This window comes from Electrona antarctica, assembly GCF_951216825.1.
Source record: "Electrona antarctica genome assembly, chromosome: 14".
Classification (NCBI taxonomy): domain Eukaryota; kingdom Metazoa; phylum Chordata; class Actinopteri; order Myctophiformes; family Myctophidae; genus Electrona; species Electrona antarctica.
In genome coordinates, this window is record NC_136795.1 from 23,738,655 (window position 1) to 23,882,116 (window position 143,462).

Consider the following 143,462-nt stretch of genomic DNA (forward strand, 5'->3'; position numbering starts at 1 on the left):
CTACTTGGCCTCACTCCCCGAACCCCTGCCCACTTTGATAGGCTGGAATGGCTTAGGGTTGATGACAGAGTACAGCATCTTGCAATGGGTCTGGTCCACAAGATTCGATACACCATGCACCAAGATACCCATGTACCTGTCTAAATACTTCCTTAATGTCAACAAAGTCCACACCCACAACACCAGAGGGAGTTCAACAAACCATGTGCAACCCCGATTCGGCGCAAACAAGGGACTAAATTCATTTTGCTGCTATGCCACCAAAATGTGGAACGCCCTACGCCCTCCTATCATTAAGACATGACTCCTTCACTTGACTCCTTGACCTTGACTTGACCTTGACTCCTTCAAAACCGCCCTCAAAGGGCACCTACGGACGGCTGCAATTCGAAACTGGCCCCCGTAAAATCTGAATCCCCCACCCACCCCCTTTTCCCCTCACTGTATATGTTTCTTTTCCCTTTTTACCTCTATGATGAGTTCCTGTTTTGACTATATAGTTGTGTATATTCGTACGTCTCTAATTGTTTTGATGAATTGAAAATGGTGGACCCTATTGTAAACAAGTGTAATGCTTTATGGTGTCGTCCACTCACAGTTAACAGTTGTTGTATTGAGTTGTACTTGAAATGTACTGTAATTCTACAAACTGTTAATAAATCAATCAATCAAAGCAAGTGACTGTAATGAAAACTGTTGAAAATGGGGAAAGTATAAAGCATCAAACTCACGTGTAGTGTAGAGATTAATTGATTGATTGATTTTATTGACAAACATGCATGTGAAAGTCTAAAACTGTATTTCCATTATGGTCCTTGAGATAGAGAGAGAGAGAGTGTGAGTGTGAGTGTGTGTGTGTGTGTGTGTGTGTGTGTGTGCGTGCGTGTGTGTGTGTGTTTGTGTTTGCGCTCGCGTGCAGTATCCATCCATCACGTCCTTAGAGTAATGTCCTCGTCATTGACCGACATTCAGACCAATGAGTAGACGCGCACACATGACTGACGGCGACTTCGTCCACTCACGAGCCAAAGCACAGGCCGTGGGCGGGTTCCTTCTGAGGAGCACTCGTTCATATGACCCGTTCCGGGCGCAGATACATAAATTAAAAAAGGTCACCTGACCAAACTCACCTCTTAAAGCCGCGTTTACGGTGACATACAAGCATAAATAATGCACACTTAATAATATATTGAATAACAAATAAAATCAAACCAAACATGTATATATTAATATATTAGCATTATAAACGTTTTGTTGTGGGTTGTACCCCCGCCCACCGGCGGCAGGAGAATGCCGGGTGTTGGGGAATCGAGCGCGCCTCGGCGCAGTGTTTTTGTTGTTGTTCTCATCGACGGTGACAGAGACGGTGTGTGTGTGTGTGTGTGTTATTGATGTTGTTATTGTTGTTGTTGTGCTTCTAACCACAGCGTCGACATTAGGAGCGGATGAACAGGGATGCACATGACTAAAAAGTACCCGTGATCTTCTATTCTACACATTGATCGTTAAGAAACAACCACACACTAACTAGACATGTTAGCTACAGTATAAGCTGGGTTAGCCATCGGCTAGCGCAGGCTAACGTAATAACAATATTTACTAAAACAAGCGATATAATAACTGCTATGAAGACAATCGGCATGCGGTTATTCCGTCGATTGCTTTTTCGATTGTTGTATCAATTGATAATGTGTGTTTTCTTTTTTGTAATACTTTTATTTATGCATAACCAACGTAACATTTGCATTGATGAAACACAAAAAATAAATTAAAATACTAAACTTGAGTTGTCTGATTAACATACTTAAGCCCTATTTTATACGGTGGCATGCATAATAGCCTGCAAGATCACACCATGATGGCATAGAGGCGTTGTGTGCTATTTCATACTATTAAACTAAACTAATGCTATGGCATTTTGAACAATGGATTTTTATTGCATCCCTATTTGATGATAACATTTAGAATAGCAATGATGTTGACATTCATATAATGTCGATAAGGTCGATTCAGTGCATTGTAATTCTGATGTGTTTTTAATCTAGGCTGGCCCATTGTGTGTGCTGTCAGCTGACCAGCCTAGCTGGCTGGCTTGTTGTCACCTCAGATAAACTTTATTGTTCCTTCCAGTGAGCAGTGTTGCCATGTCTGTGTTATTTAAGCGACTTTGGTTCTTTTCTTTTTCTGTAAAGTCACTTGTATAAATCCTAGTGATAGTTGCTTATTGTTTTTTTAACCAGTGGTTCTTAATAAACATTTTCATGTAGGACCCCCCCCCCCCCCCAAATTAATATATAATTGTCCGTCCGTGTATCCCCATCTGAAAATATTTTGTGCCAGCACACCCACCCCCCATAGATTTGTGCAAAATAGCAGATCTACAAGCTCACAATGGATTGCTTCACGGCAAGCTGTGAGCTTGTATATCGGCTACTTTCAAATAACTGTAACCTAAATATTATCACTTCTTATAGCTTATAACTCACTTCTTATAATGTTAAAGTAATGTTAACTAATCAACACTTTTTTCAGGACAAGAAACACAATGAAGCCACCGTCACAGAATCAGTCATCTCCCGTAAGTATTTTAATGTCATATTCTCATCATGGAACCAGTGGTGGGAAGAAGTACTCGCATCAATACTGCAATGTAGGCCTACTCTAGTAGTAAAATAAGTACTCGCATCAATACTGCAATGTAGGCCTACTCTAGTAGTAAAATAAGTACTCGCATCAATACTGCAATGTAGGCCTACTCTAGTAGTAAAAGAAGTACTCGCATCAATACTGCAGTGTAGGCCTACTCTAGTAGTAAAAGAAGTACTCGCATCAATACTGCAATCTGGCCTACTCTAGTAGTAAAAGAAGTACTCGCATCAATACTGCAATCTGGCCTACTCTAGTAGTAAAAGTGCGAAATTCAAATTGTACTTCAGTAAAAGTAAAAAAGTATTGGTATCAAAATGTACTTGAAGTACCATAAGTAGAATGTCCCATTTCACAGGTTTTCAAATGTATGACACTAGAATTTCGCGGGCCTTCGGCCCGCTCATCCTAACGCGATGCGTCGCAAATGGGAAGAAGGCAATGGCAACCCATGATGTTTTCATTTATGCATTTGCTTGGAAAGCGCAAAGTTGCCAAGCTGGCTGAGTGGCCCTGTTTGGTTTTGTGTATGTGCGTATGAAAGCGAGCATGGCAAGGCGCAGGAACAGTATACTGTACTGTACTGTACTGTAAGTCTTTGTACTGTACTGTAGTCATGTGTACTGTACTGTACTGTTCTCTGTACTGTTGTATTAGTGTTTTTTTATTATTATTATTATTACATGGATTAATATTCAGATGTACTGTACTGTACTGTTCTCTGTGCTGTTGATATTATAGTTAGTAGTGTTGCGTTATTATTTATTATTATTGTTATTATTATTATTACATTGGTTAATATTCTGATGTGAGCTTTCTTTCTGTACTGTACTGTAGTCATGTGTACTGTAGTGTTCGCTGTATTGTTGATATTATTGTTGTTATTAGTGTAGTGTTGTTATTTATTATTATTATTATGATTGAAAGAGCATGGCAAGGCGCAGGAACAGTATACTGTACTGTACTGTACTCATGTGTACTGTACTGTTCTCTGTACTGTTGTTAGTGTTGTGTGCTTATTTATTGTTATTATTATTATTACATGGATTAATATGCTGATGTACTGTACTGTTCTCTGTACTGTTGATATTATAGTTATTAGTGTTGTGTTATTATGTTTTATTATTATTATTATTATTACATGGATTAATATTCTGATGTGAGCTTTCTTTCTGTACTGTACTCATGTGTACTGTACTGTTCTGTGCTGTTGTTATGATTAGTGTAGTGTTGTAATTGTGTATTATTATTATTATTATTAGCGTTTTGTGGCGTGTGTGTGTGTGTGTGTGTGTGCCATTTCAGCTGCATCGCGAGGCGATCCAAAATCCCCCCCCCCCCGCGCACGCACGCACGCACGCACACACACACTGTACGTAGCTGTTTGTTGTTGCAGCGCGCGCGTGTGCGTGTAGTGTTGTTGTTGGTATCCATATATGCGCCTGGGTTTGTCCCGCTTGTACCACGCCAGGTGTCGACGCGGTCGTGTTAGCATTATGGTAAGTGTCCAAGTTAGAATCAGAGTGTGCGCTGTGTAGTTGTTCTTCTTCTAGTAAACAGAAGCCGTGTGTGTGTCACACCAAAAGTGGTGACCTATAGAATCCTGTACATAGAAGCATCACGCAATCGTCTCCCTCCCTGTGTGGGTCACGTGGTGGGCTGTGAGCCAATGGGAGAGGGAATGTAGTGTTGCCAGGTCCGCGTATTGTAAGCGAGTGGTAGTGTGTGTAAGTAGCGTGTTGAATGGCATTTTTTTTGTGCTTGTTTTCATAGACGTGGCAAGAAATTAGGCGGGGGTGTCGGTGCTTGTGGCGTGTTTGTGTTTATTATTGATATTGATGTTGTTTGCGAGTGTGGACGGGAGCCGGCTGTAGTGGCAGTGCGATGACAGTTTTTACGCGGCTGGTGTCGAGTGTGGCCGTGCGGCGCGACATGAGGAGATAGGGAACCAACGACGCGGAGGGTAAGTGTGTGACGTGTTAGTGTGTTGTTGCAGTGTGTGTTGCAGCGTGTTGCAGCGTGTCAGTGACGTAGTAGCTGGTGCCTTTTGTTCCTGTGCGTGCTTTTGGGCACATGTTTTCAATTGTAATATAGGATGTATACAATTTTGAAAATAGCCGTCGGATCTACAAGCTCACGATGTGTTGTAGGTGACACATTGTAGGTGTGATTTTCTTTGGACAATTACCAGCATTTCCCCCAAAAAACGAACTCTAAAATTCGAGTGGACAAATGTAACTCAATGGACCCGTAGACAAGGAAAGATGAGTGCTTGGGGTGGGGTGGGGGGTGTTTGAAATTGTCCATGGCCAAATATCAATTTGGTTTAACAATTAAATAATTGTTCTTTGTGGTTTCTTTCATCTCCCCAACACATCCAATGACATTAGTCCATTACTGACATGATTTACACCAAAACATGTACAGTAATGTCAGTATGCAATGTTTCTCAAGTCAATCATACATTTTGAAATTGTGCAAAAAGACGCCATTGGAGTGCATTGTTGTCAGGGTTGTGAAAACAGCAACCCATGGACGTCAGCATTATTACACCATAGGAGGATTGTAAGTGATATGTTTTTGTTAAAAAACAAAGGTCAAAGTTCAAAGCTATTGTGCCATTTGAGAGCCTGACCTTGTCCTCGTCGTGTTGTCATTGCCTGCAGGTGTTCGAGGGTGTCTACAGCAATGCCCGCATGCTTCATTTTCTCACTGCGGTCGTGGTGAGTCCTGTCACACATACACTCACATCATGCAGTGTGCATATAGAGCATATACTGTATAGCAGTGGGCGTGGTTTTCTGGTACCACTGAAAAATCGAAGAAAAAAGAGCAAAGACATGCACATCCTGTAAACATAGTGACCTCAGGGCCAAGTGAAGTTTTGTGCGCCTGTAGGAATTTAGGGGGAAGGGGGGGGTGTAAGACAGGAGAGGAACTGCAATGGCCAGTCTCTGCCAAAAGGTCAGAGGCCTGTTACCTCCCAGCCTCCCACCCGGCTTGGTGAGAGACCCCTTCACCAGTTCAGAGTGTCTTGTCCGGCGTATGATTTGAGATCAAAGTACAGTACAGAGCACAGTATACTACAATATACAGAGCACAGTACAGAACAGTAACTATAACAATAAAATAAATGTATAGTTGCACCACTCAGTTCACACAGGTGTGATTTTTAATAATCTTTTCACAGTATCAAAGGTTTTATGGTCATGATTCACCAGGATCCTGGATGGCTTGATTCTAGGCTTAAAATGATTGATATAAATATTTTTGTAAATCTCTATGGGAAAAATGAATGGCAGATCTTTCAGTGGTACCAGGAAACCACGGCCACAGCACATCAGCGTGCATGTGCATGTGTGCTCGGCTGTCTGTCAGTAACCGAGCCGCTCTGTCACAAATACCTGCTTTGCAGAACCATACCTAACCTAACATGAAAAGTCGATTCAAGTAAAAAAGCAATGCATTCATTCCATGAAACGCGTGCCATCGTTGTTGTTTGCAGGGGTCCACCTGCGACGTGCAGGTGAAGAACGGTGCGGTGTACGAGGGGATCTTCAAGACACTAAGCTCGCAGGTAAACTCATGACTTAAAGTTCTCAGTCGCCACGACTGATTTCAGTCATTTGGATTCCACAGAAATCTTCAATGGAATCATGCCGTGCACCCAAAATAGTAAATAGGGGGTCATGACTATGGTTATAAAGCATTATGAGTATTTTTGAGTTTTTTAACTATACAGTGTTATGAGCGGATTACAATGCCATATATAAGTTAAAGTATGTTTATAATGCATTATATACATGGCATCAGCATGCATAGCAAGGGTGCAGATGCAGAACTATTTATGTTTTGTTTAGTCCCTTCCTAACATTCCAGTCTAGTTTTGTATCTGTTGACGAAATAGTCAATATATTTAGTCATAGCTTTTAGTCATTGTCGCATAGTTATTAGTCTAGTTTCCGGCATCAAATCTTCAGGTACCTAGAGATGAATGCCCCTAATGAACACAGCTATGAACATCTTGTGTTGTGTTTTTTTTTGTTATTCTTCTTATTTTTTTCTATATTTTTTGCAGTGTGACCTGGCCGTGGACGCCGTCCACAAGTGCAGCGATGGCGTCACGGCCGGCGAGGGAGAAGGAGGGGGGGGAGGAGGAGAGGAAGGGGGCGGGGGAGGGGGCGGGGGCGGGGGCGTCGCCCCCGAGGAGCCGCCACCGCCCAAGATCGAGGAGATCACGGACACCATGGTGTTCAGCCCCGCCGACCTGGTCACCATGACCTGCCGCGACGTGGACCTCAACTTCGCCATCAGAGGTATGGCAGGCTGCCACCGGCGCCACACTTAATTGGTTCAGTCACTCTCAATCTTTTTTTTTAATTGAACCCGTTAAGAAGACCTGGTCTCTATACTGCCTCCCACTGGTCAGCTGGGCCGCCTGATGGAGTGGAAAATAACTGTTTGAAATAACGTGTTCCTTCTATGCTCACTCCTCGTGGATTGAGCTCAGTTCGGGGCTCTCCCCAGGTTGGCAGAGGGAGAGTAGCGACCAGGATTACAGCTTAGGCAATTGGCACCGGGTGAAAAAATGGCTTCCAAAATCTTGGGATCAAATTTAGAAAAATAAATAGACCTGAGGCTGATTCTACACATGCCTTCTGAATCAGTTAGTTCTCAAACCTTTTCGTGCCAAGGACACCCAAAAATGATGTGAATTTGACCACGCACACCCCATCTGAAAATGTTTTGTGCTGAGGGACCCCCAGAAGAGAAGATTTGTATACAAGCTCATAGTGCGGCATGAAGTGACCCGCTATGAGCTTGCTATTTTTTAATAGCCAAAGTATAAAATAATTGTTAAAGTGTATTCTGAGAACCAATGTGCTATATAGCTCAAATCTAGAATTACACGCATGCTTTCCGGGTTAGGAAAATTCAGAATTAGCCGTTTTCTTACCTTAAATGAATGTTTCAATAAATGTGGTAATTTTATCGTCTACTCAGGCTTTTGTGAACACCCACACAGTTTTTACGTTTCTTGGTTTAGTATTTAGATATTTGGTAGGCCTATTGCTTTTAGCTGCCCTTTATATTGCTTTTTAGCTCCCCTTCCTGTACAAACCCATTGTAACATCAAACTCCATTTTAACTGTGGTAGATTAATTGAAAACACCCGTCCTTGGTTCTGGTGACTGATATTGCGTGAGGGGGCTGTGGGTTTGGATGTCTTTGGATGAAATCACATGTGAAAAAAATAAATGCATCGATTTGATACAGTTAATTAAGGTCTCCACACATCGGGCGCGAATCGGATGCGAATTCGGATTTTTAGCGGCGTTTCTCCATCGGTTTTCCGAAAAACGCAGCCGGTGTGCAACCACCTTTACTGTATCGTTTACACCCCTGTTATGTGTGTGTGCGCGTGCGTGGGTTCGTGTGCAGACTCGTTCACAGACACGGCCATCAGCTCGTTGCGCGTCAACGGCGAGCACAGAGAGAAAGTTCTACAGCGCTGGGACGCTGGAGACAGCAACGGAGAGAGCTACGACCTGGAGTCTGACGCAGTGAGTACACACACACACATGCACGCAAGCACGTGTTGTTGAACGTATTGTTTGGTGTGTGGCATCACTGCACAACAACAAGTATAAAATCCGGGAAATTCTAAATCCCCCCAACCCCTAAATTAACACATATACTCATTAATAAATGCCTAATTCTAACCCTAAACCCTTTGTCGAGCGTCTATCTATGCGAACACAATTGGCCCGTGTTCGGGGGATGGAAGGCGGGGAGGCCGATATTTGTCACTGCGTGTAATCCTACGGGCTGGGGGCGGAGCCTATCAGCAGGGAGTGTTGAGCGGGAGGAGTAGGATGAAGGCTCTAACGTCTTCCCGGTGGGGGCAGCAGTGACAACGACTACACTGGGGGAAGAACATGGGTAAAAAGCTAAACCAAATTAATAAAAGGCCCCTCTTCCTCTTCCTAAATCCCTTTTTACTGAAACGTTAACCTAAGCCTTATTCAACCTAACCATAAACTTATGATTCAGGCTTTACTCATTAACATTCAAAGATGTCTAATGACATTCCTATGGTGGGGTTTTTTTGTGCTGTTTTCTGCTGTGCACAGTGCACACTTTCAATTCTTACGCTTTTGCACTGACTGAATGGACACGTTTTTTAGATTTTTGACGCGATACGATGAGGTACTCGCAAAGCAGTTACAAGACTGTAATAGACACTCTTGTGACAATGACAATTTGTTTTTACTTCCGTATACCGTTGCTCTGTATTGTATTGTTGATTTGATCAATTTTCTATTCTTTTTGCCCTGTATTGCTGTGCACAACAGTACCATTTATTTTTCCTTACTCTTTACCTCTGTATCCTTAACTGCTGTCCTGCCTCTAGGCGACTGGGGGATCCCGGGGGATCCTGGGGGATAATCAAAGTATCTATCTATTAAAGGGGTTTATATGGTTTTATTTTGACCTGCTCTCTTGCGCCCCGCCCCCTGCAGTCGAACGGCTGGGATGCCAACGAGATGTTCAAGTCCCACGAGGAGACGTACGGCGTCAAGTCCACCTACGACTCCAGCCTGTCCATGTACACGTGAGTTCTCACCCTCACATCCTCTCATGGTGACATTCACTCCAGCCTGTCCATGTACACGTGAGTTCTCACCCTCACATCCTCTCATGGTGACATTCACTTCCATGTGTACATCAGAGTATCACCAGAGTAAGTGATTTTCTTTGGTTAAAATAAGTACTGTAGATCTTGGGGCACCTGCTGTCCAGCCGCATGCTACATGTGGCCTCTGGCCTGCCAGCGTGTCACGTGTTCGAGTTCCGTTCGTGACAACATTTGCTGCGTGTCTCTCCCCTCTCTCTCCCTCTTTCCTGTCTATCTTCACTTGTACATGTAACTATCACTAAAGGCAAAAAGCCAAAAAAAATCTTTAAAAAAATAAATAGATCTAAGTTAAATAGCTCTATGTTCTGATAGTACTCATTGCTATATAGTGTTTGATCAGTAACAGGTGTCTCCATGTCTCTCCAGCTCTTTATTAAACAGAAAAAGCATTTTCAGGTTGGGATACCAATGTTATCCATTCAGGATAGAGAACTCGGGCAGGATACAGAATAACCATGACACAACAGTGATCACTCTCCCGGTTGTTGGCACCCGTACCTAAGGTCGCCTACCCCTGATTTATTGTATCATGTCTCCCCATCTCCCAACGCCTCCCTCTTTGCTGTAGCGTTCCGCTGGAGCGTGGGACCAGCGACATGTTCCGCCAGCGGGAGGCGCGGGCCGCCCGGCTCGCCACAGAGATCGAGAGCAGCCCACAGTACCGCCGCCGCGTCTCCCTGGAGAACACCGACGGCAAAACCGAAGAGGAGAAGTACAGCGCCGTGCTGAGAGGTGACAGGGAGGACCAGAGGGGGGCCAGCCCCGGGTTCAGCTCCAGTGGCAGGTAGGTGACGGTCAGGCCCCATTCCCATCAAAAGAACTTTGGTTCTAGAACTGGTTCCGTTCTAGATAGGAACCTTGGTGCTTTCACAGAACCACTGGACATGGTTTTGGTTCCAGTTCCGAACCAACGTTTAGGGTTCTGAACCAATTCATTTTGAACTGGTTCAATATTCAGCAGGAAAAAACAACTGAACCGTTTCAACCCCGGTGGAAAAGGGGCCTCAGTGGTGGGAAAAAGGTATTCCAGCAGAACTTTTAGTATTGACTCGTATCATTGAATAATTCTCCACTTCTTATTTGTTATCAAACTCACAACATCCAAGGAATGGCGGAGTTCGTCCTCGTGTACTTTATGGGAGTTTATTGAAAAGTCCAATCCCTTATTTCCATCCACAAACAGAATTCCTCCTGAGCTTCTCTCAAAAAGGATCCACTTGAAAATAATTAACTGGCTTGACAACACGCTATAAAAGGCAGATGCGGAAAATGCAGGTCAAAGGTTTGTCCTTGGCCTCTAGGGAGTGTGCATGCAACGTTTCACGCAGATCGGTGCAGTTTTAAGTAAAAAATGTGAAAAGCTGCCTCATGATGGCGCTATAACAGGCCGTTCTGGAAAATGTGGGGCAGAGGTTCATCGTTGGCATCCAGGGAGTGTGTGTGCAAAGTTTGGCATCGACCGGGTTAACGGTGCCGGAGATTAGCTGTTCACAGACGGACGGAAGGACGGACACACACACACACACGGAGTGCAAAACATACTCTCTCCCCATGCCACTCTCTCCCCATGCCTTCGGCCTGGTGGAGACAATAAACATAAATGCAATAATATTGTAAATCACTCAGAATGTGCTTTAGGTCAGTTTTGGCTCCTACAGTATTCACATGTTTTCTTTCTTTTCAAAATCTTTTTATTTCCGTTTTATAACAGTATGGGTGTCAAGTCACAGGTTCATAGAATAAATACAAATAAAATATCAGATTTTAGTATCAGTGACTGAGGTAAACAAACGTAGCCTACTGTATGAATCACAGAGATCGTGGGCAGACATAATGAAAAGACTGTTATTGTGCAAAACATGCCCCTTCAAGACAAAAGAAAAACATTTTCTCCCCTTCAAGTCCCAATTTAGTATAGCCAATTCCCAATTCCCCAGCCTCTCTACAAGTACTCCATCTCTGCTAACCCCCACAATCAGTCATTGGGAGGGTGAAGAAAGCCTCAGGTCTCCTCCGATACCCGGGCCATCAAGCCAACGGTATTCACATGTTTTACTTAAGTAAAAGTATCGCTACTGCAATAGAAATGCAACCGTGTCACTGCACTATAACTTCTATAAGGTCAGCGTTATGCAGCCTACAAACTTCAAAATCTTATCATCACCCCTTTAAGGACTTTTTGGGCATAGTTCAGTGCATTATTTCATACACTAAATATGAAACAGAAAATAGTCAATAATTGTGCTGAAACCTTGACCCGTCCGCCCACCCTGCGGGCAACGGGCCGGCCCGCGCATCACTAGTGCTTGGGCTCTTTGGAGTCTCCTATTGACTGATGATGACCCGCTCATCAAATTATTGACTCCACAAAATCTCCATGAATTCAAGGCTTCATCATGGGTGTGTAAGTGGTAGAAAACAAGTCATTTTATTTATTCCTTTAATCCATGTATAATCCAATGTCCTTTTTCTCCGCTTACCCCCCCCCCCCCCCCCACCCAGGGAAGGGAAGTACATCCCTCTGCCTCAGAGGGCCCGCGAGATGGGCGCGTCAAGCGCCGGAGGAGGTGGGCGGGGCACGTTGGGAGGATCCGGTCGCTTAGGAGGAGGACCCGCTTCCTCGTCCAGATACGCCCCTCCTCCTGGCTCCTCCCCCTCCCCCTCCTCATCCAGATATGCCCCTCCTCCTGGCTCCTCCCCCTCCTCCTCCTCCTCCTCGGATAGGAGCAGCCCGCTGTCCGTCAGGCCGGCCTACTCCCCCCACCAGCAGGGCAGCCCCGCGGCCGGCGGCAGCCCCACCCCCAGCTCCTCCTCCTCCTCCCACCTCCCTCACTCCCTGTCGCATCCGCAGGCGCTGAGCGACGCTGCCGCCGCACGCTCGGCCGTCAACGGAGGTACGCCGGGATGGCAGGGTTGATGTTGACAGCAGATTTTCTATTTTGTTTTAGTCGTCGTCTTTTGAATAAGACTGTCGAGTGGTAATGGGTAAAACGGTCTAAGCGTTCGTCCCAGCGCTGTGATATGTCCTGTTGTGAGTAGACCCATGTAGACACAAGTTGACCTGTGATATGTCCTGTTGTGAGTAGACCCATGTAGACACAAGTTGACCTGTGATATGTCCTGTTGCGAGTAGACCCATGTAGACACAAGTTGACCTGTGATATGTCCTGTTGCGAGTAGACCCATCTGATTCAATTAGTTCAATTCAATGGTTGCTTGCAACTACATGCATCTGCATGCGTCTGTACATGGGTCTACGAGCAACCGTTTGGTTGCAAGTAGTTGCATGGCGACTACTTGTCACCTGAAATGTTCTACTTGTAGTCTAGTTTTAGTTTATTAAATATGGTGAGATTTTAGTCGACTACAGTCGATTAAAATTTATTTTTGCTTGGCCGTGATGACATTGAAATGGCTGATTTTCACTTAGCTGCGCATGCATGCCAAAAATAGCTGATCTACAAGCTCACGACTTGTCGTGTTGCAACACGTTGTCAGCTATTTTCGGTCCATGACACCCACACGCTCCCATGATGTCTTGTTTTAGTTCTACTGGCTCTCTTCTCCACTAGTCCCATTTTAGTCTAGTTTACATTTGTTGACGAAATTGTCAGTATATGTAGTCATAGTTTTAGTCATCATAGCTTAGTTTTTATTTAGTTTTCGTCAGTGAAAAAAGGTAGTCGACGGACAAAAGTTAACTGAAATCAAAAATAAAAACTAGCCTTTTCATGAAAATGTCCAGGGAACTGAAACCGCACTGTGTTGTTTTCCGAAGCTTACTAAAACTAATCGAAATCATAAAGATAACGTCTTTGTCGAAGCTCTGCAAATCTGCTTCGTATCGCGTTTTTTTGCTCGCCATTGGTGTGTGTGTGTGTTAAGCAGCTTGTCTTTCTCCTCTATAGTTGTGTCAAGAACCTCCCCTAAATCCCAGCGGCCGCAGAGCAACAGAACACTGCGCACCCCCAACTCCCAGTCATCACCCGCAGGTACACGCACACACACACACACACACACACACACACACTGAACTATCCTCCCACTCTGTCCTCTCAGCACGCCCTAAGGACCACTATATTTCCACACTCACTCCAGAGGGCCACATTTATGTCAGGCAGAAACCTCCTATCTCCGTAAATTAATGACCTACTTTCTCAGTCTGTCACAAAAAAGAAGCAAAAATAGCCGATCTACAAGCTCAAAACGTGTCAGTGTTTTGAGCTTGTTTTGAGCTTGTAGATCGGCTATTTTTGTATATTTCAATTGGAATCCTGAATAATGTTTTTGCTATTTTAGAATTTGAAAGCTGACAACTTGACAAGTAAAAATGTAATTTATTATTATTATTATTATTATTTTAGCATTACCTTTGACTGTATCTGTACCGTTAATAATCGTGTTAATACAGTATTCAATCAATATTCAATGAATTTGATTTAAAATGTCCATCTCTCTCTCTCTCTCCCATTAGTCTCTCGCTCACCCAAACCCGACAATGCTCCAGCACAGGACCTTCCGTTGGCCGGCCCCGCCTACCTGGACTCCTCCCCCTCCTCAGTTACCACGGCGACCTCCAAACCCTGCGGCCCCACCCCGTTGTTCCCTGTCGACGGTGAGAGACGATACGATTGTCTAAACCAATGGTTCTCAAAGGTTTTTTTAAGGGGAAAAGCCAGGAGGGCCTATGGTCCCTTATTGTATTTGTATGTTTTCTTCTTCTTCTACCTCCAAATATTGCATTTCTGTCTTAACCGTGCTGTCGGTTTTCGCAAAACTTTGCAATATGGTAGAGGTCTATGCCAAACGGTGAAGACACGAAGCTCACACCCATTGGCCAAAGGGTGGTAGGACATTGAAAATGCAAAAAGTGAACAGGCATAGCTCATGAACCGTTTGACTGTCAGCAATACAACTTCGATACACATATGCGTCTCCTCATGCCGAACAACTTTCATGTTGTCTTTTGACCTCTGACCTTTAGATTCCCCACTATTTTTTTTTAATAATTTCTTCTGTCGGCACTCCAGGCCAAAACAAATCTAAATTTGACAGGCATAGCTCATGAACCGTTTGACCACTGTTTTCTTTATCCGTCTTGGAGATTAGGTCATTATTGACCTACAGTAGCATCCTATAGTGTGTATAGTTGCAATGTACATATTATTGATTTTCTTTGGATATTCTACTGTTAGACTGATGATAGGTTCTTTACTTAGATGACAATGTCTATGCATTTGATGTATTATCTTGTGTTGTCCTTGCTTACTGTAAATCACTCTGGATTAAGAGCGTCTACTAAATGCCTAAATTGTAAAACATTTAAGATGACTAAAACTAAATGGATTTATTCAAACTAAATCAAAATCTGCTGTCAAGATCCACACTGGTTCCAGTGTTCTGTAGCTTCAGCGATGCACTGTGGGTTTAAGTCTTCTGTAGCTTCAGCGATGCACTGTGGGTTTAAGTCTTCTGTAGCTTCAGCAATGCACTGTGGGTTTAAGTCTTCTGTAGCTTCAGCGATGCACTGCACTGTGGGTTTAAGTCTTCTGTAGCTTCAGCGATGCACTGCACTGTGGGTTTAAGTCTTCTGTAGCTTCAGCGATGCACTGTGGGTTTAAGTTTTCTGTAGCTTCAGCGATGCACTGTGGGTTTAAGTCTTCTGTAGCTTCAGCGATGCACTGTGGGTTTAAGTCTTCTGTAGCTTCAGCGATGCACTGTGGGTTTAAGTCTTCTGTAGCTTCAGCGATGCACTGTGGGTTTAAGTCTTCTGTAGCTTCAGCAATGCACTGTGGGTTTAAGTCTTCTGTAGCTTCAGCAATGCACTGTGGGTTTCAGTGATGTGTGTGTCTCTATCTGCCTCCCAACAGTGAATGAGATCCTGATCTCAGCCGCTAAGGAGCGAATGGAGGGTCTGGCCTCTCCGCAGGAAGGAAAGAACAGCAAAAGTAAGCCTGGATTATACAGAAAAGATAGACGATCTTCAATCTCATAGCAGGTCGCAGTGCAGTGAAAAAATATGCCAAGAGAGCGCATTTCTCAGCACCAACCGCGGCCGGCGCATATAGAGAAAGAAATAGAGAGAGTTTGACTGCATATTAGGCTACAATAATGTTATATTAAAATCATATACATTTGACGTTCGATTCGAACGTAATGTTTGGCCAATTCTTGCAGCACTAACTCACCCGTGGCTCCGACATACGTGGCCAGTTAAGACACATGATATGATACAGTACGTGTCCGGTTAAGACTCACCCGTAGCTTCCGCGTCTGGTTAGGGTTAGCTTAGAGTTTGGGGTAGGGTGTCGGACCATTGCGTGTCGGACTGTTAGGATGTCGGACTAAAGATATGCACCCTCAGGAAAGATGCGTATTTTTTATGTACACGGAGACGCATGGGTTGCGTCTTGAGATTTGTTCACTAGGGGACCCGGTTTCAAAATTTAGTGTATTCGGTCACCCTACATGCCGGCTTCGTGTGGACGAAACGGCAATAAGATTAAAACCTTTGGTGGATTCACCTAAAAACGTCTGTCTGCATGGCACCTCAGAATGTTGGATGGGGAGATGGGTTGTACGATGTTCTGGCTATCGACCCTTTGCAACAGCGGAAAGAAATTCCATGTTTGAATCGTCAGGTTTCGCGAGTACATGATTGTGAAAAATGTTATATATATTTATATACAGTATAATGTTTAATGTATACTTTGGCTATTCAAAAATAGCATGTATTCAAGCTCAAAGCTATGAGCTTGTAGATCTATTTTTCAAATGTTTGAATGTATATATATTTTAAGGTGTAAATTTTTAACCCATTTTGGACTGAGGCCGATTCTAAGAACGCCTTCTAAATACTGACCTAAGTTTCCTGAAAAACAATAATAATCTTTGAATACTGTACATACTGTACAGAACTCTAAAAGGGGTTCCCGCCCAGAATGGGTTAACTCAAATCTTTGCTTCTGGGCGAGTCCCTTGAACATACATATGAAAAGGTTTGAGCAACACTGATATTATAGCAACATTTTTATAAGAATCGGCCTCAAGTCATAATGGGCTTGTGCAGCTCTAATTTGCAACGCACATAACACCCCCTCCCCTCTCTCTCTCTCTCAGCTCCCTCAGTGCAGCAGAGGACACAGTTGGAGGAGCTACGGAAATTTGGCAAAGAGTTCAGGGTGAGATGAGCAGCATGTCATCAGATTACTGACACATCTTGTGACCTCTGAACCCAACGTTGTTGCTGGAACAGCCGCGAGAATGGCTGGGAGGGGATTACTAGCTTAACGTGGAGCATTGCTTTCTAACTCAACAGTAAACAAACTAACCCAACATACAGTTAGTGTATACAGGGTATCTGCGCATTTCTAAAGTTACCATTTAATGACCTTCAAAACTTTTAAATACCAAATTGGCCAAATTGTTAAATATAACGTAAGAAAGAGGTAAACATTGTGGAAATAGACGCTCTACAAGTGCACACAATGCCTCACAATGCGAGAGCTTCAAGTAGTTCTGCTAGTATTTCCACAACATTTGTCTGTGGAACAGAGTCAAACTAAATGTACAATTCTTGCCAAGTGCTCGTCAGGGTGGGGGGTCCTCAGTTCAAATAATGTTTATTGTGGGGGGTCCCCAGTAGCCTGGCTAATATGCCAGACCGAATCAGCCGTTGGCAAAAAGAAATTGCCTGTCGGCGGATTACGGTCTGGAGAGGCTCAATTGTACGCCCATTTCCTACACCAGAGAACTGGTGTGGCCAATCGGGACACGGTATGCAATATGGGCGGGCTTTGGTACAGTGACGTTCAATGCTTGAGACCTTTGACTGACAGTAGCTCTGACCAATTGCGTCAAAGAGAAAATGTTTGAACCCGCCCCCCGGAAAACAAGATCCATACACAGCATCTCCAGACTCAAATACCACACGACAGTGTGATTTGAGTCAGGCTAGGTCCCCAGAGGATTAGCTTAATGTGCACTATTGTTTTCTCACTCAACAGTAAACAACCAACATAAAATAAGTGTATATAGGGTATTGGGAGGATTGATACCAATAACAAGAGACAGACAGGCAGGACACAGGTTTGAGCCCAGGGTTTGGCACTCATTTATTGAAACCAAAATTATATTCACAGGGTTTGAAATGTTAAATAATAGTCTCAGGCTCCAGGTTAGTCAACTTAAACAGTCAGCTTCAAATAGCAAACTCAAAATCTTCCTCCCTTCTGGGACATCATGGGATAGGTGAGTAAGGGTGGCCTAAGTGGGACCATCCGGGGCTTCATATAATAGTCTTTGTCTTACTTGAATGTCATTTTCACACACGGGGGGATTTAAAGGGAGTTCTCCATTCTCCAAGCCATATACTTGCGAGCCATCAGTATGCAGCCTATGAGGTGAGAAAGATACAGTCAGTCTGACGTATTTTGATTGTATTATATTTGTGAGGGAGTGTGTGTTCGCTTACCGCTAGACCGCTCGCCAACCTGCCACGGAGAGAGCTAAGAGCGAGTGCGGGGAGACGAATCCTTTTTGTAGCGTTTGGCTGGGAGCACAGGTGTTTCTCATCTGAAGCTCTCCAGCAGGTAATCATGATAATACCTGCCTCCTATCACACAGCCCAGCCTGTTGCGCTCTACTCCGCCTCCCACGCTCTCTCTCTCTCCGGGGAGGTGGTCGCACGGCGCGCGGTCCCTCAGCGAGACACCACAGTATCTGCACATTTCTAATGTTACAATTTAAATTTGAGGCCTTTAAAATACCAAATTAGCCAAATTGTCAAATATTATTTTAAGAAAGTGGCAAATATTGTGAAAATAGCTGATCTATAAGCTTGTGAGCTTGTAGTTTGGCTATTTTCACAATCATATCTGTGGAACTGAGTCGAACCAAATGCAATGCCTACAATTCCAAGTGCTTGTCATGGTGGGGGGGACCTCAGTTCAAATATGATTATGTTGGCGGGTGGTTGCGCCCTGAAAAGTTTGGGAACCCTTGAAGTAGGGCATACATTTACAAAAAAAAACTAAAACAAAACATTTCTACCCGACAGCAACAATATCATAGTTACTGATATCTCTCTCTCTCTCTCTCTCTCTCTCTCTCTCTCTCTCTCTCTCTCTCTCTCAGCTCCAGCCCAGCTCCAGCTCTTCCTCATCTGCTAACCTCGCCAGTTTAGAATCTTCTTCGCCAGCAGGCGTTGCCCCCCAGATGGTGGACTCCAGACCCGCCCAGGAGCAGCAAATTCCAGAGGCAGTGTCTTGCTCTACCGCTACGCTCACCCCTCCCACCCCCACGCCAGGTGCAACCATAGATTATTTAGTATACATATGTATTCATGTATTTATATTTATATATTGTCGCTGCAGAGACCTCTTATCTTATTTTGTATATATATTTCAAGGTTCAAGGTTCTTTATTATTTGTCTCCCGAGGAAGACATTTGTCTTAGACAAAGGGCCCGCATGCAAGCGTAGCCCTTATGCCCATGTCGCCGCAGTGCAGCGCCAATATTTCTTGGCGGTTATTCTGTTGATTACTTTTTGGATGAATCGAAGAATCAAGAAACATGTGTTTTAATTATTGTCTTTTTCATTTTGTAATTTGTAGCACAATGGTGTCGTGCGATAATAGTGAAAATATCCGATCCACAAGCATGTACCGTTGTGCGTTCGATTGGCTATTTTCACTATTTTAGAAATGTCTTTACAAGCTTTACTGACCAATGTCCAAAACTATGGATAGATATTTTTTTCTTTCCCGATTCTTTTATTAAATGATAGATTATTATTTATTAGAATGGATTCAATCGATTAGTTTGAATAACTGCCCCCCCCCCCCCCCCACACACACACACACACACACGCACACACACACACACACACACACACACACACACACCAGGTGTCCCCCAGTCTGCGGGACCAGACAGGCAATCCGCCGGGACGCCTCAGCCCAGCTCCGGGAACCTCGCTACCGTGGACCCCCGGCCAGACAGCGTGGAGCGCATCAACAACTCACCAGTGGCCGTGGTGTAAGTCACTGTTTCTCAACGACCACCCAAATTGTGTATTGACCGCAGAACCCCCATCTGAAAAGGGTTTGTGCCAGGGACCCCCCCCCCCCCCCCCCCCCAGAAGAGAGGTGTTAGAAAATAATTCAGGATTATAAAAAAAATGCCCAGACATCTTTGATATACATTTTTCAGAAATCTGCTATTTTTAAATATTCAACATATAAATGGTTAAAGTGGTTTAAATGATTGTGATGCTGTATTAAGTACTTTTGCTGCGGACCCCCTGCAAAAGTAACTCATGTTGCTACAGTATATGAGTGGTGCTCAAACGTTTTCATGGCAAATGACCACCAAAATTATATACTTATATTTGGCTGTGGAAGGCCATATCATGGTTCCAGGGACCCCCCAGAAGCAAAGATAAAATATAAAATAAATACAAAATGTATATGCAATTTTTTTTATATCCCAAGTATAAAATATTAGGGTTAAATGTTTAAATGACACAGATGCTCTCCCTAGTACAGGGGTCTGTACTAGCTCCCCTTCCTTCTTTCCCTCTACACAAAGGGCCCTATTTTCGTCTGAGCTAATAAACCCCTTACCCCTAAACTTCTTTGCATTTTTTACTATTTTTAAAAACGCTTTTGAATAGTTAAAATAGCCGATCTAGTCGGCTAGTTGAACAATTTTAATATGTTTTTCAAAATGGTATTAAAGGCAAAGAAGTAAAGGATAAGGGGTTTAGCACTGACGAAAATAGGGCCCCAAATCTCCTCGCCAAACAAATAATCCATCTACAATCTCACACATCGTGAGATATGATGTTTGATGTAAATACATCTTCTTTTAAATCCACTTCAGACATGCCTTCCCCACCTAATCCAGGGCACCTTTTCCCTTACAACTCTTCTGTTTTTAATCGTTTTAAGTCTTTGTAAACCGTTTTCTTTTGTTGTTCTTTTTTATTTATTTATTTTTGTCTTTAATTAAGTGCTCTACAAAGTATGGTGAAATTTTTTTATGATGTATTATTTATGTGCTTATGTTATGTATCTTAACACAATCAGCGGATTTCTTTCGAAATAGAAGCTCGGGGTGCCGGGAAGATATGGCCACTTTTACTCTGTAAGCCCCCCCCCCCCCCCCCCCCCCCTTCTGTTCTGTTATTTTTGCTTGCTTACCTCGCTAAGATTCCGATAAAAGTCGCTGATGATCGCTCGCTTCATATTTTGAACGAGAGGCATGTTGAAGTCAGAAATAAAGAACGTAGTATATCCACCTGGTCAAAACCACGGAGAGCTCCCTAGATTACGCGCGCCGAGCCTTTCTTTGTGAACGTAAACAGGGAAGTGAACGACAACGCGCATGCACGAAAGAGCAAGGAGTATGGTGCAGAAGGAGAGGCCAACTAAAAAAAAAAAGAAAGAAATTCAGAATATTTTTCTCTCGGTTGATATCAATGAAAATGCACACGTCCTTTGGATCCGTCGGTTGGATTAGTTATGACATTCCCACACGTCGTACGGTCTGAATGTGTTAATGTATTATTATTATTATAACCTATAACTTTACAATTGTTTTCATACTTACAGGCAGGTGAAGAACTCAACATTAAATCCCAACGCCAAAGAATTCCTTCCCATCAAAGCCCCCACTGTCTTGGTCAGTGTCTCTCTCTTGCACGCACGCACGCACGCATCTCATTTTTATGTTTTTTCTCCTTTCCTTTTGTTTTTGTCTTAACCTTTTTCTCCCCACAAGTACAACATGTCTTTATAACACTTTACAACAACCACTGTGTGTTTGTTTGTTTTTGCCGCAGAAGCCTGCCCCAACGCCCACCCCCCCACGGCCCACCCCACCCAGCCCGTCCATGGTGCTGCCTCCTCCTCCAGGACCCCCACAGGGGGGGGGTCAGCCTGGCGGGGGGCCGGGGGCCATCTACAGCAGCCCGCCTGGACCCTACCTGTCCTACGTGTTTCCCAACTCCATCCACGGACACCCCGTCCAGGTGCCAGTGTTGATTCCGTCGACTAAAAATAATTGTGTGTGTGCGTGCGTGCGTGCGTGCGTGCGTGCGTGCGTGCGTGCGTGCGTGCGTGCGTGCGTGTGTGCGTGCGTGCGTGCGTGCGTGCGTGCGTGCGTGCGTGCGTGCGTGCGTGTGTGTGTGTGCGGAATATCTCATATTCTCTCTCCCCCCACCAAAAAGTAATAATAAAATAAAACAAAATTAGGGGTAAGAAGTTAACCAAACACGTTACCATACAGACTGTTTTATTTTATTTTTTTTCCAGGAAAACTATAAAATATTGAAGTTGAAATGTTTTGGATGGTGGTGACATGTACTGTACTGTACTGTGTGAGTGATGGATTTTGCATGCAGTTGTTGACTTTGGTGTCATTATCAGGCTGTTTCCCAGGCTCCTCAGATGTACCAGTACATGTCTACAGTCGCCCAGAGCAAATACCCCAGAGCTAAAGGTACACACACACACACACACACACACGCACGCGCACACACACACACACACACACACACACCAACATTTCTTGCCTTTTTTTTGCCATTTTTAGCCATAATTGCTGATCTACAAATCTGCAACGTATTGCTGCGATGCGTTGTGGGCTTGTAGATCAGTCGTTTTTCGGTGCATGACACCCCAGCGTGTAACTAAGTGTAGATCACGGATAACACGGTTTCAAATCCCTAACCCTAACGTCGAAATGTTTAATCCTAACCCTAACCCCAACGTACCTCTAAAGAAAAACACGTACGTCTAAAAAAAACACACCATTTTGTTGTTCAATTTTAATTCTAATCCTAAACTAGAGTTTTACTTTTTGTACCAAATTGTGGATGATCTACAAGCTGACAACGTTGTGAGCTTGTAGATCTGCTATTTGTGGCACACAACACTGGCACACAACTATGTATGAGGCGGAACTCTAAGCCCTAACTTCTCTAACCCCCAATACGGAATTCTGGATCTTTTCCTAATTGTAAAATGATTCCAAAAAATCATGGGGGAATTTGGACCTTGCAAGTATATTAATACAAGAACACACCATGTGCAAAACAAAAACCCAATTGACTTGAATTGAATTTACTAGGCAGTGTGGCTGGGACAATAACCAGAAAGCGGGCGGGGCGAGGAGAGTAATATTGTTAATTTATTTTATTTTATAATCGACTAAATTGATTAGTCTGATCAAACACTTCAAGTAACTTCACTTAGCCCTGTATCATACTTCGTTGCACAATGTTGGCATACAAAAATAGCGAAAACAGACTATCTGCATCTACAAGCTTGTAGATATGCCACACCCTTTTTGTTTTGTTTTACATAATCTTATTAATCATATTCGAGGCAACATTTTTAACCCTTTTAGGACTGAGGCCAATTCTAAAAACACCTGACCTAAGTTTTATGAAAAACTTCAAATATTTATTCAAAAATTACAAAAATGTTATGCTGCTATATACTGTACAAGCAACAAGAACCCCTGTCTTGAAGGGTAAAAACCCCAAAAGGGGGATTCCGTCCTAAACGGGTTCAATCGTGGCACTGATTTGACGGTCATCACCCCCCCCTCCCCCTCCTGTAGGTCCAGTGGTGGGCCCTCGCGCCGCGGACCACCACGCCTCCCAGACGCAGGCCAACATGATGCAGGCGGCGGCCTCGGCGGCGGGCGCTCCACTGGTGGCCTCGCCCTACCAGTCCTACCTGCAGTACGGACAGGTCCTCCAGGCCATGCCTCCACACTACCACGGACAGGTGGGTCCACCCAGGGGGGATTTTCATTTCCTTTTTAGCTCATCCATCGCCAAGGACTTATTTAACTTCTTTTTCATGATGTCCTGGAGCGCCAAGGACGTGTTTTTCGTGTTTTATAACATGGTAAAAAAAAACAAAAAGTTTTTTTTTTAGACTTTTTTTTTGAAAAAAATAAAAATATATAAAATAAAATAAAAGATATATGGTGGCGGTCAGGGCCTTTTGGCGCCCCCTAGTGGCGATGGATGAGTTAGTCGTCGTCTTCTGAATATTTTTTTTATTTAGATTTAGTCATATTGTTTTAAATAAATAACGGTAGTGGGTCGCACACACCAAGACTTCAGTTCAAAACATTTATTTCATTTTTGAACAGGGACAAACACTGATGAAGGCTGGATAGCCGAAAGGTTTGTCCCTGTTCAAAAATGAAATAAATGTTTTGAACTGAAGTCTTGGTGTGTGCGACCCACTACCGTTATTTATTTGATATGTTTTGAACGGGTAACGCACCTAAAGTCAGCGTGGTGGTCACATGAAGAGTGTGTCATATTGTTTTAGTCATCTGAAATGTTTTGGTGTTGGTTTAGTTTCAGTCGACTAAATGTTGTGAGAATTTAGTCGACAAAATCTACAGTTGATTTTTCCGTTGCCTTGATGGCGTGCGTCGTAATGCCTGATTTTACACTTGGCTGCATGCTGAACATAGTCGATCTACAAGATCTTGTAGATCGGCACGTGAGCACAACCAAACATAAAATGACTGGCTCTCTTCTCCACTCGTCCCTCCCTGACATTTTAGTCTATAGTGTTTTGACAAAATTGTCAGAATAATTAGACATAGTTTTAATCATCATAGCCTAGTTTATTTAGTTTTTATTTCGTTTTTGTCAGTGAAAAAAAGGTAGATTTTGAACGTTGTTTTCTGTGTTGTGGCTTGCAGCCCATGTACTCCATGCTGCAGGGGGGAGCCAGGATGCTGACGTCCCCTCAGGGCATGGGGCACCCCGGACCCCCGTACCCCGGCCAAACCGAGGGGCCTCAAGGCCCACAACAGGCCATGTATGGTAAGCAGAGGGGGGGGAGTTCTAGAAAACAACGTCCAGGACAGCCATTCTCAACCTTATTGAAGGAGTACAGTAGTTCAACTTCAACCCTAGCCCAGTTTAGAACCTCACCCTCAGCTATTAGCTCCGAGAAGATGTTCTGTGTCAGGACATCCCTGCTTAGAGCCCGTCCAACTGGCAAGGGTATTTCCTGAGAGCTACAGATGTTAGAATTTGGTGTGGAAAGTACACATTTTGGAGCGGGGTGAAACAACCGCTTAAATCAGGCTTAAATTGCTTATTAGTACCCTCACTGTCCCACCAGAGAGGCCCATCATAGCATAGGCCCACTGTGTTCTAACTCTACTCCTCTCTTCCTCTCTCTCGTCTCCCAGCCCCCCAGGCCTTCTCCCACCACCCTCAGCCCATGCACCACCCTCAGCCCTCCAGCACGCCCACAGGCAGCCAGCCCCAACCCCAGCACACAGCTCCCAGTCCTGGACACGCACAGGTGTGTAGAGGGGGGGTCAATGCAATGTCTTCTTGACTTCTTCATGAAATTACAAAAACATAAATAATTTAATTTGTTTGTAACGCATTAAAAACAAATTTGGGAATGTTTTGAAATAATAATTAAAAATAAAATGTAGGAAACAAAAAATAAAGGAAACCATAAAAATGTGTCCGCTCAAGTGTTCTAAGGCATTGGTTCCCAAATAGTGGGTCGGGACCCATTTTCTTTTCCTACATTTGAAACAATATATATGTTTCAAAAGATTAGTTTAAGGCTAAATTAAAACTAGTTTGGGTCCCGTTTGGGAACCACTGGTCTAGACTCTAGACACAGCATTTCGATACAGTAGCATCGATTGGCAAGGATACGCTACAATACAGTAGCCGAAAATCTGATATTTGTCTTTGCGACAATTCTGGTACACTTAACTAACTCTAGTCCCGCCCTAACATTTTAGTCTAGCTTTTATCTGTTGATGAAATTGTCATAGTTTTTAGCCATCATGGCTTACTTTTTATTTTGTTTTTATGTAGTTTTCGTCAGTGAAAAAAGGTAGTCGGCACTCGGCAGACTGTCCTAAACATGTCCTTATTCCCCTACAGTCGGGTCAGGGGGGTCCACAGCCCCAGTCCATGTACCACTCCTCCACTCCTCCCAGCCTCCCCCCGGGCCATAGCTCCCCCCAGGCCTCCTACCCCATGCAGAGCTACAGCCTGCAGACACACCAGCACATGGCTCATGGATTCCCCACCATCAGCCAGCTCACACAGGTACATCATTAATAACAGCAGTGTTAACTTTGACAGCACATTTTGATTTAGTTTTTTAGTTATAGTCTTTTGAATAAAGTTATATTTAAAGTCATAGTTTAGTCAAATGCAATGTCTTAGTTATAGTCTAGTTTTATATATAATGATATGATATGATATGATATAGTACTTTATTGTCAGTTCACACTGAAATTTGTCTTGCGACACAGCAGCCAAGTATGCAGAACACATATACGTACACACATTTGACATAACACAAAGAACAAGACAATTTACATACATAAAGACATGAAGACAAGAGCAATATCCACCGCTTAGATTATCCTGTGGCTACTACGACTCTTGATTAAGCCTCAAGGTCGACTGGTGGACAAAGGACCTCTTTAGTCTGACCTTATTGTATGCTGGTACACCATATCTCCTTCCTGAAGGTAGCAACCTATATTCTCCATACAACACATGCTTAGTATTAGAGGTGATATTCCTTGCTAACCTTAGGATGCTGTTATCATACGTGGATGTATAAAGTTTCTGAAGTTGTTGTCCAACAATCTTTGAACAAATGTTCAGTTGTTGCAGCATTTGTGACTTTAGGGCTGCAGACAAACATCCATACCAGGTGGTACTACAGTACTGAAGAACACTCATAATAACAGAAGTGAAAAACAAAAGAAGAATCCGTCTACTAGCACCGAAGGATCTTAGACGGCGAAGGAAGTAGATTCTTTGCTTTGTTTTCTTACACACCGAATCAATCTGATCGTTCCATGACAATAGATGGTCTATTACTACTCCTAGGTATTTGTACGAACATATCTGGTTGATCGGTTCACCATGAATAGTAATGGGGGATCTGTGTATCTCTGGTGGTGTACCAAAAACAATCTCTTCTGTCTTTTTTGTGTTAATGATGAGAGCGTTGTTATCACTCCATTCAACCACCTTATTTACTCTGTGTTGGTGCAGTCCAGGATCACTGGAACTATCTAGGAGAGAAATCAAAACTGTATCATCTGAGTATTTTAGAATGTATTGGTCTGGTGTGTCAGTGCGACATTCAGACAGGCATTCCTCAATACGACAGCTGTCAGTATAAAGGGTGAAAAGTACAGCTGAGCTCACACACCCCTGGGGAGCACCAACATTGGTAGTTAATGCTGATGAGAGGGTTGTGTTCACTTTCACCCTCTGTACTCTGTTAGTAAGAAAAGAAGCATACCAGTGAATTAAGTATGGATTCAGTTCCAACTGTACCATTTTTGACACTAGTATATCAGACTGTATTGTATTGAAAGCTGAAGAAAAGTCTAAGAATAGTACTCTCGCATGATTCTTATTTGACTTATCGAGGTGTTTTGTAATTAAGTGGACCAGTGTCACAACCGCATCCTCTGTACCGCAACCCTTTTTATAGGCAAACTGACTGGGGTCTTCTTCTTCTTCTTCTTCTTTTGGGATTTCCGGCAGTGTAGACGCTTTCGCGTATTACTGCCCTCCACCGTTCATGATGATACTCCGCTCAGTGCTCTATATCCTCTTATAGAGGTCTGTATTGTGGAGGAAGGACAGGACGCTCCTCTCCACAGCATGATGCTCCTTTCCCTGGCTGAACAGGGTCTTGTACTCCACAGAGGGTATCCCGATATTGGCTAGTTCCTCACATAGCTGAGCTCTTTCTGCCCTGTATCTCTCACACTCAAATAGGGCGTGGACAACAGTCTCTGCTCTTCCACATTCACACAGGCCATCCGGGTGTTTTCCCACTATTCTCAGGCAACTGGCTAGCCCACAGTGCCCAAGTCTTAGCCGGGTCAGTTTGACTGAGTCTCTTCTGTCACCTCCCGTACACACGCTCCTCCTTTTGACAGATGCCTGCGCTGAGAAATACAGCCTCCCTCTCTCTTCATTATTCCACTCCTCTTGCCACTGATTCTCAAGCCCCTCCTTTATGGCACAGTAAAACTCAGGTTTGCCCCGCAGGATTTTCACATCTATGTGCTGCCTCTTGAGTGACATTCTGGCCAATTTATCCGCTATTTCGTTCCCCTCTACCCCTGCATGCCCTGGGACCCAAAGGAAACCTATGTCAACCCCCACTTTCTGTATCCTATACATGCTCATCATGGCCTCATTCACCAGGTCGGCTCTGGCTCTAGATGTCCCACTCCTCAAGGCCATCAGGGCGGCAGCTGAGTCAGAGCAGATTATTACTTTGCTTGGCTTGACTTGTTCAATCCACCAGAGTGCCCAAATGATTGCCATTAGCTCTGTGGCAAAAACAGATGCTCCGTCTGTGACTCGCAAGCCTTGCTGGACTTGAGGCCCCACCAGGTAGATTCCACACCCTGCCCTTTGGCTATCTGGGTCCTTCTCTGACTGGGGTCGAATATTTCTTTGGTTATACTATCAAGATGTTGTAACAGTATTCTTTCAAGTGATTTCATAATCACTGAAGTGAGAGCTATGGGTCTATAATCCTTATGTTCTTTTGGACATTGGATTTTGGGTAGTGGTTTTATGTGTGAGGTTTTCCAAGACAGGGGAATTGTGTGTGTGTCTACAGAGGTTTGGAATATTGGTTGCCACACTGGAGCCAACTCAGATGCAAAGTTTTTGAGGAGAAAAGCGCTACATTCATCTGGCCCATTAGCTTTCCTTGTGTTAGTACACTGAAACACTTTCCTTACATCCTCTACAGTGATGGTAATTCTGTCTGAGGGGGCAGGTGTTACAGCCTTCAGTATTTCAGTGCACTTTGAGGAATTGTCCAATGATTCAAATCTGGCGAAAAAGGTATTTAGGTCATTAGAAAAAACAAGTTCATTTTCAGTCACAATTGGTTTCGTTGGGGTTGACATCCCTGTCATAGATTTCATAGTATCCCATGCCTTTTTGTGATCATTGGCATTAAACGCATCCTCCAGACGCTGTCTATGTGCCAATTTTGCCTGCCTCATTTTCGTTTTTAACTTTTTTCTGCCAATTTAAGTGCACCGGAATCTTTGTTTATGAAGGCTGTTTTCCTTTCATTTATTACATTTTTTATATCTTTCGTCACATATGATTTGTTGTTCGGATATATTTTTATCTCCTTTGTAGGAACAACCAGCTGTACACAAAAATGTATATAATCATTTGTAACTGTGGTAATTTCGTCCAATGAACCATCTCTGAACGTTTCCCAATCAGTCCAGTCCAGGCATGCTTGTAGTTGTTCCTTGTTTTCATTTGTCCATGTCCTAACTACCTTCTTCTCTGGCTTCCCTCTTTTTAATTTGGACTTATAGACTGGAGTCATGCACACAACATTGTGGTCAGAGGTCTCTATCGGTGGCCCAATCTTGGCTACATATGCATTTGGAATGTTTACATAGCACAAAATATTATTTTTTCTTGTCGCATCCTTGACGTATTGTTCAAATCCCGGCAGCACAGTGTCCAGATAACACTGGTTTAAGTCTCCAAGAACGACTGCTGGTGCGTCCGGGTACTGCAGTTGGAGCTCATGCACACAGTCAGCAATGGTCTTTGCTGCTTGTGCAGCTCTTCCTGGCCCTTTTGGGGGCACATACACAACAAACAGCAGAACGCATCCAAATTCGCGGGGTAGGTAGAAAGGTCTTAACGTCATGCCCAGGATCTCTACATTGGGATCGTCACATATCCTCACTTTTATTGAGTAGGATCGACACCAGAGATCATTAATGTACACGCATACACCGCCGTATCCGCCTCCTCCACCTCTGTCTAGGCGCACCAGAGGCTCCGGCCGCAGTGACAGCAGCACATCTCGGCTGTACACACAGGCGAGTCTGGGCGCCTCCCCACGCCAATTGTTTGTGTTGTCGAATTGTTGAGTCTGAAGTTCGACTGACAGGCATCTTCCACAGGAGTGTATAATCCACAGAATCAGCAGAGTGATTTCTACGGCCCTTATCTTCCACATCCTTACACACATAACGACTGACATTACGTAGGCACACGGACAAACATTAAACATTAAGGCATACAAGGCACGCTGGGTCGCAGTGCAGCCGCTGAGCAGCGCACCGGAAAATGTCGGGCGGCAGATAAAAGCATATGAAGAGTGTGTTGTGTGTGTGTGTGTGTGTGTGTGTGTGTGTGTGTCCTCCTCCCTCTAGGCTCACGTAGCGGGGGGAATGTCGGGCCCCCACCACCACTCTGCCGGCCCCCCACCCCCTCAAGTCATGCTCCACTATGCCGCCGCCCCCCAGCAGGGCGGCGCCAACGCGCCTCAGCACGGCCCCCCGCCACAGCAGGGCACACACCAACACTACTACATAGGACACCCACAAGGTACACACACGCACGCACACACACACACACACACACACACACACACACACACACACACTGTGTGATCTGTGTTCAAATAAGTGTTACTGTAGCTCTCTATATTCTGATTATTCATTACTCTATTCATTGCTATAGATAGAGTATAGAGTGTTTGTTTAAACCTTTAAAGTCAGGATACCAATTTTATCCAATCAGGAGAAGGAACTGTGGTCAAATAAGAACAATTGGGAAACAAAAACAAAATAATAATATGGGTTAATAAATGGGTTCTCTATCTGATTGGCTGAAATTGGCAAAACCACCTGAAAATGTATTTTGTGTTTATAGTCTTTTGTCTATAGACCAAAACCGCATGGGCCGTGAAAGTAAAACAAGAATTGATTAAATCAATTAATTACCAGCTGCATTATTATTATCTGCGGGGGTCCGCTATAACTGCCTCTGTGTCGGTTTCGGTTTAGTTTAGGTAGGAACCAGAATTCTCGAAGGCGGAACTATTGTGTTCTGAGTCCTCCGTTTCCGCCGGACATATTTGCAGTGCGCACATACATCAGCCAATGAGAAAACCATCTAGACTAGAGGACTAGCTTGCACATCGATGATAGACTCAGCTTGCTATTGACGATATGCACACGGCTGCCATCTTGCCAGCAAGGTGCTAACTAGGTGCAATTTCCCATAGACAGCCCATTCATCCAAACAGAAAAGTCCTCTAATTGTATTAAATAACGTCAAACTTACCAACATTGCAGCTGTAGGGAAAGCTTGAATTATCCTCTTTCTATCTGAAAAGTGTTTGTTTAATAAAAATCCACTGTAGACATGTTTTGAGCTACTCCCTGCATGTCAAGAAATTCCGTGCAGATGTTTTTTTCCCTAAGTGCTGGAGTTTGACTATCACTCACTCATTGCATAGCAGCTGGTAAAACATGACTTAAACCAGTGGATCCCAAACTTTTTAGCTCTATACACAAATGGGGAAAACATGCTGTCTCCCTAGTGTCTCCACAAGCTCAGCTATTTTCACTACATATTAAACATTTGTTTTCTAATTAATGGCATTTCTTAGATTTAAAAAAAAAAAAGTACCATATTCATTAACTCATTTGGGGGGGGGGGGGGGGGAAATCATTGAGTTTATTTTTTTTAATCATTTTAAATGTATGAATCCCAATGTATGGATGAATGGACCGTTGAAAGTGCTTTGAGTAGGCACGTAGTGTATAGAAAAGCAATATAAAAATGTAAACCATTATTATTATGTAGGAAACAAAAAATATATGATATACCGGTAATCACCTGTAACTTTAACCAACAACCCCCCTTTTTTTTTAAATCGATTTTGGGAAATTGTGATTGGGAATAGTTTTTAATCGCGATTTGAATTGAAGTTTTCTTCCCCACAGCCCTCAGTATAACGTTGTGTTTGTTGTGTGTTTTTGCAGCTCTCCAGGTGCAGGCTCACCCCAGCCAGCAGCTGTCCTTCCACCCCGCCGGAAACTGAGCCTCTCCTGGGGAGGAGGATCGCCCCTCGCCTCCACCCAGGCTAACCACAGGGGCCACCCCTCTGGCCTGGGGACCCCATCAGCACCACTAAGGAGTCTTTTCGCGGGTCTCCGAGGACCCCTTCAAGTTGAAGTCCTAACAAGAATAACGCTCCCCCATCTCACACCCACCCTCTAAACGTCACACCCATGCTCATCACATTCCCCCCTCCCCTCCCCCCACTACAAAAGTAGTTCTAATGCATTTTTTATGAACCCCTATAGTCTGGGGTGGGGGGGGGCAACATTTGGCGGAAAATAGCTGATGAACAAATTCCATCGGCTATTTTCGCCGATGATAATTTAAGCGCTGTAGCGAAAAAAGGATGGCCCGAGCATACAGCCCAGGGGAACTCCCGTCGACTAAGTATATAGGGTTAGCATACAGCCCAGGGGAACTCCCGTCGACTAAGTATATAGGGTTAGCATACAGCCCAGGGGAACTCCCGTCGACTAAGTATATAGGGTTAGCATACAGCCCAGGGGAACTCCCGTCGACTAAGTATATAGGGTTTTCCGAGTTGGTGTTGGCTAGACCTCACTCTCGCAGTAGAGAGAGAGAGAGATAGGGTTTTAACAGAGTATCGGAGAATGAGGGATGATGTGTGAATAAAGACTGTTTTTCTTCATGGGAGGAGCGGGATTGAAAAGGTGGTGAAACCCGGCATGAAATGTGATTTTTAACTTCTGGACTGGCTACAGCGATGGCATAAATTCCTCCCTCTCCTCTCCCCACCTTTTTTTTAGCAACCGACGCCACACTACAAAGTGCAAAAAAAGGATTAAAAACAAAAGAAAAAGGAATAAAAACTAAATGTTTTCAATTCATTCTCAAGCGTGTCCCTGGTGAGTTTCTTAACTCTAAGTGCTTTGTTTAAGGTTTATAGGCATACGCCGTGTAACCTTTTCAATTAAACAAAAGTTGCTTTTGATCTAATCTTTCATTGGTATGTTTTTCCACAATAACCGTTCTACATGAACACAATGTTGTTATGAGTGTCTCTTATAGTCTTTTAAAGACTATAAAAATAAATGTTACACAGTATGACTTAAACTTCTGGATTTCACAGTGGGTTTAAATGCATACTGATTTTACGCTTGGCTGCATGCCGATTATAGCCTACAAGCTCACAACAACTATGGAGGACAAAAACTGCCCCCCCCCCCCCCCCAACACTGCTTACCTAACTAATTAGTGAAAAATAGCAATACAAGGAAACCTATCTATATAACTACTCTAGTCTTACCTGAATTAAGGATGTTAATAGTTAATCATTAATCAGTTAACAAATTATTCAATTAAATGTAACAGTTAACAATGAATCGGACATACCTGCAGGGCTTGGCATTAAGGCTTGCCCTGTTGTCCTGGACAAGTAATAAATCTTGCATTCAAATTTTACTTTGGCATGCTACTAGTCCTACATACTTACACCTATAGACACCCCATTCAAATCAATTTAGGTTAATCTGACGGTGGACATGTTTGCCTGAAAAGGAATCTTTGAAATGTTTCATAGTTTTAGAAATATAGTGCTTTCAAATTTGAGAAATTCAGAATGGGGGTGAATGGAAGGTTTTGGCATGTCAAAAAATCACTTTCACCTAGAAACTCCATTCACACTTTTTATAATTCAGCTTACTGTGGACTCCCATGCTGGAACCTTTTACTTTGAAATGTTTTGTAGTTTCTGAGTTATTTAACTTACACTCCCAATGCATTCTCAATGGCAATAGCACAAACTTTGGTATGCTACTAGTCCTACATACTTACACCTAGAAACCTCATTCAAACCTATTTAGGTTCATCTGACGGTGGACATGTTTGCCTGAAAAGGAGTCTTTGAAATGTTTCATAGTTTTAGAAATATAGTGCTTTCAAATTTGAGAAGTTCAGAATGGGGGTCAATGGCAGGTTTTGGCACATCAAAAAATCACTTTCACCTAGAAACTCCATTCACACTTTATAATTCAGCTTACTGTGGACACACATGCTGGAACTTTTTACTTTGAAATGTTTTGTAGTTTCTGAGTTATTTAACTTAAACGCCCAATGCATTCTCAATGGCAATAGCACAAACTTTGGCATGCTACTAGTCCTACATACTTACACCTAGAAACCCCATTCAAACCTATTTAGGTTAATCTGACGATGGACATGTTTGTCTGAAAAGGAATCTTTAAAATGTTTCATAGTTTTAGAAATATAGTGCTTTTACATTTGAGATATTCAGAATGGGGGTCAATGGCAGGTTTTGGCACATCAAAAAATCACTTTCACCTAGAAACTCCATTCACACTTTTTATAATTCAGCTTACTGTGGACACACATGCTGGAACTTTTTACTTTGAAATGTTTTGTAGTTTCTGAGTTATTTAACTTAAACGCCCAATGCATTCTCAATGGCAATAGCACAAACTTTGGCATGCTACTAGTCCTACATACTTACACCTAGAAACCCCATTCAAACCTATTTAGGTTAATCTGACGATGGACATGTTTGTCTGAAAAGGAATCTTTAAAATGTTTCATAGTTTTAGAAATATAGTGCTTTTACATTTGAGATATTCAGAATGGGGGTCAATGGCAGGTTTTGGCACGTCAAAAAAATCGCTTTCACCTAGAAACTCCATTCACACTTTTTATAATTCAGCTTACTGTGGACACCCATGCTGGAACTTTTTACTTTGAAATGTTTTGTAGTTTCTGAGTTATTTAACTTACACTCCCAATGCATTCTCAATGGCAATAGCACAAACTTTGGCATGCTACTAGTCCTACATACTTACACCTAGAAACCCCATTGAAACCTATTTAGGTTCATATGACGGTGGACATGTTTGCCTGAATAGGAATCTTTGAAATGTTTCATAGTTTTAGAAATATAGTGCTTTCAAATTTGAGAAATTCAGAATGGGGGTCAATGGCAGGTTTTGGCACGTCAACAAATCACTTTCACCTAGAAACTCCATTCACACTTTTTATAATTCAGCTTACTGTGGACACACATGCTGGAACTTTTTACTTTGAAATGTTTTGTAGTTTCTGAGTTATTTAACTTAAACGCCCAATGCATTCTCAATGGCAATAGCACAAACTTTGGCATGCTACTAGTCCTACATACTTACACCTAGAAACCCCATTCAAACCTATTTAGGTTAATCTGACGATGGACATGTTTGTCTGAAAAGGAATCTTTAAAATGTTTCATAGTTTTAGAAATATAGTGCTTTTACATTTGAGATATTCAGAATGGGGGTCAATGGCAGGTTTTGGCACATCAAAAAATCACTTTCACCTAGAAACTCCATTCACACTTTTTATAATTCAGCTTACTGTGGACACACATGCTGGAACTTTTTACTTTGAAATGTTTTGTAGTTTCTGAGTTATTTAACTTAAACGCCCAATGCATTCTCAATGGCAATAGCACAAACTTTGGCATGCTACTAGTCCTACATACTTACACCTAGAAACCCCATTCAAACCTATTTAGGTTAATCTGACGATGGACATGTTTGTCTGAAAAGGAATCTTTAAAATGTTTCATAGTTTTAGAAATATAGTGCTTTTACATTTGAGATATTCAGAATGGGGGTCAATGGCAGGTTTTGGCACGTCAAAAAAATCGCTTTCACCTAGAAACTCCATTCACACTTTTTATAATTCAGCTTACTGTGGACACCCATGCTGGAACTTTTTACTTTGAAATGTTTTGTAGTTTCTGAGTTATTTAACTTACACTCCCAATGCATTCTCAATGGCAATAGCACAAACTTTGGCATGCTACTAGTCCTACATACTTACACCTAGAAACCCCATTGAAACCTATTTAGGTTCATATGACGGTGGACATGTTTGCCTGAATAGGAATCTTTGAAATGTTTCATAGTTTTAGAAATATAGTGCTTTCAAATTTGAGAAATTCAGAATGGGGGTCAATGGCAGGTTTTGGCACGTCAACAAATCACTTTCACCTAGAAACTCCATTCACACTTTTTATAATTCAGCTTACTGTGGACACACATGCTGGAACTTTTTACTTTGAAATGTTTTGTAGTTTCTGAGTTATTTAACTTAAACGCCCAATGCATTCTCAATGGCAATAGCACAAACTTTGGCATGCTACTAGTCCTACATACTTACACCTAGAAACCCCATTCAAACCTATTTAGGTTCATCTGACGGTGGACATGTTTGCCTGAAAAGGAGTCTTTGAAATGTTTCATAGTTTTAGAAATATAGTGCTTTCAAATTTGAGAAATTCAGAATGGGGGTCAATGGCAGGTTTTGGCACATCAAAAAATCACTTTCACCTAGAAACTCCATTCACACTTTTTATAATTCAGCTTACTGTGGACACACATGCTGGAACCTTTTACTTTGAAATGTTTTGTAGTTTCTGAGTTATTTAACTTAAATGCCCAATGCATTCTCAATGGCAATAGCACAAACTTTGGCATGCTACTAGTCCTACATACTTACACCTAGAAACCCCATTCAAACCTATTTAGGTGCATCTGACGGTGGACATGTTTGCCTGAAAAGGAATCTTTGAAATGTTTCATAGTTTTAGAAATATAGTGCTTTCAAATTTGAGAAATTCAGAATGGGGGTCAATGGCAGGTTTTGCCACGTCAAAAAATCACTTTCACCTAGAAACTCCATTCACACTTTTTATAATTCAGCTTACTGTGGACACACATGCTGGAACTTTTTACTTTGAAATGTTTTGTAGTTTCTGAGTTATTTAACTTAAACGCCCAATGCATTCTCAATGGCAATAGCACAAACTTTGGCATGCTACTAGTCCTACATACTTACACCTAGAAACCCCATTCAAACCTATTTAGGTTCATCTGACGGTGGACATGTTTGCCTGAAAAGGAGTCTTTGAAATGTTTCATAGTTTTAGAAATATAGTGCTTTCAAATTTGAGAAATTCAGAATGGGGGTCAATGGCAGGTTTTGGCACATCAAAAAATCACTTTCACCTAGAAACTCCATTCACACTTTTTATAATTCAGCTTACTGTGGACACACATGCTGGAACCTTTTACTTTGAAATGTTTTGTAGTTTCTGAGTTATTTAACTTAAATGCCCAATGCATTCTCAATGGCAATAGCACAAACTTTGGCATGCTACTAGTCCTACATACTTACACCTAGAAACCCCATTCAAACCTATTTAGGTGCATCTGACGGTGGACATGTTTGCCTGAAAAGGAATCTTTGAAATGTTTCATAGTTTTAGAAATATAGTGCTTTCAAATTTGAGAAATTCAGAATGGGGGTCAATGGCAGGTTTTGCCACGTCAAAAAATCACTTTCACCTAGAAACTCCATTCACACTTTTTATAATTCAGCTTACTGTGGACACACATGCTGGAACTTTTTACTTTGAAATGTTTTGTAGTTTCTGAGTTATTTAACTTAAACGCCCAATGCATTCTCAATGGCAATAGCACAAACTTTGGCATGCTACTAGTCCTACATACTTACACCTAGAACGCCCATTCAAACCTATTTAGGTTCATCTTACGGTGGACATGTTTGCCTGAAAAGGAATCTTTGAAATGTTTCATAGTTTTAGAAATATAGTGCTTTCAAATTTGAGAAATACAGAATGGGGGTCAATGGCAGGTTTTGGCACGTCGAAAAATCACTTTCACCTAGAAACTCCATTCACACTTTTTATAATTCAGCTTACTGTGGACACACATGCTGGAACTTTTTACTTTGAAATGTTTTGTAGTTTCTGAGTTATTTAACTTAAACGCCCAATGCATTCTCAATGGCAATAGCACAAACTTTGGCATGCTACTAGTCCTACATACTTACACCTAGAACGCCCATTCAAACCTATTTAGGTTCATCTTACGGTGGACATGTTTGCCTGAAAAGGAATCTTTGAAATGTTTCATAGTTTTAGAAATATAGTGCTTTCAAATTTGAGAAATACAGAATGGGGGTCAATGGCAGGTTTTGGCACGTCGAAAAATCACTTTCACCTAGAAACTCCATTCACACTTTTTATAATTCAGCTTACTGTGGACACACATGCTGGAACTTTTTACTTTGAAATGTTTTGTAGTTTCTGAGTTATTTAACTTAAACGCCCAATGCATTCTCAATGGCAATAGCACAAACTTTGGCATGCTACTAGTCCTACATACTTACACCTAGAACGCCCATTCAAACCTATTTAGGTTCATCTGACGGAGGACATGTTTGCCTGAAAAGGAATCTTTGAAATGTTTCATAGTTTTAGAAATATAGTGCTTTCAAATTTGAGAAATTCAGAATGGGGGTCAATGGCAGGTTTTGGCACGTCAAAAAATCACTTTCACCTAGAAACTCCATTCACACTTTTTATAATTCAGCTTACTGTGGACACACATGCTGGAACTTTTTACTCAGAAATGTTTTGTAGTTTATGAGTTATTTAACTTAAACGCCCAATGCATTCTCAATGGCAATAGCACAAACTTTGGCATGCTACTAGTCCTACATACTTACACCTAGAAACCCCATTCAAACCTATTTAGGTTAATCTGACGATGGACATGTTTGTCTGAAAAGGAATCTTTGAAATGTTTCATAGTTTTAGAAATATAGTGTTTTTAAATTTGAGAAATTCAGAATGGGGGTCAATGGCAGGTTTTGGCACATCAAAAAATCACTTTCACCTAGAAACTCCATTCACACTTTTTATAATTCAGCTTACTGTGGACACACATGCTGGAACCTTTTACTTTGAAATGTTTTGTAGTTTCTGAGTTATTTAACTTAAATGCCCAATGCATTCTCAATGGCAATAGCACAAACTTTGGCATGCTACTAGTCCTACATACTTACACCTAGAAACCCCATTCAAACCTATTTAGGTGCATCTGACGGTGGACATGTTTGCCTGAAAAGGAATCTTTGAAATGTTTCATAGTTTTAGAAATATAGTGCTTTCAAATTTGAGAAATTCAGAATGGGGGTCAATGGCAGGTTTTGGCACGTCAAAAAATCACTTTCACCTAGAAACTCCATTCACACTTTGTATAATTCAGCTTACTGTGGACACACATGCTGGAACTTTTTACTTTGAAATGTTTTGTAGTTTCTGAGTTATTTAACTTAAACGCCCAATGCATTCTCAATGGCAATAGCACAAACTTTGGCATGCTACTAGTCCTACATACTTACACCTAGAACGCCCATTCAAACCTATTTAGGTTCATCTTACGGTGGACATGTTTGCCTGAAAAGGAATCTTTGAAATGTTTTATAGTTTTAGAAATATAGTGCTTTCAAATTTGAGAAATACAGAATGGGGGTCAATGGCAGGTTTTGGCACGTCGAAAAATCACTTTCACCTAGAAACTCCATTCACACTTTTTATAATTCAGCTTACTGTGGACACACATGCTGGAACTTTTTACTTTGAAATGTTTTGTAGTTTCTGAGTTATTTAACTTAAACGCCCAATGCATTCTCAATGGCAATAGCACAAACTTTGGCATGCTACTAGTCCTACATACTTACACCTAGAACGCCCATTCAAACCTATTTAGGTTCATCTTACGGTGGACATGTTTGCCTGAAAAGGAATCTTTGAAATGTTTCATAGTTTTAGAAATATAGTGCTTTCAAATTTGAGAAATACAGAATGGGGGTCAATGGCAGGTTTTGGCACGTCAAAAAAATCACTTTCACCTAGAAACTCCATTCACACTTTGTATAATTCAGCTTACTGTGGACACACATGCTGGAACTTTTTACTTTGAAATGTTTTGTAGTTTCTGAGTTATTTAACTTAAACGCCCAATGCATTCTCAATGGCAATAGCACAAACTTTGGCATGCTACTAGTCCTACATACTTACACCTAGAAAGCCCATTCAAACCTATTTAGGTTCATCTTACGGTGGACATGTTTGCCTGAAAAGGAATCTTTGAAATGTTTCATAGTTTTAGAAATATAGTGCTTTCAAATTTGAGAAATACAGAATGGGGGTCAATGGCAGGTTTTGGCACGTCAAAAAATCACTTTCACCTAGAAACTCCATTCACACTTTTTATAATTCAGCTTACTGTGGACACACATGCTGGAACTTTTTACTTTGAAATGTTTTGTAGTTTCTGAGTTATTTAACTTAAACGCCCAATGCATTCTCAATGGCAATAGCACAAACTTTGGCATGCTACTAGTCCTACATACTTACACCTAGAACGCCCATTCAAACCTATTTAGGTTCATCTTACGGTGGACATGTTTGCCTGAAAAGGAATCTTTGAAATGTTTCATAGTTTTAGAAATATAGTGCTTTCAAATTTGAGAAATACAGAATGGGGGTCAATGGCAGGTTTTGGCACGTCAAAAAATCACTTTCACCTAGAAACTCCATTCACACTTTGTATAATTCAGCTTACTGTGGACACACATGCTGGAACTTTTTACTTTGAAATGTTTTGTAGTTTCTGAGTTATTTAACTTAAACGCCCAATGCATTCTCAATGGCAATAGCACAAACTTTGGCATGCTACTAGTCCTACATACTTACACCTAGAAAGCCCATTCAAACCTATTTAGGTTCATCTTACGGTGGACATGTTTGCCTGAAAAGGAATCTTTGAAATGTTTCATAGTTTTAGAAATATAGTGCTTTCAAATTTGAGAAATACAGAATGGGGGTCAATGGCAGGTTTTGGCACGTCAAAAAATCACTTTCACCTAGAAACTCCATTCACACTTTTTATAATTCAGCTTAATATGGACACATGCTGGAACTTTTTATTTTGAAATGTTTTGTAGTTTCTGAGTTATTTAACTTAAACGCCCAATTTATTCTCAATGGCAATAGCACAAACTGTCGCATGCTACTAGTCCTACATACTTACACCTGTAAACCCCATTCAAACCTATTTAGGTTCATCTTATGGTGGACATGTTTGCCTGAAAAGGAATCTTTGAAATGTTTCATAGTTTTAGAAATATAGTGCTTTCAAATTTGAGAAATTCAGAATGGGGGTCAATGGCAGGATTTGGAACATCAAAAAATCACTTTCACCTAGAAACTCCATTCACACTTTTTATAATTCAGCTTACTGTGGACACACATGCTGGAACTTTTTACTTTGAAATGTTTTGTAGTTTCTGAGTTATTTAACTTAAACGCCCAATGCATTCTCAATGGCAATAGCACAAACTTTGGCATGCTACTAGTCCTACATACTTACACCTAGAAAGCCCATTCAAACCTATTTAGGTTCATCTTACGGTGGACATGTTTGCCTGAAAAGGAATCTTTGAAATGTTTCATAGTTTTAGAAATATAGTGCTTTCAAATTTGAGAAATACAGAATGGGGGTCAATGGCAGGTTTTGGCACGTCAAAAAATCACTTTCACCTAGAAACTCCATTCACACTTTTTATAATTCAGCTTACTGTGGACACACATGCTGGAACTTTTTACTTTGAAATGTTTTGTAGTTTCTGAGTTATTTAACTTAAACGCCCAATGCATTCTCAATGGCAATAGCACAAACTTTGGCATGCTACTAGTCCTACATACTTACACCTAGAAACCCCATTCAAACCTATTTAGGTTCATCTGACGGTGGACATGTTTGCCTGAAAAGGAGTCTTTGAAATGTTTCATAGTTTTAGAAATATAGTGCTTTCAAATTTGAGAAATTCAGAATGGGGGTCAATGGCAGGTTTTGGCACGTCAAAAAATCACTTTCACCTAGAAACTCCATTCACACTTTTTATAATTCAGCTTACTGTGGACACACATGCTGGAACTTTTTACTTTGAAATGTTTTGTAGTTTCTGAGTTATTTAACTTAAACGCCCAATGCATTCTCAATGGCAATAGCACAAACTTTGGCATGCTAGTCCTACATACTTACACCTGTAAACCCCATTCAAACCTATTTAGGTTCATCTTATGGTGGACATGTTTGCCTGAAAAGGAATCTTTGAAATGTTTCATAGTTTTAGAAATATAGTGCTTTCAAATTTGAGAAATACAGAATGGGGGTCAATGGCAGGTTTTGGCACGTCAAAAAATCACTTTCACCTAGAAACTCCATTCACACTTTTTATAATTCAGCTTACTGTGGACACACATGCTGGAACTTTTTACTTTGAAATGTTTTGTAGTTTCTGAGTTATTTAACTTAAACGCCCAATTTATTCTCAATGGCAATAGCACAAACTGTCGCATGCTACTAGTCCTACATACTTACACCTAGAAAGCCCATTCAAACCTATTTAGGTTCATCTTACGGTGGACATGTTTGCCTGAAAAGGAATCTTTGAAATGTTTCATAGTTTTAGAAATATAGTGCTTTCAAATTTGAGAAATACAGAATGGGGGTCAATGGCAGGTTTTGGCACGTCAAAAAATCACTTTCACCTAGAAACTCCATTCACACTTTTTATAATTCAGCTTACTGTGGACACACATGCTGGAACTTTTTACTTTGAAATGTTTTGTAGTTTCTGAGTTATTTAACTTAAACGCCCAATGCATTCTCAATGGCAATAGCACAAACTTTGGCATGCTACTAGTCCTACATACTTACACCTAGAAACCCCATTCAAACCTATTTAGGTTCATCTGACGGTGGACATGTTTGCCTGAAAAGGAGTCTTTGAAATGTTTCATAGTTTTAGAAATATAGTGCTTTCAAATTTGAGAAATTCAGAATGGGGGTCAATGGCAGGTTTTGGCACGTCAAAAAATCACTTTCACCTAGAAACTCCATTCACACTTTTTATAATTCAGCTTACTGTGGACACACATGCTGGAACTTTTTACTTTGAAATGTTTTGTAGTTTGAGTTATTTAACTTAAACGCCCAATGCATTCTCAATGGCAATAGCACAAACTTTGGCATGCTACTAGTCCTACATACTTACACCTAGAAACCCCATTCAAACCTATTTAGGTTCATCTGACGGTGGACATGTTTGCCTGAAAAGGAGTCTTTGAAATGTTTCATAGTTTTAGAAATATAGTGCTTTCAAATTTGAGAAATTCAGAATGGGGGTCAATGGCAGGTTTTGGCACGTCAAAAAATCACTTTCACCTAGAAACTCCATTCACACTTTTTATAATTCAGCTTACTGTGGACACACATGCTGGAACTTTTTACTTTGAAATGTTTTGTAGTTTCTGAGTTATTTAACTTAAACGCCCAATGCATTCTCAATGGCAATAGCACAAACTTTGGCATGCTACTAGTCCTACATACTTACACCTAGAAACCCCATTCAAACCTATTTAGGTTAATCTGACGATGGACATGTTTGTCTGAAAAGGAATCTTTGAAATGTTTCATAGTTTTAGAAATATAGTGTTTTTAAATTTGAGAAATTCAGAATGGTGGTCAAAGGCAGGTTTTGGCACGTCAAAAAATCACTTTCACCTAGAAACTCCATTCACACTTTTTATAATTCAGCTTAATATGGACACATGCTGGAACTTTTTATTTTGAAATGTTTTGTAGTTTCTGAGTTATTTAACTTAAACGCCCAATTTATTCTCAATGGCAATAGCACAAACTGTCGCATGCTACTAGTCCTACATACTTACACCTGTAAACCCCATTCAAACCTATTTAGGTTCATCTTATGGTGGACATGTTTGCCTGAAAAGGAATCTTTGAAATGTTTCATAGTTTTATAAATATAGTGCTTTCAAATTTGAGAAATTCAGAATGGGGGTCAATGGCAGGATTTGGCACATCAAAAAATCACTTTCACCTAGAAACTCCATTCACACTTTTTATAATTCAGCTTACTGTGGACACACATGCTGGAACTTTTTACTTTGAAATGTTTTGTAGTTTGAGTTATTTAACTTAAACGCCCAATGCATTCTCAATGGCAATAGCACAAACTTTGGCATGCTACTAGTCCTACATACTTACACCTAGAAACCCCATTCAAACCTATTTAGGTTAATCTGACGATGGACATGTTTGTCTGAAAAGGAATCTTTGAAATATTTCATAGTTTTAGAAATATAGTGCTTTTAAATTTGAGAAATTCAGAATGGGGGTCAATGGCAGGTTTTGGCACGTCAACAAATCACTTTCACCTAGAAACTCCATTCACACTTTTTATAATTCAGCTTACTGTGGACACACATGCTGGAACTTTTTACTTTGAAATGTTTTGTAGTTTCTGAGTTATTTAACTTAAACGCCCAATGCATTCTCAATGGCAATAGCACAAACTTTGGCATGCTACTAGTCCTACATACTTACACCTAGAAACCCCATTCAAACCTATTTAGGTTCATCTGACGGTGGACATGTTTGCCTGAAAAGGAGTCTTTGAAATGTTTCATAGTTTTAGAAATATAGTGCTTTCAAATTTGAGAAATTCAGAATGGGGGTCAATGGCAGGTTTTGGCACATCAAAAAATCACTTTCACCTAGAAACTCCATTCACACTTTTTATAATTCAGCTTACTGTGGACACACATGCTGGAACCTTTTACTTTGAAATGTTTTGTAGTTTCTGAGTTATTTAACTTAAATGCCCAATGCATTCTCAATGGCAATAGCACAAACTTTGGCATGCTACTAGTCCTACATACTTACACCTAGAAACCCCATTCAAACCTATTTAGGTGCATCTGACGGTGGACATGTTTGCCTGAAAAGGAATCTTTGAAATGTTTCATAGTTTTAGAAATATAGTGCTTTCAAATTTGAGAAATTCAGAATGGGGGTCAATGGCAGGTTTTGCCACGTCAAAAAATCACTTTCACCTAGAAACTCCATTCACACTTTTTATAATTCAGCTTACTGTGGACACACATGCTGGAACTTTTTACTTTGAAATGTTTTGTAGTTTCTGAGTTATTTAACTTAAACGCCCAATGCATTCTCAATGGCAATAGCACAAACTTTGGCATGCTACTAGTCCTACATACTTACACCTAGAAACCCCATTCAAACCTATTTAGGTTCATCTGACGGTGGACATGTTTGCCTGAAAAGGAGTCTTTGAAATGTTTCATAGTTTTAGAAATATAGTGCTTTCAAATTTGAGAAATTCAGAATGGGGGTCAATGGCAGGTTTTGGCACATCAAAAAATCACTTTCACCTAGAAACTCCATTCACACTTTTTATAATTCAGCTTACTGTGGACACACATGCTGGAACCTTTTACTTTGAAATGTTTTGTAGTTTCTGAGTTGTTTAACTTAAATGCCCAATGCATTCTCAATTGCAATAGCACAAACTTTGGCATGCTACTAGTCCTACATACTTACACCTAGAAACCCCATTCAAACCTATTTAGGTGCATCTGACGGTGGACATGTTTGCCTGAAAAGGAATCTTTGAAATGTTTCATAGTTTTAGAAATATAGTGCTTTCAAATTTGAGAAATTCAGAATGGGGGTCAATGGCAGGTTTTGGCACGTCAAAAAATCACTTTCACCTAGAAACTCCATTCACACTTTTTATAATTCAGCTTACTGTGGACACACATGCTGGAACTTTTTACTTTGAAATGTTTTGTAGTTTCTGAGTTATTTAACTTAAACGCCCAATGCATTCTCAATGGCAATAGCACAAACTTTGGCATGCTACTAGTCCTACATACTTACACCTAGAACGCCCATTCAAACCTATTTAGGTTCATCTGACGGTGGACATGTTTGCCTGAAAAGGAATCTTTGAAATGTTTCATAGTTTTAGAAATATAGTGCTTTCAAATTTGAGAAATTCAGAATGGGGGTCAATGGCAGGATTTGTCACATCAAAAAATCACTTTCACCTAGAAACTCCATTCACACTTTTTATAATTCAGCTTACTGTGGACACACATGCTGGAACTTTTTACTTTGAAATGTTTTGTAGTTTCTGAGTTATTTAACTTAAACGCCCAATGAATTCTCAATGGCAATAGCACAAACTTTGGCATGCTACTAGTCCTACATACTTACACCTAGAAAGCCCATTCAAACCTATTTAGGTTCATCTTACGGTGGACATGTTTGCCTGAAAAGGAATCTTTGAAATGTTTCATAGTTTTAGAAATATAGTGCTTTAAAATTTGAGAAATACAGAATGGGGGTCAATGGCAGGTTTTGGCACGTCAAAAAATCACTTTCACCTAGAAACTCCATTCACACTTTTTATAATTCAGCTTACTGTGGACACACATGCTGGAACTTTTTACTTTGAAATGTTTTGTAGTTTCTGAAACGCCCAATGCATTCTCAATGGCAATAGCACAAACTTTGGCATGCTACTAGTCCTACATACTTACACCTAGAAACCCCATTCAAACCTATTTAGGTTCATCTTACGGTGGACATGTTTGCCTGAAAAGGAATCTTTGAAATGTTTCATAGTTTTAGAAATATAGTGCTTTCAAATTTGAGAAATACAGAATGGGGGTCAATGGCAGGTTTTGGCACGTCAAAAAATCACTTTCACCTAGAAACTCCATTCACACTTTTTATAATTCAGCTTACTGTGGACACACATGCTGTAACTTTTTACTTTGAAATGTTTTGTAGTTTCTGAGTTATTTAACTTAAACGCCCAATGCATTCTCAATGGCAATAGCACAAACTTTGGCATGCTACTAGTCCTACATACTTACACCTAGAACGCCCATTCAAACCTATTTAGGTTCATCTGACGGTGGACATGTTTGCCTGAAAAGGAATCTTTGAAATGTTTCATAGTTTTAGAAATATAGTGCTTTCAAATTTGAGAAATTCAGAATGGGGGTCAATGGCAGGTTTTGGCACGTCAAAAAATCACTTTCACCTAGAAACTCCATTCACACTTTTTATAATTCAGCTTACTGTGGACACACATGCTGGAACTTTTTACTCAGAAATGTTTTGTAGTTTCTGAGTTATTTAACTTAAACGCCCAATGCATTCTCAATTGCAAAAGCACAAACTTTGGCATGCTACTAGTCCTACATACTTACACCTAGAAACCCCATTCAAACCTATTTAGGTGCATCTGACGGTGGACATGTTTGCCTGAAAAGGAATCTTTGAAATGTTTCATAGTTTTAGAAATATAGTGCTTTCAAATTTGAGAAATTCAGAATGGGGGTCAATGGCAGGTTTTGGCACGTCAAAAAATCACTTTCACCTAGAAACTCCATTCACACTTTTTATAATTCAGCTTACTGTGGACACACATGCTGGAACTTTTTACTTTGAAATGTTTTGTAGTTTCTGAGTTATTTAACTTAAACGCCCAATGCATTCTCAATGGCAATAGCACAAACTTTGGCATGCTACTAGTCCTACATACTTACACCTAGAACGCCCATTCAAACCTATTTAGGTTCATCTGACGGTGGACATGTTTGCCTGAAAAGGAATCTTTGAAATGTTTCATAGTTTTAGAAATATAGTGCTTTCAAATTTGAGAAATTCAGAATGGGGGTCAATGGCAGGTTTTGGCACGTCAAAAAATCACTTTCACCTAGAAACTCCATTCACACTTTTTATAATTCAGCTTACTGTGGACACACATGCTGGAACTTTTTACTCAGAAATGTTTTGTAGTTTCTGAGTTATTTAACTTAAACGCCCAATGCATTCTCAATGGCAATAGCACAAACTTTGGCATGCTACTAGTCCTACATACTTACACCTGTAAACCCCATTCAAACCTATTTAGGTTCATCTTATGGTGGACATGTTTGCCTGAAAAGGAATCTTTGAAATGTTTCATAGTTTTAGAAATATAGTGCTTTCAAATTTGAGAAATTCAGAATGGGGGTCAATGGCAGGATTTGTCACATCAAAAAATCACTTTCACCTAGAAACTCCATTCACACTTTTTATAATTCAGCTTACTGTGGACACACATGCTGGAACTTTTTACTTTGAAATGTTTTGTAGTTTCTGAGTTATTTAACTTAAACGCCCAATGCATTCTCAATGGCAATAGCACAAACTTTGGCATGCTACTAGTCCTACATACTTACACCTAGAAAGCCCATTCAAACCTATTTAGGTTCATCTTACGGTGGACATGTTTGCCTGAAAAGGAATCTTTGAAATGTTTCATAGTTTTAGAAATATAGTGCTTTAAAATTTGAGAAATACAGAATGGGGGTCAATGGCAGGTTTTGGCACGTCAAAAAATCACTTTCACCTAGAAACTCCATTCACACTTTTTATAATTCAGCTTACTGTGGACACACATGCTGGAACTTTTTACTTTGAAATGTTTTGTAGTTTCTGAAACGCCCAATGCATTCTCAATGGCAATAGCACAAACTTTGGCATGCTACTAGTCCTACATACTTACACATAGAAACCCCATTCAAACCTATTTAGGTTCATCTTACGGTGGACATGTTTGCCTGAAAAGGAATCTTTGAAATGCTGGAACGTTTTACTTTGAAATGTTTTGTAGTTTCTGAGTTATTTAACTTAAACGCCCAATGCATTCTCAATGGCAATAGCAAAAACTTTGGCATGCTACTAGTCCTACATACTTACACCTAGAAACCCCATTAAAACATATTTAGGTTCATCTGACGGTGGACATGTTTGCCTGAAAAGGAGTCTTTGAAATGTTTCATAGTTTTAGAAATAAAGTGCTTTCAAATTTGAGAAATTCAGAATGGGGGTCAATGGCAGGTTTTGGCACGTCAAAAAATCACTTTCACCTAGAAACTCCATTCACACTTTTTATAATTCAGCTTACTGTGGACACACATGCTGGAACTTTTTACTTTGAAATGTTTTGTAGTTTCTGAGTTATTTAACTTAAACGCCCAATGCATTCTCAATGGCAATAGGACAAACTTTGGCATGCTACTAGTCCTACATACTTACACCTAGAAACCCCATTCAAACCTATTTAGGTTTATCTGACGGTGGACATGTTTGTCTGAAAAGGAATCTTTGAAATGTTTCATAGTTTTAGAAATATAGTGCTTTTAAATTTGAGAAATTCAGAATGGAAGTCAATGGCAGGTTTTGGCACATCAAAAAATCACTTTCACCTAGAAACTCCATTCACACTTTTTATAATTCAGCTTACTGTGGACACACATGCTGGAACTTTTTACTTTGAAATGTTTTGTAGTTTCTGAGTTATTTAACTTAAACGCCCAATGCATTCTCAATGGCAATAGCACAAACTTTGGCATGCTACTAGTCCTACATACTTACACCTAGAACGCCCATTCAAACCTATTTAGGTTAATCTGACGGTGGACATGTTTGCCTGAAAAGGAATCTTTGAAATGTTTCATAGTTTTAGAAATATAGTGCTTTTAAATTTGAGAAATTCAGAATGGGGGTCAATGGCAGGTTTTGGCACATCAAAAAATCACTTTCACCTAGAAACTCCATTCACCCTTTTTATAATTCAGCTTACTGTGGACACCCATGCTGGAACTTTTTACTTTGAAATGTTTTGTAGTTTCTGAGTTATTTAACTTACACTCCCAATGCATTCTCAATGGCAATAGCACAAACTTTGGCATGCTACTAGTCCTACATACTTACACCTAGAAACCCCATTCAAACCTATTTAGGTTCATCTGACGGTGGACATGTTTTACTGAAAATGAATCTTTGAAATGTTTCATAGTTTTAGAAATATAGTGCTTTTAAATTTGAGAAATTCAGAATGGGGGTCAATGGCAGGTTTTGGCACATTAAAAAATCACTTTCACCTAGAAACTCCATTCACACTTTTTATAATTCAGCTTAATATGGACACACATGCTGGAAATTTTTATTTTGAAATGTTTTGTAGTTTCTGAGTTATTTAACTTAAACGCCCAATGCATTCTCAATGGCAATAGCACAAACTTTGGCATGCTACTAGTCCTACATACTTACACCTATAAACCCCATTCAAACCTATTTAGGTTCATCTTATGGTGGACATGTTTGCCTGAAAAGGAATCTTTGAAATGTTTCATAGTTTTAGAAATATAGTGCTTTCAAATTTGAGAAATTCAGAATGGGGGTCAATGGCAGGTTTTGGCACATCAAAAAATCACTTTCACCTAGAAACTCCATTCAAACTTTTTATAATTCAGCTTACTGTGGACACACATGCTGGAACTTTTTACTTTGAAATGTTTTGTAGTTTCTGAGTTATTTAACTTAATCGCCCAATGCATTCTCAATGGCAATAGCACAAACTTTGGCATGCTACTAGTCCTACATACTTACACCTAGAAAGCCCATTTAAACCTATTTAGGTTCATCTTACGGTGGACATGTTTGCCTGAAAAGGAATCTTTGAAATGTTTCATAGTTTTAGAAATATAGTGCTTTCAAATTTGAGAAATTCAGAATGGGGGTCAATGGCAGGTTTTGGCACGTCAAAAAATCACTTTCACCTAGAAACTCCATTCACACTTTGTATAATTCAGCTTACTGTGGACACACATGCTGGAACTTTTTACTTTGAAATGTTTTGTAGTTTCTGAAACGCCCAATGCATTCTCAATGGCAATAGCACAAACTTTGGCATGCTACTAGTCCTACATACTTACACCTAGAAACCCCATTCAAACCTATTTAGGTTCATCTTACGGTGGACATGTTTGCCTGAAAAGGAATCTTTGAAATGCTGGAACTTTTTACTTTGAAATGTTTTGTAGTTTCTGAGTTATTTAACTTAAACGCCCAATGCATTCTCAATGGCAATAGCACAAACTTTGGCATGCTACTAGTCCTACATACTTACACCTAGAAACCCCATTCAAACCTATTTAGGTTCATCTGATGGTGGACATGTTTGCCTGAAAAGGAGTCTTTGAAATGTTTCATAGTTTTAGAAATATAGTGCTTTCAAATTTGAGAAATTCAGAATGGGGGTCAATGGCAGGTTTTGGCACATCAAAAAATCACTTTCACCTAGAAACTCCATTCACAGTTTTTATAATTCAGCTTACTGTGGACACATGCTGGAACTTTTTACTTTGAAATGTTTTGTAATTTCTGAGTTATTTAACTTAAATGCCCAATGCATTCTCAATGGCAATAGCACAAACTTTGGCATGCTACTAGTCCTACATACTTACACCTATAAACCCCATTCAAACCTATTTGGGTTCATCTTATGGTGGACATGTTTGCCTGAAAAGGAATCTTTTAAATGTTTCATAGTTTTAGAAATATAGTGCTTTCAAATTTGAGAAATTCAGAATGGGGGTCAATGGCAGGTTTTGGCACATCAAAAAATCACTTTCACCTAGAAACTCCATTCAGACTTTTTATAATTCAGCTTACTGTGGACACACATGCTGGAACTTTTTATTTTGAAATGTTTTGTAGTTTCTGAGTTATTTAACTTAAACGCCCAATGCATTCTCAATGGCAATAGCACAAACTTTGGCATGCTACTAGTCCTACATACTTACACCTAGAAACCCCATTCAAACCTATTTAGGTTCATCTTACGATGGATATGTTTGCCTGGAAAGGAATCTTTGAAATGCTTCATAGTTTTAGAAATATAGTGCTTTCAAATTTGAGAAATTCAGAATGGGGGTCAATGGCAGGAATCTTTGAAATGTTTCATAGTGCTAACCATGCGCGGATAGGACCTATCTAATGTTTCATAGTGCTAACCATGCGCGGATAGGACCTATAGGATAGGACCGATCTATGCCTGTGTATTTTTAATACATTAAATCTATGTAAGATCACAGACATTCTAGGGCTATTAACTTGCAAACTGAGAATATTCTAATAATCAAACATGTATTCACTAAAACCAAGAGTTACCTGATTTAACTGTATTTGTGTGACTTCTGTGCCTGGACAAGTAAATGGGAAATTTACTTAACTCGAAAAGTTAATGTCAAGCCCTGCATTCTACCTGCCCTGAATCATAGCACTTTAAGTTACTGCATGTATGTAGAAATTAACAAAATAGAATACCTTCTCAAGACAGGTTAAGGCACACTAGAACACATTGCTCCGTTGGGCACACTGTCTCTTCTCTAGAGTTAAACAAAAGATGACAGCGGCAATGACTGAATAATCCAGGGTGTCTTTATAGTGGTTGGATCATGCAGGATGAGACGTCGGGAGCCAATGGTGGAGCTTGTTCTGGACTGGAGAGCACTTACAACACAGTCAACAAACACCCATCCCTATACAGTATACTCTATACTCTTATCTGTAACATCGACATACACTACTATGTCATTTTTCATGGTTTGACTATAATAAAGATGAAAATCATGCTTGTTTTATTTTTTATTTTATTCGCACAATAAACAAGTACAAAAAGGTAACTTTATGAAAAGAGAAAAAAATAAGCGCAGGTGAGAAAAGAAACCCATACAATAATAAACAAATAGTAAGTTAGACAAAGTAATCAAACATAAGGTATGACAAACAGATACAACAACAAATACACTTGTGTGCAGTTGAATGTGTGGGTGCGTGAGTCTGTGCATGAGTCTGAGTGTGCATGCGTAACTTTAAGTGTATACCTGTCTGTGTGTTGCATGATGAGTATACAGAATAAGGTTAGATTATGTGGTAGAAGCAAGTGGAGGTTTGATTCATCAGGCCCTCAGGTTATTTTCAAGGCTGAGCACCACCACTGCCTTAAACAAAGGGCAGTTTCCAGAGGAAGCACACCTGTTTTTTCTTTCTTTAGGTGTAGGAAGGGAATGCTTGTGGACGTCATACTATGTTGTCTGTCATGGTTTTCCCAAAAAAAAGTAATAATACATATTTTTGACAACATACTGTTGTTTTTCAACATACTATAGTATACTACTAGTATACTAAGGTATACTAGTAGTAGGCCTATACTAGTAGTATACTAGCAGTAAGTAATACAAATTTAGAAAATCATGAAAAAGAACATACTATAGACCTACTATAGTACTAGTAGTATCCCAAGGTCTACAGTTACTAGTTACTTTGATTTTGATTATATTTGAATGTGAAGTGAAGTGAACTACAGAGCTATTCAAAGATTTGTGGAGTGTTTCTACATTGCAGTATTGATACTTTCACTTAAGTAAAGACAATGAGAGTACGTTTTCCACCACTGATGTATATTGTCCATTGTCTCACTCAGGTCAGAGCATAGACAAGCACACTGTTCCCCACAGAAACCTCTCTATCATACGATACAGCGTGTCTGGCATGCCATGACTCATACATCAACAATAACTAGTGGTTTTCAACGCTTTTTGTATCAAGGCCCATTATTTATTCACCATTTGAGCCACGGACCGTACCATTTGATGAGATTTAGCCTCTCAGACCCAAAATTGATGCTGTACTATAGGAGATATAACAGGAAAAAGATCAAAATAACAATTATTTCACATTCTCTAATTGTGTAGACTTCTTGTAAATTAAGTAATGCAGATGTTTAACAATAATGTAACTCTTGAGAGCGAAAAATTAAACCAAAAAGACCCGTAAGGGTTTCGTTTGGTTTCATTTTACACTCTCAAAAGTAAAGGGTTCATTTGGTACCAACTTTCCATCATTTAGCTGGGGACCACAGGGAACCCTCTCAAGGACCACTGGTGGTTTGAAAACCACTGGGCCCTATATGTACAAGCTCCCACCACAAAGCGTTGTGAGCCTACACTAGGGTTTGGTGGACCCATAGACCAGGGGTTCCCAAAGGTGGGGTTGGGACCCCACATGGGGTCGCGGGACACGTGACGAATGCACACCAAACGTGCAAGTTTGGGAATCCATAGGAAGTAGGAACCCATCCCATAGACTTAAAGGGATATTTCACTTTCAAACACATTTTGGGTCATTTTATCGTCTCAGGCTTTTGTGAACACACAGACAGTTGTTAAGTTGCTTGATTCAGTATTTAGATTTGCTATTCATTTTAGCTGCCCTGCCCCCTTCCTATAAAACCAATTCTAACTTCCAAACTAGTGAAAATAGCAGATTTACAAGCTCCAAGCTCCGAGCCAACTTTCCATGAAGGTGCCCAGATGTCCCTAGTGCCCACCGATCCTGTTATCCTCTCCATATAATGTCCATCAGTCCAAACGGTCAGTCTGTATCCCATCGTGCAACAGGCTGGCTACCTGTCAATCATCTGTAAACAAAACATAATGAGATATATATGTGTCAGAGAGACCACAAAAGTGAACCTTTCAAGCATGTTTTCTCAACTCGCTGTTTTCTGCAAGACATTACTGCCATATCTCCAAAACTGGTGGGTCAAACTGAACAACCAATATGTCAATTTGATTCCCTGCTTTCATATGACGAAAATTCAAACAAATCCAATGGCAGTCCCTCAATCAAATTGGCCACATTTGTGTATCTATGAGTAAACAGTTACTATAGACACAAGTCATGTTGTTGATCAGGGACAGGCTAATGAATCGCTGGCCTCATCGTAGCAACAGAGAGGAAGTTAACTTGTGTGACCCCACTTTATTTTAAAATGATTCAAAAATAGTTTTCCAATTTTTCCTCTTTATTTTTCACATCTCCGTATCTTTCATACAGTATCATCATTCATACAGTATACATATATAGAGTAAGTATACATTTACTTAAGTACTGTACTTAGGTAAAAGTTTTGACTTTACTTTCAAATTTCCAATATGAAATGGGACATTCTGCGACTTGTTTGCGATTAATCACAATTCAGTCAGACAACTCACGAATAGATTTAACCAATATTTATTATAGAATGAGAATACAAGTGTGCATATGATATTTGACTTGCCGTTCGGCTCTGCTGCATTTTCTCCCTGCTCGGCATGATTAAGCACCATCATAAAACATTAAAAGCAGGGAGATAGATATACAATAAAACCCCCATGGGGAACATAAATAACAGAGCCCACCGGTGGTGCTGGGGTGGTGGTGGGAGCAAACATCACATCACACAACAACCAGGAACCATATGCAGAGGAAGGCAGGAAGAGCATGCAGTCTAGTGAGCTTAAGTAGCCCGCCCAATTGGTCAGCTGACTGCCCATCAGCGAATGACGTGTGGGACTTGCACGCACTTACACACCCACATAGTAATGCAGCATGTTAACCCCTTGAGTATAGTATGTGCCTTGAGCATGGCATGAACCCCCTTGAGTATGTCTGACTGAACTAACTCCACAAGCTACGTCTCATTTAATATTCAATCGTTGCTACTTTAAGTACATTTTGATGCCAAAAGCTTTTTCCACCACTAGACTTGTGTTTGAACGTACCGCTGGTTGATTGACATAGGCAAAACTATCATCATAATCTTCTTCATCATCATCATCGCTGCTATCGTTAACGTAATCAGCCTTCCCACCTGGAACAGAGGTTTGGAAATGGAATAGGGATGCGTTAATCCATTGAGACCTGAGACCAGATTCCACAAAATGTCTTCTAAATCATGTTTCTATATCAGTGCTGCTCAAACGTTTTCATGTCAAGGACCCCAAATATTATATCGTTGCCGTCGGGAGGAAACCTCCTAACTCCATTTCTGAGGTTTTTTATTATTATAATTTTTTTTCATAAATCAGTGCTATTGAACACCCTTTACATCTGTGTGTTATAAAATATTGAACCAATGGAAAGTAGTAAAAAACGCTTTGGACAAAACCTCTTAACTCCATTGGAACCCATGTCTGCTAAAGCAACTAACTCCACCACCTCTCCCCGTCTCATGCAAGTAATTGACAATAATATAAAGTCACAACACCAACTTTGATGAGGCAGTATTACTTTGCTTTCAAAATATAAGGTTTTCTTAATTTGCTGAAAACTTTATATTTTTCCATTTCCTGAAAAATGAACTTGTAGTCACGTGGAGTCACGTGGTTTCTTCCCGACAGCAGAGATGTGTATTTGGCCGCCAGGACCCCCAAAGTTGTTTCAGGGACCCCCAGAAGTGTGTTAATGTGTTAAAGTTCATCTTGGTGTGGAACCATTCCAAGGCAAATACAAGAAAAATGCCTCTGGTGATAACGCCCCATATTTGCATAGGCTACTGGACCCTGATTTGTCCGTCATGCACTACTTCGGAGGGAGTGAAATCCAATCACAACTGAGCGGTGCCGAATCTGCCGAGGGCAACTTTTTTTTTTCTTAGCAATGACAGTCTGGTTTCCAGGCTATAATTTGATGACGGCCAGAGTCTCCGTTAGCATTAGCAGTAGCAAATGATTAGCTTAGGAATAAGACAAAGGCACATACATCACCATGAATTCAAGTCTTGTAATTAATTCAGTGGTTCCCAAACGATTTAGCCCATGGCCCAAAGAGACATCTGACACCCGAAAATAGCCGATCTACAAGGTCACAATGCGGCGCGTTGTGAGTGTGTAGATCAGCAATTTTAACTAGATTTCTTTTATATTTGTTTTCTAATTTAATTCTCAATTCTCAGATTTTAATTATATTTCCTCATGAAAGTACCGAAACAAAGTTTTTTTACAATGTTATTTGAAAATGTTTTGAAATAATAATTAAAATCAAAATAAATAAATAAAGGGACCCATAAAGATGTGTCCGTGATCCACAAATGGGTCCTGACCCAGTGTTTGGGAAACTACTAACATCTCTAGTAGGGATGTTGACTCCTAGTAGGGATGTTGACTCCTAGTAGGGATGTGACTCCCTAATAAACAGTGTTGTAACTAACTACTAACATCTCTACTAGTAGCTATGTTGACTCCTAGTAGGGATGTTGACTCTCTACTAAACAGTGTTGTAACTAACTACTAACATACTAGTAGGGATGTTGACTCCCTAATAAACAGTGTTGTAACTAACTACTAACATCTCTACTAGTAGGGATGTTGACTCCCTAATAAACAGTGTTGTAACTAACTACTAACATACTAGTAGGGGTGTTGACTCCCTAATAAACAGTGTTATAACTAACTACTAACATCTCTACTAGTAGGGATGTTGACTCCCTAATAAACAGTGTTGTAACTAACTACTAACATCTCTACTAGTAGGGATGTTGACTCCCTAATAAACAGTGTTGTAACTAACTACTAACATACTAGTAGGGGTGTTGACTCCCTAATAAACAGTGTTGTAACTAACTACTAACATCTCTACTAGTAGGGATGTTGACTCCCTAATAAACAGTGTTGTAACTAACTACTAAAATCTCTACTAGTAGCGATGTTGACTCCTAGTAGGGATGTGACTCCCTAATAAACAGTGTTGTAACTAACTATTAACATCTCTAGGTACTAGTAGCGATGTTGACTCCTAGTAGGGATGTTGACTCTCTACTAAACAGTGTTGTAACTAACTACTAACATACTAGTAGGGGTGTTGACTCCCTAATAAACAGTGTTGTAACTAACTACTAACATCTCTACTAGTAGGGATGTTGACTCCCTAATAAACAGTGTTGTAACTAACTACTAACATCTCTACTAGTAGGGATGTTGACTCCCTAATAAACAGTGTTGTAACTAACTACTAACATACTAGTAGGGGTGTTGACTCCCTAATAAACAGTGTTATAACTAACTACTAACATCTCTACTAGTAGGGGTGTTGACTCCCTAATAAACAGTGTTGTAACTAACTACTAACATACTAGTAGGGATGTTGACTCCCTAATAAACAGTGTTGTAACTAACTAATAACATCTCTACTAGTAGGGGTGTTGACTCCCTAATAAACAGTGTTATAACTAACTACTAACATCTCTACTAGTAGGGGTGTTGACTCCCTAATAAACAGTGTTGTAACTAACTACTAACATACTAGTAGGGATGTTGACTCCCTAATAAACAGTGTTGTAACTAACTGCTACTACTAACTACTAACATCTCTACTAGTAGGGATGTTGACTCCCTAATAAACAGTGTTGAAACTAACTGCTACTACTAACTACTAACATCTCTACTAGTAGGGGTGTTGACTACTGTTGACACAATCTCAAAACAAACCTAAAAGAGTGGATGACCTTAAAATACCACCGGGGTTATAGCGGAACACCTTTGAACACGCCCCCATCCCTCCTTCTTCTGTAAATATAACTTTTGCTGCTACTGAGCTTTTACTGATATTGTATTGTGTCTTCTTAATGATCAATTACATTGTACATTGGACCACAAAGCCCCATAAGGGCCCATTTGGTTCCATTTGTATGCTATCAGAGTTACGGGGGCCCAGTGGGGTTCCTTTGGAATTCAAAACAAAATAACTTTGATTAACACTGGCTCATGTGGTGAATGAGTGAGTTCCCAACTCACCTGAACTCTTCCGGGGGTCCGGGGGTTTCTGGGGGTTCAGGGGGTCCACATTCAAATAGTCACCTGTAGTGTTGATTTTTGACATTAGTTTTAGCAACATAAGTTTTTGAACACATTTTCATTTAGCTTTAGTCACATTTTAGTCAACGGAAATGTGTCTAGTTTTAGTTGACTAAATATCATAGGACTTTTGTTGACTAAATCTACAGCTGATTTAGTTGCGCTGTGACTGCTGTGTTCTGCTGTGATCTGCTATTTTCAGCATGCAACCAAGCATAAAATTACTTGTCTTTTAGTTCTACTGGATCTCTTCTCCAGATAATTCCTAACATTTTAATCTAGTTTTTATTTGTTGACGGAATTGTCAATATATTTAGTCATAGTTTATAGTCATCATAACATGGTTTTTATTTCATTTTTATTAGGGCTGTCCGAGTTAACTCATTTAATTGCGATTAATTATTTGAATTGCAATTAATTATTTATTTTAGCCATTTGGCTAAACTGTAGTTTAGGACAGTGGTCCCCAGATGATTAGCTTAATGTGCAACATTGTTTTCTCAGTAAACAGACCAACATACAGTAGGCTATAAGTGGGTAACAAATCATATCAAATGGGTTTGACCCCTTGTGGGTCAAGTAAACTTCACAGCTGACTTACCTGAGTCACATGTGGGCCCATTCTCGTTTGGATTGACATTGACGTAGGCAGGCTCTACATCCACTGTGGAGAAACAACAGCATGTCTTCATTGATTGAATGCACTATGCAACTTTCCTCTTGAACCCGGTTTCCTGTGCAAGTGCTGACAGTTTTACCATTGAGCTAATAGAGCCTGCCGTGCTTGCTTAGGGGATACATTCGATCTTGACCATCAGGTCAAAATTTGTGTCAGATCCTGTGTCTAGGTGAGACATGACCTTTGACACAATCTAAATGTTTCAATAGAAGAGCAGGGAGACAAAGTACTACCACCCCAATTGTAAAGTTATTGTATTAACATAATCTACCTACAGATAGTGTAAATTACTCAACCATACAGATTGGACACAATCTAATTGTATTCATTAAAAAGGTGACATAGTGAGGCTTTAACACAGATGGTTTTATAGTGTACCTGAACTGTGTGTGGAGGCCAGACTGGAACGGGACTGATGGATTTCAGCTGGTTTATCAGGCAACACTTTCCTGCAAAGCGCGCGCACACACACACACACGCGCGCGCGCACACGCGCACACGCACACACACACACACACACACACACACACACACACACACACACACACACACACGTGTCATGATGCATCCCAGCATCCCATCGTGAGTGAAAGTTATTTATTTATTTACTAGTAACACTGTCATGCAATGCTAAAATTAAGCTTCACACAGCAAACCTCAAACTCAGGATTCTGCTGTGTACACATCTACAGGCACAGACACACACTGTTAACTGTATGTTGTTTAGTGTACCCATAGAGGTACAATTGTACACTCGCAGAGTTACAAATGAATAAATGAATGCTGTATTTACTGTGTATGCCTACCAGTGTTGATTTGGACAGCAAATTTTGATTTAGTTTTAGTCATAGTCTTTTGAATAAAATTATGTTTAGTTTTAGCCACATTTTAGTCATCTGAAATGTTTTAGTGTTAATCTAGTCAAAATGTATTTTGGCAGGCCTTGATGGCGTCGTAATGGCTGATTTTTAGTTCTACTGGATCTCTTCTCCAGTAGTCCCTCTCTAAGGTCACATTCCCACCTAATACTTCGGTAGACTTGATGCGAATGGGCGGAGAAGTTGGGATTCTTGCATATTTAATTTGCCTTCACACTGTCATCCGCAGCAATTGGAAACGCAGCAGGGAGGGGAGCCTTTATCAAGACAATGTGTTCCATTCATAAACTAGCCTACACAGTGAAATCTATGGTGATAAAATTATACTCATAACGTGCATGTGTCGTGCCGTCTGGGACTGGAGCCCCCCCCCCCCCCCCTCTCTCTCTTTCTCTCACACACACACTATACGCACGCAGCCACGCACTGTTCTTTTGGGCATGGAGGCACAGCGCTGAGCGCACTGATATAACAGACAGCAGCGCAAAATGTTTACACGTTTATCGAGATGAAAGTCCCTACTCCCCAGTCCCCACACAGTGACATGTTTACGGCACGCAAACATGTCTCCAACTGTGTTCAGCTCCTCACCCGCCACATTGTTTGCTTCATTTCCTTTATTTGCTGCGGATTGCATTCCCACCTGCACCGAAACGAAATCAAGTGCGATTGGAAGCGAAGCGAAACCCCCGTTTTTGGTCGAAGTATAGAATGTAATCTTTGATGCGCATTAGGATTCGAATGAGCCTTCACACCTGCCAAACGAAGTGCAGTTTCTGACAATGTGCAGCAGGATTCGTTTTAATCGCAGTAAAGCTTTCTGGTGTGAATGTCACCTAACATTTTAGTCTAGTTTGTATTTGTTGGTGAAATTGTCAGTATATTTAGTCTTAGTTTTAGTCATCGTAGCTAAGTTGTTACTTTGTGTTTTTTTGGTTTTCCTCTGTGAAAAAAGGTATTCGACGAACATTTTTCGTCATAGTTTCAATGGATGAAATCAACACATGCTGTGTACTACAGCATGTAGTACACACTGTAACTACTATACATGCAGCAGTACAACTCAATTCAAATCAATGTCACTACGTACACGTATCCAGCTTCTACGTCGCTGTCGTCTGTGTTCACATAGTCAGCTCCTGTAAGACAACACATAATCAAGTCTGTAAATCGCTCTGGATCCTTAGGGTCATCCAAATAACATATTAAAAATTGTCAGTGAAATAATTAGTGGATCATGGTAAATTCAGGGGTTGAAAGTTGGGCTACCATTAACCATTAATAATGCATCATTTTCACATTTTCATTATGCTTTAAGTAGCATGTGACGTGTCAAACTAGGATCTTTCATGATTCTGAACCCATTCCAAGCATTCGTTTTGCACGAAAAACACTCCTTGCATATATTACTTGACTTATATTGACCCTATAAAAAAATGTAAGGTATGGTTTTGCCCACTCAATTCATTAACGTTCCAATTTCGGGACACTGGCTCATGGAAGAAGAACCGGGCCGGTTCAACCCTGGTGGTAAAGGGCTCTTACAGAACAGCCCATTTGGTTCTTAACTATATACATTTTGATGGGGACCCCCTGGAACGTCATCAAGGACACCTGGGTGTCCCCGGGCCCCACTTTGAGAACCACTGATGTACAGTACAGTAAATGTTTGGTTTACGTTACCGTCTGGCTGATTCTCATAACTGGGATTGCTTCCTGTATATGGAAGAGAAAAGGCTCATATTATTATTAATCATATTTTTTGATTATATTTTAACCCATTAAGACCTGAGGCCGATTTTCACTTTCAACATAAAATAAAATAGCAGATGTATTAAAGCTCACAGCTCGGCAGAAAGTGACACGCTGCAAGCTACTATTATTGAATATAGCTAACGCTGGCTAGGCCAGGCTACTGTAGCTGTAGAATGTGATCATCTGAAAAAGTATAAATGATGCTTAAATTTGATGATTCTCTTGAATCTATTGTATTCTCCAGTTGCTCTCTTTGTTTCTATAAATCATTTTTACGATAATTTTTTTATTATATTTTATCTGCTGCTGCATGTCTGACGGACACCAAATCAATATAAGTTTTACTCTTACAAAAACTACAAGTTATTGAAAAGGAGACTAGGAGAAGAAGAAATGTACATACAAGTTACTGAAAAGACTAGCACAAGAAGAAATACAAGTTGTTGAAAATATACTTACCATTTTCTGTAAGAAAAGAGGCATGGCGTGTTGGTATGTCTAATGAGTGAGAACTGAGGGAGAAACATTTAGACATTAAGTTACATTTCATATATCACAGACTCGTTTGACAGTGCTGTCACCTGTCATCATCAGTGTTGGATTCACTGACATTTAATTGACAATACTGACGTAAACTTGAAATTTCACTCTGCCTGCTCTTATTTTCCCTCTACACCAAATCTCTTTGCCGAAAATAGCCGATCTGCAAGCTTGTAGCAGATATACCAGCTTGCAGATCTTCTATTTTTTGTCCAAAGTTCTCCTCAGAACAGTGATGCAAGTTGTTAATACAAAATACAAAAATAAAGTCCTATCACACAAAGACTTGGCAACCCACCCTGTAACTCTGAGGACCCCCTAGCGGTTACGGACCCCCTCTTGAAGACCCCTGAATTAAAATATTATAAACAGCAAGGGAGGTACCGAGGTATTGCAGACCGACTTTTCAGTTTTAACGAATATATATCTAGTTTTAAGGGTAACTGTTGTATAATAGCAATATTACACTCAAGGGTGTGCTTTACTATCATTAATGCACTTCTGCGCTGCCTTTCGGAGCAGCATCGCAGGCGTGCATTAATGACGGTAAAGCACACCCTCTTGTGTAATATTGCTGTGTGCGCGTGCGTGTGGCGTGCGTGCGTGCATGTGTATCTCACAGGGTGGGGTGAAGGGAGGAGGATGGATGATGGATGGATGAATGGACCGGGTCGACGGAGTGTGGATCTGTTGAATTGAAATCAAATAAAAAATCACACTTGTGTGAAGTGAGGCCCAGATTTGTGGGGGCTTGTTGATATTCTAATTCTAATTCTAATAAAAATAATACATGTATTACAAGATGTATTCATTTATATCAGCGAGAGGACAATCTTACTTTGTCATTTAATGACATTACAAACATTAAAGTCGATCGACTTGGCTGGCATAAAATTACATAATAATTTACCCCAAACAAGCATTAAAGTCCATAGACTTGGCTGGGGATGGGAATTTATAATTAGGCTCAAAACAAACATTAAAAGTCCATAGACTCGCTGTGGGCGCTGGGGTTGTGTTCTCTCCTCTGCACCATCAGTGCCCATACCCGAGGAGGGGTTGGCGAAAGGGCCTTTCTGTGTGGAGTTTGCATGTTCTCCCCGTGTCCCCTAGGGTAGGTACTAGGTACCCTCACAAAAAACATGCAGTAATCCTGGTCTCTAAGCTACCTCCCCTGGCCAGCCGGGGCGCCTGATGGAGGGGAAAGGAACTGGTCGGAATAACGTGTTCCTTCCACGTGCTACGTCTGGCCGGGGACACTCCCCCCTGTCAGGTGAAAAGAAGCAGCTTGGACTCCTCATGCATAGAAGGAAGCATGAAGTCAGTCCGCTGCCCACCCAGGTTGGCAGAAGCGCCCAGGATTACATTAGATAATTGACACTGGGTGAAAAAATGGGTTGCAAAAAATGTGGGATAAAAATTATTATAATAATAAAAAGTCCAATGTACTGTATTTGTATTTTAAGTGTAAAGTTAACATACAGCATTTGAAATTAAAAAAATATATATACTTTTCAGGATTCCAATTCAAAAATAGGGAAAAAAAGCAGATCCACAAGCTGAAAACATCACATACTGTGACACGTTTTGAGCTTGTAGCTATTTTTGTATATATAGTGGCCCTCTCTCTCCATCAGAGTATAATATATAGTGGCCCTCTCTCTCCATCAGAGTATAATATATAGTGGCCTTCTCTCTCCATCAGAGTTGCCCACCCCCCGGCTATGACAGGCGGGGTCATCAATATGTCGGTACACGGACAAATGTGTCTGTGGCAAAGACTTGGTCTTGTCCCTGTCCAAGATTTGTTCAGACCCTCGCTATTTAGTCAACTTGACCGCTGGCTCTGTACTTGGTCTGCTCTTTTCCTCTCTACTACACCAACTCTCCAAAAATAGCAGATCTACAAGCTCAGAATGCCTCGCAGCACGAGACATTGTGAGCTTGTAGATCTGCTAATTTCAGAGAGTTCTTAATGTCATTGTATAATGAATGTTCCCCACCACACAAAGATTTGGTGGACCCCCTGCAGTTACTCTGAGGACCCCCTAGGGATCCCGGACCCCCTGTTGATGACCTCTGCTTTATACTCACATTGATGGACGACCCTGAAGTTGGGTGACCTGCATGGAGAGGAGAAGTGACAATATGATTGTTAACATGTGTACAGATGTAGCCTATTTACAGGGCTGATACGGATTACTTTTGTTTGTTTGATTGATTGATTGATTGATTGATTACTTTATTGGTAGAAATGTAAACAGTACAGAGTACAGTGGCAGCGGTGGCCGAACGGATAGCGGAGCGGTCTTGATACCGGAAGGTCGCCAGTTCGAATCAGCTGTCCGACACGTTAAAATTACCACCGCTGAAGTGCCCTTGAACAAGGCATTGAACCACTACGATGAAATGTGTTCTATGAGCAGGGCCTGGCTGGAAACAAGTTCTTGAGCTTAGCCCAGATACCCTGGGTAAATATAGTAATCATTTCATTTCATTTCATTTCATTTCAGTCAAACACTTGGTCCAAAAGGATATGGTGGTTGGGGCACCCTATAGGCTGCAATTCCAGCCTGACAGCGTGTCGTATTTTATATTATAAAAATACATGTTATAAATAGATGAAAAGTGATATAGTGCCGCTTTAAACTTAACATTGATATGAAACACTGACGGTCAATAAGGTAATGCCTGTTTGTTTTCAGTCTCGCCTGTCGCTACGAGTTGGAATAAAAGATGGATATACTAAACAAACTAATCCATTAAGAAGTGCTTGAAGAAACGTGTTGGATTCATACGCCACATGAATATGAATTATGATGCCCTTGATTGTGGGGTAATTGTGGATTATTTTGGGTAATTCTGATTCCAGTTTGGTGGTTCAGGCCTAAACAAGGGACTAAATTATTTTCGCTCCTATGCCACCAAAATGTGGAACACCCTACCAACTGTATACGTTTATTTTCCCTTTTTACCTCCATTATGATGAATTCCTGTTCTGTTCTTTGTCTATATAGAAGTGTCTATTTGTACGTCTCTAAATGTTTTGATGAATTGAACATGGTGGACCCTCTTGTAAACAAGTGTAATGCTTAATTGGGTTGTCCACTCACAGTTAACAGCCTTTGTATTGAGTTTGTGCTTGAAATGTACTGTAATTCTGCAAACTGTTAAAAATATTTCAATCAATCAATCAATCAATGACTACAAACCAGGCCCTCAGAGTGAGTTTGGTGGTTCAGGCCTAATGACTACAAACCAGGCCCTCAGAGTGGGTTTGGTGGTTCAGGCCTAATGACTACAAACCAGGCCCTCAGAGTGGGTTTGGTGGTTCAGGCCTAATGACTACAAACCAGGCCCTCAGAGTGGGTTTGGTGGTTCAGGCCTAATGACTACAAACCAGGCCCTCAGAGTGGGTTTGGTGGTTCAGGCCTAATGACTACAAACCAGGCCCTCAGAGTGGGTTTGGTGGTTCAGGCCTAATGACTACAAACCAGGCCCTCAGAGTGGTGTTCAAACACCCCAGAGCAACTTCCATTGAAATGAATAGCTGGGAGCGGGGCAGTCCTCCCTCTAGTTTATATGGCGTGTTCACACGAGCAGATGAAACGATGCAAAGACGCGTTGTGTGTTGATTTGGAGCAGCTATACATGGCTACATCGTTGCGCCTTTGCAACGTCATGTCGCTGGCTTCCATTGACAATGAATGGTAGACTGCATCGTTTAATCTGCCCCGTGTGAACGCAACATATGCTACAAACCAATAACTACAACATGACATAAGTTATGATCCGCTCCCGATGGGATCAGAAGGTAGCATCACAGGCTACCTTCTGTCTAGCATCACCAAATGGTCTGCCTCACAGGCTACCTTCTGTCTAGCATCACCAAATGGTCTGCATCACAGGCTACCTTCTGTCTAGCATCACCAAATGGTCTGCCTCACAGGCTACCTTCTGTCTAGCATCACTTCACTTTCACTAAGCAAGGATGTTTAGATCAGTGGTTCTGAACCTGCGGGTTGGGACCCGTGGTTTTGAGGGGGTCCCCAGATGACAGTGAAGTGACAATGTTTTAAGTACTTTTAAGACCTTTATAATATCCTACCTAAAAAAAGAAAGAAAGGAAAAAGACCATAACTGCATCACAATTAAACAAACTAGCAGATCTGAAAATAGCTCACAACGTCTTGCGTTTGCGAGGCATTGTGATCTTGTGGATTTTCACAATATTAATCTGTGTAACCCAGTCATTCAAAATATAATGCCTCAGCTGCCTACAATTCCAAGTGCTTGTAAGGGTGTGGATCAAATAAAAAATATTTTGGAGGGTCCCCAGTTCAGATATAATTATTTTGGGGGGTCCCCAGTTCAAATATAATTATTTTGGGGGGTCCCCAGTTCAAATATAATTATTTTGGGGTGTCACGTCCTGAACATTTTGAGAACCACTGGTTATATAGATTGCTATCATTCATTTGAGTTTCAGATGAAAGGAAGTGATGTCTTACTGTATGTACTCGTCCGTCGACTGGGTGATGGAGACTGTGTGAGGAAACAGAGGAAGATAGTATTGATTCAATTTGACATAATTATGCTTATTTACTTAAAGGGATATTTCACTTTCAAACATGTTTCGGGTCATTTTAACATCTAATCCTAATTTTTAAATTGCCTCTCTCCGCCGTAGTCTGAAAACCCACCTCTTCAGACTCCATCATGGCCCGTAGCACTTGCCCTAGCCCCGACAACCTTACAGGCGTTTGCAAAGGCTCAATTTATGCAACTTAATAGCATTTTATGTAGACATAGCACTATATAGTATATGTATGCATAGTTTCATTATATAGATATTCCATTGTTACGTTCTTAGTTTATGTATGATTCATGATTACTACTTTTTTATGTATATGATGTATTGCCATGTTTTTTGTTCTTGCTTAATGTAAGTCGCTCACCCTGCAGTGGACCTTTGGTCCCACAGCGGAGGCAGCTAGCAGTAAGATGGAGTCTATTCACCCAGTGGACCTTTGGTCCCACAGTGGAGGCAGATAGCAGTAAGATGGAGTCTATTCACCCAGTGGACCTTTAGTCCCACAGCGGAGGCAGCTAGCAGTAAGATGGAGTCTATTCACCCAGTGGGCCTTTGGTCCCACAGCGGAGGCAGATAGCAGTAAGATGGAGTCTACTCACCCAGTGGGCCTTTGGTCCCACAGCGGAGGCAGATAGAAGTAAGGACGACGGCACAGACGAACACAGCTCCAACCACCAACAACGTGCTCACATCCATGGTGACATCCACACAGCCGCTGCAATGACAAAGTTCTCATATACTTATATTTAATAGACTGACAATAGACCATTTACATTTACAAGCTCATAACGTTGTGAACTTGTAGATCGGCTGTTTTTGGCGAGCAACGTTTTTCTTTTCTTTCTTTTTTTCGCTGGCGACACGTGGAGGAAACCATGAACTCATTCTCATTTCCTCTGTGGTTCATCTCTCTGCTTCTCCAACACCTAAACAGCTGCAGCCTCCACACACTGTTGATTTTGTCACCTGAAACTATGATGAAAAATGTTTGTCATTTTTTCACTGAATAAAAACTAAGCTATTACGACTAAAACTAAGACAGCGAAGACATATTGTCAATTTCGTCAACAAATCAAAACTAGACTAAAATGTTAGGGAGGGACTAGTGGAGAAGAGATCCAGTAGAATTAAAAGACTTTTCTGTTTGGTTGCGCTCAGGTGTTGTGCTATGAAAATAGCACATCTACAAGCTCACAAATGCATTGACATTTTTCACCTGTAGCCTACCACTCGTTCTAGGACATAACATAAGAAAAAAATGTCTAGTCTGGAATTCTCCTTCAACGTCTGACTGTACCATGTGCTGTTTAAAGTTTTGACTAATAACATATCACCATATCATAACATATCACCCAAGCTAACATTCAGCAAAGAATGGCTGATCTAGCCTACAAACTCACAAGCCAGTAAGTTTGTATAGTTAGGCAAAGATATTTAGTGTAGAGCAAAAACCGGAAAGGAGCCCCTTGGGAATCCAGTCAACTAAAAAAACTATAGGATATTAGGGGTTAAATAAATCTCAATCTCTCTCTCATACTGCCTCAATCAATCTGGGAACACATCTGCAAAACAAAGGGAAAACAGCACCCTCTTTTAACAGTCTGTGTCGAGAGACTGGGAATATATTTCTCTATACCATTTCCATCACCTTTAACTGTGTTACTCATGTTATACCGTACATGGATACTGTCGAATATGATGGAAAATAAACTAAAAAAGGTCACGATGGCATTCACAAGTGTTCAAATGCCATGCCATTGTCACTTGTCAGCCCTGAGTGGCAAGCAGCCATCTTGACATTATGCTCAGATGCAAACCATGAGCAGGTGATATGGCACTGACAGTCAAAACGGTTTGATCGTGGTAAAACAGCTCTCATTGGTAAAACTACCATATAGAACAACACAATTATGACCGCAAATCAATGTGTCAAGAAGAGATCAAAAAGGGTTACAAAGCTCAAACATTTTGCCACAATACAGAAAAGGAGGTAATCTGTGTATCTGTCAACCAATGGAATGCACAAATCCATTTGGCGGTTAATGTTTTTCATTTTGAGGCATTTGCCAGGTTAAATATTGCCTCTGTCGGGTGGAAGACTAGCTCATTATGCCCAAAACTGTTACTTTTCAGGATTCAAGTTCCAATAGAACAAACGTAGCAGATCTACAAGCTCAAAGCGCAGTGTTTCGAGCCTGTGGATCTGCTACTTTTGAAGCTTTTGTCTGACACTGTATGATCAAGTAGGGTGTGTAATTTACAGGGGGGGGGGGGGGGGGGGACACAAAAGGTTAAAATATGGAGATAAGAGGTTTCTGCCCGACAGCAAGGAAATTAGAACAGTGAGAAAGCACTTACCTTCACCTGTCTGATCTGATGTGAATTCTCACGTTACGAGGGCGGCTTGGGGCCTTGGCTGAGCAGGGTGTCCCCAGCCCCAAAAGCAAGAACAACTGTAAAGCTAAACACCTATCATGGTCTCCTCAGTCTATGATCTCTCTCTCTGTAAAGCTAAACACCTATCATGGTCTCCTCAGTCTATGATCTCTCTCTCTGTAAAGCTAAACACCTATCATGGTCTCCTCAGTCTATGATCTCTCTCTCTGTCAAATGACTCTGTCCTCGCTCGTTTAAAGGAACCCAAAAAAAGAAAGAATGAAAGAAATAAACATTTGGTCCTTTCAACTAAGCCTCTCTACCTTTCCTCTCGTCTCCGACCTCAGCATCTGAGTGAGCCCCAGGCCGCCAGTGCAACAAGCAGTGTTTGCTTGATACCCCCAACCCCTCCTCCCTGTCAGCAGAGGATGCAACCGCCAACCAGCTGAACTCACTTGTTCTCACAGAACTGGGTGTCATTTCACCTCCCGCCACAACAATCTTCTCAGCCCCCCCCCCCCCCCCCCCCCCCCCCCCCACAGATGTTTCCCAGTTTTAATGGGTTAACCAGGCAAGACCAATGCCTCTCAGGGGCAAAACAAAATAAAAATTGCTGTTTGGAATATCTTGTTCAATCTTGTGTGCTTCGTTGTTTGTTGCCAAACCACTGCCAATGTGCACTGCAGGCCAACATGCCCACACCCTGCTTGGACAAGAACACTATAAAAGCAGGCCAACATGCCCACACCCTGCCTGGACAAGAACACTATAAACACACTGCAGGCCAACATGCCCACACCCTGCTTGGACCAACATGCCCACACCCTGCTTGGACCAACATGCCCACACCCTGCTTGGACAGGCCAACATGCCCACACCCTGCTTGGACCAACATGCCCACACCCTGCTTGGACCAACATGCCCACACCCTGCTTGGACCAACATGCCCACACCCTGCTTGGACCAACATGCCCACACCCTGCTTGGACCAACATGCCCACACCCTGCAGGCCAACATGCCCACACCCTGCTTGGGCCAACATGCCCACACCCTGCTTGGACCAACATGCCCACACCCTGCTTGGACCAACATGCCCACACCCTGCTTGGACCAACATGCCCACACCCTGCAGACCAACATGCCCACACCCTGCTTGGACCAACATGCCCACACCCTGCTTGGCCAACATGCCCACACGCTGCCTGGACAAGAACACTATAAAAGCATCAACTTTAATTTAACAGAGGAAAATATTTTGACTTCCTGCAGCAGTTAAAGACTGATCAAGATACGTTATCGATGACCTTTCCATCAGTTGACTCACTCATAGCCTGATCTACCATACACTTTTATCATGTGCTGTCAAGTCTATGAAGCCATTAGCTTCACAGACTTGACAGTACTAACATGATCAAATCTACGAAAAAGTTTAATCTGCAACACAATGTTATACAATATGGGGTGAGTGTGTGTGTGTGTGTGTGTTGTATACAGTAACTCAGGCTTCGGGTAATGAGCCATCATAAAGTCATGGCGCATGCTCAGTGTCAAAGGGCTCCTATAGAGATAAGCATGTTGCCAAAGGGCTCCTATAGAGATAAGCATGTTGCCAACCACACAAAGAAAACACAGGCAGGGTGACTATAACAACGGACTGCCAGAGAACATGCCCACTTCTCAAAAAGGTGAGATTTGTTTGTGCGCCGCTGCCGTCCCAAGCGTCTCTCTGCACGATTCGTAGATCCTATACCGTCACACCTCTGGGGTGCATATTAGAGTGAAAGGGGGTCGCTGCAGACGGGGCCTCGAGACGAGAGAGAAAGAAAAGTGTTGCTTACCTCCCGTCTCATCTGTCACATCCTCCCACGTGCACACAGGAAACCCACACTGAAGGAAGCTGTAGCCTCCTCTCTCTCTCTGTCTCTCTTTCTCTATCAGGGGGACAATCGTTGCACGACAGGAAGAGAAGCAGTTCAATCCCTGGGTTAGTACAGAGAGAGAGAGAGAGACACACACACAGACGCACACACACGGGGGGGGGGGGGGGACTAAAAGAGGGGCTCACAAGTGGTTCTCAAAGTGGGGTCCAACAGGGTCCTTGGAAGGGTTCTAGTCCCCCATATATCAATAAGTTTAACAGACAGTTTATGCTTTAACTATTCAAAAATAGCTTTTAGTTCAGCTATTTTTGATACATTTCAGAAAATCAAAAAAATATATTTTCTTTCAACACAAAACTTCTCCTATGTGGAGGTCTCTGCTGCCTGGCACAGTATTATTTCAGATAGGGGTCCGGGGCCAAATACATTTGGGGGCGTGAGGTACTTTATTAGACAAATCATTCCCAAATAGTCCTCTCTCCTCCAACAACCGACTCCTCCAGACGGTTGTGAAATGTTGATCTGTAAACAATAGAAGAGTTTCCTGCTATTTCAGTGTTTCCTGCCATGGTGTTGTTGTGTCAGATACACAAGGGTGTTACAGTTAGGTAAACATAGGGTTTATGACCATGTGAGAAGCCGTTGGTGGGGCTCAGTATCTATCAGTGGTGATGAAATGTACTGTAATTCTGCAAACTGTCAATACAATTTTCAATCAATCAATCAATGGTGGATAAAGTATTCGCAGTAAAAGTATCAATACTGCAATGTAGAAGTACTCTGTTACAAGTAAAAGGAATTCAAAATGTACTTGAGTAAAGGTGCAAAAGTATTGACATCCAAAAGTCGCTTAAAGTACAGAAAGTAAATGTATGCAGAATGTCCTGTTTCATGTTTTCAAATGTATAACAATATTTTGAAAATAGCCGATCTACATGTGTCACGATGCAACGCATTGTGAGCTTGTAGTTCGGCTATTTTCAAATGGCCGAAATGCATGTAGGGCTGAAGTGGTAATGAATATTTTGTAGTAATAATCAAAATCTACAAAGTAACTAGTAACTAAATCTGTAGGCTAATCATGAGTAAACAGCTCCACTTATCACTGATGCCATTTCTCACAATCACTCTATGGTTGTTCTGTCCCCTGTACAATGTTTTTGTTCCTGTATTGTATTGTATGTGTTTTTGTATGGATAGTTTTATCAGCCTGCTCAGGGACTACAGATGTAAATTAGCTTCTGGCTAACTCTGGCCCATTTACATGGATGTGAAAACTGACATGTGGATTAATGAGCATCGTCCATGTCAAATAAATAAATAAAACAATCAGCGAGCTTACACGTACATCTGCTATTCTTGAATAATATTGAAAATGTTTGTAAAATGTTGAATAATTGTGAATTAACAGAAATCATCTTTTCTGGCCGTCCCTGGCACAAGGATTGTGGGGGGGGGGGCAGTGGCCAAAAACATCAATTTGGGGGCCCTTCCTTGGCATGACAAAGTTTGAGAAGGACAGCATCAGACAATCAGATTTAATAGAGTATTTAGACATTCCCACGAGACAAGCCACCACAGTGAAATGGCAGAGAAATCAGACCCATAAGCCAAAGTCATTCCTTACAATCATTCTCATTTTTTATTGTTCACAAAAAAGATTATCTAAAACAAATAAGAGGTTAACAAACACGATCAAATATCAACAACTGACAATCATTTAAAAGTTTTGCAGTTTCTTTTCTTTAAAACATAACCATTATAATAATACATGTTTTTTGTATGTAAAATGTACCCTAAATGTCTTCACTGGAGTTGATAGATTCTCCTCAGACATCTTGAACAAAGCACACTAAAGACCTGATAACCTTCTGTCACATCATTAACATCTCAAAACCTGAAAAATCCAAACCAACAACACAATTGGAACAAAATCTACTTCTGAAAAAACGTCCTTTTGAAATGTTTGAAACGCTTAAAAGTGCCTTTAACCGGCTGGGTGCGTTTCACAGTCCCGGAACTCCAACCAACGTTCCTCATAAACCTAACTTACACCTACAGTTGCACACTTGTCATTCTCCAAATATTGGAAGTTATTTTTGACTATTTGTGTCTGAAATCAATTATTCAACAACAAAAGCCCAACCAGGATCAATGGCTAAAACCTTAAGACCAGAAAATGTTGAATATAACTTCATGTTTACATAAGTGATTTACATAATTACATAAATGACAAAATTAACTTTGTTACTTTCTGTATAATAAGTCAGTTTATGGTTAAAACGGTCAAAACAACTGATTATCGTTGCTGTCAGGCAGAAACCCTGTATCTCTATGTTTCAAATTATGTTTTTCTCGTAAATGAATAGCTTACGGCTATCGGCTATTTTTCTAAATTTTTAATCACAAAAAAAACGTTCAATAACAATGAACGGTTTTGCACATAAGTTCCCACCCGACAGCGAGGCTTTAAGGTTGTTGTTAAAATAAAATAAAAAGTAATACAAATTTAATGAGGAGGAATATAAAACTGATTAAAAGATAAACCGATACTGCAAAAGGATTATACTGGTGGATTATTATTTATAATAATTTATATTAACCACTGAAACCACCACCAGCTAAAAAAAAGCAGATCTACAGTACAAGCTCAGGGACACGATGCGACGCGTTTCTTACGGCCATACCGTACCACCCCACCCACCCATCCTGAACACTTCTGAGCTTGTAGACCTACCTACTTCAGAAAGACAGAAGGAAACGTTTGAATTAAATAATTAAAATTTTGAATATAATGACTTAAAGTGGTTAAGAGGTGAATGGTGCGGTGTCTCCGACCAATAAAACCTATGTCAGCATGTGTTCGGGTTTTACCATGACAACGCAGTGGCCAATCACAGCTCCCGCTGCGCCGGATTTCCGAGTCAGCATACCGGAACCCAAATCTACACCGTCAAATCCTCCCTTAATTTATACCCTGAGAGTGTACTTACGGGTCCATTTGGTTTCATTTGTACACTCTCAGAGTTACAGATTCCCAGGCGTCCATGTGGGCCCCTGGTGCTGTAATGAAAAGTCTCGGCGTTCCGTCTCATATAAAAGATAAACAGGGCCCGTAGAGGGTGCTATTACGCACTTGTGAAGCGAGTGGCTTCATAGTCCACATCGCTTATATCGTCCATTTGTTGTCTAGTCTTTGTCTTATTAGTCCCTGGTTTATGCCACCAAATAGCCACCAGGTGTCATCCAAAGCACTGAAAACATCTCCTGAATTATTGGCAGAAGGAGGCAAGGTAAAATCAATAGTCGACTAAAACGTAAAAATAAATAATCATATAAAACTTCTCTGGATGTAGGGGGAGGGGGGCTTTCCCAACGCTGTCCATGGTCCTTAAAGATGCAGCTGCCTGATTGGCTGTGCGGAGCAGATACTGTCCAACAGGAGCCCTTCCTCCGTCAAATCAGAACGCTCGACACTGGCACTCTGGTGGACCTGCCACTATTAGGCACGACGATTGGCTCGTCATCTGTAAAAAAAGGAAAAAAAAGAAAAGATGATTAAAATTAGAGCCCAACCGAATGCCTGCTGAATAAGAGCTTATCCCAGCTTTTTGTGTCCAATGCTGATTTTGGAAAAGGTGTTACCGATGATACTAATAAAGGCTCTGCTCCATTCTGGTCAGACAGAGGGTGCTTCCAGACAGTGGAGTCACGAAGATGCCAAAAGCCGCGAGGGGCGGGCGTCTCTTCCGGGTTTTTAGACAGCTGGTGGAGGGAAATGAAGCTCCACCCACACGGCAACTTGCAGTGTCGGCCAGAAAACCAGAAACTCTTTGCAGACGCTGCAAATTGCCACGTGGGTGGAGCTTCATTTCCCTCCACCAGCTGTCTAAAAACCCGGAAGAGACGCCTGCCGCTCGTGGCTTTTATGACCATGCTCTGCCAACGAGCACAGGGATCAAGCTGAACCATAACAAGACAGGCTGGACCAAAACAACAGCCATCAAGGCCTAAGCAAGCGGGACATCTTTGCTCTTACAAGCTGCAAGATGTGTCATAATCGTCTCTGTCGGGTGGAAACCTCATATGTCCAAAACTGTCACTTGGACATTGCTCGTTTGGATACAAAACTCGATTTGGTAAAAGGATCCGAGATACATTTTAAAAAACTGTTCTGCTGGAGGTGGACGGCAAGCAGATTTTCACTTCCGGTTACTTCCTGTTTACTCGATCGCCTAGCAACAGAGGGTTATTCAGACGGTGGCGATCTAACTTAATTTACGAAAAAACACAAAAAGTTAAAATATGGCAATAGGAGGTTTCTGCCCGACAGCAACGCTATGGAATAAAAGAACAACACAGGGTATTTAAAGTGATACCGATGGCTAAATATGCTGTACCTCATCTGAGCGTGCACGTCTCACCTGAGGGGATGTAGTTCTCGGCGCGGTGGCGGTCCTTCTCGATGAAGAGGGCTGTGGCCAGGAAGAAAGCCCCACCCCCCACCGCCACGAAGGAGCAGAGGAGCAGGGAGAGCTGCAGCGAGCGGAACTGCCACAGGTACGAGTCCGTCTGCCTCATGGAGTCTGACAACTGAACACGCACCCCCACCCACACACACACGCACACACGCACACGCACACACGCACACACACACACACACACACGTTAGAGAGCCATAACGGACAGAGAGGAGAAATAGCCATATTGCTATATCCCTCGCTCTAAAAACGAATCTGGATTTCCCCCCCATTGACAATCTCCACACGAAGAGACAGCGCAAGAAAAGAATCCTCTGCCTCCCACCCCACCTCAACCCCCACCCTCCCTCCTCCCTGACACCTGTTGTGTCTTCAGACTGGGCCGTGTTAGTTTCCACTGAACCCGCCATGATAACGCAGGACTTTGAGGCAACGTGACATGACCTTCGGAAGATATGCCAGGAACACACTTACACAAACACATGGGAAATGAACTATTCCACCGAACTTTCTCTCATGGACACACATGTCTACACATACAGCCGCCTTCTACCCCCCTCCCCCCCCTGCTCCAGCTAGGTTATCTTTTTTTCCTCCCCCCGCGCAGCTCATCCCTTTCGATGGTATGCGTAGGAGGAGAGCTTTTTTGTGCCTGGCCCAAGCCCCCGCCACCCCAACCACCCCCCCCCCCTATCCCCCCACCCAAGTACATTCTGTGCCCACACAATACAATGCAACTGTAATGTAATGTGATGTGATGTTTATTCTGTTTTCTTTTTCTTTGATGCAAGAAAGATGTATTTTGGCGCTGCACTGCGGCGACATGGGCATAAGGGCTACGCTTGCATGCGGGCCCTTTGTCTAAGACACATTTCTTCCTCGGGAGACAAATAATAAAGAACCTTGAACCTTGAACCTTGTTAGAGAGGCGCATACTCTAGTATAGAGGGTATGCGTGTGACATCATCATCATGCCTGGAAGTTATGACCATACCTGGAAGTTACCGAGTGGCAAAAGTGGCAAGTACTTTCTGGCTTTGACAGCCCATACATTCAAACAGAAACAGAAAAGTCCTATCTTATTGCATTGAACACAGTTAAACTCACTTTGCCACTCGATTTTCCACTCACTTCATGAATGGGCATACCCTCTCTAGCTGTGCGTGCTTGCGTGACAACGTACCACTCCTATGAGGTAAGGACTGCCTGCGTCTCCTAGCAGGTGAGACAGAACGATCTGGAAGGCCTCGGCTGTGGCACGTCGAGTAGGAACCACTACGTACTGTGAACAACACAGAGGACAACACACACCGTTGGGACCAAACACTAAGCATCACAACTCACTGAAACTACAGGAAAAAATACCAAATCAAAATTCAGGAAACTTGTTGTCCATATTGCTGTGATCAGAAACCTCTTATCATATTCAAACTTTTTATGTTTTTCGTAAATTAACGGCCTACTAGAGCAGTGATTTTCAACCTTTTCAGGCTGTGATCCCCAAAAATAATCATATGTGAACTGGGGACCCCCACCCTGACACGCACTTGGAATTGTAGGAGTTGAGGCATTACATTTACTTTGACCACAGATAAATATTGTGAAAATAGCTACTTGTATCTGCTTTTTCCCCAAAATGTTTTGTTTTGTCTCTTTCTTATGGTATTTGACAATTTGGCCAATGTTTTACCAGGTCGGGTCCCCACATGATTTTGGCAGGGTCCCCAGATGACAGTGAAGTGACACTTTAAGTATGGTCCTTTTAATACCAAACAAAAGTTTAAAATAAATTAAATAAAAATAGCCCATTACTGCATCAAAACTAATCATACTAACTATACTATAAAATAAACTGGTCAAACATTGGCCAAATTGTCAAATGATATAAGAAAGAGCCAAACATTTTGAAAATAGCTGATCTACAAGCACACAACGCCTAACAACGCGAGGCGTTGTGAGCTTATAGGCAAGTTTCTTGTAGGAATCCTCAACTCCTACAATTCCAAGTGCTTGTCAAGGTGGGTGTAGGGGGGTCACCAGTTCAAATATAATTGTTTTGAGAGGGCCCCAGGCCAAAACGGGTGACAACCAGTGGTTTGAATTAGAATCATGTGTGTTTGCTGTGGGGCTGTGCTCTTGACTTGGCAACTGACTGAATTCAGTGTAAATGACAGGGGACAAGAGTCCCATTAGTGACAACTGACTGACCAGCAGGATGTCTGCTACGATGGCCCAGTTCATGGACAGGAAGGTCTCTCCCAGGAAGATGAACACCTGAAGGCATAAAGACAGAAGAAAGGAGATGTCACAACCTGAAGGGGCGTTACGAAAACACAGCAACACCCAGTGTTGCAATAATACAACATATTTTAATGAATTAATATATATTTTTTATGTTCTTTTTTCACCTAAACGTCATCATTGATGTTCATTGCAATGCCATTGGTCATGATATTTGCATATAAATACCCCCCACAGAGGCTGAAATTCACACAAATTAAAAATCTCTGGACTCTATATATAATTAATTAATTTAATTATAATAAATGTGCATAGAATTTGCAAAAAATATATATATTTTTTTTTTACATCATTTCCTCTGATAAGTCCTAGTGGTAAAAAGTAGTAGTAAGGTTGAAATATCTTTTTTGCAAGTAGAAATTACATTATTATTATTTACAGGGTTAATACTGTATATTGGGATACATCACTGAGGATACGTCCCAGGTGCATCCATGTATGTATGTATTTTGTTTAGTTATTCTATTTATAGTGACTCATAGGAATAGACTACGTGACAACCAGGAATAGTCTGGTGACCACCGGAGAGACGGGTGGCAGCCGGAAATTAGACGGCACCCGGGAGCAGTATGGGTTGGCGCCCCAGCCTGTGTCTTCCGTGAGGAAGAAGCCCAACAAACCCACGGTGAGGCCTTTAGGAGGGCCATTCGGGCCTCAAGCGGAGCCTGCGGCACCACCAAGGGCAAGGTGGAGCCTGCGGAACTGTTGCGGCTCGAGAATCCACCATTCCTGAATAAAGTGCCTGGTGCTGGGAGTCTGGTGCAACGCACAGGGCCTGACCTGGTGAGAGCAGGAGTGGACCTGGTGAGACGTAGGAGGGGCCCGGACAGGAGTCAACCCACAGAGCCTAGTCCTTCCACGCGCCAGAATGGTACCTCCCAGTCCCGGCAGAGTAGTTCAGGAGGAACGGATTGTGTGGCCCTGGTTTTTCCCTAATGGGACTGATCGAGGGTAGCTACTGGGACGTAAGTCGGGACTTGATCACCCCGGCTGGGTCACCTGAGTGAGGGGTATGATGTTGCGAGACCCGAAACCCCGATGACCTTGGGATACATCACTGAGGATACGTCCCAGGTGCATCCATGTATGTATGTATTTTGTTTAGTTTATACCGTTTCCCAAACAGTGGGTCGGGACCAATATGTTTGGGTCGCGCACCATTTTGTAATGAGTTGTGAGTAAATGCCCCTTCACTTTTTGTATACAATTATTAAATGTGTCATTTCTTTGTTCAAGTTATTTTTCATAACTGCCCAGTGCAATTTGTGATTACAAAGCCTAAAAAGGCAAACAGAAATGGAAATCGTATTGCCTAGCGACCGGGAAGCTACTATTCGGCACAGATTGTGTTAATGGCTTACTCCAAGTATCAAAGACTTTTTTTCAAAGAACATTCATTGACTACAATGCACCAACATTTTTACCTTTGAGCCATTATGCAGAGCATGCAAGGTAAGGACAGTTGCTCTGATTTGAGTTGTATGCAATACCTATTTTCAACCTACCAGACCACAGGATTTAAACATCTCAATGGAAGAGTAGTAGGGAAAGAAATATAGAAAGAAACCTAGATGCTTCATTCGCTGCTGCAGTTCATTGGAGCAACCTGTATCGCTGCCACTCAAAAGTGACTACTGGCCAATCACAGCGCACATTTCCAGCATAAAATGAAACCAAATGGACCCTTAAGCCAAATTCCAATACCCAAAATCTCGGCCAATCGCTCACTCCCACTCGGTGTCATTCCAGCTTGACCCGGAAATGGTTAACGTTCCAATTGTTAATGTGCTCCATCGAGGAGGCGAGTGGAGCCTTGTGGGCGCGCACGCACACACGCACGCACCTGGTTCCAGTGATCCAGCTGTATGTATAATGTGTGACACATTGCATTGTTCCACTTTTGCTTTGGCAATGTAAACGTATGTTTTCCCATGCCAATAAAGCCCTTTGAATTGAATTGATACACGTCATAAGTGATCGCGGAATGTGCCGTGACTGCCTTCGCTTTGAAATGACAGCGTAGTACATTCCGATTCTAGAGGCAAATCCACTCCACCACTCTGTCTGAGGGGCGGGGCTAAGGAGTGAGTGGAGGGCACGAGGAGAGTGAGCGAGTGTGAAAGTTGTGGTATTGGAATTTGGCTTTAGGTTTCATTTTACACTCTCAAGAGTTAAAGATCTATCTATACCAGGTCACAGGTGGTCTCCATCATTTAGTTCGGGACCACCCGGAGGCCGGAACCCCCTCACGGACCACTGGTTGAGAACCACTTCCCTAACATACTGTCATTCAAATTACTGTAAGGAAGGGTGGCTATGCGTCTTCCAATTAGTAAAATTAGTAAACAGCTGCTAAATTGAAAGCATGTGGTGAAGAAGACCCTGGCAGTAATTAGCAGCATGCTTAGTAAATACTCCTTCAAATGTGGTAAAAGTGTCCCGGCAGCCTGAAGTGAACTACCGTATGTTGTCATTGTACAGTAATAGCACTGATTGCTTTGGTTTCATTGAACACATTTTCCTTTATAATCTGATGCAGTGATTTTGGCTGCATTCACTTTACATATCGTTGCTGTGGCAGAAACCTCTTATCTCCATATTCTAACTTTTTGTCTAAATTAACACCTACTTGATCACAAAGCATCAAAACATACAGTTGGGTGCCACCGATATTGTCCCTTATCATTTGACCCATTTAGGCCTGACCTCAAAATTTAAAAGAAATCCTTCTAAATCCTCCAGTTTTCTGAAATAAATATTTTCACGATTTTTCAAAAATAGCAGACCTACAAGCTCGTAGCGCGCCACTCGGTGGTGCGCTATGAGCTTGTAGATCTGCTATTTTTCAATAGCTAAATTATAACATAATGTTTAAAACACCAAAAGGGGTTTTGCGCAGATCACGCAAACCTCAGCAAAAAGAAAAGGACAATATCGATGGCCTCCAACTGTAGCAGATTTGTAGATCTGCTACTTTTGCCATTTTTGATGTTGAATCCTGAAAAGTAACTGTATAGGACATAACGAGGTTTCCACCCGCTAGACGATATATATATTTTAGGTATTTAAATGTCATCATTTGCAGTATCACGACGTCATAAGGGCGGGAAAAAACCAACAGCCAATCTACAAGCTGGTAAGTAATGTGTTGCATCATGACAGGTTGTGAACATGTAGAGATATATTTACTCAAGACACTCTGACTCCCTTATAGATGGCTAGACTCTTACAGATGTACTGTTATCCAATATTGCCAGTACAACTACATACAGGCATATGCCACCCCCTCCCCCTGTAAAATTTGACATATCTACTTCAGTGTCCACTTTTAAAACTGTTTTAAAAACACATTGAAAATGGCTTTTAACCAGAAGGAATGGACAGCTATTTATTTTTTTCTATTTTTCTTTTTCACCCTCAAAGCGGCACTATGTAACTTCTTTGTCATTTTGTCCAATCTCAAATGCAAAAATAGCATAAGTAGCAGATCTACAAGCTCGAAATGCGGCATGTTGTAGATCTGCTACCTTGGATCCTTTTGTGTGGTGCTTTAGTATGCGGGTAGCTCAGTCGGTAGAGCTCTCGCCTTTGGACGACAAGGTCATGGGTTCGACCCCGGGCATCGCCAACTCATCGCCAGCATACGAGTAGCACGACTTGGGTGCGGCAACTCCGGCAAGTCATGTGGGAAATTAAATACTGGGAGCTTCCATCTCCCAGGGCTCTATAGCACATTGTAACGGGGACAGACTCCCGCGTGTTACTGGTTGATACTGACAATAAGTCACTCCCGACCTACTTCTTTAGTATGATCAAGTATGGCGCAAATTTACAAAACAAAAATAATAAATTCAAACTTCTTTCAAAAATAGCAGAAATAGCAGATCTACAAGCTTACAACACGAAAATGTATGGACAACTTGTAAGCTTGTAGATCAGGGGTGCCCAAAAGGTAGATCGTGATCAAAGCAAAGCAAAGTTACTATATTTACCCAGGGTATCTGGGCTAAGCTCAATAACTTGTTTCCAGCCAGGCCCTGCTCATAGAACATTTCATGGTAGTGGTTCAATGCCTTGCTCAAGGGCACTTCAGCGGTGGTAATTTTAACGTGTCGGACCGCTGATTCGAACTGGCGACCTTCCGGTATCAAGACCGTCCGCAATCCGTTCGGCCACCGCTGCCACACTATCTACCAGTAGATCACAAAGGAATTTTTGGAATCTGCCACTTGATTTAAGGTAACTTAATTGATTGACATCAAAAAGAGCCTGTCAGCTCAAACCCACAATGCAATATTTTGTTGTTGCTGTGCACAAACGTCTGTATCATTACAAATTAAGTACAATTCAATTTCTCCCCCTCTATTTCCCATTCCAAGTGCATTTGTCTTACTGTACATGTAACGCCAGCTGCGCTGCTATTCCATGTTTAAACTATTTTCAGCAATGGTATAATATTTGTTTCAGTGGGTAGATCTTGATCTTGCCGGTCATTTTGAAAGTAGCTCTCAATTCAAAAAAGTGTGTGCACCGCTGTTGTAGAGCAACTATTTGTGCAATTTGTGATTATGAAGCCTAAAAGGCAAACAGATATACAGATTGTAATGCTCCAATGTTCAATGCAAAAAAAAAGAAATTGTGTTAATCGCAATTATTTGTGTGACAATAGAGGGTATGCGCGATGCACCTGACATCATCATCATACCCGAAGTTATGCAGAAATGCCTACTAAGTGGTAAAAAATGTATCCGATTGTATTAAACGATGTTAAACTCACTTTGCAGCTCACTTTGTCACTCACTTTATGCATGCGCATACCCTCTATTAATCGCCAACTTAAATGTGTAATGGCGACAGTCCTACTCACATATGTGGCGATGGTGCTGGCCTGCGCGAACACGATGGCCAGATAGAGGAAGGGGGCGGAGAGCAGCAGGCCAGCGGCGCACACCAGGGGGTCGGCCCGCGGCGTGCGGACCCTCAGCCAGCGGCTCAGCTCCACGCCACTCCACACACCCAGCACGCCCGTCACCACCGTGATGATGCCGAAGTACAGGCTGGAAAAGTAACAAAAAACACAGGACAGGAACGGTGTTCATTTAGTCTTGTATACAGCTGCGCAGAAAAGATGTCCTTATATCCTTATTCCTTTTGCACAGAGTAAGTAAGACTAAAAAAACGAAGCTTTGACGACTAAAACTAAGAATAAATATATTACAATTTCGTCTACAAATAAAAACTAGACTAAAATGTTAGGGAGGGACTAGTGGAGAAGACATACAGAACAGGGGTGCCTAAAACAAAAGGTTTTAGGCACCAGTAGATCACAAAGGCTGTGCAGGCAGGTAGACCACTTGACATGGCCCTGAAAATATATAGAATTTAAATATAAAAACATTATAAATTTTTGGCATTTGCAACTTGAATTAGGATGACTTGATTGACCTCAAAAAGGGCCTGTCAGTTCAAACCTGTAATGCAATACTTTGTTTAAGAATGTTGCGCACAAATGTCAGTAGCATTACAAAGGTAAATACAAAAAAAAGAAGAAGAAAAATAAACATAATTTCCATTTCCCCCTCTATTTCCCATTCCAAGTGTTTGTCTTGACTGACATATAATGCCAGTGCTGTTATTCCAAAGTAACCTGACTCCGCCAGATGAGTCAGGTTAATTCCAAAGCCCCCTTAGATAAATTTGTTTAACTAGTTTCAGCAATGGGATCATAATTTTTCAGTGGGTAGATCTTGTTGAGCTGGTCAAGTAGCTCTCAAGTCAAAGTCTGTTGTGCTCAGCTCAATAGCAGAGCTCAGTGAGCTTGTAGATCGGCTATTTTCAGCATGCAACCAAATGTAAAATCAAGCATTACGAGGGCATCAAGGCCCGCCAGAATACATTTTTGTAGACAAAATCTAAAAGTAACATTTATGTTTGGTTGTGCTCGGGTGTTGCCTTTTTACCTGTCTGAGGTGTCACAGGGCGTTTGGACGCAGGGGGCCTTCTCCCCGGTGAACACGGCGGCCCTGAAGAGGAAGGCCGGCGCCCACAGGGCCAGAGAGCCCGTCACGAAGGCCACCGCCGTGAAGCCAAACGTGGACAGCACGAAGCTGCGGCTGCAAGCGGCGACACGGACATTAACAACGTTAGTTAGCAGCACATTCACTTCACTTTTCAATGTTTTATTTTTGTCATCAGTTCAACATGTAACAGTACACTGCAATAGTGCATAACAAATTAATAATGAATTATACATATTACATAGTTTTGACCAATAACGGTATAGGCTGAAGCTAATTCGCTACCCTTTCCACATGCAATATATACATGACAAATAAAGAAAACAAATCGTGATAGAAAAAAAGTATATGCCTATAGAATATTTTTAACATCCACTGTATTGATGTTGGTTGGTACCATAGGAGAGACAACAGGCAAATTGTGTAGACTTCTTGTAAATTAACTCAACATACTAGTGTCATGTCCAGAGGGTGTACTTGTATATCATCTTCCAATCTATTTAAGGGCTTTTGGGGAGAAATTAAACTTGTCCAGCCACAGCTGACACTTGTTCAATGATGAGCCTTGACCTACTTCAATGTAAAAGCCCCACAAGAGACAATAAAAAACCTTTGCATTTTGCACTCATTGCGAGGGTGGGCGAGCTCCAGTTTTTGTAGTGGTATACCAAAGACCACTTTTGGAGCTCGCCCCATATGGAGGGAGATTGCAGCAAAAGCTAAAGTGCTTTACAAAAAAAGTTTATTAAAAGGATTATTAACTTATTAAACTGAAGATGATGATGATGACATATAAAGTTATATAATTAAATACTTTAAATACTGTGTTGTTTCCCTGAGCCTAATATCGTGCATCTTAGCGTAAAATTACACTTCCACAAGTTCACAACACGTCGCAATGTGACACATTCGTTGACGCGTTGTGAATTCCAGTGTGAATCACAGAATGAACCAAAGATGGATTCAATGACACCAAACTGATTTCAATGTACTGTACAAATATAATATAATAAATAATTACCTAAATTACTGTTACTTTTCAGGATTCATTCAATAAATAAATATAAAGTAGCAGAGCGATAATCTCCAAACGCGTCGCTTCTTTCTATCTGCTACTCTTTTGCTGCTATTTGTGCGACGCTGTAGTATGATCAAGTAGGGCGTTATTTTACGAAAAAACACAAAAAGTTAAAATATGGAGAAACTTCTGATATGCTCGGATATCCGACTCATAGTTTTACTTGGTGATCATAGGACACACACAAGCACGCACTCGCACGCACACGCCAAGCTAAAAACTGCAACTGCACGGTCTGTCTGTAATGAGTTTAAAATAGAGCTGAATGTCAGTTCCCAGGAAGGCCAAATTAGCGACGTAATTAAAAGGACAACGTTGCTGATTTCTTTATTTACTTTAATTCTATCCTTGTATTTACAACGGTTCCCAAGCGCTCACAACACGTTGCATTACGAGGCATTGTGAACTTGTAGTTCAACAATTTTCACTGTTAGCTGGGTCTGAATTCGTTAAAATCGTGCACTTGGTGACAAGTTTTTGATTTTTGGTATGGTGGTAGGTATGGTTAAAAGGTTTTCAAAAACCATCGCAAACAAGTTGGGAGCGCCCCCTAGTGGTCCGTTTGCAATGAATCTAATATTAAATGGGTCAGTATATGGTTATAAATCAAAATAATTGATAAAAGAGATTCCAATGGATTCTATTAGTATTGGGTGTGCTAAATAACATACTAAAAAATTAGGAAAAAATAACTTCTGGAAAGGCATCATTTTCAAGATGGCGTCCACGATGGCTGCCTATAAACTTGGATTTAATACATACAAAATCATAACAATTATGCACTTGGTGACAAGTTCTTGATTTTTGGTATGGTGTTAGGGATGGGCATAAGGTTTTCAAAATATGCAGGTGCTTTTGACTTGCTCTATTTACACATGTCATTTTGGAAAGAACTTGAGCCTCTTCACTACTTCCTTCACGGTGTTACCGATTATACTAACTCCATTATGGTCAAACTTGCATTGTGCACGTTGGCTCACGTTGGCTCACTGTGTATCAAAGTGTCCTTGAGTGTGTTCCAGATGGCCCCGTACGGGTCTGAAACTCTGAGAGTGTACTGTGTACAAATGGAACCAAATGGACCTGTATTTGGTTCCATTTGTACACTCTCAGAATTATGGGGGTCCTTGAAATTAAAACGTTTGAGAATCACTGTACACTAAATTGAACAGTGCCTTAATTAGTATAATCGTAGGGAAGTAGATGGATTTTGTTTTTAAATATATAAAATCAAAACATAGCCTTATTTCTTTTTTCAAAACAAAGACAAATGTGGCCATAGAACAAGTCTGCGCTGACTTTTTTTGTACTTTTTTCCGTCTGCACCAAATCTCGAAGGCCAATGTTCCCCCTAGAATAGTCATGCTGGGGATCAAGTGGTTAATCTATGTTCCCAGCTTACAACCCTAACCCCTTTGGCAAGCACGGAACATAGGGATGGACCACGATACTAGTGCTGCACGATTCTTGCTCAAATGTGCATCTCGATTTTCCTCCCCAAGAATTGAGATCACGTTTCTCACACGATTCTCATTTTTTCCATGAAAATATTTATTGTCTTTAGTCTGTAGTTGCTGAACATTACTACATTCAAAATGTGGCACCTGGAGCCAACTACTGTGGCTTTATACAAACAACATCAAAGTGCTTGACTTAAACCTCTCTTAAATAAAGTCTCTCTCTTGTAGCAATAACATAAGAGTAACTCAAATGAATTGGACATCCAACTACAGTGCTGCACGATTCTTGCTCAAATTTAGAAATGAGATTGCATAGGTGGTGTCTGAATCTTGATTCTAGATCTATTTTTCGATTAATTGTGCAGCACTTGCACTACCCGATACGCACTACAGAAATATGAGCGGCAGAGGAAACCTACTTCCTGACGAGGGCCTTGATGTCAGCCGTCCAGCTGGTCCTGTGCATCTGGTACTCCGGGCGGGCCTCCACGGCGCCTCTCTTTGGCTCCTTGACTACCAGCATCAGCAGGACCACAGCGATGAGTCCCAGGGCCGGGGTCACCTGAGGGACCACACCACCAGGGTTGTCACAACGTCTAATCGCAATTATTTGAGGTTAAGACGATTATTTTGTCATAATCGTGTCATTATTCATTTTTTTAATCCGTCATAATTATATGCCCTGTGCACTTTTTTATTACGAAGCCTAAAAAGGTAAACCTAAATGTAATCTCTATTCATAATGTTGCATAATCGTTAATGAAAATCGTTAATCACAATTATGTGTGAGACAATTAATCGTCAACTTGGATGTGTAATGGTGACAGGCCTACACACCACGTGTCAACACAGAACTGAATGTGTAATGGTGACAGGCCTACACACCACGCGTCAACACAGAACTGAATGTGTAATGGTGACAGGCCTACACACCACGCGTCAACACAGAACTGAATGTGTAATGGTGACAGGCCTACACACCACGCGTCAACACAGAACTGAATGTGTAATGGTGACAGGACTACACTCCACGCGTCAACACAGAACTGAATGTGTAATGGTGACAGGCCTACACACCACGCGTCAACACAGAACTGAATGTGTAATGGTGACAGGACTACACACCACGTGTCAACACAGAACTGAATGTGTAATGGTGACAGGCCTACACACCACGCGTCAACACAGAACTGAATGTGTAATGGTGACAGGACTACACTCCACGCGTCAAGACAGAACTGAATGTATAATGGTGACAGGCCTACACACCACGCGTCAACACAGAACTGAATGTGTAATGGTGACAGGCCTACACACCACGCGTCAACACAGAACTGAATGTATAATGGTGACAGGCCTACACTCCACGCGTCAAGACAGAACTGAATGTATAATGGTGACAGGCCTACACTCCACGCGTCAAGACAGAACTGAATGTATAATGGTGACAGGCCTACACGCCACGCTTCAAGACAGAACTGAATGTGTAATGGTGACAGGACTACACTCCACGTGTCAAGACAGAACTGAACGTGTAATGGTGACAGGCCTACACTCCACGCGTCAACACAGAACTGAATGTGTAATGGTGACAGGCCTACACACCACGTGTCAACACAGAACTGAATGTGTAATGGTGACAGGCCTACACACCACGCGTCAAGACAGAACTGAATGTGTAATGGTGACAGGCCTACACTCCACGCTTCAAGACAGAACTGAACGTGTAATGGTGACAGGCCTACACTCCACGCGTCAAGACAGAACTGAATGTGTAATGGTGACAGGCCTACACTCCACGCGTCAAGACAGAACTGAATGTATAATGGTGACAGGCCTACACTCCACGTGTCAAGACAGAACTGAATGTGTAATGGTGACAGGCCTACACTCCACGCGTCAAGACAGAACTGAATGTGTAATGGTGACAGGACTACACTCCACCTGTCAAGACAGAACTGAATGTATAATGGTGACAGGCCTACACTCCACGCGTCAAGACAGAACTGAATGTGTAATGGTGACAGGCCTACACTCCACGCGTCAAGACAGAACTGAATGTGTAATGGTGACAGGACTACACTCCACCTGTCAAGACAGAACTGAATGTGTAATGGTGACAGGCCTACACTCCACGCGTCAAGACAGAACTAAATGTGTAATGGTGACAGGCCTACACTCCACGCGTCAAGACAGAACTGAATGTGTAATGGTGACAGGCCTACACTCCACGCGTCAAGACAGAACTGAATGTGTAATGGTGACAGGACTACACTCCACCTGTCAAGACAGAACTGAATGTATAATGGTGACAGGCCTACACTCCACGCGTCAAGACAGAACTGAATGTGTAATGGTGACAGGCCTACACACCACGCGTCAAGACAGAACTGAATGTGTAATGGTGACAGGCCTACACTCCACGCTTCAAGACAGAACTGAATGTGTAATGGTGACAGGCCTACACTCCACGCGTCAAGACAGAACTGAATGTGTAATGGTGACAGGCCTACACTCCACGCGTCAAGACAGAACTGAATGTGTAATGGTGACAGGCCTACACTCCACACGTCAAGACAGAACTGAATGTATAATGGTGACAGGCCTACACTCCACACGTCAAGACAGAACTGAATGTGTAATGGTGACAGGCCTACACACCACGCGTCAAGACAGAACTGAATGTATAATGGTGACAGGCCTACACTCCACGCGTCAAGACAGAACTGAATGTGTAATGGTGACAGGCCTACACTCCACACGTCAAGACAGAACTGAATGTATAATGGTGACAGGCCTACACTCCACACGTCAAGACAGAACTGAATGTGTAATGGTGACAGGCCTACACACCACGCGTCAAGACAGAACTGAATGTATAATGGTGACAGGCCTACACTCCACGCGTCAAGACAGAACTGAATGTGTAATGGTGACAGGCCTACACTCCACGCGCCAAGACAGAACTGAATGTGTCACGCTGCACAAAGACGTTTAAAGCACTGTTGATTTCGTCTACTAAAACTATGACGAAAAATGTCCGTCGACTACCTTTTTTCACTGACGAAAACAAAATAATCACTAAGCTATGATGACTATTAGACTATTGACAATTTCGTCAACAAATAAACACTACACTACCAGTAAGACGCCTTAAAGGCGAGTAGCGACCGCAGGGCTGAGACTCTACCGGAAAATTGTCACTTCATTATGTTTTTTTTAAAATCAAAGGCTACTTAATAGTTAATATCCAAATCCAACAGATAAACTAGTGCAGCAAGTGCCTATATGAAGTGTATTCAGTGTCTAAATGAATACTAAAATGTGCTTATAGCAGATCTACAAGCTCAGCATGTATTGAGCTGGTATTGGTCAGTTTTTATGTATTTGTTTTGTGTTTTTTCGTTTGTCATGTTTTTCCTTTACCAAAAGGAAGGGGGGCAGGGCAAAATACAAGGCAAAAGTACAAGCCTGTATCCTTTTGAATTCATTTGCAATAAACTAATCAATCAATAATCTTATAGTAAACAGAAGCCCATGCAATCCAGCTGGACTCATCAGGGTTACACAATCAGTATAGAATAGCAGCAAAATAAAAGTGAACACTGAACAGTGGACTATGTTCCACGATGAATGTGTGTGAAGCAGAACAGAAGTGCCTGGCTCCCTGGTCAACGTGTTTTACTAGTTTTACTTTCACCCTCGTCCTGCTGCTATATAAAGATGAGGAAGCAAGCTAAGCCACAGACTGGGGGATTATTATGAGTCACTTCAGAATAATGTCAAAACTGCATTTAAACCTGATACTAGGTAGCATTATATATATATATATATATATATATATATATATATATATATATAGATAGGTTAGTGTTTGAGTTTATCCACTGTGGCGTACAAGATCATTGCGTTTCAGATTTGATCAAACTACTGGTTAACTCACTGTGTCACATGACAAAGGCAAACAAGATACAATGCACACCGACTGAACTGCAGAAGAAGTCTCTTTTCCCCTAGTTTGTTTTTGGACTACGAATGTTTCTGAATGAACCTACCCTCAAAGCCCAGTGCCAGTCCATGGCGATGTCATCCACCTTTGACCCCACGATGTAGCCGAGACCGCTGGGGAAAAGACAAGAGCGAAAACAATGTGATCCTGCAAAGTGACACAAAACTGATCTGAACTTCTCCCGATGGTGTCCTAATACATCCACCAGCAACCTGATCTTAATGTGCGCACGCGCACACACACATGCACGCACACACACACATGCACGCACACACAGTATTGATGAATAGCTTTAGTAGTCTAACTGATTAGTAATGTCTGGCTGTTGCTAAAGTACATTATACACACATCTGGTAATCGGCGAGACTCACCTGCCGACTGGAATGGCGAAATAGAAGATGGACAGCATGCGCGTCCTCTTCTCCTGGACGTAGAGGTCAGCGATGATAGTGGGAGCGATGGTGGAGTAGCTGGCCTCGCCCACACCCACCAGACCTCGTGTCACCAGCAGGGCCCAGAAATGCTGAGAAAACACACATTTTAACCTCGGGTCACCAGGAAGGCCCAGCAATGCTGAGAAAGTACACATTTGAAGCCAATAAAACCGGGGAAGAATCCTTTCCATTTTAGATTTTAACCACTTGTAATCTAACCATTATTTTACTTTGGCTATTCAAAAGTAGCAGATCTACAAGTTCATAGCGTGTGAAAACAATCATGAAAATGTTTGTGCAAATCTTTGAATATATATGAGGGTTCTTGACATTAAAATGTTTGAGAAACACTGTCATCGAAACATAAGTATTTCCGAAAACTATTAAGGATTTAGAAGACATTTGTAGAATCGGCCTCAGGTCTTCATGTGTTAAAATAATTAACATAAGAGGATACGCAAGTAGAGACACACGAATATTACAGAAAAAAATGCTACAATCAGCAAATCCTGGACAATACACAGTACATGCTGTAAGTATTAATAACATATTCGACTACAACAATATCAGAGACAGCACAGAATTGTGCAAGCCATTTAGCTGCTTTTTTGGGCATCCCAAATTGTTGGAAACCTTCTATGGGCAACCTACGGACATGACCTAAACTGCAAAAAGAAACAACACAAAAAAACAACAGCAGTATAGATTGTTATTGTGAAACACATTCCATATGTATGATGACTGGTTGAGCACTATGGCTGACCATTAAACATGACAAATGTCACAATAATGACCATTATACATAAGCTACTGTAGGTTTGTGTGGTTATGGGTTAGGGAGGCTTAGTTACAGGCTTAAGCCATAGTTATAACTCTGAGAGGGTACACAATGGAACCAAATGGACCCAAAATGGGTCCATTTAGTTCCATCTGTACCCTCTCAGAGTTACAGACCTGCAACGGTCCATCTGGGGGACCCCCTGGTGGTCCCTGGGCCCGACATTGAGAAACAGTGGCCTATAGTTACCGGTAAACAATGCAGAATGATATTCTGGAGAGCTGAAAGTGATGTAATTGCACAGCCATGCTTCCAATAACCAGGATAAAGCATGACCTCGAGTCCATCTTATTGCTTAATTACTATTTAGGCTTTTAGCAGCTGCCCGTTTAGCAGACACTGTCCCGAACCACTTACTCAAAAGGAATATTAGAATTCTAGTACAATTATGAAATTAATATTTATGATTTATTTAAATTTTTTACGTTTTGTAATACGTGTTAAATAGCTCTATATTCTGATAGTACTCATTGCTATAGTGTTAGTTCAGTAACAGAGGTCTCCCGACATCTCTCCAGTTCTTTAATAAACAGAGAATCGATGTTCCAGTTCCAATTTTGTCTTTTTACCAGCTGGTCTATATCCTCTCGGTATGGCTATGAGGACCTTTACTCGACCTAGTCCTGATTGGCTGGCTCGTCTCTAGGCTGCCAGACACTTATTCAGGAAGCAAAAACCCATAGTCTGAACGGTATAGTCCTATAGCAAGCAACGGCATGAACACCACAGTCACACTACAGTGTGTAGTGTAGTGTAGTGACTACACTACACTACACTACACTACACTACACTTAAAATTGACGACAGCAAGCAACAACCCATGATATAACTTTATGCTGTGATAATAACATAACAGGCTGCAGCAGTGGCCTACTATACTATGCCAATGCTGCAGTTACAAAGCAGCTGGTGAGAATATGACTATGTCATAATTTCTTGTTTTTTGTTCCTTTACTTTGAAATGTCACTTGTTTATCCTGTATCCTGACTGAGTTAGTAAGAGTTCTCTCTCCTGTTGGAATACAATTGGTATTCTGACCTAAAAATGTTTAAAATAATGGTTAAAGCGGTTAAACGCTAAGGTGACACAGATGCGTTCCAGGTCTTATAATGGGATAAAAGATACAGTTTGGAGGCATGCAGCGCTCCCACTCACCTCTTTGGGCGTGTAGGAGCTGGCCAGCGTCACCAGTGACCACATGGTGATGCCCACACTCATGATGACCTTCCTGTTGTAGCGGTCGCCCAGGTAGCCGAAGAGCGGAGCCAGGAACATGTAGCTGCAGATGAACACTGCGTGGGGAGGGAGGAAGGGACCGGTGTTCATTTCACAGACCGGGAACTAAGACGAAAAAATGTTCCGTCTGCGACTAGCTATTTTCACTGCCGAAAACTAAATAGGAAATAAGCTGCGATGACTAAAAAACTAAGACTAAATATAGTGACAATTTTGGAACAGATTCAAACGACACTAAAATGTTAGGGAGGGACTATTGTAGAAGAGATCCAGTAGAACTAAAAGACAAGTCATTTTATGTTTGGTTGTGCTCGGGTGCTGTGAAGCTTTGTGAGCTTTGTAGATCTGCTATTTTCAGCATGCAACCATGTGTAAAATCGGGCATTATGACGCCATCAAGGCCTGCCAAAATACTTTTTAGTCGACATAATCAACTGTACATTTAGTCGACTAAAGTCATATGATATTTTGTCGACTAAAACTTTACTAGATTAACACTAAAGCAAAATCAATACTGGGAGGAACATGAATGAGAATGACTAAAACCATGCATGCATGATGATTTTAACCCATTATATTACACAAGAATACCTTCTAATTCAGTAGTTCTAAAATATACAAATAGCAGATGTACAAGCTTGTATAATCTGCTATTTTTGAATAGCCAATGCTAAAATAAAAGATGCTGGTTTAAATGGTTAAACGGATGATTAGAAATGCTCAGAAAAGCCAGTTGCCATGTTGGAAATGAATGGGAATGGGAATGCATGTCACACCTGTTTGGAGCAAGCCGGACTTCTCGTCATTGATCTTGAAATACTGCTCAATGTCTGGAAGAACGCCTGGGAGGGGAAGGGACATGGAGGAGACAGAGGATTGATTACTTTGTGTTTGTGTAATGATTGCTCATACGTCGGATCATACATGTATACTTAAGACAAAGGGCCGTCCACACCGAGAACAATAACTGTAATGCTTCTTTTTTTTTCTAACTCAAGCAGATGGTTGAAACCATGAGCGATTATTGTTGGGATCACTTTCAGCGGGGTTTGATGAACGAACACAGACAGCCAATTGTGTAGATACTCAAATCATCAACTAACTGGAAATGGTGTAGTTTAATTCTAAACCTATGTTCTTGCTGTTACACATACAGCCAACTAGTTGAAGAAATCACCAGATTTCGGCTTTAACCTGGTTTTATGGAAGATTGTATGTATTGTTGCTAGTCTAACATTCAAAATAACTTATAACCAAACATAGGCCAATCTACAAGCTCACACAGTGACGCGTTGTGAGCAGGGCTCGACAGTGCGACTAGGTACTCGCATTTGCGAGTTAAAATATCACCGTGCGAGTTGTCAAATTCACTTTGTAGCACCCGTGCGACTACAGAATTTGACCGTTCAATCGTGATAAAGACAAGGCTCTACAGCAAGTGCACAGTCTATAGTCGCGGTTCTATACCTACATTTATATTTATATAGTACGGCGGTGTCGTTCGCCAAAAAGAGCAGATCTACAAGCTAACAACGTGTCGAGACTCAATGCGGCGTTCATTTGAAGATCTGTCCCTTTTGCTCCCACCGCCCCGCCCCTCCATGTGTTGCTGTTCAGTACTTCTCTTCCCTGTCAGCAGCGAACGCAGCAGGATAGCACAGAAGGAGTTGCTAGGACCCCGACACGTTGAATACTAAAGTTATTTGGAAAGTTTAATGTTCAAACATCACTCTATAACTTTTAACCAAACGTGGGTGAAACAGCGTGCGGCCGTGCACGCAAAGAGTGCACGTGTGCACGGATTCTACCAAAACAACCATCGCTCAGCACCTCGCTTACAAAATCGTGTGCGCAGCGCAAATGATAATACGAATGACCGACTTGGCTGGGTACATATTAGTCAGTAGCCTGCATAACGAGCGACGGAAAAAAGGCAAAGATCCCCCCACTACCTATGTACGATGGTCTGAACTGAAGCAGTCAAAGCCAAGGAGAATGTTACAATACTAATAGTACCATCGAGTAGCCTGCGCCCTGCACCGAATCTCACACGATAGAACAGCAGGATAAAAACGGATAGAAAGTCTGTCTGTCCATCCATCCATACATGAGCAACATAAAATGAATTGATTATCCATCTATCTATCCATCTATCCCTCTATCTATTTGCATAAAAAACTAATAGACTATCAGCATAAAAACAAATTGATTATATAGATTATATAAAAACAAACAAATCCAGATGAATATCAATATTGTGATCATTTCTGAAAGATTTTTCATATTGCCCGCCCCCTACCTCATATCACTGTATTAAAGAAAAATCACACCTGTGTGAAGTGAGGGGCACTCTTATCATCATACATCATCATGAATCATCTCATATTGGCCAATCAGAATGCCTGTTGCCTGTGATTGGTTAGCTGATTTGCTTGTTTACATATGACATACATTGTCCTTTCAATGTCAATGGCGTTTAATGTTTTGATGTTTAATTTACGTCATATTTAGCGGAATTTTGACCTAATTTCTCCTTTCATTGTCAAGATATTGAGACGTGTGGGGACTACAGCTGTATATAGGAGGGGCTAGCGCCCCTCAAAAACACATTATTTGATAACTTTTCATCGTGCTCCTAAAATAATTTGTGTGCTACTAGATTTTTCAACTTAGTCGCACACGTGCTACTTGGAAAAATGCTAAGCGTCGAGCCCTGGTTGTGAGCTTGGCTATCTGCAGTGTGTGACACACTTCCATAGAAGATATGGAATCCAAATGACTGAAATCAGTCATGGCAACTGAGAACTTTAATCCATGTAGTGATCTTTAAAAGCTGATCATTCTTGGTGTACTATGGACGACCCTAAATTGATTACATCCCCCTGATAAGTTCTGGCGCTCCCATTTGTTTGTCTAGTCTATTTTTTTTAGCTTTTTGGAGGAACTGCACCTAAACTGTACACATTACAGTATGTGGAGCAATTGAGGAGAAACTCAGGTACAGATACATTATAGTGTTATTTTAATATTATTATTATTGTCTCCACCAGGCCGAAGGCATGGGGAGAGAGTATGTTTTGCACTCCGTCCGTGTGTGTGTCCGTCCGTCCTTCCGTCCTTCCGTCCGTCTGTGAACAGCTAATCTCCGGCACCGTTAACCTGGTCGATGCCAAACTTTGCACACACACTCCCTGGATGCCAACGATGAACCTCTGCCCCACATTTTCCAGAACGGCCTGTTATAGCGCCACCATGAGGCAGCTTTTCACAATTTTTACCTAAAACTGCACCGATCTGCGTGAAACGTTCCATGCACACTCCCTAGAGGCCAAGGATAAACCTTTGACCTGCATTTTCCGCATCTGCCTTTTATAGCGCCACCAGGAGGCCGACTTTTGTAAAACACATTTTTTGATATTACTCCTCCAGATTCTGTCCAAAAATCTCACAAATCGTTACACAGTATCTCTATGGTCATGTGCTCAAGTCGGATCTGTCCGATATTTCATATTCCATCCTAATTGGCTATAATTGGCTTTCACAGTTTGCAAGATTGCCCCGTTTTGAACAAAAGCCTCAAATCATGAACGCAGCATGCAATTTACGTGAAATCTTTCACACATTTTCTTACTAGGCTGAGGAATATATCCCACCCTTTTCACATTGGCCTATTATAGCGCCACCAACAGGTTGATTTTTACAAAACACATTTTTGGAACAAAATGCCTCAAATCATCCAATTGCCATCAAAGGCGTATGAAGAAATGGCACCCTTTTCACATTGGCCTATTATAGCGCCACCAGGAGGCCACAACCTGACCTGCCCTGGTGGAGACCTGTGCCCCGAGGGGCACTTTTTCTAGTTATTGATATGTTTGTTGTTGAGACCATCTGAATATCAGAGTCAAGATGTCATGGCACAGGCCTGTTATCTATTGTTGTTTTGGGTACAGCTTAGTCACAAGGGAGTTCCTCTCTTATCTCTGTAAATAACAAGGCTCTCTCCCAGAGAACTACTGTACCGTCCATCACAATGAATGCTAATGCTCATGTATTAAACTTATATCTTACAGCACGAAGTGTCTCAGACAATTCATCCTCAATCATTACTGGTTGAGAAATTACACAACAGATTCGAAATGACATTACTTAGCTTTTAGATTAGCTCTTTTACGAAAGTTAATAAATTAGTCTAAATGGTTGCACATGTTCTACATGGTTCTACATGTGCACATTTTAGGGCTTGTGGTTAAATCAAATAAAGCTGACTTTGAGTATTTTATATTTACTTTTAAGATAAATGTGCTAATGCGCCCTAGGTTACTTTAACTTTCATTGAAATGAATATGTGGGGATACTGGGGACCCTTGGCCGCCTTCATGAACCGGGCTGTAATCCTGTGTTACCTGCCACCGTGAACCTGTCCATGTAGTTGAGCAGGTTGATGTAACAGAGGATGCCGACAGTGAGCGCCGCTCTGACATCGGTTACACCGCTGACCGGCTCTTCCTCCTCCCGATCCTCCTGCTCCGCTCCCTCCGCATCGCTCTCGTCCGATAGGAAGGGCGCCGAGTCCGACGCTGGGTCCCGCACAGGCATGATGGCTGTGGACTGGGGGGTGCAAGTACAAAGAGGGCTAAGTCTTTGCCGCACACAACTGTGTCGCTCAGCAAAACATTACTGAATGTCACGGTTGTCAACTTGTCAAGGCAAGGGCTGGCTGAACAAATCATCCACTTCTACAATAGGCCTATAATAATAATGATAATAAATAATAATAAATAATAATATTACACTGAATTTATATAGCACCTTTCATGACATGAAATGCAGCTCAAAGTGCTTTACAAAGCAATAAAGAAAAAATAAAAGCAAAACCATAAAATAACATTATAATGATAGCAAAAAAATAAGGCAGTGAATCAGGCGAAACAGTGAGGACATGAATAATAGCACAGAGATTTAAAAATCAGCAAAAAGCAGCTGAATATTTAAACCACTTCCAACTTGGCAGATACCAGGTTAAACTCCAGAGTAGAGTTTCAGTTAACTATAACCCTTACCTAGGCCTGTTACAATTATTACATAATGGTCTAATCGCAATTATTTGAAATAATTACAATTATTCTTGCAGTTTGCTCGTTTCCATGTTGAAAAATGTGCATACATTTTCAAAAAAAAAAAAAAAAATAGCGGCAATGGTTGATCTACAAGCTTACAACACGTCACGAACAAAGTGAATTGATTTTTTGGGGGGAAAGAAACAAACGTGTTATATCTGCCTTGTGCAATTTGTGCTTACGAAGCCTACAAGGCAAACAGAAATACACATTTTAACATTCCAATGTTCAATGCAAAAACACAATTAAATCAATCACAATTAATCGTCAACTTAAAATGTGTAATTGTGACAGCCTTACCGTTACCTTCTGTGGATAAAGCCCCCTCTACTTATCAAAAAGGTCCTATTATTAGTAGCAGCAGTATAGGTGTTGAGTCATGTCAGTGACAGTGTGTGCTGACAGGGCATTATAGTCACTAGAGTTTAGGGAACAGGAGAGAATGGCGTTGGAAGACGGCAGCCAGGAAAGGGAAGTAATGACAGCCTCTTTCTCTGAAATGTGTTGACTTAGTGAAACTAACTATAGGTCATGCGGACACTGCACTGTGGGTAGGGTTGTCCCGATCCATTCACGTCATCGGAAATCGGACCGATCACGTAATTTTCAAATGATTGGAATCGGATCTGGACCAAAAAAATTATAAAACATTATCATGACATCCCTAGTATCAATATTATATCCATAATCATGATATTAGACGGGATATTGTCTGTGATTTGGGATAATTGTACCATTGTGATATGGCATAAACGTGTGATATAAATATCGTATCGGGAAAAATCGGTATCCGCAGATACTCAAAATCGGAATCAGATCTGGAGCAAAAAAAAAACCTGGTTGGGACATCCCTAATGTGGGCTTATATGGATAAATCTAATAATTACACCTATGCTGATGTCAGGGTTTCCTGCCCAATGTTATTGGTATGGCGCCGCGCCATGCTTGAAATAAATCGCACCATGCTTAGCTGCAAAAAGAAGGAAAAAAAGGGGGGGGGGGGGGGGGGGTACCTCCCCAGTGTCTGCCCAGTGTCTCCACAGTGCCTCCCCAGTGTACACCAAGTGCATCCCCAGTGTCTGCCCAGTGCCTCCCCAGTGTACCCCTGAGTGCCTCCCCAGTGATCCCCTGAGTGCCTCACCAGTGTCTCCCCAGTGTCTATCCCCAGTGCCTCCCCAGTGTCTCCCCAGTGTCTATCCCCAGTGCCTCCCCAGTGTCTGCCCAGTGGCAGTGCCTCCCCTGTGTCTGCCCAGTGCCTCCCCAGTGCTTTTTCCTGCAGGAAACACTGGATGTGTAATGTTTAGACATCAACGAATCAAACATGATTATTTATTCATGTGTCTAAGACATGTTTTATACTTTGTCATGCAACGGTGTCGCACAAAAGTACGTCAACGTGTTGTGAACTTGTGATGATCGTACGTTGATCAGCCATTTTTCAGTATTTCGATTATTTGTATGAATGATTAAATCGACTAACTTAACTGCTGTGGTGAAGTGCACACGCACAGCACACACACCCCCACTTCCCCTTATCTGTCTTTCTTTTCCCCGAGTACATTAGTGAAGAACACCAATACTTTGATGTGGAATGCAGTGCACGATCCCTGCCAAAATTCAAACGGCGCCGAGTAATAAGGTTGGGTCTAGGGATGTCCCGATCACACTGTTTTTATTAGTATTAATCCGATCTTTTCTCCCCGATCTTTTGAAAATCATGAGATCGGAGCCAATTTCCGATCCAATCAGGACAACCCTAGTTGGGTCCCGACTCCCGGACAAATTTGTAGGGGTCCCGTTATTTTTTGTTTCATACATTGTTTTTAATCATTTCAAAATTATATATAAAAAAAAACATTCCCCCAAAAAGCGAAAATGTTCATGAATAAACTTGTTTTTCCCAGTAATTTTGTAGAAGAAAAAAGAAGAAAATAAAAACACATTCCATACATTAGAAATCAAATGTTTACGTAGTGAGATTTGCTATGGTTTTGATTTAAATGCCTATTACAGTATGTAGAATGCAGGTACATTTCAAACGAAAGGACAAGTCAATAGAAAAATGTTGCTTTGTGGACGAACCATGAAAAAGCACTTTACAACAGGGTTCATAAGGCCCCTGGGAGACATCAATACCTACAGACTATGAGTCTAACTATGACAATGAATGTAATGCTGTTAATTACCCCCACCCCCAATACTGCACCAATCCAAACAAACATACGATGTTGAGCAGTGTTCATATTGGGTTTTATTTAACTATATATTAATTGTTACACGACGCTGGTTGAACTGGTTGCATGACAGGACAGGAGTTATGGGCTGGCTACTAATAAACTTGACTGACTCCAATCAATCATGGGTTATACATTTGTTTATGGTGCGTCAGCCAACTTGCACACACAACATTACTATAATATTATTACAGTAACGTTGGTAAATATAGGACTAGTTCCTCTTTGCATTTACTGTTTTTAATGTTAGACACATTTTATTATTTATTATTGTTGACATTTTTGAAAACCATAATAATAATAATTATTATTATTATTAAGTGATGTGTATATTTGTATCTCGCTTTTGAAAGAAACCCGAATGGGAATTGTTTAAGATTATAAATATACCATAAAATAAAATAAGTAGATGAAAGGTGCAGGTTGTTTACCTTCAGAGAGGATGAGTCAGGACTGAAGTCTTCTTTTCGTCAGCGTCGCTCTGCTCTATTTAAAGCTCTATATTTAAAACCTCATGTCGAGAATGTTTTAATTAAAACGGTTCGTGATAAAAACACAAAGCTGTGATGATGACGACGTGTCGTCTTTATTTTTTTATCACAATAACAACGCACTTTGGGTGTTCATTCTTCTCGGTGCTGACGCCATGATGGATCCTAAAAAACACACTTCCGCGTCGTCCACGCTCACGTGACTTTTGTGATGAAGGGTTACCCTCTACGGGTGTTACGCCGAGATCAGTGACCTAACGAAGTATGTGTCTCCGGCAGAGGTCGCTGTTTTTCCCTGATTATTCCCTTTACGGGAGAAATGATCTGATTGATTGATTGAAGTATTTATTAACAGATTGGAGAATTACAGTAGATTTCAAGCACAAAACACAGGAAATCACCATAGAGGAGGTAAAAAGGGGAGGAAAACCTATAGTGAGTGAGGGTGAAAAGGGGTGGGTGGGGGATTCAGATTTTACGGGGGCCAGTTTCGAATTGCAGCTGTCCGTAGGTGCCCTTTGACGTAACTTGTCTTGTAGATCAAAAAAGTTCTCAGTGGAAATGGTTGAAACAAGGTTGAAAACGCAGTTTTGCTTCGTGTTAAATTAAAGTGATGCAACATACATACATTCTATGCCACATTTGTCACTATTTTGTCACTATGCCACATTTGTCACCCACTGGTGGTTCCCAGTGGGTGCCATGCAGCTTGGGACCCTCAGAGATCCTGGGGTGACGGGCTGGGGTCCCCATGATAAATGAGGAACGTCTATCTATCTCCCACAAACGTAGTAGGCTACATAGACAAATTATTCTCAACTTTTGTTTTGTTTGTTTTCTCTCCCCAAAACCCCCTAGCCATTATTCTCTGGCCGGGACACCAATCTCAGTTTTAATTTAACCCAGTCAGTTACACACCATTACAGGTTAATTTGGTTCCATGTAGGCCTACACTATCAGAGATTACAGACCCGTTCAGTACACTATAGAGTCTGCACTTCCAGAGTTACAGACCCATTATCCCATGCGATAAGGGTCCATAAGGTTCATAACCAGCCTATATATATCATGTAATAGCTCAAGATTGGTTTATTTGTCTTTTCCCCCCTTCTTCAAGCAGCATTAGCAAAGAAGTGTTAGGCCAAATTCGTTTCTCCAAAGAAAAAAAAGGAAACTGATAAATGAATAAAAATGAAGATTATATGCATCAATCAAAATAAATCCTAAACCTAAATCAATTAATGACAACAAAAACAAGCATAACCAGATGAAATTGTATAAAAGAGCAGCTCAGTTAATCTATTCTAGTATATAGGAATGCATATTTTCAACGTGCATGCCTGTATACCGTATAGCCTACTGTCTCGATCCTCTTGGGAGTTAAAAACTCTAGAACCCCCTCAAGGAGCCTTGGCTGGGGGGCCCGGACAGACCCCACAATGAGAGGCAGTGTTATAGACTAGAGCAGTGAACCCCCGCCTCAAGGAGCCTTGGCTGGGGGGCCCGGACAGACCCCACAATGAGAGGCAGTGTTATAGACTAGAGCAGTGAACCCCCTCTAGGAGCCTTGGCTGGGGGGCCCGGACAGACCCCACAATGAGAGGCAGTGTTATAGACTAGAGCAGTGGTTCCCAAACGTCTGAAATTAAATTAAATGATTACTATATTTACCCAGGGTATCTGGGCTAAGCTCAAGAACTTGTTTCCAGCCAGGCCCTGCTCATAGAACATTTCATCGTAGTGGTTCAATGCCTTGTTCAAGGGCACTTCAGCGGTGGTAATTTTAACGTGTTGGACCGCTGATTCGAACTGGCGACCTTCCGGTATCAAGACCGCTCCGCAATCTGGTGCCACTGGGTCTCAAGTCGAGACCCAGAAGAGACCTTTACCCAAGACCCAAAATAGTGAAAGCTTGTAGATCGGCTATTTGTCTTTGATTTCTTCATGACATTACTGAAAAGAAACCATTGAACGTGTCTTTAATTCATGAAGAATGATGTTTTGGGATTTATTTATTTTTCTTTGAAAATGTTGAAATAAAAATGTGAAATAAAATGTAGGAAAGAAAAACTGAAAGTAAGGGACCCATAAAAATGTGTCCGCAACCTACAAATGGGTCCCGAGCCAGTGTTAGTGGGAATACAGTTATTATATAGTGGGAAACTGTCCTCCTATCTCCACCAGAACAACCTCCTGGACTCCAACCAGTCTGGGTTCAAAGTGGGTCACTCGACAGAGACTGCCCTGCTGGCAGTGACGGAGTCGCTCCATGCCGCTAGAGCGAACTCTCTCTCCTCCGTCCTGATACTCCTGGACCTGTCTGCAGCGTTCGACACGGTGAACCATCAGATCCTCCTCTCCACCCTCGAGGGGATGGGTGTCTCAGGCTCTGCACTCTCCCTGTTTGCATCCTACCTGACGGGTCGCTCCTACCAGGTGATGCTGAGAGGGTCTGTGTCAGAACCACACAGGCTCACAACTGGGGTTCCCCAAGGCTCGGTTCTGGGTCCTCTTCTTTTCTCTCTCTACACTACATCTCTGGGTGCTGTCATCCACTCCCATGGCTTTTCCTACCACTGCTATGCCGATGACACCCAGCTGATCCTCTCATTCCCCCCCTCTGATACCCAAGTGGAGGCACGCATTGCTGCTTGTCTGGCTGACATCTCGGAGTGGATGTCGACAAACCACCTGAAGCTCAACCTGGACAAGACCGAGCTGATGTTCCTCCCGGGGAAGGGCTGTCCGCACCGAGACATGGCCATCACCATTGATAATGCTGTGGTGACCTCAACTCGGACTGCGAAGAATCTGGGTGTGACCCTGGACGATCAACTGACGTTCTCGGCAAACATCGCATCAGTGACAAGGTCCTGCAGATTCCTCCTCTACAACATCAGGAGGATTCGCCCCTTCCTCACGGAGAAGGCAGCCCAGGTGCTCATCCAGGCTCTCGTCATCTCCCGCCTGGACTACTGCAACTCCCTCCTTGCTGGTGCTCCGGCATCTGCCATCAGACCTCTGGAGCTTGTTCAGAAAGCTGCGGCTCGTCTGGTGTTCAACCGCCCCAAGTTCTCCCACACAACCATCCTTCTCCGTTCTCTACACTGGCTCCCCGTAGCGGCTCGCATCCAGTTCAAAACCCTGGTGTTAGCCTATAGGGCAGTGAAAGGAACAGCTCCTTCCTACCTCCGGGCTATGGTCGATGCCTACACCCCTGCCCGACCACTTCGGTATGCCACCTCGGGGCGACTGATTGCCTCGTCACTCAAGGGTCCTTCTGGCCGATCCACACGGTCACGACTCTTTTCTGTTCTGGCCCCACAGTGGTGGAATGAACTTCCCACTGATGTTAGGACAGCAGAGTCACTGCCCATATTTCGCCGCAGGTTGAAAACCCACCTCTTCAGGAAACACTACCCTTCCTCTCTGCCTGACCTACTTGTTGTTAACTAGTTGTACGAACGCTTGTTTTCTATTGTTGTATTGTTTATTGGATCTTGTTTAGTCGATACACTTAATTGTTTTAGCTCATGCTCATTTGATTTAGCTATTTTGTCTCATCTGTTTAAGGAAATAGGTAGCTGATATATTGCACTTTTACCTTAGCGCTAGGTATACTCTTGGTTGCTTGTTTTTGCAGAAAATGCACTAAAGACTTCTGGTGATTAGTAGTTTTTGTTCCCTACCTATGTTGAATACACTTATTGTAAGTCGCTTTGGATAAAAGCGTCTGCTAAATGACTGTAATGTAATGTAATGAAACACTATAGACAAGGTGTGCCCAAAAGGTAGATTGTGATCTACCAGTAGATCACAAAGGCTGTGCAGGTATACATGACATGCCCCAAAATAATATTTAATACAAAAATGACACACACACACACACACACACACACACACACACACACACACACACACACACACACACACACACACACACACACACACACACACACACACACACACACACACACACACACACACACACACACACACACACACACACACACACACACACACACACACACACACACACACACACACACACACACAACTTGAATTCATTGATATCAAAAAGGGCCTGTCAGCTAAAACCCACAATGTAATATTTTGTTTTCAAGAGTGTTGCTGTGTTTTCCCCTACCCATTACATTTCCCCCTCTATTTCCCATTCCAAATGCCATTGTCATGCCAGCGCCGCTATTCCAAAGCCCCCTCAGGTGCATATTGACACTATTTTCATCAATGATATATGTTTTCGGTGGGTAGATCTTGTTGAGCAGGTCAATTTAAAAGTAGATCTCAAGTCAAAAAAAAAAATTGTGGGCACCCCTGCTAGACAATGATCAATTAATAAGTATTGTATTGTCGATGTCAGGTGGAAACTTGTCCAAAACGGTTAGGAAAAGAAACCGATGAATGGATCCAAAGCATTCACTGGTTCAATAATTATAAAATCCATATTCGAACCCACTGCAGTGCTTTTTTCGAGTGTCAATATGAACTAGAGGTGCTCCATGATAACCGTCTACGTTCTGTTGTGCCACCACGGCAGTCTTCACGATTTAACAAGTCACGATTTTCATTGCTAATCATCATCAACATGACATTAAAACATTACAATATTACATTATAATAATAACGCATAATTACAAAGAACAGTCAACTCAAAATAACTGTTTATTCATTCAAATAATTATTTATAACAGAAATGATGCACATGGAAAAAACTAATACTTTTATATTAATGAAAAGGTAAGTGCAACAATACTATTAAAGATGGAATGCCGTAATGTATGTACTTTTCCTGTTTTGTATGCAAGTATGTTAAAATATTCAAATATGTCTTCCCTGTGTATTTTGGTTTCGTCCTGAAAGCCTTCGGGTCAAAAGGCCCAAACGAAATACACCACTTTAGTGACATCATAGCCCTAAGCCCTCCCCCATTATCATAACAACAGCTGTGGGCGAGGCTTAAGCTCAGGTGGGTGGTGCTACGGTGAAAACCAGGTACACTTAATGAACTGGTGGGTGTAGCCACATTAAAAAAATATAAAGATAGTACCTGATAATCATGTTTTAGGTGTGTGTGTGTGTGTGTGTGGGGGGGGGGGGGGGGGGATCACAGCACTCCATCTTTAAATATTCACGCCCACACGTCGATGACGTCACCGTCCTCCATGTCGAGCTGGGAGGGGGTCTGGCTGTGGGTGATGGTGGTTCCGTCGAAGCAGAAGACCACCTTGGGACGGCGCTTGGTGTTGGCGTACGTGCTGGAAATGTACTGGCAGAGCACGGAGCCAAGGGCTGCGTCCTGGCCAAACACACAGAGGGAACCAAAGGCAACGTTATCATGTCCCACAAACAAACCCAGTGGTGGATTTTTTTTATAACTTCACCAACTTAATCAATATAGAAATACTCTGTTACAAGTAAAAACTAAAAAGTCCAGAATTCAAAATGTAAAAGTACCTAAGTATTGTTATCAAAATGTTTTAAAATGTATAAACATCTTTTGAAAATAGCAGATCTACAAGCTCACAATGTGTCGCTTCGTGGCGCATTGTGAGCTTCTAGATCTGCTATTTTCAAATGGCCGAAATGTATATAGGGCTGAAGTGGTTAATGTTTGTTCTGCAATAATAATCACAATCTACAAAGTAACCAGTAACTAAAGTTTTAAAATAATAATTACGTAAAATGTTTTCAAAAACAGTACACACTCTGTGCAGGGAGTAGGTCTGTGCTGCACTCCTCTCCTTGTTCTGAATCCTGATGCTGATGATCCCCTCATCGTTCTCGTCCGCCTCTTTATTCTCCTCTTCGATTATCACACAGTCTAGTACGGAGTGAAAAAAACAGGCGCGATGAAGATGAGCTGTGAACTGAAGCCTCCATTTACAGACTCCAGTAGTATTCAACATTTTTTTTCAGGCTTTAGTTAAGTTAAGAGAGAGATGAAGCCAATTACATATTGTATGAAATTGTGTCACAGATGAAACATTCTCATAGATTTCATAGATAGCTTCATAGGCTAGTCTGTTTGGAGGTAGTAGAAATCTTTTAAGCATGTTGGATAACGTGCATCTATGAGTCATTACATTGTCAAAATTGGTCTACATTTTTCCAAGTCCAAAGAATAGCAAAAACAGTAGGTCTACAAGCTGTGTCGAGATCTGCAATGTTCCATATAGGTCGCACAAGAAGTATACAGTATAGGCCTTAAGTGGTTAAGACAGCACTATGTAACCTTCCTCTTCTACCCTGGATTTGAACCCACGTTCCTGCACAAGTGCTGACAGTTTTACCATTGCAAAAACCGGGCCCCCTAGCTGTGGAATTCCCTGCCTATTAATCTAAGACTTGTAAAAGTCTGTGTCATGTTTTAAATCCCTTCTGAAAACCCATCTTTATGTTAAGGCCTTCTCTTAAATTCCCTTTGCTTATCTTATTAAATTTTTTCTTCATGTGTATGCCTTCATTTTGTGTTTGCTGTTTTTTTTGTGTTTGCTTGTTTTTTTTTTACTGATATCTTGTTGTAGCTGTGACCCCATAGTTTGTTATTATGTTGTTGTTTTTACCTTGTTCTGTATAGCACTTTGTGACCATGTCTTGATATGTGCTATATAAATAAATGGATTATCATTACCAGGAGGTATGATATCATACAGATTGGACAAAATAACATTTTATTAATTAAAAAAAGTTGACATAGTGCCGCTTAAACATGTCTGAAAAACACAAGTGCACGAGTGTGGCGTATGTGTGTGTGTGTGTGTGTGTGTGTGGTGGGGGGGGGGGGGGGGTCTCGGAACTTGCGCCGTATTGTACAAATGTACATGACCCACCTATGATGTCGGCGATGCCGAGGCTGAGCTCATTGGCTGAGGAGTCCGTGGGCAGTTCTCTCTCCTTCCTCAGCAAAAGGATACGGGAGGGCGGGACTTTGATCTTGATGGACAGCTCTTCCACTGCCTTGCTCAACGGCGCAGACTGAAAGCGTAAAGCGAGTGTTAATAAAGCAGTGCTGTAAGTGAGAAAACCCTCTCTTCTCTATATCGTCGAGTTCGGGCAGAAACCTCTCCATATTCTAACTTTTTGTGTTTGACTTTTTTCATAAATTAACACCCTCCTTGATGCGAAAGTATCAAAAGTAGCAGATCCACAAGCTCGAAATGTGGCGCGACGAGTTTGTGGATCTGCTACGTTTGCCATTTTTTTATCGGAATCCTAAAAAGTAACCGTTTTGGACATTATGGCCCTCATTTATCAATGGAGTGTAAATTCTGCCTTAAATTCGAGCGTGGGTTTTGGGGTACGCTCACGTCGGCAAGTGATCGCAAACAGCTGTTCCTTGCGTAATTTCAGTCGTTTTCAGTCCTGAAATCAATCTGGCACGCCCTATGAAATCAAGCCTCGCCCTCGTTTTTGCGACATGAACAACTGCAATATGACCAAACAACGTATGGAAACCATAGTTACATGATGGAAAGCAAATAAAAGTTTCTCCTTCTCGCCTCGCTTGCCTGTCAATCTGTCATGTCCGCGCACGCATGCATGCATGCACGCACTTATGCAAGTGTGCATTTTGGCACACTGGAAAGAAACGCCAGTAGGATTACTCTGTGAGGCTACAACCTTTGTCAAGTATAGGCTACATTAATCACATATCACAGTTACATCGTCATGAATGGAATAGGTTTGTACTTTGTAGGATATTGTTTTAACCCATTCTGAAGAAGTGCATGTTAAAGCACAAATGTGTGTGGGGAGGAAAGAATTTGCATAACTAAATTGGGGAGAAAATGGGGCCCAAATAACAATTCACACACTTTGTGCAAGTTCAAGCTCAACCTCATGTACAAAGTGTGTAAGCAAAGACGACGTGTCATCATGGCATCAGTGACTTACAGACGGCACCGTGATTTTGTGCAAGACAGAGCGCCAGCGGAACTTCAGGGTGATCTCCCTGTCGTCATCTTCGTCGTCGAGGTGGATGGTCCCCGTGGTCGGCGTGGAAGGGGAGCTGCCGTGTCGCCTGGCTCTTTTCAGCGGCGACGTGAGGAGGCGGGACCCCAACACGTTCAGCTTTCTGTTCATCTCGCTGACATGCAGAGACAAGAGAGGGAGAGGGAGCAACATAGGGGCGGGGGGGGACCACTGATTATTAGCCAGATTATTAGCTTAATGTGCAACATTGTTTTCTCACTCAACAGTAAACAAACAACAAGTGTGTATCTGCACATTTTGAAAGAGACAAATTAATGACTTGTAATACCAAATTGACAAATATTACATGAGGCAAATACAAGCTCAACACTCACAATATCTGTCTGTGGAAAAGAGTCAAACTAAATGCAATGCCTACAATTCCAAGTGCTTCTCAGCACCCTAACCCTAACCCAGTTAAAATACGATTAATTATGAAAGGTTAGAAAGCCCTTCAGTGGTCCGGGTATCCCCGGGATCCCTGGGGAGGTTCAAGGAGGTGCAAGGCTAAATTATGTATGATAGCATACATTTCAGTTAAACCCTATTTCCTAATTTGGCTATTCGAAAATAGACGATGTACAAGCTTTGATGCATAACTCTGATATACAAAGCTCACGATGCAATACAAGCTTACAGTGTTTAGATCAGCATTTCAGCAGAAAATCACTCTAGAGTTGTGTGAAGTGAGGGGCGCTCTTATACATCATCACATTCCTTGCTCAGCCAATCAAATCATCACATGCTGTGGTACACAACTACACACAGACACACAAAGCAGGGCATAGGAGGGGATACTAGTGCCCCTCAAAAATGGTGAAACATTTGAAATAATCTTGAAAGATTTAACAATTCACAAATCTTATAGTGGTCCCTGGTACAAAATATGTTTTGGGTTTTTTTCAAATACGGGGTGTGTGGCTAGAATCATCAATTTGGAGGTCCTTGACATGAAAATGTTAAGAGAAACACTGCTATAAATAACGCCGTCTTTCCATGTCAACAATATTCGGCTTGGCATATCTTGGCTCCGACATTGCTCCTTCGGACATTATCTACACAGGTTGCAAGTTCATCTTATTTTGTACACTATTGTACCAAATCACAGCAGAATGTATGTAAAGGCACTTCATACAGTGCAGGTCTTTAACGTTGACCTAATTTATGGTGAGCACTTTATTTTTGTACATGTCCAGTTTGGGGAAGAGAAGCTGTGTTGCATGCAGTGGTGGAAAGTAACTAACTACATTTACTTAAGTACTGTACTTAAGTACAAATTTGAGGCATTAGTACGATACGTGATTTTTCCAATACTTTTACGTCTACTACACTACATCTGAGGCAAAAGATTACTTTTACTCCACTGCATATATTTGCAAACTTTAGTTACTAGTTACATTTTCATTATTACCAGTAAGACGCCCTGAGGGCGAGAAGCGACAAGGCACACATCCCCACACATCCCCCTGGGTGTGACTGTATGCAGATCTATGGGTGGCAGCAAGTGTCTTGAGTGTACAGGGTTTGATTAGGTCTGGCCATATATGGAGTGTCTTGAGTCTATGGGGTTTGATGAGGTCAGATCAGCATATGGAATGTCAGAACACCCCTAACTTCACATGAGTGTGATTTTCGTTTTATCCAAAAAATATCACTTACCATACCTTTAAGAGAAAGAAATAGTCATAGATTTAAGTCTCATTTTGCCCTATGGTTCCATTACTCCATTGCATTTTCTTAGCAATACTGTATTATTTGTATTCTTTGAAGAAAGGTCTGTTGATCTTCCAGGATAACTACGTAGTTGGGCATAAAACATACTAGCGTGGGTTCCATGTGTATTTGGGTCTTCATGTGAACGGCCCATGACAGTGTTCAGCTACGACATATGTGGCGTTAAGCCAGGTCCAGCTTCCATTAAAGCAGAACTATGCAACTCTTCTCTTCTTCCCTGGATTTGAACCCGGCAAGTGCTGAAATCTTTACCATTGAGCTAATAGAGCCTTGCCTGCTTGCTCAGAGATACATTTAATCTTGTGCCAGATCCTGTGAGACATGACCTCTGACACGATCTAAATTCCTCAATAGAAGAGACAAGATACAACCACCCCAATTGTATATGTTGTATTATTGCATTAACATACTCATACAAATTGGACATTTTTTCGAATTAAAAAAAAAGTTACATAGTGGGGCTTTAACCTCCATAATTTACAAACTCACACGCTCTTATCATCCTACATACATCACGATATGACGATCATACATCGGCCAATCAAATCATCACATTCCGTGCTACAAACACACCTACACACAAAGCTGTGCATAGGAGGGGCTAGCGCCGACGAGTTACTTCCTTGGCCTATCGCTGACCAGCGGCAGTTTGTGAGATTAGCCACGGACGACGAAGAGACAAACGCACAGAGACAGACCAGAACTATTTCTAGACAGCTCGCCTCCTACAGAGCCACCGCGTATAAACAAACAAGATGGTGTCTAATAACGGCATGGCTTCCCTCCCTGTGGATCTGTGACGTCTGTCTGAGATTAACCCTGGACACTGGACAGACAAAAAGACAGGCAAAAAAGACAAGGACCCTCTTCTAGACAGCTCACCTTACCACAGAGCCAAGCTGTAAAAATGTCTGTGCACAACCTGAAGATGAAAATCCCACAGCAAGCCCAATAAACAACAAAGACAAACACAGGGGGCAGACATACATAGACACAAAGCCGCACGTTGGAGCGGTTAACACCACTCAAAAACATAATACAAGCCTAAACTGGAACTGAATGCTGAAAATCCGCACGGCATCGGATGCGAGATTACAACATGTCCAGTGTGGTTTGCTACTCTTCTAGCTGCAGTAAGAACATGCATTGGCAATCAACCAAACATGCTAAATTATGTTGATTCCACCGCATCCTTGCCCTGATTCTACATTGTGCAGCGGAACAAGTGGTTGACGGTTTGCAATGACATCACCCACCGGTCAAACTGGACAGTAGATTTCAATGACATCACCCACCGGTCAAACTGGACAGTAGATTTCAATGACATCACCCACCGGTCAAACTGGACAGTAGATTTCAATGACATCACCCACCGGTCAAACTGGACAGTAGATTTCAATGACATCACCCACCGGTCAAACTGGACAGTAGATTTCAATGACATCACCCACCGGTCAAACTGGACAGTAGATTTCAATGACATCACCCACCGGTCAAACTGGACAGTAGATTTCAATGACATCACCCACCGGTCAAACTGGACAGTAGATTTCAATGACATCACCCACTGTATTATTTTACATACATGGCTTTTTTCATTAACCTCGTTTGGAAAGATAAAACAAAAAGACTGAAGATCTACTGAAGAATAAGCTAAATAGTACATTTTATTTTGCAAGCCATAATAGTAAAACTATGATTTACACGTACACTTATGACATATCCTGGTCACAGAAACCCTCTATCCTTTCAGCACATTTGACCATATTCAACCGTACTGTACGGATAGTGGATGGGCCTACCTGATACCTTGACTATGCCATTGGCCTAGGTTACACAGAGACTACGGATAGTGGATGGGCCTACCTGATACCTTGACTATGCCATTGGCCTAGGTTACACAGAGACTACGGATAGTGGATGGGCCTACCTGATACCTTGACTATGCCATTGGCCTAGGTTACACAGAGACACTAGTAACAGAAGAAACCAATACAATGGATTTCAAATACTGAGCCGATTCTGATTCTTTACGCATTATATTTATGCGTTCACTATTCTTTATGGTGAAGTGGGATCCTCAATCAAGAAGTGCTGAAAGAATTCCTGCGTCTTCCGCTTTTCCGCCAGGTCCTGCTTTGTAGGGGACCTCAAAAGCAAAGGAGCAACTATGGCGGCCAAAATGGTGACGTCGAGTCGATTGAATGGAGAGTTTTCCAACAGCTTGCGGAGAAAGGCAGCTAAATAGCTGAACACATCCTTATGGGGCCACGGCAACGTGGAGATAACCGTCTTACACTCGCTGACATTAGAGCAGCACTCAAGGCACTGCTGATAGAAGGAGTAGGGTACCACAGGCTCCGGGAGGGCGTCTAAGAAGAGAAGCAAAGCCTCAGCTACAGAGTGGTTACTGCCAGGGAGAGAATCGGGCACGCCTGTGTCAAGGCTATCCCTTATTTCCTGAAATTCCCGGCGGAGCCCAGGCTGCTGAAAGAGGTCCTCTTGGTTGATGGCACTGCGAAGCAAGTGGTCCACCATCGTCCTGATTTCTTTAGGAATAGCCGGAGGCTTGTCGGTGATCGTCGCGCTTTCGTCCGCTGACGACTCGCTCAGTTTGCGGATGGTCTCCCGAGGCACGAGCTGGATGGGCTCCTTCAGCTGGCACAGAGTGTGGATGGAGCTGCCATAGCAGCTGGGCAGGTAGTTGCCGGACACGGTGATGAAGTAGTCCTGACCCCTTTCCAAGTGGAGCACAAGGACATCATCGATCTCCTGACGGCCCGAGTTGAGCTCGGGAGCCGTTGATCGGTTGACAAAGACCTCCAGGTCGATGTCCATGCGACCACCCTGAGCGATGAAGCCCTTGTGCGGAGTGGCAGTGAGCCAGGGCTTGCAGTAGGCGGGCCCATCTAGCTTCTGGATGAACTCAAACTGACACGGGACTTGTCCATTGTTGTGCAATCTCAGCGTCTCCACCTGGTGCTGCATGTATTTCACATCCTTAAAGTGGAACTCTTGCTTGGACAAGGTTATGGACGGAGTGCTCTCCGCCTCCATCTTGTCTATGGCGTGTACAATCTCTTCAAAGGTCTTTTTGTGGGCCTCTTCGTCCACTACCTTAATCCCAATCTCCAGCAGGGAGCTGACTGGCTTGTGATCACTGGCTTTCAGGGTCATGTGGCTCTGGTACTGCAGTTGTCTGATGTTCTTGCCTCGCCACAGGATCCGATCACACCAGGCAGGCATCCGACATTTCTCACTTGTGTCCCACTGGTCAGAGCCTGTGTTGTATTTGTAGGTGGGCTGGAAGTCAATTGCACCCTCAGCGAAACCAATAAATGCGGCCTCCTCATCGATCTGCCTCTTCAGCTGGTCATAGTTGTGCAGCGTTTCAAAGTCCTTCTTAGTGATTAGATTCTTCACATGTTTGACATCAAGGTCACCAATTCTGTAGTTGAGGTCGCCAACCCACAGGACTACATTGTGCTTCATGATGGGGAGGGGGGCCCGCGTGGGGTCTAGAGGGTGAAATTGGAGACGGCTGCAAATGTCCTTGTAGTCTTGGTTCCGTCTCTCACACTCGATGTGGGCCGATAGGTGCGAGTTGACCACACAGATGTTGGAGTTGTGAAAGCGAAAGCGTATCGCCACTGCTCCCTTGTTCCCCATTCTCCCCATGATGCCGGTGCCCACGGACTCTGCCTCCACTTCAGAGATGAACTTCGCGTGTTCCTTCTTTGCGTAGAACAGCAGCATCATGCCGACCAGACGGACTAGTTTCACCAAAACATACTTGGCTTCTGGGTGTAGAGCCTCGAATACCGCCGTCATCCACTCCGGCTCTCTGGGCGTGTCGTTGAAAAAGAAAGCCGCTTTGCTCAGGTCCAGCTCCTGGAAACCTACACCGTACATGTCGGGGGGGACAGAGCTGCAGCCGAGCCAAGGACGGAGACTTTCCCTTGGCGACTGGCCGTTCACATTGTAAGTACCGAGGAAGAAACTGAAGTTCTCCAGGTACGTGTAGCTGTCTTCCTTCTTCTGCAGCTCACATTTGATGAGGTGGTTGCGAAAACCACTAAACCGTGGCATGCCCAGCATTTGGCCTTTAGACGGTGCGTGGATGGCCGGTGTGTCGTTGGACGAGCGCACCATGTTTTCCCTGCCTTCAGGATTCCCTTTGCCTGGGCTCTCCGGCTCGGACTGCTTTGCTCCACTGTCAGCACTGATGCACCCCTCTAGTGATCCCTTTTTGTCTGTCCTCGATGGTGTTCCTGTTTTCCGGTGTTTATTCATTTTCGTCAGAGTTGCCCCGAGGGGAGCAAGGGCCTGTTTTACAACTCTTTTGCAGAGCCACTCAAACATCGGTACCTGCGAGGGAGACTTGCAGACATCACTCCAGGCCCGGTTGACTTCACTGAGAAAGAGGCGTGAATGGGAACCACAGGGGAGTTTAAGCTCCAGCCCCTCCTTCCGGATGTGTACTCTTAACCTGGTGTCAGCGCCCACGACCTCTAGTTCATCTGGTGGTGACGCCTCCACAACAGCAAATTCATAGGATATCGGAATGATGTCCTTGAGTGACACATCAGTGACCATCCTCCTGTGGTTGCACGCAAAAGGCCTGTGGGGAAGAGAGGAAATAGAGAGTCCTTTCTTTCATCATCAGATAAACATTGTCTGTAACTTACCACACCTGGTGTGAATGAGCGCCTTCCACAAGACAACGGTTTTCTCTCAAGTGCCTCACACCCGCACACCTACCGTGACTTTTTATTCCTTCAGCATTACATCACTCTGTTAAGCCCACACCCTCTCATCTGACAGGCATGTATAATAGCCAATAGGGGAGTTTGGACTGGGTTGTGTTATGACAATACTGATGACGTCAGTTTTGCCCAAATACGGAGGCACGGTGGGACGACGGATTTGAGATTATGCTATTGCAGGCGCTGGAGTGGCACAGGGCGAATGTCGCAGCCCACCACCGCAGAGACTATGGTGGGCCTCTGGCTTGACCAAACATCACATGCTCATCCGAAGACTGAGGTGGGTCCCTGTTAGGTGCTGGAAGCAGATTGTGGCTCTCCTACTGGCCGTGCAGGCAGCATTCAGGCAATTCTCTGGTAGTGTGTTTGGCACGGTTATCTCCTTCCATGGACTGCACTGCAACAGGCAAGATCTGGCTTGTCAGTGACAGGAAGGATTGAGCGTAAAATGTCTGTTGAGCTTAGTTCGATGGCAAGAAATTCGAAAGATGAAAAGTTCAGTTAATTATTTTTGAGTGGTGTAAACCACTCCTACAACTGGCTTTTGTGTGCAGAAAAAAATGAGCATGGTTGCTATGTTCAAAATAATTTCTGACGTAATTAAATCACACCCGGGTGAACTGGATGACCGTAGCAACCATGCTCATTTTTTCTGCACAAAAAAAGCCAGTTGTGAAATCACATCCGGGTGTGATTTCATTACGTCAGACATGATTTAATTACGTCAGACAGACCTTACACCACTCAGTTCACACGGGTGTGATTTTTTTAATTAAAATAGGTGATCGCCAAGCCCACAACACATTGCAGCATGACATGTTGAGAGCTTGTAGATCTGCTATGCTTCAAAGCCATGTGCTTGAGCTCCACGATTCACTGAGTCAATATTTAACCCCCACCCCCCTCCCCGGGCCCTGTCGTGGAAGCTTTGAATTTGTCTCTGTTATAGGCGTAGAACCTTCGAAACTTTGAAAAAACTATCGACAGTCAGCCCTAGTGTGTTGCTGTATTCCAATAAGTGGAGCTATGGGTCTGACCGGTGTACGTGTGTGTGTGTGTGTGTGTGTGTGTGTGTGTGTGTGTGTGTGTGTGTGTGTGTGTGTGTGTGTGGTCCATTGAATGCGTTGGCTGTTTGTACAGCTTTCTCAGCCAACCCGTTAGGTTGGCTGAGTACCTGCTATCAAAATACCTGCTATAAGAGTCAACTGCAACTACAGCCAGTGTTGTTACACTGGGAAAGGTTTGTAGCTAAACTATCACCTTTCAACACTCGTTCAGGAATGGGGGTTTGATAGCATTGGCTGTTTGGGGGCGGAGTTTCATCGTTCAAGTGCTACATTGTCCAGCTAGATCTTCAGGGTCTTTCAGGCCAAGGACCGACCCCTTAGCAGAGAGACCTGAAGCAGGGACCCTCACGACCTTTATAGATACAGTTGATTCACTGTTTTGTAGCACTGTTTTATTTTTGTTTACACCAAACCTCTTTGTCGAAAATAGCCCATCTACAAACTTATGATGTGCCGTGCAGCGAAACATTGTAAACTTGTAGATCGGCTATTTTTGGCAGAATGCTCCCACCTGAAGGGGTCCAAGTGTTCATGTAAAAAGAAAACTTCTACCACACGCAGATTAAAACTTGTTCATGTCATGCCTGTGACTTTTTGGGTCACCGGCTCAAAGGTTTGGGAACCACTGCCCAAGATCACTGGGAATATCCAAAATAATCAACTCCAGCAGAATGCTCCAACTCACATAACCTTCCGCCGACTGGAGCGTGTGGACCGTGTGGAGGGACTCCCTATGGGCGGTGGTGGAGAGGGCGAGCGGATGATAGTGTCTAAAACCTTCTGCCTGCAAAACACGAGAGAGAGAGACACAGAGAGAGAGAGAGAGAGAGTAGACGCATTGTGAGTATGTAGATCGGCTATTTTCACGACCAATTTGCGACATTCTTGTATGTAGGGCATTCATTTACGAAAACATAAAAAGTGTATACGTGGTTCAACATTCAAATTTCATTGACGCCCATAACTCTGAGTGTGTACAAATGGAACTCTCAAGAGTTACACGGCTTTGAGACCCACTGGTGTAGCAGTGTGTTTCCAGTGAGCCGACATGCACAATAGCAGCACCCTGACTCTGTGTGACCAGAATGGAAGAGAGCCTTCATCAGTATCATCGGTAACCGGTGTGTGCATAGAGCCCAGTGAGAAGACCAACTACTCACGGTTGGATGGTGACCTTCTGCGGTGCATCCTCGTCCTCAGAGTCGGTGCTGAGGACAGAGCTGTCCAGCTGGGCCGTGGGCTCAGGCAGCACCACGTCCTCCGTAAGCTTAGCTACAGCATTCGATCAACAAAATATCAACCCATTAAAACCGGGAAAGCATCCGTGTCATTTTAGACTTTATAGCTGTGTGTGTGTGTGTGTGTGTGTGTGTGTGTGTGTGTGTGTGTGTGTGTGTGTGTGTGTGTGTGTGTGTGTGCAGGGGTTGACACTAAGGTCTCAGAGGCACTTGCCCGTCGGACAAGTAAAGGTCATGTTCCACTTGCCCTCAGCTCATGGCCACTTGCCCCCCAAAATATATTGTAGGCCTACATTTTGCATTACTGTTTATTTTAACGTATTTTTTACTTTCTACTTGCATGCTTGAAACGTTTCCTTTCCCAGTTGAAAACTGTAAAAACTGTAAATACTATATTTTATTTTAACAATACGAGGTTTATTTTAACATTAGAGGTAGCTCTCTTCATAGTTGTTCTTCCATTGGGAGGACACCTCATTACTGGAGGTTCCACTTTCACACAACCATTAGCATACTATCAGTATCAGCATGAGATGAGTATTGAATGAGTATTGAATGAACAACGACGTTCTGAAAACACAATAAACCAACCAGTGATGGTATTGTTGACAATTGACAGGCAATGTATATTGATGTTTGCACTGTGCACGTTCTGCGAGATTTACTTTGTGGTACAACGGTGTTGTGTGCCGAAAACAGCTGATCCACACACAAGCTCACAGCGCATCGCATCCCAAGCGTTGTGAAGCATGTTGACCACGTTCAATATCTCATGTTGTGTAAATGTTTATATAGGCTATAGCCGTTCACTCAAAACCATTTTTTTTTTTACTTGGCAAGCGTTAGTGTCAACCCCTGTGTGTGTGTGTGTCTGTGTGTGGTTTACAGCAGTAGTAACATTTTTTGAGGAAACGGAAAAATCTTGAAAGTGTTCATAATAATGCGTGAAACAGTAGTATAGAATTGTTTCAGTCGCACGCACGCACGCACGCACACACAGTCACACACACACACACACACACACACACACACACACACACACACACACACACACACACACACACACACACACACACACACACACACACACACACACACACACACACACACACACACACACACACACACACACACACACACACACACACACACACCTGTAGTGTCAGTCTTAACCAGCGTAGCAGCAGGTATCTTATTGAGATTCAAGCAGCTGAACACCTGGAGATGAGAACAGTCTATGATAAGACTTTGACACACATAAAAACACCTGGAGATGAGAACAGTCTACGATAAGACTTTGACACACATAAAAACACCTGGAGATGAGAACAGTCTACGATAAGACTTTGACACACATAAAAACACCTGGAGATGAGAACAGTCTACGATAAGACTTTGACACAAATAAAAACACAAAATCAATTATGACAACGCGTGATGTAGTGATTATCATAGTATGCATTTCAACAATAGGGACTCAGTCAGTCAGTCAATACTGAGTGTTCTAGGCCTAACAAAACAGCGTGGATACTTTTTCCCCCTACTCTTTTCTCCCAATTTAGTTGTAACTAATTATGCCAACCATTCTGGGCGGGAACCCTTTTTGGTGTTGTAACCCTTCTGGACGGGAACCCCTTTTGGGGTTCTGTACAGTATGTACAGTATTCATTCAACAATGTAAACATTTTGATGCTGCTATATAAATATTTGAGGTTTTTCAGAAAACTTGGGTCCGGATTTAGAAGGCGTTTTTAGAATCTGCATCAGTCCAAAATGGGTTAATTCCTCCCCAGCCCACAGACACCTTGACAAGTTATTTATTTTCACATCTAATATCTATAAAAGCAGTGGTTCCCAAACTGTTTAGCTCAAAACCCCAAAAAGATTTTTTGCCCGGGATCGAAACTAGTGAAAATAGCAGATCTATTTCCACTAGTACTACAACTACTAACATTACTACTACCTATTTCATTTATATAAATTATTTGATTTTAATGTTCACACCGAAAAACTAAAAAAAAAATCAGTGGTTCACAAAGTGGGGTCCAGGGACTCTCAGGGTTCCTTGAGGGGACCCTTACAGAAGAATTGTTATTTTAATCAACATTTGCTTGTTGTCTCTCCTATGGTACCAACATCAATACAGCATGGAATTGTGGACAAAATCTTATCCAACGATAACAAAAATATTCTTTCATTTTGGGTCTGTGAGGCTGAGCTCAAATTAAATGCTGAATAAATAATGGGCCTTTATATGAACAAGGTTGAGAAACCCTAGTCTAGACGTTCAATGATGCAATGGGCTGTTCCCATGTTTGTATTTCCTGAACGAACAAAAAAACAACATCAATGTTTTGCACATACATACTTTTGAGGTTTGTTTTGCCCCTTTGCCATTTCACAAAGCTTTCTTAGCCGCTAATCTAACACAGTCTTTTACCTTGTTGGAATATATGGGCACCGGGGCGATAGCAGAAGGGTCAATCATGCGACGGCGTTTGGGCGGGGCCATCACTGGAACCGTCTCCACGTCGCTGTCACTGTTGACCTCCGCATCACTGTCAGGCAACTGAGGGAGATAATAAGTTATAACTGTAGGGTCATGCCAATATCCAACATTACATAATGCAGTTCTGCATTTATTTACCGTATGCATTTATGTATTTATTTATCTATTCATCATCATTATTATTTTTATATAAAAATGCCATTTGAAGTAGGACGAAGACTCTGGATCTTCATAAAGGATGTTGAAATGTAATAAAAACATGCAGTACCAGGGTTTCATAATGTCATGGTCATCGATAGGTAATTGGTAAACATTGTGAAATTTGATGTTGTATCAATCAATCAATCAAACTTTATTTATAAAGCACATTTCCAACAGCCAAAGGCCGACCAAAGTGCTGAACAAGAAGAAATAAAAAAATAAAAAATACAACATGACATTGAAAAGTAGAAAAGGGAACTCAAGAGCAATTAAAGGCAAGGGAGAACAGATGGGTTTTGAGTAGGGATTTAAAAACACCGATCGACTGGGCAGATCTGATGGTGAAAGGCAGTGCGTTCCAGAGCCTGGGGCCCGCAGCCGCAAAGGCACGGTCACCCCTACTTCTCTTGCTGGTCGTAGGCTCGACCAGCAGCAGCTGGTCCGCAGACCTTGGGGCTCTGAGTGGGACGTACAACATCAAATTTCAAAATGTTTATCGCCCAGCCCTACAATAGTGAAGTGAAAAATACAGGAATTTGATTTTGTAATTTCACTCTGAAACGGAAAGCTGTGCGTTTTTCAGAAAGTCGCATCCCTCCAGAGTATTAGACATAGATCCGCTACAATGTAGCGGATGCACTACATGCACGACGCATGCAGTTTGTTTGTTTACAAAGTCGCAGAGAGACGGGCAGAAAAGCTTGTGGCTTATTTCTAACCTATAATGTTTTCAGATACATATTTTAGCTTTAAACTTTAAACTTATTTTTCATTTCACTAGGATTAAACCCACTGTAGTTGATAAAACAGACGTGTAAAGAACGCATTGCAATACAGATTAATAGCAACTTAAAGTATACTACGTTCGTTCAATTGATCCAAGCCGGAACACAATCAACTGAATGCTGTTATTTTGCACCTTATGTCTTATCTCATGTACATACCTGATGCCATCTACCAATGTGTTACCACTTTCACACCTTGTGCTTCATTTAAATACTGGATCTGCTTTATGTGTGCGCATAGATAGATAGATAGATAGATAGATAGATAGATAGATAGATAGATAGATAGATAGATAGATAGATAGATAGATAGATAGATAGATAGATAGATAGATAGATAGCATTCGGAGATTGTGGAATAGTTGTCTGTCTAACTACTTCACTGCCCATGTACCCGTCTAACTACTAACTACTTCACTGCCCATGTACCCGTCTTACTTCACTGCCCATGTACCCGTCTAACTACTTCACTGCCCATGTACCCGTCTAACTACTTCAAAAGAGTTAAAAAAAAAAAACCTTTACCTTGTCTGAATATGTGGGCGCCGGGGAGATTGCTGGAGGTTTAATACCACGCCGGCGGCGTTTTGGTGAGCGAATCACTGGAACCGTCTCCACGTCGCTGTCACTGTTGACCGCCGCATCACTGTCAGGCAACTGAGGGAGATAATAAGTTATAACTATAGGGTCATGCCAATATCAAACATTACATAATGCAGTTCTGCATTTATTTACCGTATGCATTTATTTATCTATTCATCATCATTATTATTATTTTTATATAAAAATGCCATTTGAAGTAGGACGAAGACTCTGGATCTTCATAAAGGATGTTGAAATGTAATAAAAACATGCAGTACCAGGGTTTCATAATGTCATGGTCATCGATAGGTAATTGGTAAACATTGTGAAATTTGATGTTGTATCAATCAATCAATCAAACTTTATTTATAAAGCACATTTCCAACAGCCAAAGGCCGACCAAAGTGCTGAACAAGAAAAAATTAAAAATTAAAAATACAACATGACATTGAAGGCAAGGCAAGAAAATGAAAAACAATAACATACGTTGACAAGGGGCAACAATAAAAAGTAGAAAAGGGAACTCAAGAGCAATTAAAGGCAAGGGAGAACAGATGGGTTTTGAGTAGGGATTTAAAAACACAGATCGACTGGGCAGATCTGATGGTGAAAGGCAGTGCGTTCCAAGGCCTGGGGCCCGCAGCCGCAAAGGCACGGTCACCCCTACTTCTCTTGCTGGTCGTAGGCTCGACCAGCAGCAGCTGGTCCGCAGACCTTGGGGCTCTGAGTGGGACGTACAACATCAAATTTCAAAATGTTTATCGCCCAGCCCTACAATAGTGAAGTGAAAAATACAGGAATTTGATTTTGTAATTTCACTCTGAAACGGAAAGCTGTGCGTTTTTCAGAAAGTCGCATCCCTCCAGAGTATTAGACATAGATCCGCTACAATGTAGCGGATGCACTACATGAACGACGCATGCAGTTTGTTTGTTTACAAAGTTGCAGAGAGACGGGCAGAAAAGCTTGTGGCTTATTTCTAACCTATAATGTTTTCAGATACATATTTTAGCTTTAAACTTATTTTTCATTTCACTAGGATTAAACCCACTGTAGTTGATAAAACAGACGTGTAAAGAACGCATTGCAATACAGATTAATAGCAACTTAAAGTATACTACGTTCGTTCAATTGATCCAAGCCGGAACACAATCAACTGAATGCTGTTATTTTGCACCTTATGTCTTATCTCATGTACATACCTGATGCTATCTACCAATGTGTTACCACTTTCACACCTTGTACTTCATTTAAATACTGTATCTGCTTTATGTGTGCGCATAGATAGATAGATACTTACTTCACTGCCCATGTACCCGTCTAACTACTTCACTGCCCATGTACCCGTCTAACTACTTCAAAAGAGTTAAAAAAAAACCTTTACCTTGTCTGAATATGTGGGCGCCGGGGAGATTGCTGGAGGTTTAATACCACGCCGGCGGCGTTTTGGTGAGCGAATCACTGGGACATACTCCACGTCACTGTCACTATCAGACATCTGAGAGGGAAAAAAAGACAAAAGACAAAGACAAATTCATGCTTTATCGCATATTGGTGCTGTGCATCGGAAATGGCAGACCCACAACAGAGCATGCATCTCAAATGATCAATATGACACTGTGGGGGAAAAATCTAATACAAACTACGATTGTGCTGTTTGTCATGTTCATGCGAAAAGGGCAGGAATTTCATGGCCACTGTTCCCCCATGGTTAAGTTTGGCCTACTTTGTGAACAGTTCTTGAACAGCTCTTTTTTATTTCATTATTTCATAGTCTGTAAATGGTACTGAAAGTTAGTGTTAAATATCTGGTAAATTCTGACCTGGCTGTCCCACAAATACTTAATATTGTGTGGATCTATGTGGATCCACACATGCATAAACAATACACTGTTATCTCTAGTATCTAAGGAGAGATCTTGAGCTCCAGTTCTATGAAAGCGCTCGTTATTATCGTTGCTGTCGGGCGAAAACCTGCTATATCCATGATATTCTAACCTTTTGTCTTTTTTTTGGTAAATTAACACCCTACTTCATATTACAGTGTCATACATCAAAAGTAGCAGATGCACAAGCTCGAGATGCAGCGCAAACGTGTTTTAAGCATTAAGCTTGTATAGATCTGTTACTTTAGTTTTTAATGTGATCGCTGAAAATTACAGTCCAAAACAGTTTTGGACATAAGAGGTTTTCACCTGACAATGGCTGGGTTTCCCGAACGCATTTAGTGTAAGACTTGTAGTGCCGCACATGCTCAGATGCCCTCTAGGCTGCACACAGAAGCCTGTGAACATAGACATTCCATGCATAGATGTGCCACGCAATGGTAGAGCTCAGGCCTCAGACCTGGTATGGTAGGCCTCAGGTCTACCATTCTGAAATTTAATTTAATAATATTTGGACTGCTGGACAGTAGGCTATCTTTACCCTTAAAAAAATGATATATATATATATATATATATATATATGCACGGAATGTCTATGTTCACAGGGGAGAGTCTGGCTTATTAGCCAGGCTAGTGCGGCTAATAGTATGGCTGTCTCTTTCTAACAAACCAACATCCTCTAAAGTCTCCATTCTACGATGTGGCATACAAATTGATCTGTACACACCTACACAGCAGTTTGCAGTTCTATCATATTGCATGCATGGAGTTACAAATCTGATTAACTTTGCAGTAAAGTCATTATTGTACAGTTCTTCAATTGGACATTGATTGTGTTTAACTTCTGATATGGCTTAAAAAAACTATTAGTTGCCAACCCCTGCTGCTAGTGTTTGTTCAGTAACAGTTAGGGTCACCCTGTCTCTCCAGACTTCAGCTCTTTAGTAAACATTTTGATGAATTGAACATTGTGGACCCTATTGGAAACAAGTGTAATGCTTAATTGGGTCGTCCACTCACAGTTAACAGCCTTTGTATTGAGTTTGTGCTTGAAATGTACTGTAATTCTGCAGTTAAGTTAATACATTTTTCAATCAATCAATCAATCAAAAACAGAAAATATATTTTCAGAAGTCATACAGTAACTTAGAAGCCAGCTGGCTTCTTCCTTTCCTTGCATTGTATTTTTGTTCTATGATATGTATTGTCTATATTTTGTAATACGTGCTAAATAAATAAACCTAAAACCTAAACTTACTTCAATAAGTATGTAATACGTTAGGTTAGGCTAAACTGAGCAGACAACACATTGAACAGTGACACTACAAATTTGGAGCTGATAAATAGTTCCCTCTCCTGATTGGGTGAAATGAAATGGGTAACCCACCTGAACATTTATTTTCTCTTCAGTTTACTAAAGAGGACTGAACAAGCACTATTAGAAATTATCTTTAACTTTTGTTTTAGCCAAAATACCACTCGCAGCGCTAGACAAAAGTTTCGAATGTGACTCAGTCATGACGCGTCGTGTTGACTCGTGTAACCAAACTGTACACCCTCAGAGTTACACTGTAGATTGGGGCCCCATAGTGGAGATTAAAACAATTAATGAGAGAACCATGACCGCGGTCTGTGGTTTATTCATATCAAACCCTAGACTCCGAACATGAATAAGGCTGAGAATCACTGATGTCCAAGTCGTTGCTGGAAACTATACATTATGGAATACGTACCCTCGTTATTTGGCGGCTCAATAAAATAACAAATATAAACCAAACAACAACGAAAAATAATGACTCACGGTCGGTCAGACGTTAGGTTATAGTTTTGTTCCGTGCAGGTCATAAAGGCGTCGCGCGAATACTTTATTTATCAAAGCTTTGTTTACTATTCTTCAGGAACATTTTCACTTCCGGGTTACGTTCTGGTTACGTCCTTGCGTTAGATTTGAGGTAGTCTCGCGCATAGATATGGTCTCGCGTTATATCGTTACGTCATGTTGTAGTATTGTTTTGTAGTCGACAGGCAGGATCAATCAAACGGAACGTCCACGGCGCGTAAACAGCGCCTCAAACTGTGACTCCGCCCACAAACGGGGGAAGTTGTGATTTTCGCTCGTTCACTGCAATGCAATTTGCGGCATTTTCAAAACAATATTGAGCAGAGTAGCGATTAACGTATTTGCAATGCCATGCGTTGAAAGATCTGTTGCCCGTGGACAAGGCACACTACCTCCGCAAGTTAGATAGCATCGGCATAGATGTTTGTCCGTATGTTTTTTTGTATTGATTGAAATTAAAAATGTATTAACAGTTTGCAGAATTACAGTACATTTCAAGCACAAACTCAATACAAAGGCTGTTAACTGTGAGTGGACGACCCAATTAAGCATTACACTTGTTTCCAATAGGGTCCACCATGTTCAATTCATCAAAAACATTTAGAGACGTACAAATAGACACTTCTATATAGACAAAGGACAGAACAGGAATTCATCATAAAGGAGGTAAAAAGGGAAAAGAAACATATACAGTGAGGGAAAAAACGGGGTGGGCGGTGGGGGGGATTCACGTTCAGCTCCGTTAATTTGTTTGTTTTCCTTGGAGGAGCTGCGTTGGGTCCCCAAGTCGGCTCCGTGGCCGTACCTTGAGTTGGCTGTGTGGCCGTGACCTTCTCTTGTGTTGTCCTTGCGTTGGGTCCCCAAGTCGGCTCCGTGGCCGTACCTTGAGTTGGCTGTGTGGCCGTGACCGTCTCTTGTGTTGTCCTTGCGTTGGGTCCCCAAGTCGGCTCAGTGGCCATACCTTGAGTTGTCTATAGAAGTGTCTATTTGTACGTCTCTAAATGTTTTGATGATTTGAACATGGTGGACCCTATTGGAAACAAGTGTAATGCTTAATTGGGTCGTCCACTCACAGTTAAAAGCCTTTGTATTGAGTTTGTGCTTGAAATGTACTGTAATTCTGCAAACTGTTAATAAATTCTTCAATCAATCAATCAATCAATCAATGTGTGGCCGCGACCGTCTCTTGTGTTTTCCTTGCGTCCGTGTTTGAGGATTAAGGATTGGACCAATTAAAAGTTGCATTGGCAGCCATAGAAAATTCCGGGGTAATGTGACGTTTTTGGGCGTTCCTGTCCAGCGTGGTGTCAATAAAAGCTGCAGGCTACGAGACTTACTTCCGGTAGTACCTACTGTAGTAGTAGTAACTGTATGTTTTTCCTTTTTTTACCTCCTCTATGATGATTTCCTATTTTTTGGTTGTATACGTCTAAAATGTTATGAATTGAACATGGTGGACCATATTGTAAACAAGTGTAATGCTTTATGGTGTCGTCCACAGTTAACAGTCTTGTATTGAATTGTGCTTGAAATGTACTGTAATTCTCCAAAACTGTTAATACATTCTTCAATCAATCCTGAAATAGGCCTATACAGTAGCTTATATTATGATCACAAATTAAATTGTATGTTCTCTCAATTTCAGCGTATACAGTGATCTGTCAAATGTTCATATTGATTTTGATATATAAAGAGGAATAATAATATAATTCATTGGTTCTAAATATTGTTTTCAGTTAATTTCCCATGCAGCCCATGAAATCTGGGTCTGATTATGTTGAGGTTAACTGTTGAGGTCCTCGGTGTTGGTGGATGTCGCCATCTAGTGGCAAAATGTACATTTGTACACTGATTCAAACACAAATGGATTGATTGAAGTATTTAACAGTTTGCAGAATTACAGTACATTTAAAGTACAACTCAATACAAAAACTGTCAACTGTGAGTGGACGACACCATAAAGCATTACACTTGTTTACAGTGTATAGTGTATAGTAGTCATAGCACTTCATAGTATATATGTACAGCATAGTATAGCATATATGTGTAGTTTATATGTATAGTGTCATTATATAGATATGTTCTAGTTATAGTTTATATGTATAGTGTCATTATATAGATATGTTCTAGTCACGTTCTTAGCTTACGCATGTTTCGCGATAAATGCTTTTTTACATATGTGATGTATTCCCATGCTTTTTGTTCTTGCTTATTGTAAATCGCTCTGGATTAAGAGCGTCTGCTAAATGCCTAAATTGTAAATTGTAAATTGTACAAGAGGGTCCACCATTTTCAATTCATCATCATAAGCAAATGTATTGGTGAAGTAATCATTTGGAAGCAGTCTTAATGAAATTCAGTCTGTGATAAATGTTTATATACGCATACCAAAATGTCAAACATTTAAGCTCATGAACCATCAGGCCTATAAAATGCCACAAATGTTTACTAGAGGTCAACAATTCTGGCTCAACATACGTAGGAGTACATTTTGAAAAGCCAGCGTTAAATTTTGCTTTTAGCAGCAACTGAAGGTGCTGAGCAGTCCCAGCTCAGGCTTAAGGTTTTAAAGCAGACAGAACCTGTAACATGTTGTCCCAGAAGTTTAAGCTCAGTAGCATTAACATGTGGTATAAACTGTCAGTTTGCCAGAGGATAACACAAACAACTATGGCTCAGTGTGTAGCCTGCTGCCTTAACTGTCACAATTGCTGCAACAGCAACTGAACATTTGTTCAAAGACTGTTTGACAACCACTTCAGAACTAGAGACTGAAGAGGTCCCCAAGTGACTTTGAGGAGTTTGGCCAGGACAAGACTAGCTTGTCTAGCTTACATTTAACCAGTTGAAACAGGAAAGCATCATCATTTTGGCTATTACATTTAAGCAAACTTTAACTCAATCTTCACTTCTGGAGGTCCCAGGGGACCGCACACCTATGTTCCCCACAGAGGTCCTATGTTCCCCACTTACCCCCGCAAAAAAGGTTCTGTGTTCCCCACTTACAACAATAAACCTAAGGTAAGTGGGGAATTTAGGCCCCATTTACCCTGGCAGCCTAATCTAGCCTGAATCAGATCTGTGTCACATCCAGATTGAAATCTGATTTGTTTAAATAAGTCTAAATGCAGACCAGGTCACATGCAATCTGATTTTTACAAATGTGACTTGAGTCACATTCAGAGGTGGTTTCTGATCCGATTCGTTTTTCAGAAAACTAGGGTTTAGATAAGGATAAGAGTCAGACCACCATTTCATTTCAAAGTCAAAGTTGTACGATTTGTCACACACGTTACCGCAGTGAAATTTGTTCTCCGCATTCGACCCATCTCTTGGACCGGTGAGCCGCAGCCAAGGAGCGGTGAGCTGCAGCCGTGCCGCGCTCGGGAATCATTTGATTAGTTGATTTGACCCCCCAATCCAACCCTTTGATGCTGAGTGCCAAGCAGGGAGGCATTGGGTCCCATTTTTACAGTCTTTGGTATGACCCGGCCGGGGATCAAACCCCAACCTCCCAGTTTCAGGGCGGACACTCTAACCACAAGGCCACTGTCTGGTTTCACTAGCACAAAGACAAACTCAATTCAAACCTTCTTTCTTAACCTGCTGAATAAAAAGAGCACGTTTCATCAAGCTCAGCTCATCCTGGTTGAGGGCAGCAGCAATACCCTGGTCACTTTTCTGGCTCTGTTTCCAGGGCATTTTGTTTCATCTGCAGCGTTCTGTTAGTGGGCTTTGAAGAGCCATTTAAATATGCCATCACCCAATGGGCGTCGCCTGCTCAAAAGAACAGATCTACAAGCATAGCGATGCGACCTGTTCTTGTGCTTGTAGATCTGTTATTTTTGGAGCATAAGTGAGGCGTTTAGACTAGCCCTGATTAGGGCTAGTCTACTTTTGATAGACAATAATGGACTTGGCTGGTCCACATGCATTAAAGAGGACAGCGACAAGAGGTGAGTAGCCTAGGGTAGCCTACAGGTTAAAGGCCTTATGACATGCAAAAAAAGCTATTATGATTAAATACATCTTATGATGATGTCACATGGGAGGCCTGGGGTGCATTTTATATTATACAATACCCCCCGCATTCATAATGTACTCCTGTATAGGGCATAGCAGTGGGCGGGGTTTTCTGGCACCACTGAAAAATCTGCCATTAATTTATCCCCACGAGATTTACACAAATATTTATATAAATTATTTTAAGCCTAGAATCCAAGCCCCCCAGGATCCTGGTGAATCATGCCCATAAAACCTTTGATATTGTAAAAAATCACACCCGTGTGAACTGAGTGGTGTAATATAGCCTGTCTGACGTAATGAAATCATACCCGGGTGAACAGGGTGAACATAGCAACCATGCTCATTTTTTCTGCACAGACTAACAAAGCCAGTTGTAGGAGTGGTTTACACCACTCAAAAAAAGAAAAAGAAGCTAAACAAAGGATATTAAATGTAGTATATTCATTTTTGTTTCCACCACAGAATCAAAGGTTTTATGTTCATGAATCACAAGGATCCTGGATGGCTTGATCCTAGGCTTAAAATAAATTATATAAAATGAATGGCAAATTTTTCACTGGTGCCAGAAAACCATGCTTGACTGTCCCTATGTAATCTCCTCTCTACGGCTCCGTCCACCTGCACCACAGAGTAAATTTGCGGTCCCTTGGGTTGGGTCTCTCAGCCTGTGAGCATGAACTTTTAGCCGGGGTTTAGATCTTATTAGACCCATCTCAGTGGGGACACAGGGGCTCTGTAGATGTCTATGCTCTGCCCCCCATGGCAGCCATTTTATCTATAACTGTACCAATCTGCATAAAACGCAGGCCTAGAGGCCAAGGAAAAACCTTTGCCCTGCATTTTTGTTTGTTTTTGTCTGTCCGTGTCTGTGTGTCTGTCCGTCCGTCCATCTGTGTACAGCTAATCTCCGGCAACAGTGTGTGCACACACACACACTCCCTGGATTCCAATGCCAATAGTTAGGTAAATTAGCAAATCTGGGGCAAATCTGGGAAAAAAATGCTTACCACTAGCTTTCTTCACAGATGTGTTCATAAAGATGTCTACTATCACAGAAAAAATTGTTCCAAGCCAACTCCCTTGGGAAACGTTTGAGTTGGGGTACCCGGAGGGCCTAGGATTGGCCAATATGAGCTTGTGAGGTGTGTAAATAGGGTTTGTTGGGGTGCTGAATCCGTTCCAGCCATTACCTTTCAGTAAAAATGACTCCCTGGCCATAAAATTGTCTGCTTTTGTATGTCCCAGACATGCGTAATAACTAATATGCCATGTTATGCATATGTCAATGGATGTCTAAGGTGTTTTATTTTCTGTTTGTGTGTTGGGTGTGTGTGTGTGTGTGTGTGTGTGTGTGTGTGTGTGTGTGTGTGTGTGTGTGTGTGTGTGTGTGTGTGTGTGTGTGTGTGTGTGTGTGCATCACGAATGCATCTTAATTTAAACTAACTGTTGAAAGAGAAGTAGATGGACAAAAGAACAATCTTTAGCTGACTTTATTGTCACACCTTAAAAAAAAATCACACCCGTGTGAACTGAGTGGCGTAAGGTTTTATATAGCATGATCAGCTGTGGTCTGACGTAATGTCTGACGTAATGAAATAAGGTAAGGTATTATGTAGCCTGATCAGCTCTGATCTGACGTAATGAAATCACACCTGGATGTGATTTCACAACTGGCTTTTTTGTGCAGAGAAAATGACCACGGTTGCTACGGTCATCCAGTTCACCCGGGTGTGATTTAATTACGTCAGAAATTATTTTGAACATAGCAACCATGGTCATTTTTTTATGCACACAAAAGCCAGTTGTAGGAGTGGTTTACACCACTCAAAAATTAACAGTAAAATAAGGGTGAAATTAATTTGCCAGGGCTCCTCAGACTTTCAGTTCATTAATAAACATATAAACAAAATATGGCTCTATATCACTATATACAAAGATCAACACATAATAAAAAAATCACACCCGTGTGAACTGAGTGGTGTAAGGTATTATATAGCCTGATCAGCTGTGGTCTGACGTAATGTCTGACGTAATGAAATCACACCCGTGTGAACTGGGTGACCATAGCAACCATGCTAATTTTTTGGTACGAACAGACACGTAAACTAACAAAGCTGAAATCACACCCGGGTGAACTGGGTGACCATAGCAACCATGCTCATGTTTTGGTACGAACAGACACGTAAACTAAAAATCACACCCGTGTGAACTGAGTGGTGTAAGGTCTTATATAGCCTGTCTGACGTAATGAAATCATGTCTGACGTAATGAAATCACACCCGGGTGAACAGGGTGAACATAGCAACCATGCTCATTTTTTCTGCACAGACTAACAAAGCCAGTTGTAGGAGTGGTTTACACCACTCAATAATGAAATCACACCCGGGTGAACAGGGTGAACATAGCAACCATGCTCATTTTTTCTGCACTAACAAAGCCAGTTGTAGGAGTGGTTTACACCACTCAAAAATCACACCCGTGTGAACTGAGTGGTGTAAGGTCTTATATAGCCTGTCTGACGTAATGAAATCATGTCTGACGTAATGAAATCACACCCGGGTGAACAGGGTGAACATAGCAACCATGCTCATTTTTTCTGCACAGACTAACAAAGCCAGTTGTAGGAGTGGTTTACACCACTCAAAAATACGGTGCTAAAAAGAAAGTATGCTTTTGTAAACAATAAATACAAATATGAATAACCATACAACTATCTCTACTCTTCCAACTTCCTGGCATGGCCCTCACTGCTCTTGTTATCTGGCTTGTTGTTCTTGCAAAATGTTCCATGGCAGTTAGTGATTACCACAAGCTGAATTGCAATTCACTCCCTCACAGTTGCAACTGACTGACTTCAGAAGATAGTTTGGTGTGATTGGGTCTATTGACGGCACAGACTTATAGCCTTTGTCACCAAGCTTCCATCCATTCTCCAGTATGTACTGGAGTATGAATGGAAGCAGCCAATCTCTGGTCTGGATATAAGCTCGGAGAGAGTGCTGTGCTGTGGCTCCTGTTGTCGGGGGCAGTTTTTCTGGTTTGATACTCCCAGTAGCGGCCTGCTTGCTGAAGATGTCAAATCTCCAGTCCCCAAAACTTTAATTGGATTTCCCATGGAACATGAACTTGAATAGTTCACAGCTGGCTGTTGGCCGTGTTGGCTTGGATGTCCAAAACTTTCATTGCCCTCTCCACTTTGTCAGTCTTGCAGAACTACTACCGCTACTGGGAGTATCAAACCAGAAAAACGGCCCCCGACAACAGGAGCCGCAGCACAGCACTCTCTCCGAGCTTATATCCAGACCAGAGATTGGCTGCTGCTGCAAAGTCCATCACTGGATGTACAGTACGTATTCTATTTGTATTAATTAACTGAAATTCGGCACATTAATTCATTTCATTAATTTCCCCCTTATTTTTAAGGTGTGACAATAGTCTTTCTGATTCTGAAAAGAATAAATCAGTTAAATCCATTAAAGATTGTCCATCTAGTTTCAATTATGATGCATTTGTGATAAAATGCTTTTTATATTTTAATATGCCCCCCACACCAACACACAAACAGAAAGAAAACAAGAAAACACCTTAGACAGCCATTGAGATATGCATAAAATGGATTATTAGTTATTACACTAGTATGTCTGGAACATACAAAAGCATGCATGGCCAATGTTATGGCCAGAAGTCATTTTTACTGAAAATGAATGGTTGGAACAGATTCAGCACCCCAAAAAACACCTATTTACACACCTCACAAGCTCTTATTGGCCAATTTTAAAATATCCTGCTGTTAGCCTAGGCCCTCAGGGTACCCCAACTTTGATTGGCTCCCACAAAGCTTCCCAAGGGAGTTGGCTTGGAACAAACTTTTCTATGATAGTAGACACCTTTATGAACACATCTGTGAAGAAAGCTAGTGGTGAGCATTTTTTTTCCAGATTTGCCACAACTTAAGCTAATTTTCCCTTATTACAAACCTTTGTCCCAAATTGTCCAGAATGGCCTGTTATAGCATCACCGTGAGGCCGATTTTTGTAAAACATATTTCTTTATATTAATCGCGTACACATTGTATCCACCCACATAACATTCAGAACAAATATGGGTAAATTCACCTTCCACAGCACTGCCACTCAGGTGTGGAATGCCCTGCCCTCTTCCTTTCTTCGGTAGCCTCCCAGCAAGCCAAATTACGTCATGATGACGTTATGATGACGTGCTCCGGTGACTCCGGTGACATCCAGGACTAGGCCAGATCACAGCCCATATGGGGATGATCTTGTCTTCACCAGTTGATTGTGTTTGTGCCAAATCTGGGTTGCACATGGTTTGTTGAACTCCCTCTGGTGTTGTGGGTGTGAACTTCATTGACATTAAGGAAGTATTTAGACAGGTACATGGGTATCATGGTGGTGTGGTGAACCTTGTGGACCAGACCCATTGCAATATCTGTCGTCAACCCTAAGCCATTCCAGCCTGTCAAAGTGGGCAGGGGTGAGAGGTGGGTTCGGGGAGTGAGGCCAAGTAGTAGCCTGACCAGTTTGTTTTGGGATGTCTGGAGCCTTGTTTTAAGGGCCAGTGAGGAGATCCTGTATAGGAATCTTGTTCTTTGGTTGACTTTTTTGATTACATTGGTAGCCATTTTATCACTGGAAATATTTGCCTCCAGGATGGAAGGTAGGTAATTTCATCTTTTCATGTGATAATATTGTCACCCACTTTAACCAAGAAACCATCTGCCTTGCCGAGATTGATCCAAAGAGAACGGATATTGTTATTCCCAGGTGTAAAGATAGTTTGTTATCAGCGAGCCAGGTGCAGATTCTACCGAGTTCAGAGCTGAGGGCCTTTTCAACTTGTTCCTGTCTGAGACTAGCAGTGCAGAGTCATCTGCGAACAGGAACAAGTTGCAGTCACAAACTGATGTCATGTCGTTTACATATATTAGGAACAGTAAAGGCCCTAGTATGCTTCCTTGTGTTTGATGTGGTCACTCAAATAGAGGAGGCACGTGTCAGTGGAATGGGATGTTCTGAAGCCAGATTGGAATTCGTACATTCATTGTTTTTGTGGCAAGATACTTTTCAACCTGTTCATGGACTATTTTTTACATCACTTTGGAGATAGAGCTAAGAATAGAGATAGGGCGGTAGTTTTCGGGGTCTAATTTGCTCTCTTTCTTGTGCAGGGTGTTAATTTGGCATGTTTGAAATCTTGGGGGACCTGTCCCTGTTTGATGCAGAGGTTTATTATGTGGGTGATGATTGGAGCTATAGAGATGGCTCTGAGAAATTTGGAGGGAATATTGTCATGGCCAGTGCCCTTGTGCGGTTGCATGGCACTCAGTTTCTTAAGTCCTCAGTTGTTACCATTGCCAGTTTAAAATCATCTTTACAAACACCTAGGTTTTTGTAGAAGGCTTTGATGTGTTCTATACCAAATTGCCCATCAAACTGCCCAAAGTGGGAGGGCAGTTTACTAAACAGCGTTGTTGCTATGTTTGTAAAGAAGATGTTTAAGTAGTTGGCTACATCAAGCTTGTCAGTGATGACTCCTGAACTACTCTGCCGGGACTGGGAGGTACCATTCTGGCGCGTGGAAGGACTAGGCTCTGTGGGTTGACTCCTGTCCGGGCCCCTCCTACGTCTCACCAGGTCCACTCCTCCAAATGCAGTTCACTTATTGAAATATAAAAACATAAATTGTCAAACATATAAATAAATAAATAAAATTATACAAACAAATTCAGTGGAAAACATCAATGTAATCATAAATAGAAGGAACATACAACTGCAAATGCAGTTCATTTATTGAAATATAAAAACATAAATTGGCAAACATAAATAAATAAAATCATACAAACATAAATTAAGTGGAAAACATAAATGTAATCATGAATAGAAGAAGGCACATACAACTTCGTTCTCAACCTTTTTAGACATATTTAAACAAATCAGATCTGATTCAGGCTCAGTTGGCTACCAGTGTAAATGCGACAGATTCGATCTGGTCAAATGCAAATGCAGTGTGAAACTGTGAATGGTCAGGCCAAAAGATCAGATTTCAGAAATAAATCAGATTTGACTGCAGTCTAAATGGGGCCTAAATGACCTCAGACCTGGTGACCTCTGATGAAGTGTCAATGTTGTCAGTTACTGTCAGGCGGTCAAAACATTTCACAGAAAAGGGAGTTTGAATCTCAAGAAGGGGAAGTGTACCAGACCTTGGATCATCATTGTTAGGAAATGTGTAATGTAATCGCATGTGACTGCTCAACCATACATACTGTAAGGTACTATCCTGGATGGTTATGCACTCCCCCTTGAAATCACATTGTGTACAATGTATTCAACAGGGATACAGTAGTTAACCAGGCTACAAATCAACATCAGTTATTATGATTTTAATGACATCTTGGCTAAAGTAAGAGAATGACCCCCCAATCCAACCCTTTGAAGCTGAGTGCCAAGCAGGGAGGCATTGGGTCCCATTTTTACAGTCTTTGGTATGACCCGAATCGAACCCCGATTTCCCAGTTTCAGGGCGGACACTCTAACCACAAGGCCACAGCAGTTGTTTTAGTCATTTTCACACGGAAAAGTGGCTTTTACTTTCCCTAGTCCACAGTCCACACGCAAGTTATATGTGTAACAGAGTTAAATAGGTTGTAGTTAAAATCCAGCTAAATGGGGAAACTATGCCACCTGCTGTTCTACATGCCTGCACCAGGCTTCATATTAGCAAGGCACTATGGGTAATCCTCAGTGTAATGGAGGATTCTCATGAGACAGGTAATGTCTGTATGTCTGTGGACAAAACAAATGATAAACACATTGAAAAGCACTTCAAAGTTAATCTGGGTTAAAGGTCTGAAAGCTAACTATATTAGACTAACTCTGTCACGTTTTTGTTGGGTCAAACATTATTTTGTGTATGTTTTATTACTTGTAAAAAACGTAGCTGACAGGTTGTATTGTTGTCTTCCCAGACAGTGCTTTGGTCCACATATGCTGACATACTGTGTACACTGTCTCCTATGTCCATTCTCTATGAATGCAGGTATGTTATGAGTGTTGTAATTTCATGTTTTGTGCAAATTCATGTGATTTGATAAATAAGCTAAAATAATATAAAAATGGTAACAGTTCTTGATAAAAAGATACTACATGTATTTTACATTTTCTGTATTTTATATGAAGGACAGATTTTTTTATTTTGTTGTATTAATGTAATCCACTATACGACCACTACTGTAAAGCAGTCAGAACACTGTATAATACTGTATACTACTGTATACTGAGTGTAATGGAGGATTCTCATGAGACAGACAGTGCTTTGGTCCACATATGCTGACATACTGTGTACACTGTCTCCTATGTCCATTCTCTATGAATGCAGAATAAACACCCATGTGAGCTGTTACCACCACCACCTGAATCCCAGAGTGTGATTAATGCAGAGGAGACACACATCGGTCACATATGAACAAACTGACAAAATGCATCATAAAAAGGCATAGGCCTAGGCTACACATGACATTGGCAAGGCGCCGATATCAAAACAAAACATATAAATTATAGCCCTTACAACAGACGAGCTGACAGCGCAGCGCGCTTGGGCTCGGCGACCCGGGTGTTGTACTTGTATCGTCATCATTCATCATAGATCCCTCCCCGTCAGAAAATAATATCTAACATTAAATTGCAGCAGCAGTCAGCAGTTCAGTTGGCACGGCGGCCATTGTAATTAGTAAATACTATATTATTTATTTACCTTAAACCCCAAATGTGCTCTTGCGCTCCGGGGTGGTTAATTCCCTCATCATGGCATTTACTGTGTAGCCTATATCGAACGTGTGTTACGTCCAGAATGTCATTATGTACGTGAGGGTAATAACGGTAGTCGCCTGGCTCATGGCTGCAGGTGCAGGACACTGAACACGTATTGTCTCCACCAGGCCGAAGGCATGGTCTCCACCAGGCCGAAGGCATGGGGAGAGAGTATGTTTTGCACTCCGTCCGTGTGTGTGTGTGTGTGTGTGTGTGTGTGTCCGTCCGTCCGTCCTTCCTTCCGTCCGTCTGTGTACAGCTAATCTCCGGCACCGTTAACCCGGTCGATGCCAAACTTTGCACACACACTCCCTGGATGCCAACGATGAACCTCTGCCCCACATTTTCCAGAACGGCCTGTTATAGCGCCACCATGAGGCAGCTTTTCACATTTTTTACCTAAAACTGGACCGATCTGCGTGAAACGTTGCATGCACACTCCCTAGAGGCCAAGGACAAACCTTTGACCTGCATTTTCCGCATCTGCCTTTTATAGCGCCACCAGGAGGCCGACTTTTGTAAAACACATTTTTGGATATTACTCCTCCAGATTCTGTCCAAAAATCTCACAAATCGTTACACAGTATCTCTATGGTCATGTGCTCAAGTCGGATCTGTCTGATATTTCATATTCCATCTTAATTGGCTATAATTGGCTTTCACAGTTTGCCCCGTTTTGAACAATAGCCTCAAATCATGAACGCAGCATGCAATTTACGTGAAATCTTTCACACATTTTCTTACTAGGCTGAGGAATATATCCCACCCTTTTCACATTGGCCTGTTATAGCGCCACCAACAGGTTGATTTTTGCAAAACACATTTTTGGAACAAAATGCCTCAAATCATCCAATTGCCATCAAAGGCGTATGAAGAAATGGCAATCGGTACACATGATCTCTGTAGTCATGTGATCAAGACGAGTAAGATTGCCTTCCAAAGTTTTCAGGAGTGGCCCGTTTTGTACACAATGCTGCACATGTCCTGCTCATCCAGAATTCTATCCTCAGAGATGCTATGAGTGATCTGGCTCTGCATTTCCTCAACAAAATGAAGAAAATTGTTGCAAAAAAAAAAACATCCTCCTAAACATTTTGCCAAACATCACACACATTCCTATCCTCCTGGTGGAGACCTGTGCCCGGAAGGGCACTTTTTCTAGTTGTTTTTATTATTGTCCTCCTCCTCCTCCGACAACTCCACGACAATGTCCTCTTCAACGTTAGCACTCGTCCCCTGCTGAACACTGCTGCTGGTGCTCATGAAGGGTTCATGAACTAGACTTGATTTGGGCTTGGACCTATTTTTTTTACAGTCTATGGCTTGGACCCACCAAATAAATCACTCATTCTCTTCTGAGCCATGTTGACAACAACACACACAGTCAGGCTGACCGGAGAAATTCAAATTCGTGCGCCCCGTGCGTAAAGGTAACCGGAAATAGCGTCAGCATAAATATAAAAACAAAACAAAAAAGTCACACAAGTGTAGTTTAAGAATACTATTTATTTTATCCTCCAACCAGTCCACTTTTTATTTATATAAATAATAACGTGACATTTCTATTATTCATATTTTTTTTCCCCTTTTTCCCCCTCCTGTTCGAGGGGAGGCTGTGCCTGGCCCTGGGGGGGGGGGGGTGCTTCAGCCCCCAGAGCACCCCTACTTCCCTCAGCCATGAGTAGGATGTGTTGTTATGTCCAATGGTTGTCACCTGTTTGAGCACTGTGGAGCTGGAGCCGTTTAAGTTGATCTTCATCAGGTTGAAGTAACCTCGCCTCACCAGGCTTTCCACCACCTCAGGTTGAAGCGGGTGGATACGATGAGGAAGGGCTCCACCTCTGGAGAAAATAACTCATTACATGTGTTTGTTTAGCTTTAAAGGGGCACTTCACCCTTTTTACAAAAAAAATATGTTAATGACGTTTAGAAGATTTAGAACACTTTCCTGGAGGTCTTTATGTGTGTAATATGTGGTTTTAGATATTTTAGATTTTAGCAGTGAGCCCAATGTCTCTTCGTCTTCTTTTGTGTATCATCAGATGGCCAACTCAGTGTCATACAGCCATGCCCTCATCTCCGGTCCTATGCAAAGTTGGCCCCTCTTGCTGGCCTTGTGGGCAAGACTATACAACAAACACACAAACAACACGTAATATCAATTTTAAAGAAGAGAGTGTTGCTTGTAAGCCTACCTGCAGGAGCCCCGGTGCATTGTGGGAGAAGAGCCATAGGAGGGTCAGTATGTCTGTCCGTGTGTCTGTACGTCTGTCTGTTCTGCTGAGAGACTCCATTACTGAATGCCTGAAAAAGTTCAACTGCATCAACTAGCTTACTGCGCAACACACACACGCACGCACACACACACACACACACACACATTTTCTCTCTTGCACTTTAGACGCAAACAAACACACACACCAACGACGTAGAGTCTGTGGGGGCCGGGGGGGCAGGGCCCCCATGAGGAATTGGACCAGGGATCTCGGCCCCCATGAGAAATTGGACCTGAATATATATTCGCCTCGGTTCGTCCCGTTTGTGCCGCATCAGGTCGCGCCCGTTCGCGCAATTCTCGTCTTGCATTGACTGTGTATACAATCGCGCCGCTCTAACCATCCAAGTCTGGCACCTTAACACGTCTGGTTTACTCACTGGCGGGGGTGGTGGGGGGTGGACCGCGTTGCCTGTCCCTTGTACACATGCAGATCAGGCATTGAAATGCTAATCTGGGTGCTTAACCTGCCAGGTAGGTATGTGTGTGAGGAGCTGATCACAGTCACAGATAGAGGGAAAGTGTTATATTTGGCCTATTATTTATGCTATATATTATTGACCGCGTCTGTGTCACAGTCTCACAGTCATTGCGCACACGAGAGAGAGAGAGAGGGAGAGGGGTGCTGCGTGTTAAAAAATAAATAGGCTACTCATCTTTGTGTTCTGTTTCACCTTATTGCTGAGTGACCGTCACATGGAAAGCAACAAGGGGTTTAGAAGCGAAAAAGTCCGTTGTGGAGAAAAGGAACTATAGCCTATGCACTCCTCACAGAGTGATTAGACTACTAATGAGTGACAGGTGATGCCACTTTTGGAGCGTGGCTGAGGATGTCTGTTGGAGAGAGTGTGAGTGAGACAGAACCTGCCGAGGCAGACAGGCCTGCAATCATGGCATTTAAACATGCTCTTCTGTTTATAAACTAAACACTGTGACGTTTAAAAAGTGTCCAGAACAGCAATGGATTCTGAATTGGACAAAGTCCACACACGCACACGCACACACACACACACACACACACACACACTCAATTTGAAAGTGATATTATGTGTGTACATTATCAATATTGAATATTCAATGTTTGAGAGAGACACTTCACCTCAATTTGCATTTGCACTTGCACACGCACGCACGCGCGCAGTTTGAATTACGTTTTGCTCACCCCAGTGAGTGACCAATCAGAGCCCACTATTCAAAGTGAGACGTCATTGCTGTGATATTGGAATCTACTTGTGTCCCTTAATCTTCCACACCAAAGTTACAGACTAATATCTACGCAATATCTCTATGAATACATAACAAGTCAGCTATGGGGCGCCCGCTGGTCAAGTGAAATGAAATGAAATGAAATGAAATGAAATGAAATCTATATTTACCCAGGGTATCTGGGCTAAGCTCAAGAACTTGTTTCCAGCCAGGCCCTGCTCATAGAACACATTTCATCGTAGTGGTTGATGCCTTGTTCAAGGGCATTTCAGCGGTGGTAATTTTAACGTGTCGGACGGCTGATTCGAACTGGCAACCTTCCGGTATCTAGACCGCGCCGCTATCCGTTCGGCCACCGCTGCCACATTGTGGTCCAGGCGCATGCCACATATAGTCTTTGGCCTGACAGCGTGTCACGTGTTTGAGTCCCGTTCATGACAACCTTTGCTGTGTGTCTCTCCCCTTCTCTCTCTCCCTCTTTCCTGTCTATCTACACTTGATACTATCAATAAAGGCAGAAAAGCCAAAAACAAAAAAACAAGTCAGCTATGAGGGAGGGAAAAATGTATGATTTTCTTTTTTTTTGGGGGGGGGGGGGGGGGTTGATTTATATCAAGGGTCAAATTTGATCCACTAACACCAAAAGTGTTAACAGGATTGTAACACAATGCAAAGGTTAAGGGTGAGACGAGACCTAGACGAGACAGAGTAAATGAAAATATGGACTCGAGACCGGAATCGGAATTGACAGACTACAACACTAAATCTTATTTTATGTTTGTCTCCACCAGGCCGAAGGCATGGGGAGAGAGTATGTTTTGCACTCCGTCCGTCCGTGTGTCCGTCCGTCGGTTACCAGGTCATCTCCGGCACAGTTAACCCGGTCGATGCCAAACTTTGCACACACACTCCCTAGATGCCAACGATGAACCTCTGCCCCAGATTTTCCAGAACTGCCTGTTATAACGCCACAACCTGACCTTATTATTATTATTATTATTATTATTATTATTATTACTACATTTATTATTATTATTATTATTATTATTTTCTCCACCTGCACGTAATGCTGCTGCCAGCTGCATTGTGCAGTATGTGACGATAAACAATACATATGTATTCTATATTTCCATACACACATTTCCTTCATGTGTCTCTGTCTTTCTCATCAAGCTCCCTGTTAAGGTGCTATGTGGTTTATTGGTGGTTATACTGTAAGTGCCTAAAAAACCTCACAACTTGGTTTTGTCTATGCTGTAGTCACGTATACAGTATGAGAAACAGGAACCTACTGGTCGCAGTTCACTCAGTTACAATGACAGAAACAAATGTTCCCAACCAGGCCATTCTCACCAAAATGCAACTGTAGACTGAGGTTTGTATGACGTGCGTTTGTACGTGAGGTACAAACGCACGTAGGCTAGTACAAACGTCTGTGTAAGTATGTGCACCATGGAAATGTGGTTTGTGGTCTGGCTACATTGACACATAAGAAGCCCCTCACACTGACTGATTTCATCACTGATCACTGATCAGTGACACCTCAACAACATCTCACATTACAATCTGGTGAGTTGATCTGCTTAACAATTATTGGCAGCTTGTCATACATACATTGTTTTTTATCTAATTTTGCATCATTCAGTTTTTGAAACATGGGGGGGGGGGGGGGGGGGAGGCGGGGCGGCACGGGCCCCCTTGAGGATTATGAAAACTATTCGTCCCTGACACACACACACACTTACTTGCTTATGGCAGTCCATCGATGTCGATGATGACGTTGCTCCAAATATAGTTCATGGGATGATTATTGTTGTGTCTGTCGTCTGTGCATAGCCAGGTGGCTGTTCAGACCTATGCGTGATCCGCAGACTTTGTCACAGGAGGGGCAGGGGACGGCAGCAGTGGTGGTCGGTGGACCTTTGGCACGTTGGTGCCTCTGTGCACGCCGCTGTACTCTCCTCTCTGTGAGCTTCTCCTGAAGATGAGTGATTCCCTGGTGACAGGTAGAGCTCCAGGTGTGGCGATCAACAGCCAGGGACTCTAGTGCTGGAGGTTTGATATCACATTTCTTCAAGAGGGTGTACCTCTTTTTTGGACCCCCAGCAGCCCTTTGACCGGCTTGAAGCTGGCCATACAGGATCTGTCGGGGTAGGCGGTGGGCTGGCATACGGATCACATGCCCGACCCATCTGAGGTGTTTTTGGCGGGGGGGGGGGGGGGGGGGGGTTAAGTAGGGAAAGCCAGTCTGAAAAGGTGGGTTTTGAGTGTGCTTTTGAACATATCAAAGGTGGGGGCAGCTCTGATGTGGGCTGGGAGTGAGTTCCACAATGAGGGGGCGGCCACTGCGAAGGCCCTGTCACCCCAGGTTCTCTTGTTGGACTTGTGGGGTTCCAGTAGGTTGGCAGTGCTTGACCTGAGGGAGCGGGTGGGGGCATGGCGTTGTATGAGTTCAGAGAGGTAGAGGGGGGCCTGGTTGTTGAGGGCCTTGTACAGTAGGTGGTGGTGAGTAGTTTGAAGTCAATTCTGAATTTGACTGTGAGCCAGTGCAGTTCACGGAGGACAGGTGTGATGTGGTCCCTAGATCGGGTTCTGGTGAGCAGGCGGGCGGCAGAGTTTTGCACATATTGTAGTTTTCTGAGAACCTTGGTGGTGACGCCGTACAGGAGGCTATTCTCGTCGAGTCTGGATGTGATGAAGGAATGAATGAGTGTCTCAGCGGCAGTGAGTGTCTCAGCGGCAGTGTGGATAGCACGGGCGATGTTGCGGAGGTGAAAAAAGGCAGTTTTGGTGATGTGGTTGACATGGGGCTGGAAGGAGAGGGTCAAGAATGACACCGAGGTTACGGACTCGGGTGGAGGGGGTGACAGTGGAGCCATCAATAGTGAGGGAGAAATCATGAGAGGAGCGGGTGAGTGAGTCGGGGCCAATGATGAGAATTTCAGACTTATTGCAGTTGAGTTTTAAAACGTTTGTTTGCATCCATGTTTTAATGTCAGTCAGGCAGGAGGTGAGGGTTGAGTGGGTGATGGTGATGATGGTTTTGGAGGGGAGATACAGTTGTGTGTCATCGGCATAACAGTGAAAGCGGAGGCCGTGACTGCGGAGTATCTGACCAAGGGGGAGCATGTAGAGAATGAAGAGGAGGGGACCAAGTACTGAGCCTTGGGGGACACCGTGGATGACAGGTGATGTGAGTGATTGGCAGTTGTTAATATAAATAAAATGGTGTATGTCAGTGAGGTATGATTGGAACCAGGAGAGGGCAGTGTCAGTGATTCCAAGGGTGGATTTGAGGTGTGAGATGAGTATGGAGTGATGAATGGTGTCAAGGGCAGCACTGAGGTCAAGGAGGATGAGGATGTTGAGTGAACCGGTATCAGCAGATAACAGGAGGTCGTTTGTGAAACAAACGAGACGGCTGCGCCCAGGGCACCCCCTGTGGACTGGATTTGTCTATAATATTTGTGTCCTTGTGTATGCTCTCTGTGTGTGTGTACCCTCACAGTCCTGTAA

At 42.0% G+C, this 143,462-nt stretch overlaps 5 protein-coding genes across 7 annotated transcripts; 1 reads left to right on the forward strand and 4 right to left on the reverse strand.

Annotated features, from left to right (window-relative positions):
- Nucleotides 1-1,352: 1,352 nt before the first annotated feature.
- Nucleotides 1,353-32,266, forward strand: atxn2l (ataxin 2-like). Its single transcript, XM_079520481.1, has 24 exons — nt 1,353-1,472; nt 2,533-2,578; nt 5,313-5,369; nt 6,152-6,223; nt 6,725-6,962; nt 8,089-8,210; nt 9,171-9,262; nt 9,915-10,130; nt 11,849-12,240; nt 13,255-13,338; nt 13,821-13,961; nt 15,217-15,294; nt 16,466-16,527; nt 18,482-18,653; nt 19,256-19,385; nt 20,963-21,032; nt 21,193-21,381; nt 21,779-21,851; nt 22,977-23,146; nt 24,087-24,210; nt 24,585-24,700; nt 25,306-25,473; nt 29,616-29,790; nt 31,236-32,266. Exons 1-24 carry the CDS (start codon nt 1,456-1,458, stop codon nt 31,292-31,294), a joined length of 3,063 nt encoding a protein of 1,020 aa, XP_079376607.1. The 5' UTR covers nt 1,353-1,455; the 3' UTR covers nt 31,295-32,266.
- A 19,382-nt stretch (nt 32,267-51,648) lies between these two features.
- Nucleotides 51,649-68,708, reverse strand: LOC306936042 (uncharacterized protein). Of its 2 annotated transcripts, XM_079519463.1 has the most exons (13): nt 68,408-68,708; nt 66,653-66,768; nt 65,971-66,004; nt 63,554-63,582; nt 62,080-62,146; nt 61,379-61,431; nt 60,848-60,880; nt 60,255-60,303; nt 58,665-58,735; nt 58,209-58,271; nt 57,548-57,610; nt 54,539-54,627; nt 51,649-53,412 (listed from the first exon to the last, which is right to left on the reverse strand). In XM_079519463.1, the coding sequence occupies exons 2-13, from the start codon at nt 66,747-66,749 to the stop codon at nt 53,398-53,400; spliced, it is 663 nt and encodes a 220-aa protein (XP_079375589.1). In that variant the 5' UTR covers nt 66,750-66,768; nt 68,408-68,708; the 3' UTR covers nt 51,649-53,397. The 2 variants fall into 2 exon arrangements, with proteins under 2 accessions (XP_079375589.1, XP_079375588.1); XM_079519462.1 differs by lacking the exon at nt 68,408-68,708 and having other exon boundaries at nt 66,653-66,781.
- Nucleotides 68,709-71,926: 3,218 nt separating this feature from the next.
- spns1 (SPNS lysolipid transporter 1, lysophospholipid) lies at nt 71,927-96,764 on the reverse strand (the record flags this gene model as incomplete). The annotated part of the gene is made up of 12 exons (XM_079520291.1): nt 71,927-73,837; nt 74,735-74,903; nt 75,975-76,073; nt 77,000-77,065; nt 81,960-82,149; nt 83,053-83,205; nt 86,067-86,209; nt 89,703-89,769; nt 90,028-90,179; nt 92,085-92,221; nt 92,942-93,007; nt 96,572-96,764. The coding sequence occupies 12 exons, from the start codon at nt 96,762-96,764 to the stop codon at nt 73,767-73,769; spliced, it is 1,506 nt and encodes a 501-aa protein (XP_079376417.1). The 3' UTR covers nt 71,927-73,766.
- Nucleotides 96,765-104,670: 7,906 nt separating this feature from the next.
- nfatc2ip (nuclear factor of activated T cells 2 interacting protein) lies at nt 104,671-124,743 on the reverse strand. Of its 2 annotated transcripts, XM_079519826.1 has the most exons (12): nt 124,572-124,743; nt 122,269-122,382; nt 120,828-120,959; nt 119,248-119,376; nt 117,962-118,025; nt 116,730-116,841; nt 116,255-116,353; nt 107,925-108,117; nt 106,862-107,006; nt 105,737-105,852; nt 105,141-105,327; nt 104,671-105,110 (listed from the first exon to the last, which is right to left on the reverse strand). In XM_079519826.1, exons 2-11 carry the CDS (start codon nt 122,380-122,382, stop codon nt 105,160-105,162), a joined length of 1,272 nt encoding a protein of 423 aa, XP_079375952.1. In that variant the 5' UTR covers nt 124,572-124,743; the 3' UTR covers nt 104,671-105,110; nt 105,141-105,159. The 2 variants fall into 2 exon arrangements, with proteins under 2 accessions (XP_079375952.1, XP_079375951.1); XM_079519825.1 differs by having other exon boundaries at nt 104,671-105,327.
- Nucleotides 111,798-114,332, reverse strand: LOC306936229 (type II inositol 1,4,5-trisphosphate 5-phosphatase-like; the record flags this gene model as incomplete). The annotated part of the gene is made up of 1 exon (XM_079519721.1): nt 111,798-114,332. The coding sequence occupies one exon, from the start codon at nt 114,330-114,332 to the stop codon at nt 111,798-111,800; it is 2,535 nt and encodes an 844-aa protein (XP_079375847.1).
- Nucleotides 124,744-143,462: the final 18,719 nt, after the last annotated feature.

What these genes read in the sequence shown, in the direction of transcription:
- nfatc2ip (XM_079519826.1), bottom strand. Translation starts at nt 122,382, where the DNA reads ATGTCTGATAGTGACAGTGACGTGGAGTATGTCCCAGTGATTCGCTCA. An exon ending in GGTTAAGACTGACACTACAG is followed by an intron (nt 116,842 to 117,961) that starts GTGTGTGTGTGT and finishes CGAATGCTGTAG; the next exon opens with CTAAGCTTACGGAGGACGTG. An exon ending in CAGAAGGTCACCATCCAACC is followed by an intron (nt 116,354 to 116,729) that starts GTGAGTAGTTGG and finishes CGTGTTTTGCAG; the next exon opens with GCAGAAGGTTTTAGACACTA.
- LOC306936042 (XM_079519463.1), bottom strand. Translation starts at nt 66,749, where the DNA reads ATGGATGTGAGCACGTTGTTGGTGGTTGGAGCTGTGTTCGTCTGTGCC. An exon ending in TTATGAGAATCAGCCAGACG is followed by an intron (nt 60,304 to 60,847) that starts GTAACGTAAACC and finishes GTTGTCTTACAG; the next exon opens with GAGCTGACTATGTGAACACA. An exon ending in GGCCTCCACACACAGTTCAG is followed by an intron (nt 58,272 to 58,664) that starts GTACACTATAAA and finishes GTTTCTCCACAG; the next exon opens with TGGATGTAGAGCCTGCCTAC.
- atxn2l (XM_079520481.1), top strand. An exon ending in GGGTTCAGCTCCAGTGGCAG is followed by an intron (nt 10,131 to 11,848) that starts GTAGGTGACGGT and finishes CCCCCCACCCAG; the next exon opens with GGAAGGGAAGTACATCCCTC. An exon ending in CCATCAGCCAGCTCACACAG is followed by an intron (nt 25,474 to 29,615) that starts GTACATCATTAA and finishes TCCTCCCTCTAG; the next exon opens with GCTCACGTAGCGGGGGGAAT.